The sequence below is a fragment of the Nomascus leucogenys genome, chromosome 2, assembly GCF_006542625.1.
Source record: "Nomascus leucogenys isolate Asia chromosome 2, Asia_NLE_v1, whole genome shotgun sequence".
NCBI lineage: Eukaryota > Metazoa > Chordata > Mammalia > Primates > Hylobatidae > Nomascus > Nomascus leucogenys.
In genome coordinates, this window is record NC_044382.1 from 104886137 (window position 1) to 105030315 (window position 144179).

General features: G+C 39.1%; 1 protein-coding gene across 1 annotated transcript; it reads right to left on the reverse strand.

Moving 5' to 3' along the window:
- Positions 1-68852: 68852 nt before the first annotated feature.
- On the reverse strand, positions 68853-111474 carry PCSK1 (proprotein convertase subtilisin/kexin type 1). Its single transcript, XM_030817194.1, has 14 exons — positions 110983-111474; positions 107324-107428; positions 103950-104060; positions 101524-101670; positions 100102-100178; positions 94286-94374; positions 90551-90723; positions 88991-89203; positions 86427-86527; positions 78485-78718; positions 77406-77563; positions 75851-75984; positions 73374-73535; positions 68853-71888 (listed from the first exon to the last, which is right to left on the reverse strand). Exons 1-14 carry the CDS (start codon positions 111160-111162, stop codon positions 71511-71513), a joined length of 2262 nt encoding a protein of 753 aa, XP_030673054.1. The 5' UTR covers positions 111163-111474; the 3' UTR covers positions 68853-71510.
- Positions 111475-144179: the final 32705 nt, after the last annotated feature.

Genomic DNA, 144179 nt, shown 5'->3' on the forward strand with positions numbered 1-144179 from the left:
GCCCGTATCTTATTGATAGAAATTCTCCAAGCTGATCTTTATTTAATTCACCGTTCCCTAGGACCCTTATCCTTTCCAGCTGGTTATTAATTATCAGGCAATATCCTCTTGAGCTGTCTCTATTTCTTAATTACCTTATTAATCGTAATCACATAAATTGATCTCTCTGACATTCTAAGTCTGACTCACTGAGGAAATACGTCTAATATTCACAAGAGACTCCAACAATCTTACTACCTTAACTTATTATTTCAATCATGTAGAATGGTATCACTAGAAGCCAGATGTGACTGCTTAGCTGAACTGGCCTTTATCCTAATCATAATTAGAATGTCCTTTAATAATTCTCCCTTAGCCTTTCTTGCTTATTTAGACACACATGAGACATATCAGTTCATTTCCTCCTTACTTTCACTCTTTAGTCTTTAAAATAGAAGGAGTGTTCCTCCTCATTTCATCTTGTGGTAATTCTTTATTTGTAATTCAAGGCATTTATGAAGAAAAAACATTAATATGAATGTATTTTAGTTTTTCAAGGTTTTTATTGTAACACTGCACCATAAGGACCTGATACCCAATTAAACATTTAAAAAAATGGTCAAGCTTTTGTATACAAAAATAGTAATGTGTGTTATTTGAGAAGTCATTTGTTTTTCTTCATGACAAGGTACACTACTATAATCCTTACCTTTTTCCCCAGGTTCCACTTAACTTTTATGAAGTGACAAGAGTTAACAGGTTCTTATATATAAGTTGGTCATTGTTCCATATGATCCTTTCTATATTTGTATAAGAAATGGTTGATTGGTCGCCAGGCACAGCGACTCACGCCTGTAATCCCAAAACTTTGGGATGCCAAGGTGGGTGAATCACTTGAGCTCAGGAGTTAAGACTAGCCTTGCCAACATGGTGAAACCTCATCTCTACTAAAAATACAAAAATTAGCTGGGTATGGTGGTGAGCACCTGTAATCTCAGTTACCTGAGAGGCTGAGGTGGGAGAATCGCTTGGGCCCGGGAGGTGGAGGTTGCAGTTACCTGAGATCACACGGCTCCACTCCAGACTGGGTGACAGAGTGAGAGCCTGTCTCAAAAATAAAATAAAATGGTTGATTGGTAGGAAATTAAAGCTGAAGACTAGAATCTCTATGAAAAAATAGGGTTAGAGAATTCCTATGCATGCTTATTTGCAGGCATATAAATAAATTTGCGATGTAAAATCAGCCCAAGCAATCTATCCTTCCTTTCTTTCTTTCTTTCTTTCTTTCTTTCTTTCTTTCTTTCTTTCTTTCTTTCTTTCTTTCTTTCATCTTCCTTTCTTTCTTTCTTTTTCTTTCTTTCTTTCTCTCTCTCTTTCTTTCTTTCTCTTTCCTTCTTTCTTTCTTTTCTTTCTTCCTTTATTTTATTTTATTTATTTTTTATTTTTTAGCTAGGGTCTGGCTTTGTTGCCTATTGCCTAGGCTGGAGTGCAGTGGCATGATCTGAGCTCACTGAGATCTCCACCTCCCAGGCTCAAGCCATCCTCCCACTTCAGCCTCCCAAGTAGCTGGGACTACAGGCACACGCTACCACATCCGGCTAATTTTTGTATTTTTTGGGGAGACAGGGTTTCACCATGTTGTCCAGGCTGGTCTCAAACTCCTAAGCTCAAGCAATCTGCCTGTCTTGGCTTCCCGAGGTGCTCAGATTACAGATGTGAGCCACTGCACCCAGCCTCCAATCTCTTAGAAAGAAGCAATATAAATGAACAATGCCAATGTCTTTCATGGTGAGGAAAATGGCACAAATGGGTAGATGGCACGAATGGGTAGATTTTTGTTTTGGCTGGGTATGCAAGGACCCAGTTTGGTGATCCACAGGATACATTAAGTCTCCCCACATATCTAAGGGTCTGCAGAACATTCACCAACGGTGTGCTACAGATACCACTATCTCAAACTATTCCCAACTGAATACCTTGTCTTTTCACCCAACTTGCTCATTCAGTCATCCAACCAAACTAAGAACTTGAATATCATCCAAATGACTTTTCCCCACTCCCTATTACCTGCCAAACTGTCTCATCTAATCAGTCATTAAGTTAATTTATGTTTATTTGGTTCCCTTATTACCTTTCCTCTTTAACCCATTTCTTCTGGTGCTGCTGCTTTGCTCAGTTCCTAGTCCACTCTTTCCCAATCTATTGTGGTAATCTCCCTTCTGATTTCAATGGCATATCATCTCACATTGAATGACCTACAAGGTCCTCCATGACCAGCCTCATTAGTCTAACGGCTCTACTACCCTTACTCTCATCCTAAACTTTAGCGATGTCGAACTATTCACAGGTCCCCACTAGATGTGTTTTTATATCCCATGGCTTTGAATGTTCTCTTCTTCTTTTCTTGGAGTGTCATTCCCACATAATTTTATCTGTCAAACTCCTATTCCTACTTTAAGACCCAGCTCAAGCATCTTTTTCTAGAAAGCTTTTTTGGAACCCCAAACTGTTGATCATTCTCTTCACTGGGCCCCCCTCTTTAATTTGTACGTACCTCATTATTATACTTCTTAACGGTATTGCCATTGTTTGTTTGCAGGCCTGTATTTCCTTTAAAAATGTAAATTACTCAAACGCAGGAACTATGGCTTTTCATTTTTTTTTTTGTCTTCAGCATCTGTCGCATTATCTGGCACACAGCAAATTCTCAGTGTATTAATTGAATGAATATGAATAGAGTTCATGATCACTTGAGATTTCACCAAGTTCTATTCTATGATTTATGATGTTTTACTTATTTTAGGTTTCAACACGGATTCAAATGTCAGGGGCCAATTTGTTACTTAACCATTGTTTTTATCGGTCTGCTCAGAAGTGGTAACTGCTCCTTCTCTGGAACGGTTGAAGGGGGATGGAGCAGAAGCAATCACCTTGTGCAGCAATGGAAATGGTAAAGTGTACCATCTATAGTGAGAGCATATCATGGGCAAGGGGATGGTTTTGTAGTGAAACTGATCTCAGTTTAATTTCAGTTCTGTTTCTTATTCCGTGTATGACTTTGGACAAGGTTATTTGACTTTCCTGAGTTTCACATTTGTCATCTGTAAAGTGGTAATAATAATAACACCTGAATCCCAAATTTGTTGTAAGGATTAGATCAGGTAATGTGTGTAAAAGACTTACTATAGTTTTTGGCATATAGTAACTTCTCAATAAATGGTAATTGTTATCATTATCATGACTTTTATTGCAGTAGCCACACACGAGAAAAAAGCATGATACTGCCTTCTGATCCCCAAGGGATTCCTCCTTCAAAGATAAAGTATACTACTGGGATCCTTATTGAATCTACAGAACACAGAAAATTATTTGAGGAACTATTTTCTCATTTCTCTCAAGAATGGTAGCTAACTAGTGCCATCCTTTTTACAGGAGAGATGTTAGTTCATGATTTACAAATAACATTTTAGGGCATTAATTCTCTCCCCTTGAAAAAGGCAGAGTGACCCCCAACACTCAGTGGAATAATGGACTGAAAATGTAATTTTAGAATCAGTAATAAAGTTTTCAAGACACTTAGAGACATCTTGGATTAGCACAAAATAAAAGAGAAGGTTTTCTTCACATGTATCTTTTAACTGTGTTGTGCTTCTAAGGTAGAGAAGACAATTCTGTGACCAATGGATCAGAGATCAGAACAGCGATTCAACAGCTCACTCTAGGGATAACTTAGGGCAGTCCCTTATGCACCAGCAGCTTCTATGTATTTATAATGAGGATAACACTCACTCTGTTGATCTCACTCAGCCTTGGGCATTTTAAATTACATCATGTATCTGGAAGCGCCTTACAATTTGTAAAGTGCAGTAGAAATCTTAGTGATTATGAAGATGATTATTCTGCTTTCCTGCCATCCGGCTTCTTCCACCAGATGCCCCTAATGAGCCCAGATCTCTACCAGCAACTCAACTGGTTGTGAAATGAGGACACATGTAGCTTTGGTTGAAATAATCAACTTTTGTTTATTCTTTTGCTGCCTTTCATTCTTGTGAAGCTGGGCTTTCCTTGGCATTTCCATTGACTATTAAAGATCCCAGGTACTATTTCTTTCTAACTGCTCTTCTGAAAAATGTTAAAAACTCATAGCATCTGTCAGCTCCATCAGGCCACTTACTGAGTTCCCAAATCACAGGGAATTGCCCAGAAGGCCTGGATGAGTGTGTTAATGCACTGGATGGAGTTATCTTCTGATTTGTTTTTGCAGGTCAGAAGCATTAATAATGAATTTAGCTTGCTTTTTTCTCTGTCTTTCTCTCTCTCTCTCTCTTTCTCTCTCTCTCTCTCTCTCCTTGTGACATGGCTACAGAACTGAATATCCATTTGCTACTAAGTTTCCTTTCTGGGCATTTGTGTACACTTTTCAGAGGAGCAGAAATCAAGGCAGATTCCGTGCCAGTTATTTTAATGGAGAAAAAGATTGACAAACCATCAGTCTTTCTCACTCGCTCACTGCAAGAAAAGATGTGATATGACCTCCAATAGCATTTCAGACCATCTGACTTAAGACTTGAGTTAGTTAGGTTTTATCTCCTCCAAGAAAAATATTTGGCCCTTCATTTCCAGCCAAGCTGTTCTATACTCACTAACTATCATGCCATTTCCTGCTTCTTGATCCTGGCTCTTTACTGGGTATAACTTACCTTCCCTTTCTCATTGCGGAAAAGTGAAGCAAAACAAGAAATCATCAGGTAAAGCTCTGCCTCTTCAGTGCTTTCCAGACCCCTCCAGTTTCCATCTGAGATTCCCTTTCTCCTTAGCCCTATGGCATTTATTATTCATATGGTATATTTTGAAATTATGAAAAATGTCCTGTGTTTTATTTAGTAACTTTTAAAATAATTTATGAATTCTTTTTCTCCAACCCATATGGCAAGAATCATATCTTAAATTTTCTTTCTTGGCATAAAGTTTTAGCTGGCCTTATTATTACAAGCTTATTATTATTACTATCTATCATCTACTATTAGTCGCAGTAATGCTTGTGGATTCATTGATAACTGAGGGTCCAGTGGAGACCCTGGATCCTCTCTGAAACCACTTGGGTATGTGCAAGAGTGCAATTAGCCTCATTTTTGCACCAGGAAGAGAAATGTTAAGAAAACAGTGTGATAACATGTGCTTTTAAATTGGTGAAAGTCGTGAATTTTAAAATGTCAGCATGTTACTTCCCTTAATATTTTGACTCAACCACAAAGCTTTCTCTTATTAGGAATTTCAACTCATTATAAGAAACTGAAGCAAGCCCTTTCTGGCTCCCTCAGGAAAAAGCTGAACAAACAGATGGGCCTTGCTAGGAATGTCAGTCAACAGGAGCCCTGCTCCTGCCCACAGATACTGTAAATTTTACAGGGATCCCCCCTAGAACATAGGCCCCACTGCCCAGTTTCCCTGGGGAGCTACAGCTAGAAATTACAAAGCCAGAGTCGTATTTTACTGCATTATTGCTTTCTTTAGAAGGCCTCATGTCCAGTAACACTAACACAAGAAGTCAGGCTATTCTTTATGCTCCTGACATTTTCTGCTCCTAACAAAGCTGTAATCGTTACTGTCAAGATTTAACAATTTCAGAAATGGTGCTGATGACCCAGATGCCTTTCTTTGTTAGCAAATAATTCCTGTGGCATTAGCTATTCCCCATGTATTGAAGGATTTCTCCCTCACTATCTGATTAATCTCAAGAAACTCTGCAAATATTCCTATATTCAGCAGTCTGTGCTTTGTGCAAATTAGGCTCTGAGCAGAGATTTGTTAAATTGAATTCTGTAAGAAGCATAACTCTATTTTCTGTGTTGGTTTAAAAGATGTCTTGGAAGTTAAACATTTCTGTCTTTTTAAGACATTATTTTAATCATTAAGAATGGGCCAACTTGATTTCACAGTGAATTACCCATCTCTTGTCTTTTTCTCCAGAGTTAGTCATTTCTGCCAAAGAACAATGAGTCAGGAACTCCTTGTCATTACCCAAATGGTTAGGATGTCCTGCTTTGGAGATATTGCATAGTTGGACCATATGAAATTGCTGATATTTGATCATTTTTTAAAAAATTTACAGAGATGGCAGTTTTATATGATTCATTTATAGGATTCATTTTATGGACAAATGTATTGGTTTGGGATTTTTTTAATGGTCACATCTTTTCAATAGCTCATCATTTTATTATTACTTCTTCTCACCCCTTTCTCCCCAGTTCCTATGCAGTTTATCAGCCTCTGTACATTTAGATGGCAACCAAAATCATGCTTTTAAGAAGCTTCTAACAATCAGCATATGACTTCAGTCGCTCTAAAGCTTCCCTTGATAGTGTCACGAGGAATTTTCCCTTTAGTCAAAGCTAATGAAAATAAGATGTTGTGGGAGCTGGGCAAATCTAGTTTGTGAACATCCAAGAATTCTTTTATGATTTTGTAAGAGCAAAGGTGTATGTCTTGTCTTCTGAACCCAGGGTTCCCTTCTTTTGAGAAGGTAGCCCATTATGTATGAATGTGTGGACCCTGGAGTGACTGGGAGAGGATGAAGAGTCATGGGTGCTCAGCATCAGGAGAGGAATAAGGAAAGCAGTGACTTCTGTGCCCGTCTCTGTCACTTGGATCCATGCCACTGCATGTCTGCTGGGATTTTCTGCCTGTGACAATAATAAAATACTAGATCAGGGAATGACCTTAAAAATAATCTAGGACAACAGTTGATGACACTTGCAAATCAGATAAAAATTATGGATTCCGTCTCCAGGAAAGATTTTTATGTTCAGTTTTAGAAGGTTTATGTAGCTGAGGGTGTGGACTACATGTTAAGAAACCTTGACTCCGGAGTCCTATCACATTATTTTACACATGAGAAAACTGAGGACCAGGAGAAGAGACTAAAACCCAGTTTAATGATACCACATCTAGTTCTCCTTTATCTTTCCTTAAATGTCAGATTACCTGCGTTACTCTTGTTCGCTCTCTTACACACACAACCCCATGAAACCAAACCGAAAGAGGAGGTAGGAGAACATGACAAAGGGGAAGTATGTGGCGTCCCCCACTTCTAAGTTATGCAACCAGGAAACACAGGCAGAGCCTGTACCAACAGCAGTAATGAACTCAATCAACTTGTTGAAAAACATTTCAGTTATTTTAAACAAAAATACTACATCATTCATGTTTTCAGTTATTTTAGGCAAAACACCAAATCATTCCTGTTTTTCAATTCAATCAGCTCATGCTGTATTGCAGTTTATTCTCCTTGTTTTTATATACTCACCAGCATATAAAAACATGCTTTTTAAATATGCTTTTATTTATTTTCTGCAAGTAACTAGCTGAATCAAAGGTCAGAGTTTAAGGAAATTATTTTGTTGACAACATTACATATTTACTGAGTCTCATCTTTATCCTGGCACTATCCCTGCCTGGTGGGTTTATAGACAGAAATGTCACAGATTTGGAAGGCTTTTCAATGCAGAGATTACTATGGATTAAATCCTTGTCTAACTGGTTTTGCTTTTTCTGCCTTAGATGATAGTGATATGGAGAGGAAAGATGGGGATATAATCATTCATGGGCCAAAGTTTGTTTCTTATCACACAGTCAACATGTCATTGGCATAAGGTGGAACAGTCACTCCTGACACATTTCTGCTTCTTCTATAAGAGAACTTTGTTAGAAGCCAGAAGCCCCTCATGGCTCACCTAATCACTGGCTCTGTAAGTGATCTAGGATAAAGGAGGCCTCAGAGTCCCCCAGTTGTAAAATAGGAAAATCAAACATGCCCATCTGGAAAGTTTATACAAGAGATCAATAAATGCCTGCTTCTCCCAAAACAAACAAAACAAAACAAACCTCAGGGGTAGCCACGGAAGGTAGGAGAATTCACACCATTTATTATAAGACCGTGTTTCAGCCTTGTATTTTTCCTTCAGGCTCATGGTGAGACAACAGCTCATTCTGCAGCCAATGTTGCCCCTTGTTTGGGAGTACCTTGAGCAGGATTTCCCAGACTTATGGCTATTTTATATCACCTTCATTAATTTTGCTCGAATACTTTTCTTTCTTTAAATTGATTTCTGCTTTTTTTTTTTACTTTAGTAAATTTTTAAATGATAAATAAAATTAACATTGCTTATCCTAAGTAGTGGGTGATGATAAAAATAAATATATTGAAATAAAAATGGTTGTGTACGTCTAAAATCATGTTGCATGCAGAATGTCGTGCCTTCCTTTGAGATACCTGGTCTTACAAGTCCCAGAAACTGAGATGTGAGTCCAAACTTGAGGACAGAGCGATGACATGGAAGTCTACGAATGTGACATGATGGGGTTTTATCTCTAGGTGCAAGTCAGGGAGAGGATAGTGAAGAAAACTGTCCGGCTCACACTTCAAACTGGTGACACTTCATAGGTTTCTTAGCAGCTCCACAAGGACCTGCCGAGCTGCCCCATGCCTTCACGTACACCCCATTGAGGCTTGAGTTTGCTGTAAAGGTATCCTAACAGCCTTTTCTGGCTCTGCCCAGCCCTGTTTTTCCCTCCTCCACACAACTTGGTCTCCTGGCTTGGGTTCCATCTGTACCTTTGACTCCAGCCAGGTGGTTTCCTTTTGGCCACTGTTGCTCAGCGTGCTGATTGCTGCCTTGGTCCTTGTTGTTTGGCGTTTCTCTCTTTAAGGAACTGGGGCTTGAGCTGCCAATTTTATAAGGGAAGAAGTTCTTGTCTTTTTATAGCGTCTCTCCTTGCCATTCCCTGATTCCATTAATATCCCATCAACGAAGTGCAAATTGTTGCCTTTCCCCTCCCACTTCTCGGTGTGAAGCAGTGACCCAGTTAACAGGGGCAGGGGCTCGGGGCTCCTCTGGTTCTGTCTGCACTTCCAGGACTCAGTGTGTGCCTGAGTTAGAGTGACCTGTACAGTGTGTTCCTGGTGGCACTTTAATACAGGGAGGCTTTTGCTGTTTTCTGCACAGTCAGATGAGGAGCTCTATGTTTGGAAAAGAGGCTTGGAAAAAGAAAAACCAGAATGAGCAGCCTTTTCCTGTTGACTTAGACGCCCTAGGTGGCCGGGCAAGTCTCTGACCTGCTGGGAGGCCTCAGTTTCCTCCTGTATGAGCTAAGTGAATGGAAAGGAATGGGGCCCATGAGCCTTCTCACTTTTTTTTTCTGCTTGATCTTCCCGACTGAAACCAGCATCCTCCTGGTTCTGATCTGGGCAGCCTCCTGGAGTCAGGTGGGGCCAGGGACCAGGTCCAAAGCTGAAGCTCCTTCTTCCTGCTGTTGGAGGTCAACTGTGGGTAGGGAACTGGACTGCTCAAGCTTCTGTGGTGAGACCTGGAGTTGGGGAGGCCCCTGTGTGGAGCAATAGTGGTGGGCGAGGGGTGTACTCAGCACAGTGATTGCTCAGGGGGGCTGCTGGAAAGGGTGTCTGTTCCAAATGAAGGCAAAATGAGAGAGAACAGGCTGAAGCTCTGCTAAGCTGTGTGGCCTTAGAGGCAACCCTTAGCCTCTCTGAGCTTCCTTTATTCTGATTTTAAAAATACATGCAAAAGGAGTACAGTGCAGCTTCAACTGGAGCAAGCAGCAGGTCCCATCCAACATCAACGTTCTTTGAGTTCATGAGTCCAAGACTCTATATTTAAAAAATATTTTTATGGGTCTCAGACCCTCACTTTAACACCCATTTCATATGCTCCTCACTATTAGCAAACTTGCTACCTACTTTGTTCAGAAAATTGAGTTGTATTAGGGCTGAAGTTTCGTTATAATACTCAGGTGCAAGAAATGTCATATAGCACAGTTTTGTTGTTGTTGTTGTTATTCATTGTTAATTCAAGTTTGAAATTCTCCCTCCAGAGTGTGGCAAGGGTCAGTAGCAGTCATTATTGGAGGTCCTGCTCTCCAGGGGCAGTCAGGCATCCTTGGAGGATTGCTCGGTGCAGAAAATTCTAGGAGAGACCTCTTTCCTCTAGCCTATCACAGTCACTGCTTAGTTGTTTATTGTCTGGGCCAGAAAGGTCCATTTAAAGGCTGGAGGTTCTGTTCCTAAGCCCGCCCACCCGCCTCCACCCCTAGTGCAACTGGGGTGAGGTGGCCTGGTTCTCAGTACTGGGAAACTCAGGACCCTTCACATCCATAAGCCACCCCATCGGAGGTTCTGCCATCTTCAGGGAACTGTATTGGAAGGGCCTGGTTTTCAGCCTGCTGCACAACTTTCTGCCACTGGCCCCTTTCTCTGTTCCAGAAAAGTCACCCCCACGGTCCTGTCACTCACTTCCTTCAACTACAATGCCACTTCCTCAGGTATGAATATAGCCACACAGTAGGCATAGTAGTGACTATTTGTAGAATCCCAATTAAATAACCACTTCAAACAAAAGCCTAGGATGGAGCTGCTACCTCAGTGTCCCAGAAACTCGTTTTTCACCTAGAAGCACAAAAGTGATCCTTACCCTTGGAGGCAAGATCAGGAGCGCACAATACAAAGGCTGACTTGTTCATCCACTGGAGACTCTGCTACAGTATAAATGCAATATCAAAAATGATATCTAAATTCATTATCCTGCTATAGGGGCAAATGAGCATGAGCTCCTTCCATTTCTTGCCTCGCCCACCCCTAGGAACAGAGCTCCACTCACACCCTGCATTATCGTTCTCCAATTTCAGAAGATGCATTGTCTCCTTTTGTTCCAGGCCGACCCCAGTTACACATGCCAAGACCGGGTTCCACAGCCATCCTCCCTCTTGAAACATCCACCTTTCCTCTTGCAGGGGTGTGTCCTCTTCAGACTACAAGCTTACTCATCTCCTTCCCATTCATTAAAAAAGAAGTCTACCTTTGACCCCCATGTCCTCTTAGTAATATCCTATCTCTTCTTCTATTTCATCGAAACATCTTTAAAGAGTTACCTATACTCAATGTGACCACTTCATGTGCCATTCACTCTGCACCCCCTGCAATCTGGCTTCTGCTTTTGGTAGGCCACCCATATTGTAGCTGGAAAATCCAGTGACATTTTCCAATCTTTGTCTCACTGTATGTTTCTGGGGCATTTGGCCATTTTGCTTGTGTGCACCACTCACTCTCTATGATAGTCATATTATATTCTCTCAGCTTGCCTCATGTGTTTCTGTTCCTTCTCAACCATGGGCTCCTCTCCCTCCATCCACCACCTACATGCTGGGGTTACCTACCTTTCTGTTTTAGCCTACTGCTCTTCTCATTACTGATACTCTTCTTGGGTGGATTTTTCTACACTCAGGATTTCAGCTACCATCTGTATAGTAATGACTCTCTAGTTCAATCTCCATCTCCAATTTCTCCCCCAAGATTTAGGCTCACCAATTCCATCACCTGCTAGGCAGCTTTTCTTGGACACTCTTCAGACATTTCGGATTCAATTGCTCAAAAGCTACATGTGTCACTTCCCTCCAACCTAAACCTCTATTTGTTCTGTTATTTTCTCTTTACCCAGTGACCAAAGTTATAAAATGTCTGCCTTGACTTTTTTCTTCTCCTCACTCCCTTTATCCAACTGATCATTACATCCTGATGGTTTCCCCTCCTATGCATTTCTCAAACCCATCCTCTTGACTCCACTCCTACCACCACTACCCTATCTCAAATGCACCTTCTTTTAACTGGACCAATATAACAGTCTCCCAACTGGCTTCCTAGTTTCTAGACCTGGCCCACTCCATTCTCTCTCCAGAGCTACCTGAATGATTCATATATAAAACACTAATCTGACCCAGTCCCTCTCTTGCTAAAGTCATTCTGAATCTACACGAGGAAATTCAACCTCCTTTCCTGTGGCTGTCTCTTGTCTATCTCTTAAACCTTAGCTCCTACCACCCGCTGCTGCCTATTTTGACTCCAACTCTCAACCGGCAGTACTTCTCTGCAAGCCTTCTGTTCTCTTTCTGTTCTTTACTTGCACATTTACCAAGAAATATGTTTCACTCCAGTGTATTAGGTTAGTATTATAAGGGAAGTTTCAAGTTCATTTTATATTAAACATTAGAGCCTTCATGCTTAGGGAGAGAGGGAAAAAGAGAAAAAACCCATAGCTAAATACATAGTTAAGTGGTGTTCTTCTCCAACGCAGCCAAAAATTGGACTGGACCTGAGATATTTGTGTGCCCTGTTTGATTGAAAGCTGTTAGAAAGTATGCCAAACATTTTAGATTTTCACTCCCAGAGTTCTTGCAAACCCGGCAGAACTTGTCTGTTATGAAGAGTGCACTGCCCTCTAGAGGTTCCCATTGGAAGGAGCACATCAAACCCACAGTGTTAAGGCATTCTGCAGTTTCTTGTGAGATTTTGCTGTAGACCTTTACTATTACTGTTCTTTGTCCCCAGAATGCTTTTCTAGATGTCTAATTCTGAGTCACACATTTTTAATTTACTTTGAGAATAGAGATTTGGGGTAAAGCACGTGATGGACCTCAAAACACTCAATTTGGAGTCGGGAGATGTGACTTTTAGTCCCGGTTCTTCCTTTAATATCTGAGGACTTAGATTTCATGTCTTTAATCAAGTAGTAGAAGATCACACTTCAAAACTGAGTCACCAGAAAGTATGTTTTAGGAGTAAAACTGGGAAGAGTTTCATTAATTCAGTAAATATTTAATATGAAAGACCCTGGGGTAAGAGCCGTTTTGCAGAAGCTAGGAGTTTACGTTTGATCTTTACAATGTTAGATGAAAAGTATTTGAAAAAAAGACACTTGGAAAACATTTGGGCTTGCAATTTAAATGGATGAATTTAACCCTGATATCATAGAACCTGAAAGTGAAACTGAGCTAAAACAAAGTAAAACTTACTCTGATTCCAAGAGTCTCTTCTGACATGAGAGTGGAAATGAATCACACAACCACACACACACACCCATAGACACTCTAATATGCCATTAAGCTCTAACGCAAACCCCATTTAGCCTGGTTTCCCCTTTTCTATTTTCAATCAGGAGAGAAAAAAAGGGAAGTCTTTCATTTAATGGTAAGAGCCAACTATGGTCTCTGTATGCTCGTATAATACTAAAGAATTATAGGTAAAATTATATTTTATGTACTTTATTATGGTACTATGTCAATTGACATCGAATTTCATAGTATACTGAAGAAAGGGAAAAAATATTAGGACACCATTTATATCCGTAGTAACACTGGAAGTAAGATGCCGCAAAGCTCGGGACACAGTAGCTAGGAAACAAGACGTCTGAATTCCTGTGATTCCATCCATGTTTGGAGGGATCTGGGGACACCAGGTGGATCTTCTGTAATGCAGGTAGCCACATCTGTGCACCATGGTTATGATGCTCACTTCTGTGGAGTTCAGTGTTAATGTCCTCTTTGGCATCTACCTCCTCCAAGTTCAAAGCTGGACTTCTGTGCTGGGAATCCAGCAACCTGAACCTTTTTCTTCATTACAAATCTGGACATTTTTGGACTTGATTTCTGACATCAAATCAATGGTTTTACTTCTCTCTTCATTAGTTTACTGTCTGTCTTTACAAAGTCCTCTGGGCATTAGCAAAGACATGAACCTAAGAGAATACCTCAAATATTTTGAACACATATAAAACATTTGTACTTGAAATTTTTTCTTATGTTTCTATAGCTAAGGAAAACTTTTAATTTTTTTTCTGTCTTAGCCTAGTCTATCCAGCATTCCTTGCTGGAGGCACAGCTAGGACGAAAGCTTTGGAATGAGAAATGAAAGGAGTAAATAGACTTGACTTTACTAACAGTGTCCATGTTTTATTCCTGAAAGTTATGACACAACAATTGTTAAACCATAATCATTAAGAAGTTCTTGTCATCATCTTCTCTTAGGTTGAAACGTTCAACAAACAAAACAGCAAACCTATTTTTATTCTGCTTTCATATTTCAAATGCATTTATGCACTTCAAATTTCAGTTTCAAATATTCTTGAGGTAAGACTCTGCATAGTTCTTTGACTTATGACTTAATGGTATATGCTGCCTTATACTGGTTTACTTCTGCTTTCTTCATACTTTGCTTCATTTATTATCCTATTCTTTCCTTCCTTCTTCCTTTGTAATCCTTGTTTATGGTATTATTAGAACTTGTAAATTTCTCTAGGTAGTGGTTACAATATAGGTAACTCACAAGGCCTAACAGGTATATTTAGATAAAAAAAAGTATTGAATTCTGAGTCTGGAGTGGGAAAAGTTGATCACATCACTTCTCCCCCCAGACAACATTGCTCTGAGATTTAGTCTAAAGAGATTCACTTTTCAATATGTAGAAATGTGATTTGGTGGATAGCTTGCTGCTCATTCCAAAGTATATTATATTTCTCTTTCCGGAAGCGAACCCCTGGGAAAAGGGTGCTTGGTGAGCAGTAGATGCCCTGCCCAGAGGCCAGGGGTTTTTGGAAATGCCGCAGAACATCCTGTTCCTGGGAGCCCTTCTGCCTGGTTGTTTGTGCTCTAGAGACTTGGCTCCTGGTGTTCTTGCTCAGACCTTTGGACTTTGGCAAGGCTACTTCTCATGTTTCTGTCTTCCTCTGTGTGCCATTCTGGCTCTGTAGATGATTTGGTTTTTTGTGTTGTGACAGTGGAGGCTGCTTGGAGTGCACTGCCAGGCATTGGCTCATGGGCACTCTGCTACATTTCAGTAACAGCAGAACTTGGATTTGACTGGGAAATAATAACTATTACTGGAAGAAAAAAGTAGCAAAACATATTTCCTAATATGTGCTAACATAATGAGGGGCCGGGTCTCCAGCTTTACGGGTGATTATTAAAGTTTTTGATTGTTGCCAGGTACCAACACTAAGTAATTTGGCTGTGCAACTTGATTTGAATAGCATTGCCAGAAGAGCACCATCAAAGGCTTTTGATAACATGCTACCAAGAAAATATATGACCCCAAGATAACATATGACCCCAAGAAAATTATTTAATCACCTTGGTGCATCTATAAAAATAGACCCAAGTAGAAAAACCGTATAAATAACAAAACCTTTCTCACTGGGGTTTTGTGAAGGATACCAACTAGCCCTCACGAAGTATTGTTTCCTGGAAGGAAGGCCTTTTGTAAGTTCACGTTATTGCCATTCACTAATTATTGGTCATAACATTGCACATGATAGATGGGAAATGGAAGAGTGGGAGAATTAAGTGATTAAGCTAAAATCACACAGTGAGCTGGGGGAAAACCCAAAAGTGTGAAGAGTTCTAAATTTGTTTCATTGGAAGAACACAGTTATATCTGAACAAAGCCCCAGAGTTTAAGTGACAAGGACACCTAACATAAAACTTGAAGTCATAGGCATGTAGCCAAATAATACAAATATCCTTGTTAAATGCAAGTGTATCCATACCAGTTATGGATACACTTGTCATTGGAGGAGAGCTAAGGTGAGTCCTGCTGAGGACAGAAACTCTTCTGTGTTTGGTTTGCAGGTAGAGCGAGTAGTTGACCCTCTGAGCCCAACGCTGCAGAGAACACGGTAAACCTAGTAAACTGAGTGTGGCTATCTCTCCAGGGTGGCCCTCTGAGAATCGCCCCTAGGTTCCTGAGAGAGACAGGTAGACAGGCTATAGGTGGAAAGAGACAAAGTGCCTTGAGCTCTGTGGGTTAGGATCCTATCTTCAACCCCTAGACACTTAAAAGTCTTGCCTGAACTCATGGCCTTTCAATGAGGAAAGCATCACAGAAAGACTTTATGGTAATCAGACAGGAAACAATGACTGGGCAAGATTTTTTAAGCAGTCAGTGTTAAGAGAAAGAAGGAAAGCCATGTCTTTGCTATTTACCTCAAGGTTATATTTTGCAGCACCTAATGCCAACTATTAAACAAGGATACACTCTTATCTAATCTGCGCTGTTGCCTTCCCAGGATCTGGAACATTTCCTGCGGGAGTCCACCTTTATCTTTAGAAGCCTCTGGCAAACTGTTTCATTTCAGCTCAGGTCCTTTTGTAGAAAAAACTTGATGCTGAAAGCAGCTGGCCCTTTCTGCCCTCAACCCCCGCTCTCCCCCTACCCTCCCCATCATGGTTAACTTGTTTTTTCATCTTTGTTCTGAGTTGCTCTAAGCTGATTCAATTTTTATTTCCGTTTTTAATGAGTTAGTAATTCAGTGATCTTGGCTTTGAATCTTTAGAACTGTGGGTTGTTAGTAAGGATTGAATCAGCTTGTTGGCTCCTAATAGACTCAGAAATCCAGTAATATTCGTGATGTGTTTGTTCACTCTGTTGACTGCCAGGTCCCAGTAGGAGCAGTGGCCAACAGAGAAGAATCAAGGTAAATCCTCCTTGGTTGCCTAAGAGCTGTTGTTGTTTACCCCAGTTGTATAACCTCTTCACATTGAAGCATCACCCTTCAAAGGAGGATGTTGCTCCCCACTTTGATTATCATCTACTTGACTTTACAAGAAACTTTCACATCTTCCAAAACAGTAAGCTGTAAGATTTGCTCCAAGCTCTACGCAGTATATACTATGACCATTTTCCATTTAGAAATTAACTTACATTACAGCTGTAAGTCTATATGCTGAATTTATGATGCTCATTACTAAATGAATGATAATGGACATGAAATAGTCTGTAATTCATATTCAAAATCTACCATTGCTATGTTTGTCTAAGGAAGCTTCAGTGAGTATACTTCAGATGCATATGAAGTTAGAAAAACAATTAACAGAAATAGTTCAGTAGAGAAATCCTGATCCTAGGACTAATAAAACTAGATTTTCTTAAATCCATATGCCTGTGAGATTATATGCAGAAGGATAATTTGTGTCCAGCATGTGAATAATCATGATTCTCAGAAGGAATTATTTTCACTTTAATTGCTCTTAGTAATGCAGAGTTGTGTCTTCTTATTTGTCCCCTTGTCATTAGAAAGTATCACCTACCATACATTTAATTCAAGTTTTCATCTTAAAAAATGTTACTCTAGAAATCTTGATCGCAATCTCCTTTCATTCCTGCTCACTCCCATCCCTCCCACCCTCCACCCCACCCCTCCACCCTACTTGGTTTTGGTTTGTTGTTTTGGTTTTTACAAATCAGTGTATAACTCACTAAGGCTCAAGATACTATGTTTGAAACCTGAAAGCCAGCCCGAAGGTCAAATTCGAAATAACAATTTTCTTTTTGAATTTGAAGTCTCATTAGTGTAAGTGCCAGGATAACAACCCACAGTCTTCTTAATATAGTGGTTGCCATTTACATACTGTATCCTTAAACTACCTCTCTTATCCCTTTCTGGGTGTTTTTCTTTCAAATGGTGCTTGTTTTACTTAAATAAACTTTCTTTAGATTGAACTTTCAGATAATGACTTCAAGTAGAAAACTAGTATCCTCTGTCACAATAAATGATATCCAGGAAGAGAAATAATGGTAAAAACAATAGAATATTATTGAATTCTAGCTAGAAACATGAGCCTACCACGGCGCTGAGCCTAAATCTTTTTCTCTTTGTGTTAAGTGTTAAAGATATATTGAATACACTAAATGGAGACTTTCTCTAGACATTATGATGAGTACAGGGAAGTTGAAAAGAACTTTCTCACAATGTGATTTCATGGATTTAATACCTTCTCCCAACCAAAAATTACCTTTAACTTAGAAAACAATGCCTTGATAAAACCAACTCAAATCCCCTAAGTTTAACAAGTGATGGTGGTAATGTACTGTCCTCCATGTGAGACCAAACTGAACCCAAGGCTCTATTCCCCAAGATTCTTCTTCCTCACTAATTCTCACTAATATGGAGTGGCTGCTGCCACCACCACCATGATGCCCTCCAGGTGTGCCCTCCTGGACATTCTGGCTCAAGCAAACACAGGCCTCCTTCCTTAATTCCTCTGAGGACACCTGGGAAGAGCCTGGAAGTTTAAATATGACTTCATAGACAAATAGGATAATAAAAAGGAAATAAACAGAAAAACTTAACTCATTTGCTTTTTCATTGTTGGTTAGGGGTTTTTTTGAGGCAGTGGTTCCCCAACTTTTAGCACATATTGAAACCAGCTAGGGATTGTTAAAACAGAGTGCTGGGCCCACCCCCACATTTTCCATTTCAGCAGGGCTGGATTGGGGCCTGAGAATTTACATTTTGAACAAGTGCTCAGGTGAGGCTGGGGCTGCTGATCTGGAAGCCACACTGGGAGAACCACTGTCCTTAGGAGACCCATTGCTGCCTGGTTTCTGCCTACCTGCCTTTAAGCCAGGTCCATATTTCAGGTTTATTTGGAGACTTGTCAGGGCCAGACCCTAATTATAAAATGGAAAGGCAGCTAGTCCCATACGTAAGATTGAATTGAATTCTCTCTTTTTCTTGCAAGCTAGCATAGATTGGCTCTTCCCTCATAGCTAGCCATATGACTCCTTCTCATTGAGATCACCCAGCCATATCTCCTCAATTCTATATTTCCCACATTTTCACATCTCTGAACATGGGATGTGTTTCACAATCATGCTGCAAACGCCCTGAGCCTACGGGAATCCTGTTGTACTTGTTCATGGTATCATTGCTTCACTGAGTTATGTGCATTTTTGGTACCGCATAAGTTGATTTCATTGCCATTTAAAATGTCTTTAAAATTATGATACTGTAATTGAGCATTGAGACAAAAAGTTATTGTGTATGAAGAAAGGCGTGGGAATAGGGCAATGAAGCTTACATTTGGTATTGAAGGAAATATTTTGTTTCTAGAAGAATGATCACAATTTCATATTTTTTAAAAGAGCTATAACAGTTTTATTTTAAAATAGCAACACGTACAATACACTCATCCATAGTTTGCAATTATTAAAATGATGATGAAAATCTTTAACCTCACTAAAAAAAACACATTTACAGATTTTAAAAATTCTTTTGGGGGTACACAAGATAAAAATTTGAAGACCTCAGCTGTAGATTGCAATTTTCCAAATGGATCTCACAATACTGACACCTAGCCAAAATAAATTCTTTAACCAAAGATAGGAAAATGAGAAAGTAGGACAACTTATTGATTTTTTTATAAAATGATGTTAAATATTTTCAGTTTAAAGTTCTGTTCTATATTCTGAAATTAAGGTGCTTTCTACCTTTTTAGAGGGCTAGGAGGAGTTTAGTTTGAAAATAATGATGTTAATATTAACATGCTTTTCTTTTTTCGTTTCTACATTGCCTTGGAAAGCAACAACTATGTGCTTTACACGGCTTGCATAAGGAGGCTACCTATAAGGAGAAGAAGCTGAGTTTCATTTTGCTACTGAGAAACACACAAAGGATTGCCTTTAACTTCCTAAGCATTGCAACTGAAAGCAGAAGAAATTGCCAGATCACTGCTGATTTATGAAATGCATTTCAAAGCCACAGAACTACCATTTTAGGCATTGCAGCACAATTTAATTGGCATTATTTTTCTTACTGGTCCAGAAAATAATGGCGTGATTTACAGATGTTGAAGTCTTCAATTTGATCAAACACTGTATTTAAAATTGTATGCCTCTTCCTGCTGATCTACTTTATCCTGTTCTACTGCACTATATGATTCACTAATTAACTCTAAATTTACCATCAGTCTCCTTCAGCTGGAAGATGAGCTCCATGAAGGCAAGCATGTTTGTTTATTTATCGTAGGGTCTAGATAAACCAATGTTTAATACATAGTTGTTGAATGAATTAATGACTGAAGAAATTGGATTGTAACCCCTACTTGAATGTAATTTTACGCTTACCCTTGTGACCTTGATAGAACCAATAGTCCTGCCTTTGTCAGGCTGGCAGCTTTATGTCAAATCTACATTTTGGATGTGTAGGAAGACTGGCCAAGGGACAATATCAAAGGCTAGTACCGCAAGCCCTAAAGCAATAGTGAAGAGTAACATAGTTTCTAGTGATGAGTCTGTATGTATAGGAGGGAAGTGGGCATTGGGATGAGGAAGGAATCAAGGATTATTCTCTTACAGCCATGGATATATTCAAATGTGTGGAACTCATGGATGAGTAAATGCAACATTTGACAATTTCTCCAAATATGGTTTTTTTTCTCATGTACTAATGTTTATACTTTTTGAGTGGTAATCTCATTACCTCTCCAAGACCACGCAAGACATCAGTCAAATGGTGTGAGAAGCAAATTCATGCATTAACTTAACCATGAAAGCAAGCAGTGGCTCATGTGCCGTGAAAAGAATTCAGATTCAAAGGAATGAGAATCAGGTAGCAGGCTGAGTAAATATTCTCACAATCAGACCTTGACCTAGTGAGAAATTAAACATACTCTACTTTTCCTTTAGTGTTCATTTATTTTTGCTTAAGTTTGTGGGGGATATGCCGGCTTAATTTGCATCTGATGATTGTATTTCTTCTTGGGAGAAATGGAACAAGTGACTAATACCTACCAGGTGGATGGCAGGTAGGCAGAGGTGAATGGAAGCAGAGCCAACACATTTTCTGTGCCAAGTACAATTCCCCAGGCTGAATTATATTTCAAATGTGTTTGCATTGGTTCTTTCATTATTGCTTACACAAATAGAGCTGAAAAACCAGATGGTTAAGTACAGAATACCGTGATATAATGACTTGTAGACACAAGGGGTCAGCATTTGAACACAGATGATTTGGTTGAAGTCTTGCCTTGTTCCCTTCTGCTGCTCTACTCTGGCTTGATGTGCTTATGTGTATGAGGGTAGATAGGGAAATGAAATTCAATTTGTATTTTGCACATCACTTTCTTTTCCAGTTTAGAATTTGGAGATCTCCCTTTTATATTTAATCAGTCTGTTATTGTCATGGGAGATGATCTCTAACAAGGAGTCTTACCAGTCTCACTGGCCCCAATGGTTTCAGCAAACTTCAGTGACCTCCAGATATACACTAATTTTCCTCTTCCCAAAAGAGCTTCTTAACCTGAAGAGTCCCTAATCTATGCTTGCTTAATACACGTATTGGATGATACACTATTTTACTGGCACAAATCTACCAGAAACGGGAGATTTGTGGTTGGAAAGACTGTATCTTGATTCTGAGCTTTCGACTTAGCATTGGGCTTCATTATCATTGCTCTGTCTTTGATCTGTCCTTTCACTTTCTACATCTAACTCAGTGCAAATGCATGCTACAGTATCTCTTAAGAAACACTATATTATTCCCATAATTAAAAATTATTACTTATAGCAAAATTCACTTTTTTGGGTGTACAGTTCCTTAGCTGGGTGTCACTGGCTCAGGGTCTCATGAAGCTGTAATTGGGATGTCAGCCAGAGCTGCTCTCCATCTGAAGGCTTAACTGAGGGAGAATCCACATTTGCTCATGTGGCTATGGGTGGGATTCAGTTCCTCATGGACTGTTGGACTAGGGACTTCAGTTCCCTGCTGGCTGTTGCTGGAGGCTTCCCTCAGTTCCTTGTCATATCTCCATAGGGCAGAGTGACCCAGATGACACAGCTTGTTTCCACACAGGTGAGAAAATGAGAGACTGAGAGCAAGACGAAAGTCAAGGTGTTTTTGTAACCCATGTAGAAGTGACATCCCATCATGTTTGCTGTACCCTATTTATTGGACGCAAAAGTAGAGAGGATTACACAACAGTGTGAACATCAGAAGGCAGGGATCACTGGGGACCATTTTAGAGGTTGCCATCATAGAGGCTGTCACAATGATCCAATTGAGAAATGATGGAGTTTGCATTTGGGTGGTGTCAGTAGGCTAACATCCTCCAATTGCAAAATATGAGTGACATTTAGAAGAATAAAATTGCTAAAACATGATGGTTGATTGGCTATGGTAGATAAAGGAATAAAAAATTTTGAAGAAGACTCCAGACTTTGGGCTTGAGCTCCTGAGTAGATGGCAGTACTATTCACTTATAATGATATCCTGCAGAAAGGGAGAGATCGTGACTGCTGTTTTGGACATATTAGCTTGCAAGTACCTGTGAGGCATCTAATTTGAGTATCAGGCAGGTGGTTAGATGTTCAGATTTGGAGCTTGTAAGAAAGTTGTGGATCAGATAATAGATTTGGCTTTTGTTACTATAGAGATTGTAATTGAAGCCTGTCTTAGGTCCAGTTTCTAGGAGCACAAATTTCCCAAATAACAAGTGAGTCAGTAGGAATGAAGTGAATGGACTCTTTCTAGTTCTACCCCTTGACTCCTGGATTCATATATTCTACGATTGGATTCTACCATTGGATACACAGTACCACATAATGACCATTGGTATAAGGTATATACTACATCCTAAAGCAACACCTAAACCTCATAATGTATCATCTCTAAGCTGGCACCTCAGTTGTGACTTTAAGAAACTGTTCCAATCTCTATCAGAATAGCAATATATGGGCTATACAGTATGTGGGAATTGGTGGATTCCATACTCAACGCACCTGTTCTGTGACCCCCCCCTCTGTCATAAGTTGGCTTCCTGGTCTGATGCAATATTATTCAGGATTCCGTGTCAGTAAATCAAGTACTCTGTGAGTCTTTGAATAGTAGGCGTGAATTGAGGCACTGCGGGCAGAAAGGCAAACCTATACCCAGAAAATATGCTATTCCTGGATAAGACAAATCACTTCCCTTTTCAGGGTAGAAAAGGAATTATTTGCAACTAAATGGTGTCTTCTTGAGAGATAGCATACTGGGCATCTTTCAGATGGGTTTCAGCAGTGGAAGTAACTAGATCAGCATTGGTGGGAGGGAGACCCTTCCACTGGGCTCACGCAGAGCCTCCATTTGAATATCCATGACTATTCTTTGAGGAGGCCCAGTGTGCCAGCCCTAGTGTGGCCAGGGCTATCTGACATTTACCAGTTAAGTCATCTTGTCCATCCAGTTTTGTAGAGCCTCTTCTACAGTGAATACTCCCTAATGGACATTAATGCATGATACACAGTTTGCCCATTCCTATAGGTCCATGAACCTGTTTCTACTCTGGATCTCTTTGTTCCCAATCTTCCAGCCCAAATAGTCCAATTCCAAATGATCCATTCTGCACTGCTCAGAAGTCCATGCTTATTCTTCCTTCAAGCCACTCTCTTCACACAAAGTGGATGACCAGGTGCACTCCTGTTCAAAGCTGGGACCTCTGTCATGCAGCAGCAGTCTATTTTTGTTTGTACTAGCATACCGAGCTGGTCTATCTGTGAATCAGACCTTGGTTTTTTCTCTCCTTCATCACTGGTGGGTCCTCAGTTATTGTATTAGAACTATTTTGGCATACCCACATCTTGGGCTTTGGAATCTCTTCCTTAGAATTCTGGCAAGACTACTCTGGTACCTCCACCTCATTTAATGTGAGTCAGCCTTATCACCCCACACCAAGTTCCTAAGAGTCATCACAGCAGTGGAATAAGACGAGTTCTAAACCCCACAGGAAATCCTCTGAAGGGTCATTGGGAGCAAAAGTGAACTAAAACCAGGGAAGAGGCACAGAGACTGGTAAAGATGATTTGAAGAGAGCTGTGCAGCCACCAACCGTGTCTACTATGAAGCCATCAGGGTGGATGACATGGAGAGAGGGTGAAGTGAGAAGAGCACAGTAGTTCAGAGAGAGCCCTCCCTACAAAACCCCCAAACCCCAATAGTTAATGATTAATAGAGAAAGTATTGCCTACAAATAAGACAGAAATCGAGTTGCAAAAGATGATGCCAGACAGTGTTTAAGTAAAGTATTATTTCATTGAATTGGCAGATGCTGAGTCATTAAGTAAGCTGAAAAGTTCAAATGCATTCATTGGATGTCGTATCATGGAGGTCAATGATGACCTTGGCAAGGGCAGTATCGGTGGCATGGTGGGCCCAGGAGCCAGATTTAGAGTGAAGAGTTGGAGGAAAGTAAATAAAGCCAAATAAAGATAGGTAACAGAAGAAGGAAGGGAAGAAATAGGATGATGGATGGAAAGGACTATAGGATTAAGGGAATATTTTATTCTACTCTTTGTTTTGTTTTTAAGTTTGAAGAGACATGAATAATGCTAGTTTGAAGGAGGCCTGGGAGAGAGAGGGAGAGGGAGAGACAGAGAGAGGGAGAGATAGAGAGATTCGTTGGTGCCTGATTCCTAAGGAGAAGACTCCAGGGAAAAAGATTCTAAGTCCAGATGAAGGAATTGCTTTTGATGGCAAGGGACAATCTCCATATTGCAACAGAAAGGTGGAGAAAATGATAGTTTTGGGATTTGATGGTGGGAAGTCGAGGCTATATAGTTCCAATCAGATGGTTTATTTTCCCCCAGTAGAAGACAGGGTCATTTGCTAAGAGTTCATGGGTTGGAGAAAGTAAGAGGATTGAGGATGGTGGACAATGTCTGAAAGAAAGGACAGATCGTGTACAGAGGTGGCAGATGGCAATGGCAATGAGGAAGACAGAGACTGTAAGCCTGGACTCAGCAGGTCCAGGATTTACAGAGGCTGGAAAAATATTTGTCTGGAACATGAACCCACTTCCAGCCCTGAGATACTTGGGGAATTAGGAAATATGCCACTTCTATCAAAAGGTCTGTAATGGAAGTGGTGTTCCACGTGGGAAGTTAGGGTTAATTATGAGCAGAAAGTGCAAGGAAGACATGTTTGAGAATGTAGAAGAATTGTTTATCATAGACCTGGGGTTTCTGAAGAGTAAAATGAAGATTTTGGGAGTTTGGGAAGGATTGGGACAGGGGTTAAGTCAGGAAGAGGAAAATATAGAACGTTACACAAGCCAACAAAATATTCTATAATTTTTTTTTTCTGGTCTCTCTCTCATTTTTCTTTTCAACCAGCAAGGACACTATTTTTTCTTTCTTTCTTTTTTTTTTTTGCTAGTTATCAGTATAAACTGTTCTCTATCCAAGGGAATTCAATAGGACAATTTGCAAAATTGAACTAAAATAAATCTCAGCTGGAATTTAAGTTGACTGGTTGCTCTGGTCTAAACTGAGATACTGCTTTTAAGAATATATTCATGTTTGGGCATTAATAGTTCACCGTTTTCCTGTGATTATAATTAAATATTATTAACTTCTCTCTCCTTGACCTCTCTGTGGCACGATTATTTTGCTGTAATTTTAAAAAGATCTACTTTTAGCCTTTGGATGCAACACATGTAACTGTTCATCAAGGATCAACTGCAGATATTTTTGTCTTTCATATCTATCAAGAGGCCTAATTGTTATCATGAGTCTATTAAAAACTCTTTGGAGTCAGCAAGACATTTACACTTATAAGGAAGAGTAGATAAATTTGTATCTTTCAAAATAAGAGAATGTTAGCTGCTGAAAAATTTTCACTATTTTCAATTGCATACTTCATTAAACCTAAGAAGGTGCATTGGAAAATAAAGACTAAAAAGTAGATTGACCTGTAGTTGTTGAGGAAAGGGTGTGCTTAGGAACTGGACATTATTCTGTAAGTGATAGGGAGCCAGTAAACTCCTTTCTGTTTGTGTAACTTTCACCATCAGAACTGAGCTTTAGTAAAATAGCTGCTATGTGGAAGTTGGAATGGAGAGAGAAATTGGAGGCAAGAAGGAAACGAATAAGCTAGTGCAGTGGCTTAGGTGAGAAATAACATGAGTCTAATCTACACAAATGACCAGGAATAGAAACGTGGTGATGAAGTAAACTGGATAGATAACACACACTTGATTGGCAATCAAGTAAACTGCTTGATTTGTCAAATTATACTGGAAAGGTCATAATTCCTGACCTCATGTTTGTAAGCCAAAAAGTGTCTGAGACAGGTCTCAATCAATTTAGAAAGTTTATTTTGCCAAGGTTAATGACGTGTGCCCAGGAGGCAAGTCTGTGCCTTTCTCCAAAGATAATTTTAAGGGCTTCACTATTTAAAGGGAAAAGGCACATATTGGGGAAAGAGAAATAAATTGTTAGAAGGTGTGGGTAGATAAGAGACAAACAGTTGCACTCTTTTGAGTCTTTGATCAGCCTTTCACCAAATACACAATTTACATATGAGAAGGAGGTAGAGGAATAGTCACTTATGCCTTCATCTGGCTCAGTAAATCTGCATTTTACATCAGAGGAAGCAATCAGATATCCATTTATCTGAGGTGAGCAGAGGGAGGACAAAGTTCTGTCTTTTGTCCCCTACCTGTGAAGATAAGCTGTCAATTTACATTGTCAGGGTAAAATTCAACAGAATTGTTTTAGGGTGAAGGTATTGGAGCCCACAAGGAATTTCCTAGTGGGCAAATTGTAAGGGACGTATGTAGCTTTTTTATCTTTGTAGCTGTCTTATTTAGAAATAAAAGAGGGGGCAGGTTTACCTGACGCAATTCCCAGCTTGACTTTTTTCTTTGGCTTAGTGATTTTGGGGTCCCGAGATTTATTTTCTTTTCACACATTTTTCAGTATTCCACTCCAACTTCATCCTTCCCCATGTGCCCCCAAATATCTTTCTGAGCCATAAAGAGTTAATGTTAAAAGGAACAGCACATTTCCTGACATCCATAACGCTAGGGAAGAGGAATAGAACACAATTGCCTAATTATCATTGCACAATCACAACTGGAACTGATTGTTTCAGCTTGAAAATGGCTCTTGGTTTCCCCTGGTGACATTTTCAGACCTTCATTATAAGTGAAGAACCTTGGTAACCATGTCATACATTTTTCCGTGGTCTGAAACATATCCATTTAATGAAATGATGACCTTTATTTATCTACAAAATGTGAAACCATTAGCTGTTAACCAAACATACAGAGTGAGGTTGAGACAGTAACTTGGGACTTTGAATCTCAGAATTTAGATATTTTTCTAAACAACACTTAGAAAAAGTGAACAGAAATTTCCTCTATTACTAGGGATTTTGATATAAAAACACATAACATCATAACTCTGTAGTTGAGTGTGTATAATGGATTGTATAACTGTTTACTAATATTCAGTGCCCCACCTGTAAGAAAAATTTGTATTTATCTGACCCTTAGGTTTGGCCATGTAACTTGCTATGGCCAAAGAGATATAATGGCAGTAGCATGCATGTCCTTTTCAGGTGGAAGTTTAAGAACCAGTGCATTTTTTGCCATACTGTCTCTACACATTGCTTCAGCAATGGGTAATGTAGATTGTGTCCACTCTCTCAGGCTAGGTCTCTGGGTGAGGACAAAGTGACAGAAAGCAGAACACTCAACTGGCACACGAGGGAAATGTATTATAAGCAAGAAATAAACTTTGCTGCTTTAGGCCACAGAGATGTAGGGTTGTTTGTTATCCCAGTATAATTAAGCTATCTCAGTTTGTTAAGGGTATATGTCTACTGCACACCTGTATTACATATCTGGAGTCATTTTTACAAGAAAGAAATACTGAGGGGAAAGGTAGTGTGGGTGTAATGAGAAAAAACTGGTAGAAAACCGTCTTTAAATTGTCACTAGAAATTGGTGAAAAAAACTCACTGTTCTTTTATGTTTAACTATATACTGCTATAAAAATGATCAAATATTTTGTTTTAAGTGCTTAGGGATAGAGAATAAGGTGGAGAAATTGGAAGTGCAAAATAACAAATGTAGAAAGAAGTCAGGTAGCGTGATGCCTCCAGCTTTGTTCTTTTGGCTTAGGATTGACTTGGCGATGCGGGCTCTTTTTTGGTTCCATATGAACTTTAAAGTAGTTTTTTCATTCTGTGAAGAAAGTCATTGGTAGCTTGATGGGATGGCATTGAATCTATAATTACTTGGCAGTATGGCATTTTCACGATATTGATTCTTCCACCCATGAGCATGGAATGTTCTTCCATTTTTTGTATCCTCTTTTATTTCATTGAGCAGTGTTTGTAGTTCTCCTTGAAGAGGTCCTTCACATCCTTGTAAGTTGGATTCCTAGGTATTTTATTCTTTGAAGCAATTGTGAATGGGAGTTCACTCATGATTTGGCTCTCTGTTTGTCTGTTATTGGTGTACAAGAATGCTTGTGATTTTTGTACATTAATTTTGTATCCTGAGACTTCGCTGAAGTTGCTAATCAGCTTAAGGAGATTTTGGGCTGAGACAATGGGGTTTTCTAGATATACAATCATGTCATCTGCAAACAGGGACAATTTGACTTCCTCTTTTCCTAATTGAATACCTTTTATTTCCTTCTCCTGCCTGATTGCTCTGGCCAGAACTTCCAGCACTATGTTGAACAGGAGCGGTGAGAGAGGGCATCCCTGTCTTGTGCCAGTTTTCAGAGGGAATGCTTCCAGTTTTTGCCCATTCAGTATGATATTGGCTGTGGGTTTGTCGTAGATAGCTCTTATTATTTTGAGATACGTCCCATCAATACCTAATTTATTGAGAGTTTTTAGCATGAAGGGTTGTTGAATTTTGTCAAAGGCCTTTTCTGCATCTATTGAGATATACAAGGCTACAGTAACCAAAACAGCATGGTACTGGTACCACAACAGAGACATAGATCAATGGAACAGAACAGAGCCCTCAGAAATGATGCCGCATAGCTACAACTATCTGATCTTTGACAAACCTGACAAAAACAAGAAATGGGGAAAGGATTCCCTATTTAATAAATGGTGCTGGGAAAACTGGCTAGCCATATGTAGAAAGCTGCAACTGGATCCCTTCCTTACACCTTACACAAAAATTAATTCAAGATGGATTAAAGACTTATATGTTAGACCTAAAACCATTAAAATCCTACAAGAAAACCTAGGCAATACCATTCAGGACATAGGCATGGGCAAGGACTTCATGTCTAAAACACCAAAAGCAATGGCAACAAAAGCCAAAATCGACAAATGGGATCTCATTAAACTAAAGAGCTTCTGCACAGCAAAAGAAACTATCATCAGAATTAACAGGCAACCTACAGAATGGGAGAAAATTTTTGCAACCTACTCATCTGACAAAGGGCTAATATCCAGAATCTATAATGAACTCAAACAAATTTACAAGAAAAAAACAAACAACCCCATCAAAAAGTGGGCAGAGGACATGAACAGACACTTCTCAAAAGAAGACATTTATGCAGCCAGAAAACACATGAAGAAATGCTCATCATCACTGGCCATCAGAGAAATGCAAATCAAAACCACAGTGAGATACCATCTCACACCAGTTAGAATGGCCATCATTAAAAAATCAGGAAACAACAGGTGCTGGAGAGGATGTGGAGAAATAGGAACACTTTTACACTGTTGGTGGGACTGTAAACTAGTTCAACCATTGTGGAAGTCAGTGTGGCAATTCCTCAGGGATCTCGAACTAGAAATACCATTTGACCCAGCCATCCCATTACTGGGTATATACCCAAAGGACTATAAATCATGCTGCTATAAAGACACATGCACACGTATGTTTATTGCGGCACTATTCACAATAGCAAAGAGTTGGAACCAACCCAAATGTCCAACAACGATAGACTGGATTAAGAAAATGTGGCACATATACACCATGGAATACTATGCAGCCATAAAAAATGATGAGTTCGTGTCCTTTGTAGGGACATGGATGAAACTGGAAAACATCATTCTCAGTAAACTATCGCAAGGACAAAAAACAAACACCGCATGTTCTCACTCATAGGTGGAATTGAACAATGAGAACTCATGGACAGAGAAGGGAACATCACACTCCGGGACTGTTGTGGGGGGGGGAGGGGGAGGGACAGCATTAGGAGATACACCTAATGCTAAATGACGAGTTAATGGGTGCAGGAAATCAACATGGCACATGATACATATGTAACAAACTGCACATTGTGCACATGTACCCTAAAACCTAAAGTATAATAAAAAAAAAAAAAAAAAAATAAAAAAAAAAAAAAAAAAAAAAACAAATGTAGAAAGAAATGGAAAGTTATCCAGATTTTCTAAAAGGATCATAGAAACGTTAACTAACAGAAATGCCTTTAATTGCAGAGACCAAAATAACTATTGGGTGGGTATTTTTGTGACTCCTTGTCTGGAATTAGCCTCTAGGTGTGTACCTCACCATACAATCACATCTTAGAGGATCATCCCAACACTTAGAATATTAGAGAGGTCTATCAGATCTGCCCATAGTGTGATGGCCAAAGACTGGCTGGAACTCAAGAAAGTTCATGAAGAGCCTTTCTCCAAGGTGCTTAAGACTTTATCATGTTTATACATGTCTTTTTGGTCAGAAAGAATTTGTTCTGTGTCTCTTGTTGTGTTCTTCAAAGTGAAATGTGTAAAGTGAATTAAAAAGTCTGTTGGGAAAAAGTCTGGTGAGAGTATAAAATCAGAACCTTACTTTAGTGTTACTTTGAAGAAAGTAAGCAGGAGTTACTTCACCTGATTCATGAAATTTGCTTACGTTTCATTGCTTTGTATATGTGTTTGTGGAAGGGGCTCCAAGAAATTGGACATAACATAATTGACTAGCAATGTACCAGGCAACTGTTCCTAAGGGTTTCAGAAGGCTTTTTAAATTTTGTTGCTTGAGAATCTTGGCATCCATGATTCAGTGTGATAGGAGATCTGGCTTTAGCTTTTTCTCTATGTAGGAAGAATTTGTTTCCACCAACAGGGGTAACAACATTCCTTTTAACACAATTATCAAAATAAAATAAATCTGCATAAAGGAACCAAAGTCTTGGTAAGACGTGCTTAGGTTTTCTGGACAGGTATGCAGTTAATATGGTTTGGTTCTCTGTCCCCACCAAGATCTCATCTCAAACTGTAATACCCACATGTCAGGGGAGGGACCTGGTGGGAGGTGATTGGATGATGGGAGTGGATTTTCTCCATGTTGTTCTCTTTTTTTTTTGAGACGGAGTCTTGCTCTGTCACCCAGGCTGGAGTGCAGTGGCGTGATCTCAGCTCACTGCAAGCTCCGCCTCTGGGTTCATGCCATTCTCCTGCCTCAGCCTCTCCGAGTAGCTGGGACTACAGGCGCCCACGACCACGCCCAGCTAATTTTTTTTTTTTTTTTTGTATTTTTAGTAGAGACAGGGTTTCACCGTGGTCTTGATCTCCTGACCTCGTGATCCGCCCCCCTCGGCCTCCCAAAGTGCTGGGATTACAAGCGTGAGCCACCGCGCCCGGCCATTTTGTTCTCTTAATAGTGAGTGAGTTCTCATGAGACCTGATGATTTAAAAGTGTGACACTTCCCCCCTTGCTCTCTCTCCTGCTGCCATGTAAGACGTGCTTGCTTCCCCTTTGCCTTCTGCCATGATTGTTAAGTTTCCTGAGGCCTCTCTAGTCATGCAGAACTGTGAGTCAATTAAACCTCTTTTCTTATAAATTACCCAGTCTCAGGTAGTTCCTTATAGCAATGTGAAAATGGACTAATACAGCAGTCTTACATGAGCATGGTCAGGATTTGCTGACAATACCAGAAAGAGGCAAAAACTTACAAATACTGATTGATAAAAAAAAATACTTGAAGACTTATTTTTGAACAAGCACATAAACAAAAACCAAGACTTAGTTTATTATTACCTATAAAAGCAGGTGAACAATAACCATACTTTTTAGATGGGGGATGTAGGAAAGTGAAGAAACAAACCCAAATTTTATCTTCAGTTTAGCTAGTACAGCACTCCAGACTTGTGTATATAATTTGCCTACTAATCACTTCCACTTAGATGTTTAAGTGGCACCCAAACTTATATGACCTAGTTGCACACTTGATCTTCCTCCTTCCTTATCCTGCTGTGATGGTTAACTTTATGTGTCAACTTGACTGGGTTGCAGAGTTTCCAGATTGCTGGTAAAACATTATTTCTGGGTGTGCGCATGAGGGTGTTTTCAGAAGAGATTAGAAGTTGAATCTGTAGACTGAGTAAAGAGAATCCACCTTCACCAATGTGAGTGTGCATCCTCCAGTCTGTTGAGGGCCTGAATAGAACAAAAGGACAGATGAAGGATAAATTCACTCTTGTCTGGAGCTGTGATTTTCATCTCCTTCTGCCCTTGGATAGCAGTGCTTCTGGCTCTCAGGCCTTTGACCTTTAGGACTTAACACTATTCCTCTCCTTCCCCTACCCAAGGCTTTCAGCCTCAGACTGAATAACATTACCAACTTTCCTGGTTCTCCAGCTTGCAAACAGCATGTGGTGAATCATCTCAACCTCCATAATTGCATGAGCCAATTCTCATAATAAATCCCCTCCTATCTATCTATCTGTCTCTATCTCTATCATCTGTATCTATATCTCCTGTTGGTTCTATTTCCCTGGGGGAACCTTGACTAATACCTGCTTTTCATATAGTCTTCCAGATCTCAGGATATTGAAACTTCATCCTTCCAGCTCCTCAGGCCAGAAACCTTTTAGTCATTTTTGATTCTCTTCTTTCTCTCATATTCCACATTCAATACATTGGTAAACTTGGAAAGCTTTATTTTAAATACATATCAAGAATCTGACCAATTACCACCACCTCCATTTTTATCACTAAACCATCACCAGTCTCCTGAACCAAGCAAGAGCCCCTGCTCATTTTCCCCTTCCCAAGCTTATCCTCCTAGTGATTCTTTTCCACAAAACAGCCAACAGGATTTTTAAAAACTTTTAAAACATAATTTAAAAGTATTTTTTAAAAAGAAAGTACACATATACATAAAGAGTCAAATAATTTCACAAGGTTGTTACTACAATAGCAGTCCCTTACCACCGTCACCACCCCATCTATGTAGCTTCTCAGAGGCAGCCGTTTTGAACTCCTTCAACTGATTGATATTGACCGCATTTCATTAAATCAATAATGCCTGAGATTGTATAATGCAACAAATGCTGCCAGTTAAACAATGATACGCCATGGGTTGAGACGTATCCTGATTATGCAGATGTTGAAATGTAAAAAAAAAAAGTATGTCTCCTAATTGATGAAATATGGTATTTTCATTTCTTTGAATAACATGTTTATATGTGTATGTGTATGTATATTTACACATGCTTATGTACCTATAGACAGTATATATTATGTATATTAAATATAATATAAATTATGCAATGTAAATATAATATATAAGATGTTATGCATATTATTAATTTTATATATATTTACGTATGTATTTCTTTATTCTGGAGCTTAGGCAATAAATGTTAACTTCCCACTGTGAAAGATGAAGGTCTAGTAAGCTTTTATTTATTTATTTGTTTATTTATTTTTAATCAAACACTTAATTTACTTTTTATTTTTTCTTAATTTTTTAATATTGCATTTTCAATATCAGAGTATTTTCAGACAAATATATTTTGGTCAGTACAGATTTCAAAAATTTTAGCTATGTCTCTGGATGCTTCTCTTTTCATTCTTTATAGTTCTTTTTTTTTATATAGTTTAAGTTCAGGGATACATGTGCAGAACATGCAGGTTTGTTACATAGGTATAAATGTGCCATGGTGGTTTGCTGCACCCATTAACTTGTCATCTAGGTTTTAAGCCCCGCATGCATTAGGTATTCCTCCTAATGCTATCCCTCCCCCAGCCCCCCACCCTCCTGACAGGCCACAGTGTGTGATGTTCCCCTCCCTGTGTCCATGTGTTCTCCTTGTTCAGCTCCCACTTGTGAGTGAGAACATGTGGTGTTTGGTTTTCTGTTCCTGTGTTAGTTTGCTGAGAATAATGGTTTCCAGCTTCATCCATGTCCCTGCAAAGGGGATGAACTCATCCTTTTTTATGTCTGCATAGTATTCTGTGGTATATATTTGCCACATTTTCTTTATCCAGTCTATCATTAATGGCATTTGGGTTGGTTCCCAGTCTTTGCTATTGTGAACAGTGCTTCAATAAACATATGTGTGCATGTGTCTTTATAGTAGAATGATTTATAATCCTTTGGGTATATACCCAGTAATAGGATAGCTGGGTCAGATGGGATTTCTGGTTCTAGATCCTTGAGGAATCACCACCCTGTCTTCCGCAATAATTGAAATAATTTACACTCCCACCAACAGTGTAAAAGCATTCCTATTTCTCCACATCCTCTCCAGTATCTGTTGTTTCCTGACGTTTTTTATTTTTTATTTTTGAGATGGTGTCTTGCTGTTTCATCAGTCTTGAGTGCAGTGGCGTGATCTTGGCTCACTGCAACCTCTTCCTCCTGGGTTCAAGCGATTCTTCTGACCCAGCCTCCTGAGTAGCTGGGACTACAGGTGCATGCTGCCACGCCCAGCTAATTTTTGTATTTTTAGTATAGATGGGGGTTTCACCATGTTGGCCAGGATGGTCTCGATCCCTTGACCTTGTGATCCGCCCAGCTCAGCCTGCCAAAGTGCTGGGATTACAGGCATCAGCCACTGCACCCGGCCTGTTTCCTGACTTTTTAATGATCGCCATTCTAACTGGCATGAGATGGTATCTCATTGTGCTTTTGATTTGCATTTCTTTAATGACCAGTGATGATGAGCTTTTTTTAATATGTTTGTTGGCCACATAATTGTCTTCTTTTGAGAAGTGTCTGTTCATATCCTTTGTCCACTTTTTGATGGGGTTGTTTTATTCTTGTAAATTTGTTTAAGTTCCTTGTAGATTCTGGATATTAGCCCTTTGTCAGATGAATAGATTGCAAAAATTTTCTCTCATTCTGTAGATTGCCTGTTCACTCTGAGGATAGTTTCTTTTGCTGTGCAGAAGCTCTTTAGTTTGATTAGATCCCATTTGTCAATTTTGGCTTTCGTTGCTATTGCTTTAGGTGTTTCAGTCATGATGCCTATGTTCTTAATGGTATTGCCCAGGTTTTATTCTAGGTTTTTATGGTTTTAGGTCTTACATTTAAGTCTTTAATCCATCTTGAGTTAATTTTTGTATAAGGTGTAAGGAAGGGGTCCAGTTTCAGTTTTCTGCATATGGCTAGCCAGTTTTTTCAACACCATTTATTAAATAGGGAATCCTTTCCCCATTGCTTGTTTTTGTCAGGGTTGTCAAAGATCAGATGGTTGTGGATGTGTGGCATTATTTTTGAGGCCTCTGTTCTGTTCCATTGGTTATATATTTGTTTTGGTACCAGTACCATGCTGTTTTGATTACTGTAGCCTTGTAGTATAGTTTGAAGTCAGGTAGCGTGATGCCCCCAGCTTTTTTCTTTTTGCTTAGGATTGTCTTGGCTATACAGGCTCTTTTTTGCTTCTATATGAAATTTAAAGTAATTTTTTCTGATTCTGTTTAGAAAGTCAATGGTAGCTTGATGTGGATAGCATTGAATCTATAAATTACTTTGAGCAGTATGGCCATTTTCACGATATTGATTCTTCATATCCTTGAGCATGAAATGTTTTTCCATTTGTTTGTGCCCTCTCTCATTTCCTTGAGCAGTGGTTTGTAATTCTCCTTGAAGAGGTCCTTCACATCCCTTGTAAGTTGTATTCCTAGGTATTTTATTCTCTTTGAGCAATTGTGAATGGGAGTTCACTCATAATCTGGCTGTTTGTCTATTATTGGTGTATAGGAATGCTTGTGATTTTTGCATATTGATTTTGTATCCTGAGACTTTGCTGAAGTTGTTTATCAGCATAAGGAGATTTGGGGCTGAGATGATGGGGTTTTCTAAATATACAATCATGTCATCTGCAAACAGAGACAATTTGACTTCCTCTCTTCCTATTTGAATACCCTTTATTTCTTTCTCTTGCCTGATTTCCCTGGCCAGAACTTCCAATACTATATTTAATAGAAGTGGTGACAAAGGGCATCCTTGTCTTGTGCTGGTTTTCAATGGGAATGCTTCCAGGTTTTGCCCATTCAGTATGATATTGGCTGTGGGTTTGTCATAAATAGCTCTTATTATTTTGAGATACCTTCCAATGATACCTAGTTTATGAGAGTTTTTAGCATGAAAGGCTGTTGAATTTTGTTGAAGGCCTTTTCTGCATCTATTGAGATAATCATGTGGTTTTTGTCTTTGGTTCTGTTTATGTGATGGATTACATGTATTGATTTGCATATGTTGAACCAGCCTTTCATCCCATGGATGAAGCCGAGTTGATCATGGTGGATAAGCTTTTTGTTCTGCTGCTAGATTTGGTTTGCCAGTATTTTACTGAAATTTTCGCATTGATGTTCATCAGGGATATTGGCCTAAAATTCTCTTTTTTTGTTGTTTCTCTGCCAGGCTTTGGTATCAGGATGATCCTGGCCTCATATAATGAGTTACATAGGAGTCTCTCTTTTTCTATTGTCTGGGATAGTTTCAGAAGGAATGGTACCAGCTCCTTTTTGTGCCTCTGGTAGAATTTGGCTGTGAATCCATCTGGTCCTGAACTTTTTTTGGTTGGTAGGCTATTAATTACTGCCTCAATTTCAGAACTTGTTATTGGTCTATTCAGAGATTCAACTTCTTGGTTTAGTCTTGGGAGGGTGTGTCCAGGAATTTATCCATTTCTTCTAGATTTTCTAGTTTATTTGCATAGAGGTGTTTATAGTATTCTCTGATGGTAGTTTGTATTTCTGTGGGATCAGTGGTGATCTCCCCTCTATCATTTTTTATTGTGTCTCTTTAATTCTTATCTCTTTTCTTCTTTATTAATCTGGCTGGTGGTCTATCAATTTTGTTAATCTTTTCAAAAAACCAGTTCCTGGATTCATTGATTTTTTGAAGGGTTTTTCCAGTCTCTATCTCCTTTAGTTCTGCTCTGATCTTAGTTATTTCTTGTCTTCTGCTAGCTTTTTAATTTGCTGGCTCTTGCTTCTTTAGTATTTTAATTGTGGTGTTAGGCTGTTGATTTTAGATCTTTCTTGCTTTCTCATGTGGGCATTTAGTGCTATAAATTTCTCCCTAAACACTGCTTTAGTGGTGTCCCAGAGATTCTGGTACATTGTGTTTTTGTTCTCATTGGTTTCAAAGAACTTATTTATTTCTGCCTTAATTTCATTATTTACCCAGTAGTCATTCAGGAGCAGGCTGTTCAGTTTCCATGTAGTTGTGCGGTTTTGCTTGAGTTTCTTAATCCTGAGTTCTAATTTGATTGCAGTGTGGTCTAAGACACTGTTATAATTTCCATTCTTTTGCATTGGCTGAGAGTGTTTTACTTCCAATTATGTGGTCAATTTTAGAATAAGTATGATGTGGTGCTGAGAAGAATGTATATTCTGTTGATCTGTGGTGGAACATTCTGTAGATGTCTATTAGGTCTGCTTGGTCTAGAGATGAGTTCAAGTCCTGAACATCCTTGTTAATTTTCTGTCTCGTTGATCTGTCTAGTATTGACAGGGGGGTGTTAAAGTCTCCCACTATTATTGTGTGGGAGCCTAAGTCTCTTTGTAGGTGTTTAAGAACTTGCTTTATGAATCTGGGTGCTCCTTTTTTAAGTGCGTATATATTTAGGATAGTTAGCTCTTCTTGTTGTGTTGATCCCTTTACATTATGTAATGTTCTTCTTTGTCTTTTTTATCTTTGTTGGTTGAAAGTCTGTTTTATTAGAAACTAGGATTGCAACTCCTGCTTTTTCTTGCTTTCCATTTGCTTGGTAAATATTTCTCCATCCCTTTATCTTGAGCCTATGTGTGTCTTTGCATGTGAGATAGGTCTCCTGAATACAGCACACTGATAGGTCTTGACTCTTTTTCCAATTTGCCAGTCTGTGTCTTTTAATTGGGACATTTAGCCCATTTACATTTAAGGTTAATATTGTTATGTGTGAATTTGATCCTGTCATTATGATGCTAGCTGGTTATTTTGCCTGTTAGTTTATGCAGTTTCTTCATAGTGTCGATGGTCTTTACAATTTGGTATGTTTTTGCAGTGGCTGGTACCTGTTTTTCCTTTCCATATTTAGTGCTTGTTTCAGGAGCTCTTATAAGGAAGGCCTGGTGGTGACAAAATCTCTCAGCATTTGCTTGTCTGTAAAGGACTTTATTTTTCCTTTGCTTATGAAACTTAGTGTGACTGCATATAAAATTCTGGGTTGAAAATTCTTTTCTTTAAGAATGTTGAATATTGGCCGCCGCTCTATTCTGGCTTGTAGGGTTTCTGCAGAGAGATTCACTGTCAGGCTGATGGGCTTCCCTTTGTGGGTAACCCAACCTTTCTTTCTGGCTGCCCTTGACATTTTTTCCTTCATTTCAACCTTTGTGAATCTGATGATTATGTGTCTTGGGGTTGCTCATCTCAAAGAGTATCTTTGTGACGTCCTCTGTATTTTCTGAATTTGAATGTTGGCCTGTCTTGCTAGGTTGGGGAAGTTCTCCTGGATAATATCCTGAAGGGTGTCTTCCAACTTGGTTCCAGTCTCCCCGTCACTTTCAGGTACACCCATCAAACATAGGTTTGGTCTTTTCACATAGTCCCATGTTTATTGGAGGCTTTGTTCATTCCTTTTCATTCTTTTTTCTGTAATCTTGTCTTCACACTTTATTTCATTTAGCTGATCTTCAATCTCTGATATCCTTTCTTCTGCTTGATCGATTCAGCTATTGATGGTTGTGTATGCTCCACAAAGTTCTCATGCTGTGTTTTTCAGCATCATCAGATCATTTATGTTCTTCTCTAAACTGGTTTTTCTAGTTAGCAATTCCTCTAACATTTTTTCAAGGTTCTCAGATTCCTTGCATTGGGTTAGAATATGCTCCTTTAGCTCAGAGGAGTTTGTTATTACCCACCTTCTGAAGCCTACTTCTGTCAATTTGTCACACTCATTCTCCACCAGTTTGTTCCCTTGCTGGTGAGTAGCTGTGATCCTTCAGAGAAGAGGCATTCTAGTTTTTGTATTTTCAGCCATTTTGCACTGGTTTTTCCTCATCTTCATGGATTTATCTACCTTTGGTCTTTGATGTTGATGACCTTTGGATGGGGTTTTGGTGTGGACGTTCTTTTTGTTAATGTTGATGCTATTTCTTTCTGTTTGTTAGTTTTCCTCCTAACGGTCAGGCCCCTCTGCTGCAGATCTGCTGGAGTTTGCTGGATGTCCATTCCAGATCCTGTTTGCCTGGGTATCACCAGCGTAGGCTGCAGCACAGCAAAGATTGCTGTCTGTTCCTTCCTCTGGAAGCTTCGTCCCAGAGGGGCACCTGCAAGATGCCAGCTGGAGCTCTCCTGTATGTGATGTCTGTCAACCCCTGCTGGGTGGTATCTCCCAGTCAGGAGGCACGGGGGTCAGGGAGCCACTTGGGGAAGCATTCTGTCCCTTAGCAGAGCTCAAGAGCTGTGCTGGGAGATCCACTGCTCTCTTCAGAGTCACCAGGCAGGAATGTTTAAGTCTGCTGAAACTGCACCCACAGCCGCCCCTTCCCCCAGGTGCTGTGTCCCAGCCTGATGGGAGTTTTATCTATATGCCCCTGACTGGGGTTGCTGCCTTTTTTTCAGAGATGCCCTGCCCAGAGAGGAGGAATCTAGAGAGGCAGTCTGGCTACAGCGGCTTTGCTCGACTACAGTGGGCTCTGCCACTCAAAATTCCTGGCAGCTTTGTTTACACTGTGAGGGGAAAACTGCCTACTCAAGCCTCAGTAATGGTGGATGCCCCTCTTCCCACCAAGCTCGAGTGTCCCAGGTCAACATCAGACTGCTCTGCTGGCAGCAAGAATTTCAAGCCAGCAGATCTTAGCTTGCTGGGCTCTGTGGGGGTGGGATCCGCTGAGCTAGACCACTTGATTCCCTGGTTTCAGCCCCCTTTCCAGGGGAGTGAACAGTTCTGTCTCGCTGGCTTTCCAGGCACCACTGGGGTATGAAAAAAAAACTCCTGCAGCTAGCTCAGTGTCTGCCCAAATGGCTGCCCAGTTTTGTGCTCGAAATCCAGGGCCCTGGTGGTGCAGGCACCCTAGGGAATCTCCTGATCTGTGGGTTGTGAAGACCATGGGAAAAGCGTAGTATCTGGGCTGGAATGCACTGTTCCTCACGGCATGGTCCCTCCTGGCTTCCCTTGGCTAGGGGAGGGAGTTCCCTGATCCCTTGCACTTCCCATGTGAGATGACACCCCACCCTGCTTTAGCTCACCTTCCGTGGGCTGCACCCACTGTCTAACCAGTCCCAGTGAGGTGACCCAGGTACCTCAGTTGGAAATGTGGAAATCATCTGCCTTCTGGGTTGATCTCGGTGGGAGCTGCAGACACGAGCTGTTTGTCTGCAGTCATTTTGCCAGCCACACCCCTCTAGTATGCTTTTTTTTTTTTTTTTTGCTTCTTTTCTTTTCTTTTTTTTTTTGTTATACTTTAAGTTCTAGGGTATATGGGCGCTATGTGCAGGTTCATTACATATGTATACATGTGCCATGTTGGTGTGCTGCACCCATTAACTAGTCATTTACATTAGGTATATCTCCTAATGTTATACCTCCCCCCTCCCCGCACCCCACGGCATGCTCCAGTGTGTGATGTTCCCCTTCCTGTGTCCATGTGTTCTCATTGTTCAATTCCCACCTATGGGTGAGAACATGAGGTGTTTGGTTTTCTGTCCTTGCAATAGTTTGCTCAGAATGATGGTTTCCAGCTTCATCCATGTCCCTACAAAGGACATGAACTCATCCTTTTTTATGGCTGCATAGTATTCCATGGTGTATATGTGCCACATTTTCTTAATCCAGTCTATAATTGATGGACATTTGGGTTGGTTCCAAGTCTTTGCTATTGTGAACAGTGCCACAGTAAACATATGTGTGCATGTGTCTTTATAGCAGCATGATTTATAATACTTTGGGTATATACCCAGTAATGGGATGGCTGGGTCAAATGGTATTTCTAGTTCTAGATCCTTGAGGAATCACCACACTGACTTCCACAATGGTTAAACTAGTTTACAGTCCCACCAACGGTGTAAAAGCATTCCTATTTCTCCACATCTTCTCCAGCACCTGTTGTTTCCTGACTTTTTAATGATCGCTGTTCTAACTGGTGTGAGATGGTATCTCATTATGGTTTTGATTTGCATTTCTCTGATGGCCAGTGATGATGAGCATTTTTTCATGTGTCTGTTGGCTGCATAATTGTCTTCTTTTGAGAAGTGTCCATTCATATCCTTTACCCACTTTTTGATGGGGCTGTTTGTTTTTCTCTTGTAAATTTTCTTGAGTTCTTTGTAGATTCTGGATATTAGCCCTTTGTCAGATGAGTAGATTGCAAAAATTTTCTCCCATTCTGTGGGTTGCCTGTTCACTCTGATGGTAGTTTATTTTGCTGTGCAGAAGCTCTTTAGTTTAATTAGATCCCATTTGTCAATTTTGGCTTTTGTTTTAGACATGAAGTCATTGCCCATGCCTATGTCCTGAATGGTATTGCTTAGGCTTTCTTCTAGGGTTTTTATGATTTTAGGTCTAACATTTAAGTCTTTAATCCATCTTGAATTAATTTTTGTATAAGGTGTAAGGAAGGGATCCAGTTTCAGCTTTCTATATATGGCTATCCAGTTTTCCCAGCACCATTTATTAAATAGGAAATCCTTTCCCTATTTCTTGTTTTTGTCAGGTTTGTCAAAGATCAGATGGTTGTAGATGTGTGGTATTATTTCTGAGGGCTCTGTTCTGTTCCATTGGTTTATATCTCTGTTTTGGTACCAGTACCATGCTGTTTTGGTTACTGTAGCCTTGTAGTATAGTTTGAAGTCAGGTAGCGTGATGCCTCCAGCTTTGTTCTTTTGGCTTAGGATTGTCTTGGCAATGTGGGCTCTTTTTTGGTTCCATATGAACTTTAAAGTAGTTTTTTCCAAATCTGTAAAGAAAGCCATTGGTAGCTTGATGGGGATGGCATTGAATCTATAAATTACCTTGGGCAGTATGGCCATTTTCACGATATTGATTCTTCCTACCCATGAGCATGGAGTGTTCTTCCATTTGTTCGTGTCCTCTTTTATGTCATTGAGCAGTGGTTTGTAGTTCTCCTTGAAGAGGTCCTTCACATCCCTTGTAAGTTGGATTCCTAGGTATTTTATTCTCTTTGAAGCAATTGTGAATGGGAGTTCACTCATGATTTGGCTCTCTGTTTGTCTGTTATTGGTGTATAAGAATGCTTGTGATTTTTGCACATTGATTTTGTATCCTGAGCCTTTGCTGAAGTTGCTTATCAGCTTAAGGAGGTTTTGGGCTAAGACAATGGGGTTTTCTAAATATACAATCATGTCATTTGCAAACAGGGACAATTTGACTTCCTCTTTTCCTAATTTGACTTTCTCTCTGCCTATTTGAATACCTTTTATTGCTTTCTCTTGCCTGATTGCCCTGGCCAGAACTTCCAACATTATGTTGAATAGGAGTGGTGAGAGAGGGCAACCCTGTCTTGTGCCAGTTTTCAAAGGGAATGCTTCCAGTTTTTGCCCATTCAGTATGATATTGGCTGTGGGTTTGTCATAAATAGCTCTTATTATTTTGAGATACGTCCCATCAATACCTAATTTATAGAGAGATTTTAGCATGAAGGGCTGTTGAATTTTGTCAAAGGCCTTTTCTGCATCTATTGGGATAATCATGTCGTTTTGTCTTTGGTTCTGTTTATATGCTGGATTACATTTATTGATTTTCATATGTTGAACCAGCCTTGCATCCCAGGGATGAAGCCGAGTTGATCGTGGTGAATAAGCTTTTTGATGTGCTGTTGGATGTGGTTTGGCAGTATTTTATTGAGGATTTTTGCATCGATGTTCATCAGGGATATTGGTCTAAAATCTCTTTTTTTGTTGTTTCTCTGCCAGGCTTTGGTTTCAGGATGATGCTGGTCTCATAAAATGAGTTAGGGAGGATTCCCTCTTTTTCTATTGATTGGAATAGTTTCAGAAGGAATGGTACCAGCTCCTTCTTGTTGAATTCGGCTGTGAATCCGTCTGGGCCTGAACTTTTTTTGGTTGGTAGGCTATTAATTATTGCCTCAACTTCAGAGCCTGTTATTGGCCTATTCGGGGATTCAACTTCTTCCTGGTTTAGTCTTGGGAGGGTGTATGTGTTCAGGAATTTATCCATTTCTTCTAGATTTTCTAGTTTATTTGCGTAGAGGTGTTTATAGTATTCTCTGATGGTAGTTTGTATTTCTGTGGGATCAGTGGTGATATCCCCTTTATCATTTTTTATTGCGTCTATTTGATTCTTCTCTCTTTTCTTCTTTATTAGTCTTGCTAGAGGTCTATCAATTTTGTTGATCTTTTCAAAAAACCAGTTCCTGGTTTCATTGATTTTTGGAAGGGTTTTTTGTGTCTCTGTCTCTGTCACTTCTGCTCTGATCTTAGTTATTTCTTGCCTTCTAGCTTTTGCATATGTTAGCTCTTGCTTCTCTAGTTCTTTTAATTGTGATGTTAGGGTGTCAGTTTTAGATCTTTCCTGCTTTCTCTTATGGGCATTTAGTGCTATAAATTTCCCTCTACACATTGCTTTAAATATGTCCCAGAGATTCTGCTTTGTTGTGTCTTTATTCTCATTGGTTTCAAAGAACATCTTTATTTCTGCCTTCATTTCCTTAAGTACTCAGTAGTCATTCAGGAGCAGGTTGTTCAGTTTCCATGTAGTTGAGCAGTTTTGAGTGAGTTTCTTAATCCTGAGTTCTAGTTTGATTGCATTGTGGTCTGAGAGACAGTTTGTTATAATTTCTGTTCTTTTACATTTGCTGAGGAGTGCTTTACTTCCAACTATGTGGTCAGTTTTGGAACAAGTGTGATGTGGTGCTGAGAAGAATGTATATTCTGTTGATTTGGGGTGAAGAGTTCTGTAGATGTCTATTAGGTCTGCTTGGTGCAGAGCTGAGTTTGATTCCCGGATATCCTTGTTAACGTTCTGTCTTGTTGATCTGTCTAATGTTGACAGTGGGGTTTTAAAGTCTCGCATTATTATTATGTGGTAGTCTAAGTCTCTTTGTAGGTCTCTAAGGACTTACTTTATGAATCTGGGTGCTCTTGTATTGGGTGCATATATATTTAGGATAGTTAGCTCTTCTTGTTGAATTGATCCCTTTACCATTATGTAATGGCCTTCTTTGTCTCTTTTGATATTTGTTGGTTTAAAGTCTGTATTATCAGAAACTAGGATTGCAACCCCTGCCTTTTTTTGTTTTCCATTTACTTGGTAGATCTTCCTCCATCCCTTTATTTTGAGCCTATGTGTTTCTCTGCGTGTGAGATGGGTCTCCTGAATACAGCACATTGATTGGTCTTGACTGTTTATCCAATTTGCCAGTCTGTGTCTTTTAATTGGAGCATTTAGCCGATTTACATTTAAGGTTAATATTGTTATGTGTGAATTTGATCTTGTCATTATGATGTTAGCTGGTTATTTTGCTCGTTAGTTGATGCAGTTTCTTCCTAGCATTGATGATCTTTACAATTTGGCATGTTTTTGCAGTGGCTGGTACCGGTTGTTCCTTTCCATGTTTAGTGCTTCCTTCAGGAGCTCTTTTAGGGCAGGCCTGGTGGTGACAAAATCTCTCAGCATTTGCTTGTCTGTAAAGTATTTTATTTCTCCTTCACTTATGAAGCTTAGTTGGGCTGGATATGAAATTCTGGGTTGCAAATTAATTCTTTTCTTTAAGAATGTTGAATATTGGCCCCCACTCTCTTCTGGCTTGTAGAGTTTCTGCTGAGAGATCCACTTTTAGTCTGATGGGCTTCCCTTTGTGGGTAACCCAACCTTTCTCTCTGGCTGCCCTTAACATTTTTTCCTTCTTTTCAACTTTGGCAAATCTGACAATTATATGTCTTGGGGTTGCTCTTCTCAAGGAGTGTCTTTGTGGCATTCTCTGTATTTCCTGAATTTGAATTTTGGCCTGCCTTGCTAGATTGGGGAAGTTCTCCTGGATAATATCCTGCAGAGTGTTTTCCAATTTGGTTCCATTCTCCCCGCCACTTTCAGGTACACCAATCAGACGTACATTTGGTCTTTTCACATAGTCCCATATTTCTTGGAGGCTGTGTTCGTTTCTTTTCACTCTTTTTTCTCTATACTTCTCTTCTCACTTCATTTCATTCATCTGATCTTCAATCATTGATACCCTTTCTTCCAGTTGATCGAATCGGCTACTGAAGCTTGTGCATTCGTCATGTAGTTCTTGTGCCATGGTTTTCAGCTCCATCAGGTCATTTAAGAACTTCTCTACACTGGTTATTCTAGTTAGCCATTCATCTAATCTTTTTTCAACGTTTTTAACTTCTTTGCGATGGGTTCAAACTTCCTTCTTTAGCTCAGAGAAGTTTGATTGTCTGAAGCCTTCTTCTCTCAACACGTCAAAGTCATTCTCCATCCAGCTTTGTTCTGTTGCTGGTGAGGAGCTGCATTCCTTTGGAGGGGGTGCTCTGATTTTTAGAATTTTCAGTTTTTCTGCTCTGTTTTTTCCCATCTTTTTGGTTTTATCTACCTTTGGTCTTTGATGATGGTGATGTACAGATGGGGTTTTGGTGTGGATGTCCTTTCTGTTTGTTAGTTTTCCTTCTAACAGTCATGACCCTCAGCTGCAGTTCTGTTGGAGTTTGCTTGAGGTCCACTCCAGACCTGTTTGCCTGGGTATCAGTAGTGGAGGCTGCAGAACAGTGAATATTGAACAGCAAACGCTGCTGCCTGATCGTTCCTCTGGAAGCTTCATCTCAGAGGGGCACCCAGCCGTGTGAGGTGTCAGTCTGCCCCTACTGGGGGATGCCTCCCAGTTAGGCTACTTGGGGGTCAGGGACCCACTTGAGGAGGCAGTCTGTCCATTCTCAGATCTCAAACTCTGTGCTGGGGGAACCACTACTCTCTTCAAAGCTGTCAGACAGAGACATTTAAGTCTGCAAAGGTTTCTGCTGCCTTTTCTTTGGCTATGCCCTGCCCCCAGAGGTGGAGTCTACAGAGGCAGGCAGGCCTCCTTGAGCTGTGGTGGGCTCCACCCAGTTCAAGCTTCTGGGCTGTTTTGTTTACCTACTCAAGCCTCAGCAATGGCAGGTGCCCCTCGCCAAGACTTGCTGCCGCCTTCAGTTTGATCTCAGACTGCTGTGCTGGCAACGAGCTAGGCTCTGTGGGCGTGGGACCCTCCATGCCAGGTGTGGGATATAATCTCCTGGTGTACTGTTTGCTAAGACCGTTGGAAAAGTGCAGTATTAGGGTGGGAGCGACCCAGTTTTCCAGGTGCCATCTGTCACAGCTTCCCTTGGCTAGGAAAGGGAATTCCCTGACCCCTTGTGCTTCCCGGGTGAGGTGATGCCTTGCCCTGCTTTGGCTCACGCTCCGTGGGCTGCACCCTCTGTCCTGCACCCACTGTCCAAAAAGCCCCAGTGAGATGAACCCAGTACCTCAGTTGGAAATGCAGAAATCACCCGTCTTCTGCATCGCTCATGCTGGGAGCTGTAGACTGGAGCTGTTCCTATTCGGCCATCTTGGAACTGCCCCCTCTAGTATGCTTTTATAACATGTTCTTCATTGTCCTTCTCACCCACTTACATAATTTGATTATATAAGTATCCAACATTTTCATAGTCTAATTATGCAAACGTGTTCATAACTGAACCTTATAGTATTCTTTAATTACTTTTCTTTTTTTTTCCCCTTTCATTTCCTTCCCTTCCCTTTCCTTTATGCTTTTCCTTGGAGTTACTAATTACCAATTTTTAAAAATTGTTTAAATTTCTATAGAAGTGGCTGGGCACAATAGCTCACTCCTATAATACCAGCACTTTGGGTGGCCAATGTGGGTGGATCACCTTAGGTCAGGAGTTTGAGACCAGCCTGGCCAACATGGTGAAACCCTGTCTCTACTAAAAATACAAAAATTAGCTGGGCATGGTGGCACATGCCTATAATCCCAACTACTCAGGAGGCTGAGGCAGGAGAAGCCCTTGAACCCAGGAGGTGGAGGTTGCGGTGAGCCGAAATTGCACCATTGCACTCCACCCTGGGCAACAAGAGTGAAACTCCATCTAAAAAAAAAAAAAAAGAAAAAAGAAAAAACCTATAGAATTATTCTCAAACTCCACATGTGTAAATCTCAGACACATTCAGTTCTTACTCTTGGAGCCTTCTGATTTGCTCCAGTAGGAAGTGGCTGATCTCTCAGCCTGCTGCAGAGCTGTGAGCTTGGTATTTCTGTCCACTGTCTCTCTGGGATTCTTGTTTTCTCTCTTAACAAGCTCCTGTTCCTTGGATCCTATGTTTTCTTGAATTGCTCCTTCATATTGAGAGAACATCTATTCTCTTACTTTTCTGAAAAGTTTTGCAAAGTAATGTTTTTGAAACCTTGCTTGTCTAAAAATAATTTCCTTCTACCCACACCCTTAATTGGCTAGGTAAGAAATTTAAACCTGGCAAGAATTTCTCTTAGTATTTAGAAAGTGTTACTCCATTTTGCTCCTAAAGCTTGATATTGCTGTTGCATGAAACCTGTTTTCTCACCTGTTTGAAAGTGATCTTTTCTTTGCGGTTAGAATTCTGAAACTTTACAATGATTTCTCAATAATTGCTTCAATTATTTAATGATTATTTCATCCATGCACCCTCAAAATTCTATATCTCTTTTTTAGAATTTTACTATTTGAATGTTGACCTTATATTGTGTTTTTATCTATATATTTTATATATTTTTTCTATTTCTGATTTCTCATATATTTAATTTTCTTTTAAATAAACTTTACTTAGTTCTTGATGGATTATTATATAAATCTCTTATTTTTTCATTTTTTTATTCTCTGAATTAGCTTTTTAATATCTAAAAGTATCTCTTCTCTCTCTGAAAATATCAAACATTTTTGAAGTTTTCTTCTCCTTGTGAAATTTTTGTTTCTTCTAAGTTACTGTTTTTGCTTGTTGGCTTTGTCTTCTAACCTTCAGATTCATGGCTGAAGTTTAGAAGAAGGTCTGGCAGCCCTTAGCTGCCACTTGGTATTTAACTATGGAGCATCAAAAAGCTTTCTCAGAAGCTGTGTGGCAAAAATTCACTCTGACGTGATCTGGCTGAGTTGTTTTGTTAAATGAAAGCCAAAGGTAATTCCTTTAGATCTTTTCTCTTGGGAAGATGATCATAGAAGAATATGAGAAGACCTTTTAATCTCCCTTCTGATATTTAATTACACAGCTGCCAAAAATCTGAAATCCAAGTAAGGAAATGTGGCTGAGAGTCTCAACATTCAGTAGGTACATTTTACTCAATTCTCCTTATTTTAGTTTGCCACCCCTCCCCTCAAGTGACTCTTTGTCTCTTTATTCTGTTTTATTTTCCTTCTAAGCTCTCTTCACTGCATGACCCACTATATTTTCATCTCTTAATCTGTTTATTTTTGTCTTCAATTAGGGGTAAAGTCAATGATAACAAGTTTTATTTTTGTTCACTGTTGTATCCCCAATGTCTGACAACTATGCTTTGCACATAGTAGCTGCTCAATAAAAATGTATGTCATGACTTAGGTTAAATAATATGAAATTTCTGCTATTCATCTTGTTTTGACCTTCAAAATGGAAATCTCTTACATTTCAAACTAAATAAAAGAGGATCTGAATGGCTAAGGATTATCACCATTTTCCTTGTGATATGAAACTCATTACAGGAGGTATTAATATATTTTATAGTTTATTATATATAATTAATTAGTTAAATGTCTTGCTGACTTGCCTAAGATTACACAATATTAGGCAGTACTGCAGTAGAACCAGGACCAGAATTTTGTATGTACCAGGCACTGTTAGAGATTCTGGGGATAAAACAGTGACTATAATAGACTTCTGGGGATTTCTAGGAGTAAGACAGACAAAAAAGAAGCAAGCAGCCATAACAGGGTATTGAATGAAATTGTTCTTACTTTCTTGAAACTTTAAAGGTCCCAAACTGAGGACAATATGCAATATGGAACCTCATAAACTAAAGAGAGCAACGTGGAGCTGCCAAACACCCCTTCAGGGCCAGACTGGTTCTTTAATTTTCACCCCCAACAACTGCATCCAACCTGTATACACAGAAAACTGAAATTCACAGGGATAGCAGCATTGATTCATGTAAGGGGTAGGCCTGGAAATCAACAGTACTGTTGCTGTATTCCAGCTCTCTTCATATTCACAGTAGGGATATGAAGAGTCTGGATTGTAAGTGCCTAGCCTGCCTGCTTGGACTACATTGTGCAACTATTGCTTCAGGGAGACCTGATGTGGTGGAATTATGAGAAAACATGTAAAGCAAATCCACAAGCAAAACAATAGTAGAAAGCACATGTAATTCCTATTTTCCCCGTAGAGAAGCTGTGAGTAAACTTGAGGTGCTGTCTTAGGGATTCACCTGTTTATGATATAACTCAAATTGGAGAGCTCTCCAATCATGTAGACCTAAACGAAGCCAAGTTAATGTCCACAATATACTCACTCACACTTCCAATTCCAGCTACCTATCTTTATATTTAAAGGAAATGAAGAACATCCGTTAGCAGATGGCAGTCTATATAAGGGCCCATGAAATACACCTGTGTCTTGCAGACCCCAGTTACAAAGGAAACAGCTGTTGACCTGGACCAGCATTTGTTAGTTTTCCATTAGCTCATAGTGTTCACTAGGCCATCTGTAGCATGGAGCTAAGTAAATGGAGTCACTTTTCTATGGTTGGCTCATTTCCATAGCTCATTATGTAGGAAGGCTGATAAAGCATTATTGTGCCAAAGCATTAAAAAACTCAGGTTCTGGAAAAGTTTCCAGAAAGGTCATCATTAACAGGGCTAGTCAATAAGCTCCCACCTCATGTAGATGCTGTACTAATCCTGCGATAGCTCATGGGGGAGGAGAGCTCTACTTGAATTGCTGTCAACTGTTGATGAGGAAAGGGGCAGAGGCTTAGCATATTCACATTTATTTTCTGATAGCACACTTCCTGCCCTCTCTACCTTTCTTCCTTTCTTCTTCCAGAAACATTTATTGTCACTGACATGGAGATGAAGTATTTTATAAGGTGTCTGGACCCTCAAGGTGCAAAATTATACTTTCCTTTCATTATTTTCTATTAGGAGGCTCTGTGTCTCTTTCACTCGCTGGACTATAAATCACAGGAAAGAAGGAACCATTCTGGGTGTTGGGTTCTTGTTACCTATCATACCATCTGGCACACAGTATGTGTTCAATAAATACCCATTGGTTGAAAGTATGAAAAAGGAATTTTGATCATGAGCCTAGACAACCAGTCTATACTGGTCTTTAAAAGCACTCCAGATTTATAGGCTGAAAATGGGATTAAAAATCCAAAGACAAACAGAAGAAAAAAACCTTAAACACAGCAGGATTTATGACCATTACAGAGCTAAAAGTACATTATATTCTAATACTAAGGCAGTATACCAGGCTGCCTTTGTTATCGTTCACATAAACTCCTCTAGCTCACTTTCTGATTTTTCCTTCCAATAATTTGCCCTTGATTAACTTTCTTTTTTAAAACTAACATTTATTAAGTACCAATATTGTGCAGAAATACTGTGCATTTGTTTTCTCCTGTAAATTACATGAAGCAACGATCACCCCAATTTTGGAAATGGGAAAAATTGAAGCTCTCAGAGTTTAAGTAATTTCTCACAGGTAGTAAATAGAATGACTAGGATTGGAACCCAGGTTTATGGGCTGCTACAACACAGTTTGTTAAATATCAGGTGGCTCCTTCAGTGTTCCTTGCTATACCTCACCCTTTTAAACTCCATTTTGGAAAAAAATTCCTGAGAGCTTTGTTCTTCAGTCCTTTATTTATTTTTCTTTTGCCCATGAATCTGATTACATATCAGTTATACCCATTACCTTCAGTATTTTGCCAGACCTTGGCCAGGGGTGGCTCTTCTAGCCAATGGATATCATGGTGGCTGCCCTCAGAAGGCATGAGAACCTGCAGGAGGAGGACTTTGGATATTTGGAACCCATTTGCCCAGGGAAAGAGCTGAATATTTCTAGGGAGGCCAGACCCACCAGGGACTGCTGCATTGGTCATAAATGTAATACCATGGGACTTAAGCAGAGAACAAGCAAGCCTGATCCCAGAGTTGAGGAGTAGCCAGGGGGTTATGGCTATTTCCAGATTCAAATACTGTCCCTGTCTCTACAAAAGCAATACATCTTTCTGGGGGGCCCCCACACACCTTCCTGAAAATCCTGCCAGATTTCTGCCTTTCCTGAGGCTGCACCTTGGGAACCACTGTCTTATTTCCTTCACCTTCTGTGACCCTCTCTCCTGGCTTTATGGATATTTTCAGCAGCAGCCACCACCAATGCTCACTGAAAAGGACATCTTTTGCATCATCATCTAGGAAGATTGGCTCCTGGGTGTCTCTTTCATCAATTTATACTTAACCCAATGAAAAAGGCTTCACAGATGATAGCACAATGTCCAGGCACATCTAGGAAAGGACATTACTAATTAGGATATATTAATATCCTTTCTTGAACTGATTCTCCAATTTATTTTTGCTTTCTTTCTAATGAAAGAATCCTTAGCGTCTACTTGAATTCAGGCATGCATATTTTTCTGCTGTAATACTTTCTTTTCATTTGACAGGCAGGATTGTCTTACAAGGAAAAGCTGAACACTCTGACAGCTGATTACGTTACATGCCTTTTTTATTCTGCTCCACAAAGAGAACTGGATGACAGTGATGATGACCTATGAAAAGCAATTAAGGCCTCAGGATCATTTCTACTTGTGGGCTGGAGATTAGATGACAGAGGGCACCAAGGGATTGTTTATAATGGATAATAGGTTCTTTGTGTAAGGTGCAGGGTAGGACATGAAATATCTTAGATTCTGTAAGAACGTGTCATTTTTCTGTCCCAAAATAGGTAGACAAACCCAATAGAACTCTTTCGTGCTGGTAGATCAACTTAATCTTTTCTGCTTTTGCCAACAATATTTCACAGAGGATGTGTCCATTTGTCTTTTTCAGGAACAGCCAGTTTTCCTCTGTCACTGAGGTGCAGGACTTTAAGAAAATTACTTCATATCCTCGATGCATTGCAGCCCTGTGGACATTTCCATAGGGAATAAAAGCAGCTATCCCTTCAAAGACAGACTTTTGAATAACTTAACATCTAACAATAGAATCATAATGCTTAAGAGCACTTCCTAAGCAGTTTTATCATCTATGAGGCTGGTTGTGCTGGACATGGAGCATTTCATTTCTTTTTTTCTTTTCTTTTCTTCTCTTATTTTTTTTTATTTTTTTTTTTAAGACAGGGTCTCACTGTGTTGCCCAGGCTGGACTACAGTGGCACAATCACAGCTCACTGCAGCCTCGAGCTCCTGGGGCTCAAGCAATCCTCCCAGCTCGGCCTCCAAAGTAGTGGGGACTACAGGTCCACACCACCATGCCTGGCTAATTTTTGGTATTTTTTGTAGAGACAGGATCTCACTTATCTACTTGAATTCATTGTTTTTGCTGAAAGACTTGATGTTTTGCTTGTTCTGATTGCGGGCATCAGTATTTGCTGTTCAGTTTAGCATGTGGAGTTGGTATAAAACATGTGTAAAAACATTAAGATTTGGCACCTTATGTAGAAAACCTGCTATAGTTCAAAGTAGAATAATTGCCAGCTACTCAGATAAACTTGGTGGGGAAAAGATGAGTTTCCATAACACCAAAGCGATGTCTGCCTGAACCATATGTTTTCCAATTCAAAAAACAGGTTTTTGGATTCAAAACGTTCTCCCTCTTTCTTTATTTTACTCTTGGTAATATGACAAGTAGAAAAACAGCAGGAAACATTTAGGACCACATAATAGAGGGCCATTTCCAGAAAAGAAACAAATTCATTGGGACATTCCAGAAAGAAAACCTTGATATGCCCATGAATATTTGCTCTATTCTGGAACTTTTGACATAGAGGAGGTGTAATGGAAAGCGTCCTGGACTGAAATAATTTCTGATTTCCACTCTTCAAGCTCAAGGTGTGAAAGGTAAAAATTATAAATAAGGAGAATACTGTACTATCCACTAGACTCTCTGCATCAATCTGCGTATTCATTTGTCGATGGGTATAGTAATTATTTGTGTCTGCTCAACATCTTTTGAAAATGCTGTCTTATAGTTTTTCACTTTTTGAGTCCTGTCTCATCAAAGTATGCTGCAAAAACTGCATCAGAATCTTTTGCTACTTAAGGTACAAGCACGTGACCTAGGTTTCCTCATTCAGATACACCCCTACCAAAGACCGATGAGAAAGAGACCCGTGTTAGGATGTGACCACAGAGAGATTTTCTGGTAGTTGTGGTGGAAGAAAGGTTCCCGTTCTTCTGGGGCTGTGGCGCTGGAGTTTCAGGCACTCAATCTCGGATATGATCAGGGCTGAGCAGTGGGTGGTGGTAGCAGGGCTGTTTTCACTAATACATTTCCCCATGGGTAGAAGGAAGATGGCCATTGTTCCTGTATTTCTAGCTGCTTAGCATTTTAAGTTCAATTCTCTGACTCTTTGAGATTCTGACACTTTCTCATATATTCAGTAAGTCTCATTTTGCTTAAATTAGTTAGAAATCATCCTGTGATTTTCAACTAGGAGTCTTGACCTGAATAATGGAAATAAGAAATAGTAACAGAGGGGCAGTTTAACCTCAGTTATTATAGCTAGAAAGGGCATTGGAAATGGAATATTGGATGTGACCATAGAATAAAAGAATCTGATAGAGATTTTCAGGTGTCTTCAAACATGGAAGTTGTTTTCTTGCTTAAATATAGAGGGATGTTTTCTCAACTTCCGCTATAGCTGTACAAGAAATAGCATTAAGGGAAAAAATCTTGAGCATTTACAAGAGTTTGTTAAATAGCATAAAGAAAGTAAGTCCTGAATCATCATCTGGGATAATTTATTATTTGCTTTTTGGTGTGTTTTGTTTTATTTTGTTTACTATGCACATGCATTTACTCTTACGAGTTTACTACACAATGTAGCTTCGTTAAAGAAAAATTAGAAATATAAAAAACACAAAACCAAGGGAAAAGTCTCCTGTGATGATTAATTTATGTGTCAATTGGCCAGGCTATGTAGTTCCTAAAGTGATTTAATAAAACCTAACTTAGGTGTTACTGTGACGATATTTTAGCAATGTGGTTAACATCTACAATCAGCTGACTTTAAGTAAAGGAGATTACCCTGTATAATGTGGGTTGGCCTTACCCAAGCAGTTGAAGGCCTTATAAGCAAAAACTGAAGGTTCCTACAGAATAAGAAATTCTGCCTCAAGACACTATTATAGAAAATGCTGCCTATGTTTCTAGCCTACTGGCCTATCCTTTGAGTTTTAAACTTGCCAGCCCCCACAATCCTATAAACTAATTGCTTAAAATAAATCTCTCTCTCTCTCTCTATATATATATATATAATTATATATATAAAATTATATAAATATATATCTAATTATATATATATATCCTATTAATTCTGTTTCCTGGAGAACACTGACTGATACATTCACCCGTAAGACCATCACCCTCTAATATCACATGCTAATATCATGGTGTCTTTACTCATTTTTTTCTTTTCTTTTCTCACACCTCTCAGGGTTAGTTCATATTTTTTCTATATACATATATACAGTCATATAATGCATAACAACGTTTCAGCCAGTAATGGACCACATATACAATAGTGGTCCCATAAGGTAAAAATGGAGTGGAAAAATTCCTATTGTACAACAATGTTGTAGCCATCCTAATGTAGCACAATGCATTGCTCATGTGTTTGTGGTGATGCTAATGTAAAGAAAACTACTGTGCTTCCAGTTGTATAAAAGTATAGCACATATAATTATGTACAGTACATAATGTTAGCTAATGATAGTAAGCAACTATGTTACTAGTTTATATATTTACCATACTGTACTTTAAAAAATTTATTTCTATTTATTTTTTATTTTTTGAGATGGAGTCTCACTCTGTCGCCCAGGCTGGAGTGCAGTGGTGCAATCTCAGCTTACTACAACCTCTGCCTCTTGGGTTCAAGTGATTCTCCAGCCTCAGCCTCCTGAATAGCTGAGATTACAGGCATGCACCACTATGCCTGGTTAATTTTTGTATGTTTACTAGAGACAGATTTTCACCATGTGGGCCAGGTCGGTCTTGAACTCTTGACCTCAACTGATCCTCCTGCCTGGCCTCCCAAAGTGCTGGGATTGCAGAAGTTTGCCACCATACCCAGCCCCATACTATATTTTTAATCATTATTTTAGAGTGTACTTCTACATATATATAAAAAGAGTTAACTGTAAAACAGCCTCAGGTAGGTCCTTCAGGAGGTATTCCAGAAGAAGGCATTGTTATCATAGGAGATGACAGTTCCATGAATGTCATTCTCCCTAAAGCCCTTCCAGTGGGATAAGATGTGGAGGTGGAAGACAGTGATACTGATAATCCTGATTTGGTGTAGGCCTAGGCTGTGTGTGTTTGTGTGTTATTTTTTAAGAAGAAAATTAAAAAGTAAAACAAAATAAATAAAATAGATAAAAATCTTATAGAATAAGGACATAAAGGAAGAATATATTTTTGTACAGCTGTACAATGTATGTTTTAAGCAAACGTATTACAAAAGAGCCAAATAAAAAAGTCAAACTTTGATTTTTTTAAATTAAAATTTTAATTTTTAATTTTTTTAAAAATTAAATTTATAAAGTAAAAGTCTACAAGAAGCTAAGTTTAATTTATTATAGAACAAATAAAAATATCTATGAATTTGGTGTAGGCTAAGTATACAGTGTTTATAAAGTCTACAGTAGTGTACAGTAATGTCTTAGGCCTTCACGTTCAATCACACTTGCTGATTCACCCACAGCAACTTACAGTCCTGAAAGCTCTTTTCATGGTTAGATATACAGGCGAATCATTTTTTTCTCTTTTATACTGCATTTTAACTGTGCCTTTTCTATATTTAGATATGTCTAGATATACAAATATTTACCATTGTGTTACAGTTCCCTACAGTGTTCAGTATAGTAACATATTCTACAACTTTGTAGCCTAGGAGCAACAGGCTATACCAGGTAGCCTGGATGTGTAATAGGCTATACCCTCCAGGCTTATGTCAATATACTTCATAATGTTCACACAATGATGAAATGGCCTAATGACACATTTCTTAGACTGTATTCCCATTGTTAAGTGATACATGACTGTATATATGTGCAACTATTTACACATTTATTTACAAAATAGGATAATACTATTCACACTGTATGTTAGGATGCTTTTTTCCCCCACTCAACAGTGTACCTTGAATACATTTCCAAATCAATGAATGTACTTTTAAAAACATCATTTTTAATTTATTGCTGCATTATTGATAATAATCAAGATATGTAAACAACCTAAATATTCACCAACCAATGATGGGATAAAGAAAAAATGTGATATATATATATATATATATATATATATGCGCAATGGAATGTTCTTTAGCCTTAACAAAGAAGGCTATCCTGCCATCAGTGACGATATGGATGAACCTGGGGGACATTATGCTATATGAAATAAACTAGACACACAAACACAAATACTGCATGACTTCATTTATATTTGGAATCAAAGATAGTCAAACTTTTAGAAGCAGAGAGTGGAATGGCTTTTGCCAGGCAATAGGAAGAGGGAAAGTGGGAAGGAGAAATTGGGAGATGTTAGTCAAAAGATATAGTTTTAGTTATACAAAATGAATAAATTCTGGAGATCTAATGTACAGTGTAGTGACTACAGTTAACAAATACTGTATTGTATACTTTACATTTTTTAAGTAGATAGGTCTTAAATGTTCTCACCGCACCGAAAAAAAGAAAAAAGAAAATAAGAATGGTAAGTATGTGCGGTGATAGATATGTTAATTAGCTTGATTGGGATAATATTTTACAGTGTATATGTATATCAAAACATCAAGTTGTGCACTTAAATATATAGTTTTGATTTGTCAATTATACCTTGATAAACCTGAAAAATGTTTGCCAGTTTTACAAGCAAAAAACTAAAGAAACAAACTCATAAACCCCATCATTTTTAGTGCCAGTTTATTATCCCATTGTGTGAATAGTACAATTTCTGGAAATAGCTCTAAAGATATCCTTTAAAAGTCCTAGAATTAGAACTTCTGGATGAATAAAATTCATATTTTTAAAACTTTTGGTACATACTTCCAAATTGCTGTAAAGAAAAGGAATACCAACTTATACTCTTATTTATGAGTGTCCTTTCCCCACACTTTAACCAATTCATTTTATTATCATTCAAATTATTTTCTAGTTTAGAGCTTTAAAAAACTAACAGTATTATTTAAAAATTTTATGTTGGTGTATATGTATTTTTACATAATTGAGATTACAGTGTATGTATATATGTAAGTAAATATATATTCTACTTTAAAAAATAGTTATTACAAATAATTTCTTATAAAACTTTCTAATTCATTTTTAGTGACCTAATAACATTCCACTTCACAGATGTGCCATAATTGATTTATGCATTCTGCAATTAGTTATACTCTCTTATTTTTGCCAAAATTTCTATTTCCTTAGGATATTTTCTCAGAATGGGATTATAGGATCAAAAATTAGGAATGTTTATGAGCTTTTGATACCAGTGAATGTTCTCATTAGTAGAATAAGTCTGTTTCACCATATTCATCGATTTTGAATATTGGCTTAAAAAGTGAGAAAAACGTTACAAATGCAGTATGTAAGAGCGAAGCAGGTATTGCATTAAAAATACTAATGAGGGTTAATTTTGGCCCTCATCTAGATTCATTTGCTATTTCTATTTCTTGTTTTATAAATGAGAATGAGGGACTTGAAACAAGTATTTAGTGAATCCGTTTACACTGGGCAAATGTTTCCCAGGTTTCTACATTTGTATTAACTTAACACTGTAGCATAGGAGTAATAGCTAGGACAACAAAAATGGAGTTGATGAAGTATATAAATTGTAAACATGAATTCTGATAAATTACAGATATGAACATAAAAACCTTTTACAATTACCTGTCTTTTAGGGCCAGAGGATCTACTACCACAGAACCATTCTAGATGTGAGTTCCTAGTGTGAAAGGACTGGGAGTTAACAGAAGAGCCACAGTGAGGTAAAGTTTGCTGTGTTTATATTTGCATTGAAGTTATTTTAAAATATTTTCTCTCTCCTGCACACGATATTTTTGATTCTACAGCATACATAGAATCTGTATGTTTGATTCTATAGCATAAGTTCATTTCTTCTCAATCAGCCCTTTTGGCCATTTTGTTAAAGATCAGAGGTGTAGCCACATTAAGGAAAAGCATTCGAATCTGGGTTAGCCCTATCCATGGTGGCAGTTATTACCTGATTGCCAGCGCCAGGATTGGATAGAGGGGGTATACAGCAGCCTGTCCTGAATGGTGTCTGAACAGGACCATTTCTGGTTCAATGTAGCCTTCCTTGGTTTTAACCTGTATTACATGGGCTTGCGTGAAAGGAACAATATCCCTTAATATTGAAAATTCACTAACATGGCAATTCTTAAATTATCATCCACACAACCCTGGAAGTCCTGATATCTTTTCAGGGTGTCTGCAAAGCCGGCATGATTTTCGTAATAATTCTCACATGATTTGGCTTTTTCACTTTGTTGATATTTAGATTGATGTTACAAAATCTATTGGTGGTACCTTAGTTACACCAAACTGTACTAGAAGTCATTTTATGCTTCACCCTTACATATTCATAATTTTAAAAAAAATTTCTAGATGCAATTAAAAATACTCTTGGTGAAGCAGTAAAAATTAAATATAGACCCTTGAATATATGCCTTTTAAGTTGGGTGATGAAATGTGAAGTTTATATAAAGCACTTTACTGCATGCCAAATTATCAGGCTTTTCTTGAAGAAAAACATTTGTGTAATTGTTTGAGTTGCAAACTGAACTAGTTGCTTTTTCATCGAACATCATTTTTACTTGAAAAAGGAAAAGACTTATAGAAAAACTGTGGTTATTCTGACCTGAGTATTTGGCAGAAATTTTCTTGAAAATGAATAAAATGAGCCTGTCACTTCAAGGAAAACAAAAACTGATAGTCTTTGTTGCCGGTGATGAAGTTTGAGCTTTCAAGTGAAATTAAAGTTTCAGAAAACTTGTATCTACTACCATGAGGTTGATGGCTTCTTAATATTTAGAGGTTTTATTATGAAATTAGGAATATTAACTAATGCATTTAAAAAAATATTGTATGATGAAATGTGTCAATATTTGGAACATTTGCATAACTCAGTGAATCAGTGTTGTCCAAATAGCAATGCTTGGGGTTACAAAATTATGCATGGATAAAAACTCTATTCAAAGTTCAAGATAGACCAATGGATTTTAATTTAGGAGAGCCCAAAAAGTTTATTGGTATAGTTTCAGAGTCTACATTGTACCTTTTAAAAAATAACTTGTTGAATCTTGGTGTAGTATCACAGGAGAATATCCACAACTATGTTCCTTCCTTTTTCAGCCATATCTTTGTGAAGCTGCCTTTTCTTCATATACCTCAACCAAAATTTCATATTGCAGCAGGTTGAATGCTGAAGTACATATCAGAATCCAGCATTCTTCTATTAAGCCAGAAACTAAAGAAATTTGCAAAAATATAAAACAATGCAATTCTTCTCATTAACATTATGTTTTGGAAATATAATTATTTTTCATAAAAATATGTTATTTATGTTAATATACAATAGGTTTATTACTGTAATTTTAGAATTAATTAATAAGTAGATATTTAATTTTTTCCATTTTTAAATACAGAAAGTTTCAATAGATATAACCCACATAAACAAAAATCCTTTGGGGTCCTCAATAATGTTGAGTGTGGATGGTGTATGATTCCCAAAACTTTAAGAACTGCTATCCTAATCAATTATTCTTGGATAATTTTGCATGTGAATATCATGAGGCTCTCCCAAGCAAGGTAATGTATTCAGCAATAGATTAGGATGACCTCCTGATTTGAATGTAAAATTGGGTGTTATGGTCAATAACAGTCACACAAATAATTAATTAAGAGATGTCAAAAAGAAAAACACAGCTTTCAAAAGCCCCTTGAGTATTTCGCTCATGTGTGCCCGACTGTTGGACGTGGTTACTGAGGTGTGCTGGTGAGTGCAGCTCTTGGTCTCCTAGGGGAGCTGTTTGCTTTGCCTTGTTACACACATGCTCTTTTGATCTCAGATACTAGTCTCTGTCTGGCTTCCTTGTGGTTAATACATCTGACATATGGCTTGTTTCTTTGTCTACCTTTTATTGTGTTATTTCATCAGGCTACTTTGAAATCAGTATAAGCAATAATCAGCAGACTACAATTCGGTTTTAAGTGCATTTTCTTATCAAGATACATAGAGTTATATGGCATTCTTATGATCCAGTGCTTCAACTGATGGCATATAATGTGGCGTTAAATGAAACTATACAGCCTGACATAGTTAAGTGTATTATTACCTGACATTGAACATAAAAACAGAAGAGTGAAAAAGGTGTGTGAAGTCTTCACAGATAACTAAGCAGCTGAATGAAAATACAGAAAGATATTTCCCTGCTGCTATTCTAATGTCGCTACTTCACTTTTTCTAAGCTTTGGATTTCTCTCCTCATTTCCTCTTTCCATAGGTTTCTGTTCTCAGCTAGTGTTTGATACCACCTAAGGGTTCTGTCAGTTTAGTGCTCACGCAGTTTATCACGCATCTTCACCACTTATTATCTATGTGACCTTGATCGGGTGAATTCTGCTGTTTGTGCTACTACTGTATTTCCCTCTCTGTAAAGTGGGGGATAATAATAAGTGTATCTACGTCACTGAATGAAAAATAAGTGAAACCATCCATGTACTGGGCTCAGCATCCTGACTACCACCCCCAGTGGATCCTCCCTGGGTATCAGCTATTATTCTTCTCTACTTTTACTCATTGGCACTTTCATCTCATTTGCACAAAGAACTATATTAATTAATTCAACAAATACATATTTAATAGCTATTGCATACTAGGCATTGTACTAGGATGAGGGATACAACGGTGAGTAAAAACACTGCCCATGAGAGCAGAGGGCATGTCCACATAGTATTTAATACATTATGCTATTTCTGGCCTCTATCACAGTGTCTGACAGAGAGTAGGTGTTTCATCCAAATAAGCAAATAACCAACCCTATGAAGTAAGTGAAATTATTATTCCTATTTTACAGATGAAGAAACTGAGACTTAGAAAGGAAGAGTAATCCATCCAGTGACACCCAGGTAGCTAGTCACAAAATCCCTCCTTAGGGATCTAGGAAGAAAATGCTAACACTGCCAATTCATGCTGCTTGAGAAGGGTTAATCTGGCTTCCCAATTTCTAATTTCCAAAGCACATCATGGACCTGCAGATAAACTAAATGCTCAACAACACTTTCCATAAGTACTCACTGATGTCCACCTTGTGGTACAAGACACTGTGCTAATCTTTGGGATACTGCAGTTAACCTGAGAGACATTAGAGGAGCTTACAGTCCGTTCAGGGAGACAGCTATAAACAACTGGTTATGTGTGTGGTTGCCTTGTGATAAACACTATGTAGACACATATACTAGAGTTTCTGACTTAAGCTGGTATGATGGTCAGAAAGGCTTCCCTGAGGAAAGAATTTATAAACTAAGCTCTGAAGGGTGAGTAGGAAAGAAGTGACTAGAAAAGAAATGGAGGAAAAGCATTTCTAGTAGAATAGCATGTTCAAGAACTTGGAGCATTATCATACTGGAGGAAGTCCAGTGTGGTACACCCAGAGACTGAGTGGGGCAGGGAGATGACATGGAGCTATGGAAACAGGTTAGGGCCAAATTGCCCAGGGCTTCAGACACATGCTAAGCATTTTGATTTTTTTTTTTTTTTTTTTTTTGAGATGGAGTCTCGCTCTGTCGCCAGGCTGGAGTGCAATGGTACAATCTCAGCTCCCTGCAACCTTCACCTCCCAGGTTCAAGCAGTTCTCTGCCTCAGCCTCCTGAGTAGCTGGGACTACAGGCGCAGGCCACCACGCCCAGCTAATTTTTTTGTATTTTTAGTAGAGATGGGGTTTCACCATGTTGGCCAGGATGGTCTTGATCTCCTGACCTCGTGATCTGCCCGCCTTGGCCTCCCAAAGTGCTGGGATTACAGGTGTGCATTTTGGTTTTATCCTAAGTGCTCTTCAGTGAGTTTTCAAGAAGAGAGTGATGTGGTAAGATACGCAATTTAGAAACATCACAGTATGAATGGAGACCAGGGGCACTCTGTTGCAATAGCGATGTGAAAGAAGATGGCAGTGTGGACCAGGATGGTAGCACTGGAGACAAGTAAGTGGGCAGGCTTGAGAGATACTCAAGACGTTGCGTTCATAGACTTGTGACTTAGATCAGGGAAATGAGCAGGAGGCAGACCTGAGTTTTATGGGGTCTGAACCTCATGGAACTGGAGCGCTCTTTCAGAAATGGATACTGTATATGGGAAGGCCCTAGGATGACTGTCAAGGTCCTAGGCATTTTATACAGGCACAGTGAGATATGTACAGGCACAGTGAGATATGTACAAAGAAGAGGAGGTATCTCTTCTCTCCACCTCTTTTTATTAAGAAGCCGCACTTTTCTCAGAATCCTCCCCAGCATTCCTTTCATGCGTAGGAAATTGGGTAGAAAATTAGATAATTCCTTCCAATTCTGAGACTCAGTGATTGTGGTGGGAACAAAACATTTTAGGAAGTACAATTCTCATCAGCAAGCTGAGAAGACAGTCCACATCTGTACTCTAGTGACAAGATATAATTATTGTTCAATAAGATACTTTTGATATAATTATGCTGGGACAACAGGGATAAACGAAAGCTGTCCTTGACAAATTGGAACAATGACCACTCTATCTCTTATGGACATACATGACTGGGTGAGTTCCCTCTCTTCTTCCCACCTCTGAGCAGTCTTCCCTGCCCTTGTATCCCTGCTGCTGGGCTATGACTCATCTTCCTCACTGACCACAGTTGGCACCTGTTTTCCATCAGCTGACTGGCACTGCAGCATTTTCCACTGGGGCAAGGAGAAGGCATGAGCTGTAAGGTCTCAGAAATAATCAGGAGCATGGGGATTGTTAGCCTTGCTTCTGATGGAACTCAGACTCAGGCTGGGAAATTATTGACGGGATGTAGTTGGCTGGGAGATAGTGTCTTTCCAAGTGAGCCGAGAGAACACTGGTCCCTGAATATGCTCCAGGAGAAAGGGATTCTGTCTGGACAAATGCTGAAAAATGCAGCCCTAAAGAGTCTTAGTGCACACTAGTATATTTAAAAGCCTATTGAGAAGTCCTACAATGAAAAAATGCAAAAAACTCAGGTTTTGTCCACACCTATGCAAGACCAGGGCATCCTTTTTAAACATACACACCCCACACCACTGATAAATATCCCGAAGAATAGACTTGGAGAAACTTCTTAAAAAGAAGACACATTAACACCAAGGCAGGAAGGCCAAGAAATGGGGAGACAAATAGAATGGCCCAACATACTAGAATACTCCTAGAGTCAATGTGCTGGTTATTAACATATCTTAGCATCCCTGGGACTGAGCCACACATGAGTTCATGGGATTGATTCTTCATCCAAATGTTGCTTGAATTATTGGATTGGTTTGTTGCCTCCTAAGAACTTTGGTTCCTTTCAAAATAGGTCAAAGAGTGATGATTGACAAGGACAACTTCTCTCACCCTTAAATTTATTGGGGTTTCCAAAATTTGAAGAAGCGGTATAAACTCTCTAGGTGTTCCTGGAAGCATGAGATCGCTTATTAAGGCATCAGTTTGCAAAATTTGGAAGTAAAGCTAAACAGTGAAACAGAGTGAAAGAGCAAAAAGATGGGGTTGGATAAACCAGTTTTAAAATCGTGGCTTAACTGTACAACCTTTGGCAAATGATTTAACCTTTCTGAGTCTCAGTTTCCATATATGTAAAAATACTTCACTTGTAGGATAATGCAAGCATTAGAAATAACATGTCTTATTCATGGATTATCGTTGTGAAAATATAGAAAGTGTGTGCTTAATGCAAAGAAAATGTTCAGTTAACAAAAGCTATTCCTATTATTTCAAATAACAGAAAAGAATCTACAGTAGATTCCTATGGTTCAGGAAGGCATACTCTGTTCATGGAGCAGAAGGAGCAGAGTGGATAATTCAAACTGTCACGTATATTAATGCTATTGCCTTGCAAATTACAAGGCAGTTAGGAAAACATTTATCTTCCTTCTCATGAGTTTAAATTTGTATTTTAGAATAAATATTTATTCCGTGCTATAAATATCTTCTAAAGTGTCATGTCACTCTTTTTGTCTTGCTAGTATAAAGCATAGCTTGGATGCTGGAATTACTGCCAGGTTAAAATCTCAGCTCTACTCCTTGCTATCTGTATGACCTTAAGCAAGCAAGCAAAACACGTTACCCCTCAGTGCCTCACTTTTCCCATCCTCAAATAAGAACAATAATATTATTTATCTCAGATTTGTTTTACAATTCTTGTGAGAATTTAATTAAACAATGCACTGTGCTGTGAATATAGTTAAGAAAGAATCTGTTTTATATTATTATTGGCATCTTGATGCTTTAGAAATTTTTTTTGGTTTGAAAATTGTTACTCCAATTTCTTTCTGGATGCTAGGAGAAATCCTTACCAATTGGATGTGAGACAAAATTAAACAATGATTTTCTTTATTCAATATCTTCTTTTCCCTCACTTGTTGCCTCTGGCTTTCCTTAGTCCTGGGGAACTGGCTTTTGAGCCTCAACTGTCACTTCAAGGACTCCTCGTTGCAGTTCAGTCTACACTGGTGATGATTAACCCATTTTCAGTGTGGCATTAGGAAAGGAAGTTTCACAATGGAATGATAATTCATGAGGCCACATAATCTTAGCCAGAGATATTTAACAGTATTTTTATCTTCTTCACCAATTCTTACATTTTCTCCTTTATTGAATTTGCAGATAAGAGCTACAAATTCAAATCTGTTTGGTTCTAAAGTCCATTTTGTTTTCATGACACCACAATAAAAACAACAATCTCACAAATAATGAAAACTAACATTTACTGAATATTTACTTTCTACAGAAACCATACTTTGCCAGGCACGGTGGCTCACGCCTATAATCCCAGCACTTTGTGAGGCCGAGGCGAGCAGATCACTTGAGGCCAGGAGTTTGAGACCAGCCTGGCCAACATGGCGAAACCCCGTCTCAACTGAAAATACAAAAATTAGCTGGGCTTGGAGGTGGGCACCTGTAATCCCAGCTACTCAGGAGGCTGAGACAGGAGAATCAGTTGAACCCAGGAAACAGAGGTTGCAGTGAGCTGAGATCATACCACTGCACTCCAGCCTGGGCAACAGAGCAAAACTCCATCTCAAAAACAAAAACAAAAACAAAACAAAACCAAAAAAACTAAATTACTTCTCTGCATTATCTTATTTAATCGTAACAGCAAATGCATAAGAGGTAGACTTCATTGTTGTAGATGAGTAAATAAGGCCCAGAAAGGTGAGGTAACCCAATGGCACATAGTTAGAAGGTGGTAGAGCCTGGATTCAATGGCACATAGTTAGAAGGTGGTAGAGCCTGGATTCAGATTCATTTGTGGCTGACTCAAGAGTCCACACCTCTAGCCTTTAAGTTGTTAATATATTTTCAGACATTTTTGGTCCTTTTTTAATGATTAGAATAGTATCATTTACAGCAACTGATTGAGAAAAGCTAAGACTTGTGGCTTTTTGGTTTCCGTAAGTAAAAATAACATCAGCAGGTTCACGGCCATTCATTCATGTCACGAAAGCTTAGTAAACCCTAGTAAAGAATGACCCAGAGCCAAGAACCTAGATGCTCAGATAAACAAGATGGGTTTGATCCACCTCTGAGAAGCCTGATGGGATGGATAGGATCTCACAGGTGGGCTTTCTTCCTTATAATTCTCTCTGGCAAGAGAATTTGAAACAGCCCATAAATTTCTTTATTATTACAAATCTCTCTTAACATTTTGGGCTCAAAATTTATACTATTCAATAAGCATTTTCTTATCCAAAACAGACTGGCACTAGGCACCCTACCACGGAACACTCAAATTACACTCTTTTCTATGAATGTGACTATGAACTGAAAATTATGCATGATATGTGGGGAGCACTGGGCCCTCCCCAAGAATGAGTTTGGGGCTGAGCCCTGGTGGTGCCTGAAATAGGAGAAGTGATGATGCAAGAAGTATTTAAAGTATGCAAGACAGAACTAAGGCTGAAGGCTACTCTCCTCTCAGTGAGACATCATCTAGGTTTATAAATCACCTGCCACTGGGGCTACTAGGGACAAGGATACGTGAGATGAAGGGATCAATCATGACAACCCTGCAGGAAGAAATTCGAGGATGTTTTCCTCTATCCTCTTCTAAGAACAAGAATTCCCTTCAAGATTGGGGGTCCCTGTTCAGACACATATTTAATGAAGATACTCTCAATATGGGGGTGTATAGAGATGGGGTGCATATGGATGTGGAGGAGAGAGAAAGTGCTTTATGGCATTCCAGGCAAATTGACTGAAAGTGGCACGCATGGTAGAGAGAACCAGTATGGAAAACAGGAAAGTGGTCTCTGCCTCCCTGGCACATGCATGAGAATGATGGGCACATAATGACTTCAGTCACCTCCTTTTACTGAAACATTAATGATAGAGTAATGCTTATAAAATATGTACATATAGCAACAACATACAGGCTTAGTTAGACTGTTCTCCTCAGGATGGCTCTGCTTCATGCTATGAGTTGGCTGGGCTTGGTTCCAGAATGTGGTTTCAATTTACATCTGGTTCATATGCATCTGTTCTGGAAATCAGGCTTAAGGGGCAGTAGCTCCTGGGGCACACTCTCCTCACAGCGCTGGGTCACTGAAAAGCAAGGGCCAAGCCAAACTGTGCAAGCACATTTGAGGCCTCTGCTTGCATCGCATTCATTAATATTCCATTGGCCATAGTAGATTGCATGGTCAACATCAGTGGTCCAGGAAAGTATACTCTGTCCACAGGGGCAGAGGGAACAGAGTGGATAGTTCTAACAATCATTTATATGAATGCTATAGCCTTGCAAATTACAAGGCAGTTGGAAAACATTTCTCTTCCTCTTCATGAGTTTAAACTTGTATTTAAGAATTAATGTGTATCCTTTGTACACATGCATGTATTTGTGTTTGTACTCACAGCATGCACATGATTAATCCAATAGTTACCAGATGGACATTCAAAAGAAAGTAGAGACCATCTATGGAAATTGCTTTATATACACACAAACACACACATACACAACTATTTCTGTATATATATTTATATATATATATATATACACACACACACATGAAATTCAGCCTTTAAAAGGAGATCTTGCCACTTGCAATAAATGGATGAACCTAGAGTATATTACGCTAAGAGAAATAAGGCAGACACAGAAAGAAAAATGCTGCATAATGTCACTTATATGTAGAATTTTTAAAAAGTCAAATAGATAGAAACATAGAGTAGAATGGTGGTTGCAGTGGGGTGGGAGAGGTGGGGGGAAATGGGGAGATATAGGTCAAATAGTATAATGTTGCAGTTATGTAGGATAAAAGTCTAGAGATGTGATGTACAGTATGAGGACTATAGTTAACAAAAATGTATTACATACTGGAAATTTGCTTAAAGAGTTTTCTTAGCATTTAGGTGCTTTTACCACAAAAGGAAAAAGAAAAATCATAACCGAGAGAATGGATATGTTAATTTGTTTGACTGTAATAGTCCTTTCACTATGTATTTATATATCAAAACATCACATTGTATACCTTAAATATGTACAATCAATCAATTAATTGTATCTTCAACTAATCCTAATGGAAAGAAGTCCTTCTGGAATTTCTGAAACATCATTCTAGTTTTACTGAATGATTACGACTTAGGAGAAATGAATGGATTCTGAGGAAAAAACAGTCCCCAAGGGGCGAAAGGTCAGATTCTGAGATGGTGGGTCAAAATTCCAGGAATGGAAGTTTGAAGCAAGAGAGAGAAGTGGGCCTGAAGTTCCGAAATCAAAGTTGGGAATTGGGGCCTGGCACAGTAGCTTATGCCTGTAATCCCAGCACTTTGGGAGGCTGAGGCAGGTGGATCACCTGAGCCCAAAAGTTTGAGACCAGCCTGGGCAACATGACGAAACCTGTCCCTACAAAAAACACAAAAACTAGTTGGGCGTGGCGGTGCACATCTATAGTCCCAGTTGCAAGGGAGGCTGAGGTAGGAGGATCGTTTGAGTCTGGGATGTGGAGGCTGCAGTGAGCCATGATGATGCCATTGCACTCCAGTCTGGGCAAAAGAGTGAGACTCTGTAGCAAAAAAAAAAAAAAAAAAAAAAAAAAAGTTGGGACTTTGAGGGTTCTAATGAGAGAACCTCTGGGAAGGATTTCACACTTAGCTGCTTTCCTCTGGCCTGTAAACTAAGTCCTATTTGGTGAACTGTTGGAAATCATTTCTCTTACATGTAGTAAGTCCCTTTAGTTTAGTTTAGATAGTTTGTTCATTTCTCAACATTTCAGTTAAGGCTCAGTCATACAGCTTTGCATGTTCTCAAGAAAGTGAAGGATAAGGCCGGGCGCGGTGGCTCACGCTTGTAATCCCAGCACTTTGGGAGGCCGAGGCGGGCGGATCACGAGGTCAGGAGATCGAGATCACGGTGAAACCCCGTCTCTACTAAAAATACAAAAAATTAGCCGGGCGTGGTGGCGGGCACCTGTAGTCCCCGCTACTTGGAGAGGCTGAGGCAGGAGAATGGCGTGAACCCAGGAGGCGGAGCTTGCAGTGAGCCGAGATTGCGCCACTGCACTCTAGCCTGGGTGACGGGTGACAGAGCGAGACTCCGTCTCAAAAAAAAAAAAAAAAAAAAAAGAAAGTGAAGGATGGGCTAGAGAGGAAAATAAAACATACCTTGTTCAGGTAGATTCTTAAGTTGACTCCTAGAAAGCCCAATATCCTAAAAAGGAATTAACTCCTTAATGTAAACTTTCAGCTTTTCTTTTGTGTAGTCCATTTGGGAAACACAATAAAAGAGGGAGATCTTGTCTGTGGTGGAAACACGAGCTTTTTTTCTTTTGAGTTAGTGAGAAACAATTTATTTTTCTGATTTATAAGCATATTTTACATATTCTGGTCAATACATCAAATGTATAATGTGGAAGTTCCCTTAAGAATACCAAGACCACACATGTTAAACTCAGCTACACGTTGTATTAGGCTATTAGACAAACGTCACTTTTAATATCACAACACATACATGTACTTTTTTTCATTGACAGAGGAACATGCCTTTCAAAAATATTTTATTGGATGAAACTTTCTTATTCTCAGGAAAACTTTTGGTTCTTTAATATAATTTATTATGCTCTTTAAAATTCTGTTTGATAAAAGCATTGGTATGTTATAAATACCTGTAAAGAAAATATAGTTTAAAATTTCAAGGGAAATAGTATATAAGTTTCCTCTTTTACATTTTCACAAAAATCCACATAGGCACTAAGAAAGACTGACAAAACTGTTTTATATCTGAATATTATACTCCAGGTTGGAAACATTCAATATGATTTTATTTAAATATTAAAGCTTCTTGAGAGTGAACCTTTGGCTACAACCCAATGAGTTGGTTGGGGTTTTAACCCAGAAAATATTTTGTTAGGAAGAATCAAAAGAAAGATTTATGCATCTAGCACTAGATCGGGAATGGAAAAGTAATGAGTTTTCATTCTAACTCTTTCATTTATTGGCCTCTCCGGGCCAATCTAAGGATTCTCTGGTCCTTTTTAGTTTTAATACTTTTTGATATGCTCCAATATTGGAAATTCTATCTAACACTTTATATCGAACAATATGTGAAACTTCCAAGGACAGAGTGATTCTGCAAATCTTTTAGGAAAACATTCTCTAAGCATTACGGGCATTGCTCTGCAAACACCCTCGTTCTACACAAATTCAAATGGTAGAAGAGGAGGTGAAAGTTTGTGTTACCAACCATACTTCAAGCCAAAGCACATGACAGACTCTAGTGTTCTTTTTATGAACCAGTTCAATGCCATGAATTGCCTTATGAAGTTCAAACTTCATGGAAGAATTGCAAACAGCAAACTCAGTGAGAGAAAGCCAGCGTTGTAGGTGACTGGAGACTTTGTAAGCATATTGAGAGAAGGAAGCTAGAAGGTTAGTAATAAATGAATTAGTATTAGTGAGCATCCAGGTGAGGTGAGATTACATAAGCAAACTCATAATTATTATTGTACAGACCCTGCCTAACAGAATATGCGGGTAGTTTGCTTTTTCCTAATGCATTTACACTTTGTACACATTCGCTTAGTGTAGGAGTGGGCAAAATCAAATGCCTATTGGATACTGCCCAGCAAGGAATCAAGCGCCTGCTCTAGGTAGCATGGAGCAGGGTGCCATGGGGACTGAGAGCTCATCTAATCAGGCAGCTGCTACTCAGCTTCCAGCTAACTGTTGCCATGAGCAAAGATGGGTCTGAGAATGAGGTTTTATGTGAAACATCATATTTTCAGTAACCACTCATATTTTAAAAACATTCTGCATGCCAAACAAAATCTACCTGAGGGACAATTAAGGTCCATGGCCCGCCAGTTTCTGCTTCTGATTTGAAGCTTAGGAGCAATTTGATGAGAATTTGGACGCTATCAGTGATAGGATTGGAGAAGATCTTTTAGTATCAAGGAATAAACATTCAGTTTCAAAGACCTAGAACACCCTGTTGTAATGAACACAGTTGGAAAAAAAAAAACAAAAACAAAACTTCTCATGGTTTCTCCCTATTATGAGTATTTTTCTATTATTACATTGGGTCTCCATGTGATGAGTGGTTTCCTGTTACTGCTGAAAAAAATTGTGACTAGGAATTTGCCAAGTCCCAAGTGTAAGTTTTTTTTTTCTGGGAAAGTGGTATAAATCATTTCTCCCAACATTTATTTTGTGGCTGAGAAAGGAGACAGGTATAGGAAACTTTCAGAAGAAGGAGAAACAGAGGAAAGACCAGGCATGCAACACGAGTCATAACCACCTTCGGATCCACGGACGCCTCTGGCACCACAGACACGGTGCACCAGGCAAAGAATGTTCGAAAATTGCTCAAACCAGAGCATTCAGATTTCAAGGTCTGTTTCTAGATCTAAATAATCCAGCTTTTGACCAACATGACCAGATTTTGACTACAGGAATGAGTGGCACTTTGGAATAGAAAGATCTAGGGAATGAGTCTTACAGTGAACTCCTTCATTAGACCTACCAAATACTTTCTTGGCATCAAAATTTGAAGAACCACATGGACAAGGCAGGGAACAAGCTACAGGAACAGTTTCTGTCTCCTTCTCATTCTTTGCAGATTATGTTTTCAAATTAATTGATATCCCAGGTTTTGCCTTTTCTTTTAAGAATTGAAATGGGCTCTAATGCAGTGTTCTAATGTAGTGTAAGAGCTTTTTGTCAACTGTGACTCCAGAAAGAACAAAACACTTTTCTTGTGCAGACAGGAAAGATGTGTTTTGAAATACCTATGATCAATTCTGGAAGTTGAACTTCCTGCTTGAGCTCATCCCCTTCACATGTACAGTTTAGGGAGAAAAAGAAAAAGTACCACAAAGGATATTATAAGCATAAGAATTCATGACAAAACAACCACTTTAGACACAGGCAAAATCTCAGGGTAAGGAAGAAGCATGAATATTTCCAACTTGGGACCACACACTTATTTTAATTTTCCTCATTCAGAATGTCCACCAGAGCTTGAAGCAGCCGGTCATCTCTGTGCTTGTAAGGTTTAGTGTTATAAAAAACATCAACATAGTCATTATACAGACTGTCTTCAGAGTCTTTAAGCTGGGAAGGTTTGTTCAGCTTTTCCAGGGCTTCGTAGAAGTTTTCGTAAGGGATGTTGAGCTTTGCACTTGGGGACTTCTTTGGTGATTGCTTTGGCAATGAGTTTTTACTGAAAGCACTTTGCAGAAGTCGCAGCATGGCCTCGGAAGGGGCTCCCTCCTCCAACTCATCCCTCCGGCTCCCTACGCTGCTGCTGCTGGGGCTTTTGGACACCAGGGTGTTCTCCTTAGGGTTCTCTTGTGTGGGCTGCTCCTAAAACAAAGAATGCCATCCACAAAGGGAAAAAGGTTCATTATTTATGGCCAGGCAAGCTAGGTGCAACCCTAGCACAGGAACGCTGCCTGCCACTTGAGAGGCAATGAGGGGAGGGGAGAGAGTTCAAGACTGGGAGCCACGTGGAGTTGGGCTTCAACCCTCATTTGCCTACCCTCTGGGGTACCTTTAGCAACCTTTTTAGTCTCCCTCAATTTCACCTGTCAGGTGGAATAAGAGTACCTCCATTTGTGGTGGTTTTGACGACTGGATGAGACAGTATAGGGAAGTACTCAGTACATGGTGGTTTTCTTCACTTGTCAGCCTGCTGTCATGGAATCCATTTTGGGAAGCAGAGGATATCAAAATATCTAACAAGTCATATAGAAGGCACCCACTGGTTGCAGTAGCATGGGGGTGCCTTCCTGGAGGCACTTGCTTTCAGAGCTACCCTTTTAGCCACTGAGTTGTAAGAAGTGGTCAGGGGAAAGACTGAGGTGCTAGGCTGGGGAGGAGGGAGCTGGAGAGCTCAGAGAAGCCACCCTTGGCCAACTGCTGTGGAAGTGTTTCAATATTCCAACACTCACAAGGTAAACCTGCTTCCCAGACTGTGAAGAAAAGTACTCAGGACTCAGGTCCTGGAGGGAAGCTGCTTTGAAAAATATAAATGGGACTAGAATTCAAGCTGAGACCTTCACAGTTCATGTATAAGTTTCTTGAATACTTACTTTGCCTCTGTATCTTCCAAAACACCCAGCTCAGAGCTGGACCTATTCAGAGCAGGGCGTTCTGGAAATTCTGAAAACCTATCTATTACACCTGAGGCACTGTGCTAGATGCTGGGATACAGAGATATAGAAAATGTGAGCTTTTTCCACCATCTGATAGAAGGAAGCCAGGAGCCATAGCAGGCTGAAACCCAGGAATGTGAACAGCTTATTTTAGCTATCCTCTGAAATTTTTTGAGAAAAAGTGTGATCTATCGCTCTCCTTCGTGTTGCCCAGAAGTGTTAGTTAATGAATTAATAAAAAGAAGCCTACATGATTTGGCCATTTGAGCCTTGTTTTTCTTTCTGCAAAATGGATACACAAATGTCTATCCTTCCTAGGTTATAGGGATTATAGGTTAAGGAGACAATGTGGAAAATGCTTAAAAACAAAGTACAGGACAAATGTTAGATATATGTGATTGTGCATAAAGACAACTTTCTTTTTCCATTTGTTATCTGTCATAAGTGGAGAAAATTCATGTTAGGAAATTTAATACTTTTGAATTCATTAATTGTGATTTCTAAGTTCTGGATAAAATATTGAATGAAAAAAATACAGTTTTATCCTATGAAAAAAATAGTTTACCACTATCACTTCTTATCCTCCCCATCCATGTTTGACTTATTTCCTGCTTGGAAGTTGGGTACAGCTTCACTGACTACATTGTCTACCCCAGTTCAAAAGAGAGCATGCCAAGAACAGAGCCACACCGACCTCCCCTGGATCCACCATCTTCTCCACCCCTCTTCTGTCATTCTGAACAGTGTTGTAGGACGTGTACACACGAGGCTGCTTCATATGCTCTGGCTGAGAAGAGGTCCCATGCAAAATCAGCTTCCAGTTCACAATTCTTCCTTCATTTTGAATTCTTCCAGACTAACAAATAAGCATACCTATATTTAGTATGTGTTTTAGATAATATAAAACAAACTCATTCAAAATAGCTAAAAAGGATTTCGTTGTTAAAATCTCATTTTAAGATTCTGTGCATTTCATGTGAAAGAAACCATTGGATCCACTCTTGCTATAAAAATTGATAATTTGTAGGTTCAACAATTTAAAAACTGATTGCTTCATAATCAAACATTTAATTTAAAAATCAGAAATATCTATGTAAGTCTTCTTTTCCATATTGGATGTGTTCTTGAAAAGCTGACTGTACCTTCTATAAATATATTTCCCAATTATCAACTTATAGAAACATTCCACTGGGGAAAAAGTCAGCCTCTATGGAGTATTATAAACAACCTCTTGTATTAATAAGCCCTTAAAAATTGTGTGGCACATATGCACCATGGAATACTATGCAGCCATAAAAAAGAGTGAGTTCATGTCCTCTGCAGGGACATGGATAAAGCTGGAAACCATCATTCTCAGCAAACCAACACAGGAACAGAAAACCAAACACTGCATGTTCTCACTCATTAGTGGGAGTTGAACAATGAGAACATATGGGCACAGGGAGGGGAACATCACACACCGGGGCCTGTCAGGGTAGGGGGTGGGGGGCAAGAGAAGGGATAGCATTAGGATAAATATCTAATGTAGATGACGGGTTGATGGGTGCAGCAAACCACCATGGCATGTGTATACCTATGTAACAAACCTGCACATTCTGTACCTGTACTCCAGAACTTAAAGTATAATAAAAAACTAAATAAAAGAGGTCTATAAAGTTCAATGACAAAAAATAAATTAAATAAATAAAAGAGGTCCATAAATTCAGTTACAAAAAGTTGTATATTTGGGGGAATAGTCATAATTTTCAAGGCTCAACAATTATAAATAATGTGTTAAAATCTAAAATATCTTTAAAAATTTAGAAGTGTAAGGTCAGATTTTGCAGAGTTGACATGAAATGAATCCCACCTCAGTAAATAGATTTTCTTAGTTTCCTGATGGTGAAATTGAGTTGAAGAATACAGGCCAAGTTCAAGAACAGGCCCATATACTAAAGAACATTTTTTTTGCTCTACGAGAGCAGGACATTTTACAACTTCCATTTCTAAATCACAATTTTAGCAGTCTTTAGGAGAAAGCTATCCTCAGAGAAAAAAACATAACAAACGACTATAGAATTTGTATTAATTTGACATCTCCAATAACTTTAAATAATTTATTTTCAAAAAGTTATCTAGGCCGGGTGCGGTGGCTTATGCCTGTAATCCCACCACTTTGGGAGGCCAAGGTTGGTAAATCACCTGAGGTGAGGAGCTCGAGACCAGCCTGACCAACATGGTGAAACCCCGTCTCTACTAAAAATACAAAAATTAGCCAGGCTTGGTGGTGGGTGCCTGTAATTCCAGCTAGTCGGGAGGCTGAGGCAGGAGAATTGCTTGAACCCAGGAGGCAGAGGTTGCAGTGAGCCAAGATTGTGCCACTGCACTCCAGCCCGGGCGACAGAGCAAGACTCCATCCCCCCGCCAAAAAAAAAAAAGTTATTTAGGCGTATAGTTCTACACTGCTGATATTACACTTTTGTCTCAGAAGAACTCAGAGCCAAAACATTATTCATTTATATTCTCACCTACAGAGAATGTTGGAGAAATGATGCAAAAATAAATAATTAAGCTATATTTGGCTTTTTTCTAACTTTTGCTCTGTCCTTTCATTTTTGTGTCTGTGTGTTAAAATTACAGAAGGATGTCAAAGAATGTTAGTAAACAGAATGAAAAAGAAATGAGAAATGCTTTCAGTTTGTTTCATGACTAAAACTGTTTAAAAAAGTCATATTAAATAAGATATCTCTCCAAACATTAAGCTACGTCTAAATAGCTACTGCAGAATAATTGTAAGCATGCCTTTAAGATGTGACTCTGGCAGAATGTCACACGAAAGTTGGTCTGAGCATTTAAGTATCTTTGTGAATATGATTGATTTTGTTGGCTGAATAGGTCAGATGGCTGGCTGCATGCAGACATGGGAACACCTGGCTTTGTCCCACAGTCTGTCACATTGTTTATATAAGGGTTTTTTCCCCTCTTGTAGTATGGCTGGTGCCTAATCTTCCTTTTTGAATATTATCTACATAACCAAGCAGTCAGGGCTTGAAATACTCTACTTTTCCCTTACTTCTACTAAGAATGGGTACAATTCTTTAGGGCCCTAATTAATGATGAAATCAACCTTAAAAGTGCTTCAAAATGTTTAAAAGTAAGCTTATGTTTTTTCATCCTCTCATTCACACTTACCATGTCTGTAATTCGCAAAGTCCAAGTACCTATAGGGTTCTCTCCCCATGTGTGAACAGACATGAAGTCCCAATTCTTAAAGCCATTAGGAGATGTATCCCGTTCTCTTTCAGCCAACAGCACAGTGCTAGTTCCTATGAAACAAATACAAGTTAATGAATGTCCTAATAGCTCTGATAGTAGGATATACTCTAGCATCTGATAACTGAAAATAAAAGCTGAAAAAGATGAGTTCTCCTAATTTTCTCTTTTAGTATAAGACCAGGATAGAGACGCTCACAAGGAAAAAATATGATGTTTTTATCTATAGTACTTAGCACATTGCCTGGCATATATAATAATGAATAATATTATTTGCCTCAATAAATATTGTGGAAAAAATAATGAATGAATGAATGAATGAATGAATGAATGAATATGTTGACTAAGGTTTATTTAAATAAGGAAAACTCGGCGAACTACATTTACAAATTGAATTAGTCAAAAATCTAAAAATATTTTAATGAAACTATCATTTCTGAAGTGTGAGAGGAAATCTTGAAAATTTAGTAGGTGCCTGACTCCATAATGATTTAGACATAAAAATTATTATTTAATTTATTATACAATCATTAATAATCATAAATATTTAATTAATGTATTAATTTCTTAAAGATATATTAATTTAACAATCTCTTATATTAAAAGACAAGATTACCTGTAAATTTTCAAGTCCAAGCCCTTTCTAGATCAATTAATAATAGTTCTATGTGGAAGGGTTAAATAACTGTAGGTCTATCAATTAAAAAATCATTCCACCAAGATTTCAGGTTAATTCCAATACATCTAGAAAGCATAACTTCAAAATTAACACAGCCTATTCCAAACCTCTAGGAATTAATATTCAGGAGGAAGATCATAGAGATAGCTCATCTTTCCTCACATATCACCCACAGAAACCAAATTTAGTCAGTTGAGTCCTACTAAAACATAAAGGAGTATTGGGACTGCTCCTCCTGGTTAGATTATGGCTTATAGTTCACGAGCTCTTTCCCATCAACTATCTTATCTGAATTAGTGCCCTCGCAGGAAAAAGCAAATGTTCATACATCATATAAAATGGCCTTATTCATGTTACTATGGTAAATTTGTTAATCTTCTCAATCTCCTCTAATCGATCTGAATTCCCAGTTTTCGGTGGACTCCTTGTATGTTTCGGATATATCTGTGAGTTTGGTTAATTATCAGAGTAACTTTCATTAATTTGTTATCTAAGAGAAAAGTGATAGGTCAATAAAATGGAAAAGTAAACAGTTTGAAAATGCATGACTTCAGAAAAGTGTATTAATTAGCATTATTTGAATGGGCCTCTGCTTATCAAAGGATCAGTGGAAATGGGCAGGGCAGAGGGAGACCTAACACCGAGAAAAAGGAAAAAATAAACATGTTTTTTAAGACCTGAAAATATCTATTAGGAGACTTTGTTCTATGAATAAACAAAAGCAATCAGTTATTTGAATCATTCAACTTACACTTAAAAATGTAAATGGCTTAGAACATTTTTCTTTTAATTTACCAGCAGCAGAAGTAAGTGTGACATGAAGGTCTCCTCTTCGGGAATATTCAATTGTTGCTTCAAATTGTACATGCTCCAGGGACTTGATAGCATTTTCTTGCCCTTCACAAGCTCTTGTTGGAATTTCAATGATAACTTCTCCATTAGCTTTCAGGGCTCTAAATACATTAAAGAATCAGCATTGAATAAAGTATATCCAAACTTCCTTGCATTTTATGCATATCTGCACGCATCAATCTTGACTAGACACTCAACTAAGCTTCTTGTCACTCCCTGTGATGTGTAGAACCTAATTCAGAATTATGTATACATGAATTTTAATGCATAAGAAAATGGTAAGGGGCACTAATACTTAAATACAATGCTATTTGCTCTGGAGTCAAATTCAGGCAGATTTATTGTAAACCCATCAAAAAGCTCCTCTTAAGAAAAAAATGATTTTATCTAGAAGGCCTTCTGAAGGCATGCCCCAAGCAAGCCTCCCATCCTTGGATATTTTGTGTGAGCAGGTCTTCAGTATTATTTTGATTGCTTTGATAGAAATTACAAAACACTCATAGTAGAAATTTCTTCTGTGACAAGATGTGGTGTGCTAGAGGGAGTCTATGTAAGTGTATGATAAAGAATCCTTCATGGAAGAAAAGCCATGAATCACACAGCACTGTGGCATGAAGCAAGGCTATTTTTCAAGCAGATTTTGGGTAAAACTGGTTGGCAAGTACTGCATTTCATCAACCCTAAGATGCATTTTTAAAAAATAGTTAAACATTGAATTTAGAATGAATCTTAAAACTGATGGGTGGTTAATCACAGTTTAATTGACAATAAAACAATGGTGCATCTTAGACTGGGTGCCATGTGGTAGGTGGACTACAAGAGGAACATGCAAATGTGTTAACATGGTTTCTAGAGCTTTGGTCTCTCAGTGAATCCCCATGGAGACCCACAGAGAACACTAGAAAACTCCACCTCCATCTACTTCAGAAGAGTAGGTACAAAAAAATCAGGCAGAATGGCAAACACAGTAATGAAATTATGCCATGGGTACACATGTGTTTAAAATTCCAGGAGATACTTACCTAGGCTCAAAGTCATTGTCCTTTACAACACACTCTTTCTTCTCAGGCACACTCCTCCAGGTCCTGGGATCAGCTAAATCCACCAGAGCTTTGGCATTTAGCAAGCCAAATCCAAATCGACTATTCACCATCAAGCCTGCTCCATTTTTTTTCCATCCAGGGTTATTGGCCAGCGGGTCATACTCAGAGGTCCAGACAACCAGGTGCTGCATATCTCGCCAGGTGAGATTTGGGCTGGAGGGGAAGTGACCCAAAGTGTCTTTCAGAGAAAAATGAAGTTTCCTTGCAAAAGCAAGTGCTAACAATGAGCATCTCCATTCAGGGATTATGAAGTGCCTTTTGCTATTGTAGTTATATTATTCTAGTGTACTATTACTGTTCATGTATCTTTTCATTCAGAATTCAAAATACAGAGCTGAAAACTTCTCCCTGTAACATGTAAGTTATGACTTCTCTCCAGAGCACATAAGCTTTTACTATGAGTAGAATTCAGTCCTCAGCAATGTAGAAGTATAAAACTTTGTCCTTAATTTCTAATTACTTCCATTTAACTGAGCAAACATTTTAAATGGTAACACTTTCTTTATGCCCTCCAGTCTCATGCTGTCCATTAAAAGCCTTAGCACTTTCAGCATTATGAACCCACAGATGAGGCCATGACTTCCTTCTTAGGAAGAGTGAGATGTTAAAGACACAGACCGGCTACCTGCTGTAAACATGCATTGCCTTTTTTGAGCTCACTCTTGCAAGGCACTATGCTAATACTGTGGGGATATTCAAGGATGTGGTTCTTGTCTTTTAGAAGTTTACAATCCAGTAAAAAGAATTAAGGCTTTTTATAATTCTATCTGGTGAGTGCTATATTCATACCTTAATGCATTGTGGGAGTTTAGAGTAGAAAGAATTTCCATGGAATATAAAGATTTAGGAAAACTTTGTGGGGGAGAAATATTTGAGCTGGACTTTGACGGGGGTAGAGTGTTAAGAAGTGGAGATAGAGAAGAAGGCCACGGGAGCAAAAGCACCAAAGTGGGACAGTACAGGTGTGGCCAGATGACAGCCTGGTTTGCTGGGGCAGGGGAGAGGCAGTACTGAGCCAGAGCGATTAAGAACCTTCTATGCCAGAAAAGGAGCTTATACTTTATCCTTTGGGCAGTGGGAATCAGTGAGAATTTTTGAGTAAGGAAATAGTAAAATCATAAGTCTTAGTAAGATTAATTTAGCAACAATATAAAGATAAGTCAGAGATATAAGGGATTGTTGGATCTATTATACTGTGATGAGGCCTTCCTTGATCAACCTATTTAAAATTTCCACTCTCCCACATGCTCCCGAGCTCTCTTATTCTGCTATATGTGCATGTTCTCCTTCCATTGCACTTACAGGCTTCTAACATTCAAGAAACTCATTTGTATTGTGTTTTGCTAATGTCTCTCTCCCTGGTTCTAATTTAACCATGAGAAGTGGTGAGATCTTTATCTATCTTGTTCTCTGATGTGTAGCACCCAGAAGAATGCTGGGCACAGGGTATATGCTCAGCAGATATGGTTGGTTCAGAGACTGAACACGCCTAAGTGCTAACTAGCCCCAAATATAATTTTAAAACATATTGCTCCTAGTCATCAGTCAGATTCTCAGACTTTTCCTTGACTTTGAGACCTGTATTGTTCCCTGAAGCCAATCAAGCATTATGTAATAAGTAGATGCCCCAGTTTTTACTCCTCAAGTTTCTTGTCTCAGCACTTGGTTGGAGAACAATCATCAGGGGAGTCTGGCTCACTTTGCTGCCTTCTCCCCAGAGCCCATCATGTACTGGCTCAGTAATCCCCTGTGACAAGAAAGAGGCAGTGGACATTCCTAAACGCTGAAGAGTCTGGCTCCTAGTTATAAACCGTGTGTGATTTTTCAGGCCTGACCATAGGCGATTTCAAAGGTCTTACCTGGCACGACACACGGGAAAGCTGCCCTCCCCATGCAGACACAGTGCACAGCTTGTGGCTTGCAGCCTCTGAGAGGAGTTTCCGTGAAGGCCGCAGGCCCCCTGGCCCCTCGTGTTCTTCCCATATTGACATTCCTAGCTGGTGAGAGCCTTCCTTCCTAGGTCCCTCAGTCAGGCCTCCTCGTGGAGAGAGGAGGGGAAACATCTAGACACTGTCCTCACTTGGACTCAGTGCCTGGTGCTTCTCCACTCCCGTACTCTCTTGGTGCCTCCCCGCCTCACACCTTAGAGTCCATAAAATTGCCAGAGCCTTTTGTTCGGGGCTCCTTCAGCAGTGAGATGACCCTCAAGTCTGTGCCGAGCCACTCAACCGGTATGCCAGGAACAGGGCGAGTAAGTGTTTTCTCCAGTTTCAGACTCTTGCTTATGTCATAGCAGTAAGTGACTAAAGGCTCAATGCTTTCATTTTTGGCTTGTTGAATTAATAGGCTACTCCACACCTGACAGCTCAGCTCACCTGAGCTGAGCTCCCGACAAACATACCACTTTACCCCGGAGAGGGACTGACAGAGGCCTTGGAAGGACACCAGTTTAGGGATCCTCAGTGAGTCCCAGAATGCTTGCCTCATAATCACCTGGTACACTTGTAAATAGAATAGGGCATTTTATTGAAATGCTTGCTTCCTTCCAGTCTTTTAAAAGGAGTTTTAGGTAAAAGCCTCTTATCAAGGCAGTCAATGGGCAACACACCAGTTTTCCGTTTGGATCATCAGTGTGTGCAGGTGCATGTGTGGAGGCAGGAAAGAGGAAGCGTACTGAGGAGGCTTAAGGCAAGGGTGCTGATAATCATGATTATCATATATAGCACATGTGTCCTATGTTTCTGTAGTAGAGCATTTATTTTATATGTAGTTGCAGGTTTTGTTTTAAAATTTTCCTTTATCTAGTCTCTGCAAAATATTAAGGAGCTTCATTGTCATGCAATTAGAAAAACCTATTTTTCTTTTTTTATTATTATTATCCTTTAAGTTCTAGGGTACATGTGCACAACGTGCAGTTTTGTTACAGATGTGCACATGTGCCATGTTGGTGTGCTGCACCCGTTAACTTGTCATTTACATTAGGTATATCTCCTAATTCTATCCCTCCCCCCTCCCCCCACCCCACGACAGGCCCCGGTGTATTTTTCTAACAGAGTTATTGTTCATTCCTGTGCTTGTATTTCATAAATGAAAAGGAGCTGCTAACAATAGTGCAACTCATTCCTGACAGCCTTCCTTTGTTAATTTGTGCTCAATGACATCCACGATAATTAAGTTTTTAAACACTGCATTGAGTTGCTAATCAAAGATATGTTTACAGAAAGTAAGGGTATGGAATTAAACACTGAATTAAGCATTGCTTCTAATTAGAAGAGACGTAGGTAATGTAATTTGGAGACAAAATTCCAGAGTGAAAAGTCTTAGGAGCTGTCTGGTTCAGGCTCTAATCATACCTAAATTAGCCTAGATCTTAAAATTTTTCTAACTTGGACTTTCTAACATTTCACAACCCACTAAGTCAAGAATTTTTTGTTGTGATTTTTTTCCAAAGGTTTCATGCAGCATTGAAAGTCCATTTTTCTTTCTCCAGGCTTTAATAAGCCCAGAAGTTTGGCTCATCTGTTTGTTTAATATTTCCAAAGGTGTGAAGGGATTCAATGGTTCACTTCAGAATTTTCCTCACCTATTAAAAATTATTCTGATTCTTTTGATCTCTCCTCAGAAGGCTGAGGCTATTTTCTACAGCTTTCTTAGGTATACTCACTACATAATAATAATAGTGCCACAAACATTTGTGCAAGGAACTCCTTCCTCTCTTAGTATATTTATCTCCAAGATACACCTATTAACTACCCTAATGCGTTTCTACACAAACACAGGTGGATGAGGTTGTAGGAAAACACAGTGGTAAAAGTAACTCTTTATAGCATTTGTTTCTCAAAACTTGGTTAAGGTATTACTAGCATTAAAAAGTGCCTGGGAGATTTGTTAAAAAAGGAATTCCTAGATTGCATACCAGAAACTTCTAGGCAGATACAAGGTCTGAATAGTTGCTGGCAAAATGACCTAGGAACCTTCATGTTAAATAAACTCCCCAAGTGATGACTATATATGCTGGTGCTTGAGAAACATTGCTTTGGGGAAGGAAAGTATTTCTTTGTGCATATTTCAGCCAGAAACCATTCCTTCTCCTTTCCTTTTCTCCTCCTATTCCCCAACACTCTGGCTATATAACATTTAACACAGCATATTGAGTAGTCTGCTTGTGACAGAAAACTTATGAGAAACTCATAAATGCATGCTCATTTATCAGCCTCAATCTTCCAAACCTTCCTTTATTTGAGGGGATGATAGGCTGCCATTCAACGTTGCCTCTCCCTCACAGGGCCGTGGGAGGCTGCAAGGTATGGTTGCTGATAGCACAGGCCTTGCAGTCAGAGAGACTTGAGTTTGAATTTCTTTGTGGGATCTTGGTTATATATCGCAACCTCTCTGAGCCTTATTTTTTCCCATTTATAGGTGAAATTAATAATTTCTATGTCATAAGAATGTTGTAAGGATTATAATTAATATTGTATATAAAAAGGCCAGCTGTGTCTGGTCTATAGTAAGAACCTAATCAATATTGGATGCCATTATTCTTGATAAATTTAGGCAAGGGCTCTTCAGTCTCCATAGTTGTTCCTGTGGGATGGCACATGATTAAATGATTTTCTCATTCTTGAGTGCCTTGGGATAAGCTTGGTCACACGTCTAGAAATTCTGGCATTCAGCTTTGGTATAGACAATTGAATAGAGTTCAGAAAAATGTTCAATTGAGAACAGAAATCTTAATAATCTCTATGTACCTTGGCAGTAAGGATATAAATGTTAAGATAGATCAGTCACATCTATCTTACTGATGAATTGAGTCAAAATGAAGGGAATTAAATTCTTATGATATGCACCTGGGAGATCATAGACTCTTAATATCTCTTAAATCACGAGCACTGAGAATCTGGTGAAACCTATAAGCCATTCCCCAGAAATATGCCATACATACATTTATAAGCAATTCCACATTTAGTTGCAAAGAGATTCATGGACCCCTTGGAACTCATCCGAGTGTTTCACAGAAATGAAACACCTGCTTTAGAGACTGTCCATCAGAGACCAAGATTAATAAGACTAGATCATTCCTAGATCATTTTCTCCTATATAGAAAAAAGAAGGATCAAATTAGCCAGGCGTGGTGGCACATGCCTGTAATCCCAGCTACTCGGGAGGCTGAGGTACGAGAATTTCTTGAACCTGAGGGGTGGAGGTTGCAGTGAGCCAAGATCACGCCACTGCACTCCAGCCTGGGTGACGGAGTGAGACTGTGTCTCCAAAAGAAAAAGAAAAGGGAAGGATTATTTTCTATATAGGATCATTTTCTACTATACAGAAAAAGAAGACTTGAGATTTTAGAAACCAAGGATTGCACTTTTACAATTTCAGCTCTCACATAAAATTGACATTACATCTGTTCAGCAGATGGATATTTCTACTATATTGGTCACTATACAAGGATGGACTAGGCATGACTAGTTATATTTACATGCATCTGACAGGTGTTGGATAGAGAAGAAAGGCTCTAGACATAAAATTTTAAGATTGCTTTCTTTTAACAGCTCCCTGGGGTAGTAGTCTGTGTTTTGAAATCTTAAATGTAATAAGTCTGTTGCACAGGATCCTATAATCCATAGGACCCTATTTTCTTCCAGTCCAGACCCTCATCACTGACCCCAACAATTCATGTTGGATTACCTATACAGGCTGACATTTTCAGTCTCAACTCTGAGAATCTTAGGAAGAGAAGAAGTTTGTAAAAAAAGGTCTGGTTTGACCCCTTCATTTGATAGATGGAAAGACTGAACCCCACAAGTAAATTAACTTGCCTAAGGTCACATAGCTAGTGGTAGAGCTAGAACTTGAAGCCAGGTGTTCCTTGCAATTTTCACTGCCTGGACAATTATTTCTCAGTTAATTTGGATCTGCTGATGCCAGTGTCAGCTTGTGTTCATAGATTTTTGTCTTTTGTCCATCTAGTTCCTATTATAAGTGAATTTAGATTCTGAACATAGCTTTTCTGGAGGGCCCAATATTTATATCTACATGAGCACCTGAATTTACTTCTTTCCTTACCAAACATCTTGCCAGCCCCTCCAAGTAGGTGGACTCTTGGTAAGAGCCTTGCTAGACTTCCTTGCTTAGCCACTGTGGCCATCTCACAGCCGAGATACCCAGGAATATACCCCATCTCCATAGGAAGCCCCAGGGATCCTAGAGATAAACTGGACTTTCCTGGACAAAGGCTCAGGAACCTCAGGGCTTTTCCAGTCATGGCAAAGGCCAAGATGTTCTTCCGTTCTGTTATTATGAACTGAGTCTACTGAACATGACATAAGGACACTGCTTTGTTCTCTCTCTAGAGAATATGTAATTTATTCTAGGATAATCTCCTTATTAGGAAGGATAATAGTAATTTACAAGTTTAATCACTTCTTCTAATATTCAACCATAGCACCCGACTTGACATTTCAAGATTCACTGTCACCACACATCAGAAAGCAGGAATGAGGACACATAAAAAGCTGTGATGTGCAGTGGGAGACAGTTCAATTTTTTTCCTCTGTGTTAAGTATTGGACTATTGGGTAATTATGAGAAAAAAAAAGTTAAATCTTTTTTTAACATCATACACTAAAATAAATTCCAGAGGGATTTAGAATTTAAATATGGTAAAGAAACCATAATAAAAGACATATAAATAAATGTTTATCTAATTTGGGGTTGTGAAGATTTTTCTGAGCATAAAAGCAAAGGAAGAAGCCTTAAAGAAACAGACTGACAAACATAACTACATACATATTAACTACATTTCATTAAAAATTACATAGAAACAAATTAAAAGGTAAATGTCAAACTTATAAAGCATCTAGCTTTTGTGAACCAAGGCCATAAAACAAAACTAAGGCCATAAAGAAGCAACCCCAGAAGACAAAGAGCTAAAGGGTATGAAATATTGAGCTTCATTAGTAATTAAATACAAGCATATTAAAATGAGATACTGTTTTCACCTATCAACATAGCAAATATTTTAAAAGATAATAAAAGTAGTTTTGACAAGGGTTTTGGAAACTGGCACTTTCACGCATATACTCCTGGAGGGAATATAAAATGGTATAGTCATTCAAGGTAGCACCTTGTCAATATGTATCAAAATCATTAAAACATGCTTGCCCTTTGACCCAGAAATTCCAATTCTGAGTCTTTATCCTGAGGAAATTATCAGAGATGACAACTAATATTTACTGACAATGGTGTTTAAGCATGATTAGATGACTTTAACAAAATTTGCATTTATACAATGGAACACTATGAAAATATAAAAATCCTACCTTTAAATCTCCTGTCCCCTGATGTGGTTTTATCAGCTCCAGCACTAGGCTTATATATTCAAAGAAAGGAGTTTTTTAAACTTGTTCCTAATACTGCCCACTGGAAACTATTTAACTATTTAAACAAATAGTTTAATTAGTTTAAACAAATAGTTTAAACTAATTTAAACTGGACGAGAATAAACAAAAGGCGTTGTAGCTGAGTGGGAAGAAGATTTGAGGGGCAGCATGAGTTTTAAAGGTCAAAGCATATTGATTTAGACAGGAGAAAGTACGTTTAATATATTGTAGAATGGGTTTTAAAAACAGATTACAAAATAATGTCTATATTAAGATCCCAATTTTGTAAGAAGTGTGTGTGTTAAATCTACATTGAGATGTTAACTATGGTTAGTGACCTCAAAGTGGCAGGAAAGAGCTTATCTTTATTTGCAGTATTCCAAAATTTCTTCTGTAACCATGTATTCAGAAAAAAAAGTGTTATTAAAAGTAAGGAGAATCAGCCTTTGTAAAGGTGATTAGAAGCTTTCTGGGCCTTACTTTGCTTCCAGGGCCAGAGCGAAGATGCCAGCAGCCAGAGGTGCAGAGGCCGAGGTGCCCGTGTGTGTCTCCGTGCAGTCATTGTGCAGGTCAGCGCTTGTCTGGATGACGTCAGGAAGGAGAGAAAGGCAGGGAGAACATGTGAGGAGTGTGAGCCTGTCTTGGGGGTTAACTGTACCAAAGGCACATAGCATCTGCTATGACCAGGAAACTCAGCTGATTCGATTGCCTACTTTCTCCTCTAAACCATAGGCGGATGTTTGCCATCTGCTGATATTTTAGTTCACTCTCCTCTACATGCAACTTCTTTATAATTCTGGCAGCAAGATGCCTTTTCTGGGGATGAAGTACTCCCACTATGAATATTTTCTTTTCTGAGATTCCCATACGAAATGCTGTCTATAAAAAACAAAGTTTCAAAATCACTGTGAATCATGCTGGCCCATTAATCATCAGGTCCATTGTGTTTGGTCTGGCATATTTAGAAATTCTGTCTCATACAAAATTCCCTTTTGCCTTCAGATTGATATTCGGCTGCCTCTCCAGCACAAGGATATGAAGCCATCCTGGTCTTAGCCTTTTGAACTACTTGCACAAAAAATGCTTAGTATGTAGTTTGCACTCACTGTTGAACTAGATTTGATACCTGTGAGTTGGTGTCCACATTTACACTTTGAGGAAAATGGTGGGTCTTTAAAATGAAAAGTGTGCTGGACTTAGTTCTAGGTTCAAATTCTCTAACTGCTACTTAATAGATTTGTCCTCGGGCAAGTCATTTGGCTCCCCATCTGTAAAATGTGATTTATATTTTCTGACTCATATTCTGAGACTTACCCGAGATGTTCTCTGTGAAAGTAGTTTTACATAATTTTCTTGCAAGTAAGGAATTACCCTGGCTAACTTTAGGGTAATGAAGAGATTGCTGAGATGAAGGGAAGAAACTAAAAAGACTTCCTGTCTGCCTTAAGGACCACGGCGCTGCCGGTTGGGCCAAGGGATTACTAACAAGACACCCACCCAGGCTCCAGCACCAAAGTTCTAGCTCGAGATTTCGATGTGTGGGAGGGAGGTGTAAAAAAATAATTTGTTCTATTATCACCTCCACTGGCTTCCTGCTTGGAGTTGCTGAATTTCTCAAGTTATGATGGCTCCGCTCCTCAGAGGGCTGCGGAAGCAAGGTTGCCCTTTTTACCTGTTGACGCAAGCAAGCCCCCAGAGATGACTATGCTGAGGAAAAGGTTTGCGTAAGAAAAAGGTTATGTTACTGAGACTGTCTCAAATAGAATCCACCAGCTGTCTCTCCTAAGGCTGGCTTTCTTAAGGAGGGAGTTTTACAAAGATAGAAAATCTTTCTTCTGCTTCAGTGCAGGGTACCCAAGATAAGGAACAGTCTGTGAAATGGTGATTCTGAAATGCCCAACAGGCCATTTTCTAAGGGCAGCTCTGGACACCCAGGGAAATGACAACAGCCAGGGGCTCTGAAGACAAGTGGGGCAGATGTCTGATATGCCCCTTTCAAACCCTATAAAATGTGCCTGCCATAAAAATCCCTGGGTAGAATGCCACTGTCTATTACTTGAGTAGCTGAAGAGATGCGCGTGAGAAGCAGGCCCACACTTCTAAGTTGAGACCACAGCTTTACTGTCTAAACTAGGTTGCAGAAGTGATCCTGTATGAAGAAGATGTTCATGTTGACAATTTTGTTGAGATGCCATTAATAGGAATCTTGCACGCATTCCAAGGTCATTATTATAGGGTTCACCCACCCTCTAATTAGATCATGACCTGCTATTTGAGATATTGAGATAGGTTCTATATACTTTAGCTAGTTGGTTCTTTCTGTGTCAGGAGTTAAATTGGGGGCCTTACATTTTTTAAATTAAAAGTGCCTCCCTTTGTTCTCAAAGCCCCTAAATGCCCCTCCATCATCATGCCCTTGAAGGGAAATCTAATAATTGCCCTTGGCCATCTGACTCATGGAAGCAAAGGCACAGGCAAGTGTGGGCTGGAGGAGCTCTCTGAGCATACAACCTCCCCGAGCTGCTTACCCAGATGCTGAACAGTTCACCTCAGGGGACACTGAAACTGCTATTTTCCTGCAGGTCATCCATTCTTAGGAGACATAGCTGGTGCAGACTCTGTATTTTTATCATCTGCTACAGGGCAAGTCAGACTATATCCCTGTTATTAAAGGATCAGAAAGTACAAGGGTGATAAAGCCCCTACAACCCTGAAATCTCCTTTAAGGCTGTTTCCAGGGAGGCATCAGACAAGCAAAAAAGACATTTGGAGTCTCGGCTGTGTGTAATGACAGGTTTGGTGGCTTCTCAAGGCTGGGTTTAAAAATGACAGAGGGGAAGATCATCTTGGCAGAAGTGTCATTATCCCTGGAGAGAAAACTTTCTGATGGATGCCAGCCTTTCAAGTGAGTAAGCGTGAGTCTCCCCAACTGAGACATCAAGCTTAAGCAAATCAATCGTACCAAAGGTCAGTTAGGGGAATCATTTTGCATGCATGCCACACTCTCCTAACTAAGCAGAGAGAATTAGACAAAAGCAACATACGATTCTCTGGTCGGTGTAATCCCCGCTGCTGTAAGAGGTGGCCAGTGTGGAGGAGCACTTCTCAGCGTACCAGGGGGATAGGCCTTGCTGGGAGGCACTGCTGATGGAGATGGTGTAGATGCTGTCTGTGTAGCCATCACAGTCACAATTATCTCCCTGACGCCCCCCGTTTCCCGAAGCCCAGACGAAGATGGACCCCTTCCCCTGTCTCCCCTAAAGGAAAAGCCAGAATGCATATCATCTGTTATCATCTATTGGGGTCATTGTTATATCCCAATAAAATCCCCAATGACTATGTGTGTAAAATTCTCAGAGACAGCTATTTGGGATCTATTTTCAATTCCAGATCTTTTGGCTTCGATGTTGGAAATCTCACAAGGCTGTGTATTAGAAGCCACTGGACTCTGGCCCTGCCAGTCTCTGGGCCCTCCTGGGGTAGGGCTGAGCACACGCTTTTCTTTCTTATGCAGATTCATAATCTAGCGTTTTGCACTTGCTCCTATTTTTCCACCCTTCTCTTAGTTTATGTCACTGCACTTAAATCTTTGAACTTCCTCTCTTTCTTTCTGCTTCAATCTTCTGGCTGACTGATAGAATGACAAAATTAGGAATTATTCAGATCTGCCTTGCAGCTGCATTAAAAGGGACTCTTCAATTGAATGGAACTCGTCAAAGCCGCCCTTTCTGTGATTTTTCAATTTGTGCTCTCCAGAGTTTCTACTTTTGTTTCATCTTGTGGAGCACAAGGCTTTAGAATCTGTGCAAGAATACAGTAAACCCAAGTGACAGAGCAACCCAACCAAGGCACAGGTATTCAACAGGCACGTGCAGAGCAGAAGGCAACACGTTTCTATATTTGAAAGGCATTTCCAGAGCACTTGGAAGAAGTCTGGGTAGTTTTTTACTAGTGTAAAAACCCAAAAGCAGCAGGAAAATGAGTAAGGAGAAAGAAATGTCCAGAAGTGCTTTTAAAATAAATATGCTAAAAGTAATAAATTTCCATTCAACCTCAGACCCAAATAGGGAAAATTCATTTTATTTATTTATATTTAGTTTTGAGGCAGGGTCTCACTCTGTCACCCAGGCTGGAGTGCAGTGGTGCAATCTCAGCTTACTGCTACCTCCACCTTCTGGGTTCAAGCAATTCTTGTGCCTCAGCCTCCCAAGTAGCTGGGACTATAGGCGTCTAAGTTGAGACCACAGTTTCACTGTCTAAACTAGGTTGCAGAACAGTGCAACCTAGTTACACCTGGCTAATTTTTGTGTTTTTAGTAGAGGTGGGGTTTCTCCATGTTGGTCAGGCTAGTCTCAAACTCCTGGCCTCAAGTGATCTGCCTCCCTTGGCCATTGTGCCTGGCCACAAATAGGGAAAACTTTCTTAAGCCTTAACTCGCATCCCTCTGAAGAATGATTTGGCTCTCTAAGTGCATTTAAAATTGTAAATGACTTTGTTAAGAAATCCACAACAATGTTTTTCCATGTAACCTAAGTGTTCTTTCCTTCTTCTCATATCCAGATGGTCAGGTTTCATTTCATGTGGGTCTGTGTAAAGCATCTTACCTGTTTGACACCATATTCAAAAGCCTTCTGGGCTAGCCGGCCAGGCCCCTCCACAGTTTTCCCATCATCATTAGGGCCCCAGCTTGCACTGTAAATATCCACGTGTCCAGGATTGAATCCAATTGAACTGGCCTCAATAGCATCCGTCACAATGCCATCCAGCATTCTTATGCCTGAGAAACAAAATAAACAAACACACACAAAGGTTGTCAGTATGTACATGGACAAAAGCCCAGTACTCTTACTATTTGTATTTTTAAAGGATTTTAAGAGTCAAAAACCAGGTAACTACTAGATAGATGTCCCCAATTTCTGTAACACAGCTACTGACACCATAGAAGGAAGGAACACGTCGCTGCCCCCATAAGATTTTTTGTCGCACTTTAGAGATAATACTATGCACTGTGTAGGCAGCTGTGTTTTTTTTTTTTTTTTTTTTTTTTTTGGTCACACTCGAGGCTCTCTTCCCAGCAATAGCTCTGGGCATTGAGTCTGAAGTGGAGCAGCATCCTTGGATGAGAAGAAGTGGCCGTGGTTGTTGTCAATTACAAAATGTTTGCCCTCCATCCCACCCCAACAAAATGACAGACCAGCTTTCAGAAAGACCCTCCAAGCAGCCCTCCGGTGATGCACCTCCTCATGGCTGTCCCACAAATGGCTGTGGCCCAGTCTACACCACACAAGGACTCTGGACAGGAAACATGTAGCTTCAAAAGATCTAGCCACAGCAGGAAACTAACAAATAGAGAAAGCACTTTTGTTTCTAAGCCCTGATTAAAAATAACCCAGAGGCCATCCTTTCATGTGTTTGCTAAGAAACATTTTCAAGGAACATGCTTCCTTTTCTTCTAAATAATCTCAAGGATGACATCATTGCCATGGATTTCACCCCGAAGGGGAATCATTTTTCATCAGGACAACATAGGTGCGGTAGCTCTTTGTGCTTTCCAACAGGCTGTCACCCATCATCAGACTTATGAATTCAAGAGCCAGGAAGGCAAAAGCAATCTGGACAGATTACAGGCAGCTACCTGGTTAGTTCTGGCTTCTGGCTCATAATGCAATAAAGTGCACAGCCTTAGATTTTCACACTTATTTACTATGGAGCAAAGGTAAAATGATATGAAATTGATATGATCAGTGAAAGTTGTATTTGTAAAAAAGAAATTGTTTAAAAATGCATTTAGGGCCAGGCGCAGTGGCTCATGCCTGTAATACCAACACTTTGGGAGGCCAAGGTGGGTAGATCACTTGAGGCCAGGAGTTCAAGACCAGCCTGGCCAACATGGAGAAACCCCATCTTTACTAAAAATACAAAAATTAGTCGGGCATGGTGGCACGCATCTATAATCCCAGCTACTCAGGAGGCTGAGGCACAAGAAATGCTTGAACCCGGGAGGCAGAGGTTGCAGTGAGCTAAGATTGCAACCACTGCACTCCAGCCAGGGCAACAGAGCAAGACTCTGTCTCAAAAAAAAAAATGCATTTAGAAAAAAAATTGGCCGGGTGTGGTGGCTCATGCCTGTAATCCCAGCACTTTGGGAGGCTGAGGCGGGCGGATCACGCGGTCAAGAGATTGAGACCATCCTGGCTAACATGGTGAAACCCTGTCTCCACTAAAAATACATTAAAAAAAAAAAAATTAGCCAGGCATAGTGGTGGGCGCCTGTAGTCCTAGCTACTCAGGAGGCTGAGGCAGGAGAATGGCGTGAACCCAGGAGGTGGAGCTTGCAGTGAGCCAAGATCACGCCACTGCACTCCAGCCTGGGCGACAGAGCAAGACTCCATCTAAAAAAAAAAAAAAAAAAAATCCCAGCTCGCTCTTACTAGCTGTGGAATCTTGGGCAAGCCAGTTAACCCTCTGTGCCTCAGTTTCTTCAACTGTAAAACAGGGATGATAATAACAGCTCATGTGGATTCGTGATAGTCTATATGCAGCCACCAATCCACAGGCTTTACACGTATAAACTCATCTAAACCTTACAACCACCGTTTCAGGTGGGTGCTGTAATTCTCCTCACTTTATAAATGGAGAGATTGAGGCCAGGGAGGGATAGTGACTTGCTCAAGGCCACATAGCTTGAAATTGGGGAGCCAGAATTTGAACCCTACAAATCTAGCCCCTAAATCTGTTAACCACCAGGATACACTGCCTATAATATTTGTAGAGTAATTAACTGACATACAATAGGTGCCTAATAAATGAAGATTATTGGTAAAAAATGCATTTGGGGCCAGACCATCAAAGGATGGAGTAATGGAAAACATCAGTAGGCTTGGAATCTTGTGTTTCAGTTCTACACTACCACAAACTCGCTTTCATTACCTTGAGCAGCTTGCTTCTGATTCTTTCTCTACAAAATGAAGGGATCAGATGATTCTTTCACAAACTATAGCTATTTCGTTCATTATGACTTAAAGAGTGAATTCTTTTACTAGCTGATTACATAATTTGTGCTTCTCCCTTCATTTTTTAAAAAAATTAACAGAACACTTTGAAGATGTTAGTATCAAGGGAATCAGGAATGACCCTTAAAATTCTAAGAGTGCTCTGTATTCGTGAAAGATGCATTACATGTCACGATGTATATTTATTTGGTTTCTAAAAAGGAATGCATAACCAAATGCAAGGTATACTCATGTAGAGTTTAATGGGGTTTTATTGTAATTGGCATGTTCTACAATTGATTCTTTTTGTACAATTGATTAGGGTTTTTGAAAACCAAACTAAACTTGAAGCTTATAACATAACATGAAAGCCTGAGGTAGGGATAGCATAAAGAGGAGAGACAATTTTTTTTTCTTTTCTCTTGGCCCCTGCAGATCCACTTTCCACTGTTCACCATTAGATCATGGACTGCAGCAATGGGCTCTATCTTTCCATTGGGTTCAGCCAACTAAAGACACCAGCAAGAGGGTGGGAATCAAGAGGAGAATGAGGTGCCTATACCCCTGGATCCCCTTTGCCTAGAAGTAGCTCTCCTTTGCCTGGATCCCCTTTGCCTAGAAGTAGCTCTGCTGTTGTACTCAAGGCCTATCCAGTGGCTCTCTCCTGTGACCACAGCTTTCCCTCTCTATTTTCTACTGACTTCTTCCCTTTGCTCCTTGAGGCTAAAGGTGGTAACATCTGCCTACCACTTCTTAGCCCCTTGTTGGTTTTCTCTAATTCTTGTAAATAGTTTCTTTATTAAAATGTCCACAGTTGCCCTAATGCAACTTACCATGTGTTTCCCCATAAGGACACTGATGAAAACAATTAAATTCTACATCCTTGCTATAAAAGATAAAATTTGGCTACTTAATATAAGAAGTATGTATTTTTTTTTAAATTTTGAAGCTGTTCTTCTCTATAAAGTGAAGAACTTCTACAGAATTGAGACACAGGAAAAGTCTTTGCCTAAATTTACCTCCTCCTTCTGTTTCCTTAGCAAGCACTCAATAACAAACCATTCTAAATCAGAACATAGAGAAAATTAGATTTGATTCAAACGCTATGCAACATTTCCACATTTTTTTTCCTGCAAAGATGTATAGGCTATATTCAACTATCCATTTTCCAGGAATCCATATCTATTGACTTGCTAGCAAATCATATTCAAGTCCTGTAGCAACTTTGGCATGGAACTAATTTATTCCTCCAGTTGTTAAAAAGAAAAGCTCCCCTCCCCCATTTACAATGGGTGATGTGAACTTCACATTAAAACGCCAAGCTATAGGGACAATCCTCTGTTTTACCTCCAACTTTGGAATTGTATGCAACTCCAACCCCGCATTTGTGATTATTTGCTTGCATGGCAATTTCTCCTGCACATCTGGTCCCATGTCTGAGGATTGAAAAATAAGAATTACAAAACATACAGAAGAACAAACATTTGTTTTGCATATGAATGAATTAATGGGGCATAGGTATATTAACTTTTTGTCAGCCTTGTTACTGTTTTTGTTTTGTTTGTTTGTTTTAAATTAGGATAAGATAAAACTTATGTTCAGATGAAGGGCACAAGTATTAGCACCAAAGTATGTGATTTCAAATTCTGGCTTCTGCCATTCACTAAGGGTGTGATCTTGGGTAAGTTACTTGTCCGCAAAGGCTTGGTCACATGACAAATTATGTGTAAAACACTTAGAACAGTGGATGGCAGATAGTAAGAACACAGTAAGTGTTAACTACTGATACTATTATAAGAACTCTGACATTCAGAAACAATTTCAAAGAAATGGCTTCTGCTTTGTACTTTTTGGTAGCAAAGTGGCTCCTCACTTTTCTCCCTAGTGACGGCCTTGGATTAGATTATCCTTGATCAGCCTTAGTAGGATATGCTAGAACAAGTCCCCTATGAAGCCATCCTCCTCTCTAAATATATGCCACACTAAAATGTCTGAAGATTATTTGGTACCAAGAGGAGCCTGAGATATTTGCAAGACATTACCAGCTATTTGGAAAGCCAAGATGCACCCGAAATCCCAACTGGGGCCAGAAGCCTGAACATGATTGGTTTTGCAGTCAAGCAAAGAGGGTAATTTATGATTTCAGAGTATTTGGAAGAAAAATGCATCTTCAAAACACCAAATTCCACCACTAAAGCATCAATTCTGAAATTCTGAGGATGATGATTGTCTTTTCCCACCACTATCCTGACTCAGGAGGGCCAATAAGCCAAAAGCACATTAATGTGAATTCATTTATTTCGTGATTTTATTCTATTGTGGAAACAACCTGTAGTAGTGTGAAGGCTGTTGGTGGCTTGGAGGAGCCTACCAGATATACCAACATAGAGTGAAAGAGAGGAAGGGTTAGCTCGGAGCAATAATGTTGGCCAGTTACATTTCAATTCTACTATACTGGCCATCTATTAATTCAGCATAGCATGGAATATAAAATTCCTAAATTGACTGGGCCATCAAAAAGAATTGTTCGACTTCTCTTTTTCCTAAAGTAGCAAAGATAATTTCCTGGTCTCCTTCCACAAAATAAGATTCCTGCTCCTTCATGTTAATCCTGGCTGGGAATTCTAAGTCAGGACAATATAATTATCTTTAATTCAAGATCTTTCCTGATGCAGCAAACACCTGCTTCTTTTATGTATGCTAGCATTTTCCTGTTTGGGGAAGCAGCCCTCCTGACTTTTTGTGATTTTTTTCAATCATAGGGCCCCTCCTCTCAGACAACTTTCAAGGACTGATGCAGATTACAGGGAAGAAACCCTACTCTTTCTTGAGAATCATGAGCTTTAAGTTCCATGTGAGTCATATGGGTCTTGCTCTGCCAGGCAGGATTCTCTTGAAAGTGAAGCCAAGCAGAGGCGAGCAGCACTAGAGATGGAAACAGAGTGCTTGGTGTCCTGAGAACATATTGTTTGAGCTCTTGGATCTTGCAACATCAGAAACTAGAACATCACTTGGGTGAATATTTTTAAAATCCCTTTGTTACTTAATCTTTGAGTTAGGATTCTTTCATTTGCAACTGAAGCTGTCCTGACCACACCCATTCTCTGAGAAAAGTGTGCACATCTGAACACACAGAAGGCACCTTATGCCTTGTGGATGGATTAACGCTCTTTGCCTTAGTAGAAGGAGTAATTCAGTTGTCATCTCTGAGAAATGTACTTCCAGAAGTCACCACTGCCTTCTTATATATTTCCATGTATACAGGATGGGAGACAGGGTTCAGGTCAGCAAAAGAATCCAGTGCAAGTCTTCAGCCTGAGCCAACAGAATCAATCTGCTGACAGACATCCCCAGGTTTGTGCCTTTGTCCTAAAAAATGATGCAGTGTGACAGCACCTATTATTTATCTCCCCTTGTATATGGACGACTATTCTCTAGTGAGAGCTGCAGGAGGATCATGGTACAAATATGTGTTGACATGTTTTCCTCCTCTTATCCTCAGATTCCAAACGTTGAGAGAAAGAAAAGTGTTTCTATGTCATTCTTTATAGGCTGCAGCTCTTTTTCTTTTCTAAGTGAGGTGCTGCAGTAAAAGAACTCTCTATTATCTTAGAACAATGGTAGTAACTGGCATTTAAACAAAATGATTTGTTTAAAAATTATTCCACGAGATAGTTTAAATACTACCCTTATTCTGGTTAAAATATCCTTGTCACACTTGTTATTTAACTAGAAAAACAATCTGTAATTGGTGTTGAAATACTGAATACAGATTTATGCCAGCTTAATAATAAGCATTACCTGCACTGTTAAGATTTTATTATTTAGTGATTCCTCTTTTGACTTTCAGAGTAGCATTCAAATGTAGCTTCTATTAATCTCATTTACATGGTAATAAAGAACAACAGCAATACAGATAGTTTGAAGAGATAATACCCTTGGAATTGGGGTATAATACCTCTCCAATTGCTATAAAGGCCAAGACAAAATTGAGCCATTCATTTTCCAAACCTAAGGGATTTATGTCTGACAACATGCTAGAAGGCAACTCTACATTTTATTATACCTTCTGATAAATGATAAGGATGCCACCTTTTTGGTTGATAGTCAAGAGGATCCTGAGAGATAGTTGCTCGTTATGTCATTTCCAAATAGCAGATTCTGAATTGGCTCAGAAAATTGACTTGTCTCTGCTGCTCCCATCGGATGATATTATTCTTGTCATGTTGATTTCTCACTGAAAGAAGGTCTACCTCAGTTACTAAATGAGAAGCTGTGATCATTATCATCATCATCGTCACCACAGCAAACACTTATTTAACTTTTTTATGTACCAGTGTCCAAGCCATGTATGTGTGTATGTCCAAGCCAAATATCCTTGTCACACATGTTATTTAAGCCATATATATATATGCACACATACACATATATGGCTTAAATAACATGTGTGACAAGAATATTTTAACCAGAACAAGGGTAGTATTTAAACTATCTTGTGGAATAATTTTTAAACAAATCAATTTGTTTAAATGCCAGATATACAGATATAGATATAAATAAATAATCTACCTCATTAAGTTAGAGGTATTAAGTGAGTTTATATGTATATATATTAAGTGATATATATATATATATATATAAAACCTCACTTAAACCCCTAACTCAATGAAGTGTTATATATATCATACTTATTATATATATAAACTCACTTAATACCTCTCTCTCTCTTATTTTATATATATATATACTCACTTAATACCTCTAACTCAAGGAAGTAGAGATTCTTTTTCAAAAGATGATAAAACTTAAGCACAAAGAAGTTGAATAATTTGCTCAAGATCACCCCACTACTAAGTAGCAGATCTAAAATTTGACCTAAATTTGGCTCCCAAGTCTGCTCTTAACTGTTGGGCTATGACATGCTCTCTCAATGCTATGTGGAAGATTCACAGCAGGCTATGATCTGGAAGCTCAGGGCTTTCAGGCACAAAACAAATAGCATTATATGGGCTGCTTCCCTGGGGCCTTTGCAGCTAACTCCCTGAGTCAGGGAAATTACATTTTATTTTAATTATTATATTCATATATATAAAACAACTATTATAAATGCTGTGCTGTGAGATCCCCTTTGTTTTGAGGAAGGTCTGAGTGTTCCATCTCCTGACTGGAAAAACTCCGGAGAATATCATTTCATCAAGAATTCGCCCACCATGCAGCCATCATACAAGTTATCACCCACACTGGATCCTGGGGCCAGACCCAGGATCTGCCTGGAAGGACTGTATACTGCCTAGGAAGGAGCCAGTGCCTCCATCTAAGTCTCCTGAGCTGCACTCAAGTGTTGGGGAACAGATTTCCCGTAGTCTTAACCAAGGGGGTGGAATGAAAGTCGTTTCTACTCCACTCTAAGAAGGCTTATTATTCCAAGTGCTTATTACCCATTTCCTCAGGAAGTTCATTTAAGAAACATAGGGAGAAGGTACATTGACACCCATTTTAGGGGAAGAAAATGGAATAGAGGCAAAGAGAGGTAAGTGATTTCCCCAAGGTCACCCTCTACTCTGGGAATTGGCAAAGCCATAACTACATTACAAGGCTGTGCCCCAAAAGAGTAGATGTCCTTACTGGTCCTGCATTATCCTGCTTCAGACATAGAGCAAAAAGTTTGTCTGAGGGTCTGCTGTAAGCTCTTGAGACACTCCCACTTTGCTCCAAGGGTACCCTTGCCAGTGGTTCCTATTGTATTTTTACTGGAATGTTTTTACCTCTAAGGGGTATTTGCGGTTAACCCCTTTACTCACCCTCAAAGAAATAAATGGTACTGAAAGAAGTCATATCCCTGAACTATCCACAAGCCTCCCCTTCTCCCCAGGGAGGAAATAAACACCCAGAAGTTGAGGCCAAGTCCCTGTACCCCAGCCTCCCATCCTGGGGTTTGTTGGCTTTCTGGAGGGAAGACCATCCAAAGAAAGAAATAACTTTGGATCAATATTACTGCACCAGCCACTTGGGAGTTCTGAGGGAGAATAAGGAAGGGAGGGAGGGAGGGAGGAAGGGAGGGAGAGAGAGAGAGAAAGAGAGAGAGAGAGAGATAGACAGAGACAGACTTGTCTGACCCAAGTTGGGTAACAGTCCAAGAGACAGAGCCATCCAGAGAGAATAAAGAAGCACTTCATGTGACTTATACCAAGAGCTATTAGATGCTTGGCTTTTTCCATCCTCACTTGTAGCAACAACCCTAATTTTGACCTTGGCTTTGATCATTTTGGTGCAAGTCTCTTCTGTGTAGAGAAAATGAAGAGGAAAGTTTGAATGTCTCCTTGATGTCTATGAGAACATCGGTATGAACAAAGATGGTCTCTCCCATGGGCATGGACACTTTGAGGGTCCACATGCCTAGAGGGTGAAGTTTCTTTGGGGCTAGGAGAGAAGTTGAAAGTCTCTTGCTTCTGGGTCTTTCTTTCACCTCTCACTTTAGAAGATCTTTCTCTTGGCCTCTGTGGCTCTTGGCCTCTGTCACCATAATGTGGCTTCAAGGGAGAGATAGTTAATCTGGGAGTCAGGTGCTGTCTCCTCTCTCTTTCCTATGGCATTATAGCAGCAGGAACTCTGGAGGAGACTTCCGGCTGGCTCAATGCCCTGGAGACTGTGTTGGATTCAGGGGCCAGACCTCAGAGGCATTTCTCTTGTCTGGAGTTTGGCCATGCTCTTCTGAGAGAACTGGTGAGGGTGACTGTAGCCACCGTCAGAAGTTGTGGGCATTGTTCATATCCATTTCTTTACATATATTTCTTTTCATGACTAATATAAAGCATGTTGCTAAGACTAAAAGATTGATAGAGGAAATGGGGGAAGGGGTGGGCTCAAAGTGTGTACTCTATATCTCAAACATTCTTTCTAAAGCTACAACAGTTCAGTAACATTTGAGAGGAGAATTTCGTAATGTAAGAAGTTTAATGAAAATGTGGTTCTATAAACCAAAGGGAATATAAAAATAGAAACTTTGGTTTCTGTTTTAAAAGCAACAAAATATTGTGGTATGTATATTTTGCATTAACATTTCCTGAGCACTGAAATGTGGATGAAATGTATGGTATAATTTTCTCAAACAAGATAAAAGCATTGTAAAGTACTTTATTTCACACGAATGCACATTTACTCACTTGTTCTCATTTGTGGGATCGTATCGGGGAAATGGATCATGGTCATTATCATTAAAATCATAGCTAGCCTCTGGATCCTAAAGAGACAACAAAAAATAACACTGTGGCATCATTAAAAAAAAAAAAAAAGCATCACTTCCCAAGCCTCTTACCCTATGCCTTCCCATCTTGGCTGATAGCTCAAAAGCCTGCATTTTAGAGATTCTGGCCAAGTCACTGAATATTTATTATACCCACAAACCAGGCAGAGATGATGAACACAGCCAGGTGAGCCAGCTTTCAATTCTCAGTGAATGTTACCAAGCCTATGGTTCACAGGCACTCATAGGATATTGGAGTTGGAAGGAATTAGTTTACTTAGTTCAGTCACCTCAGTTTTCAGATGAGAAAATTGAGGCCCGGAGAAGTTAAATGACTTCCCTAAGGCCATAAAGCTAGTTAGTGACACTTTGACACTCATCTCTCTTATGAATATAGGTGCAAAGAAGTGGCTGAGGGTGGGACTCAGGTCCATGGTGCACTCCTTCAGCCTCCCAGGCACACTAAATAAACATGTGATTTAATTTGAGAGAGAGTGCTTGAAATTCAAGACAAGCTTTCAGGTTCCACTCCCTTTTCCAACCCAATAGCTACATTTAAACGCCTCCCACATACCATTGCTGTTACTTTTCAATGCTTTCCATATATTTCAATCATTCTTAATTTCTACTCTGTGCTACTATTTTTCCTTCTCTTTTCCTTGGCTCTTTAGCTTGGCGTTATAGCTGGGGAATGTTTGATAGGTGGAAAGGATGAGAGAAAAACCAGGGATAATCTTAAAGATGAAACACCAGCCTCCTGATCTAAAGACCTAAGATATATGATGGTGTTCATATTATATTATAAACTTAATAAACAATGAAGCAAATTGTTTTTATTTATTTATTTTCCCATTTCTAGAAAACTTTTCCTTTCTCAGCTTGGCATAGGTGCATTGTGTGGTATTCACTTTGGATTTGCATGGAAGGAATCACATTCATATAATTTTACTATGTCAGGGATATAGACTCATAAAAGAGGTGAGGAGGGAAACTGTGAAAATGATCTCAGGCAAGGGGCTTGATTTGATTACTTTAATGCCCCAAACACTGAGCAACTCAAAGTCATCAGATTTTGGTAACTTAATTGGTATAGGCACTGCCCCTTCTTCTCCCAACACATATACTTTTGTACAATTTTTGATCCCACTGAATTATTTCAATGCCCACTGGTACAAAATAAATTCATATAAGCTTGTGGGAAGTGGGAGAAGGGACATAACCTTGGCCCATAATTCCAGGGACTGACACCAGAGCAGCATCCCCTTGAAAAGAAGGAAAGCCCTAACTGCGCATCTGCACAGACAGCTCCCTAAGTCACAGTAATGAGAAGGCACACACTTACATAGTTGGCATAAATGTCCGTGTGATTCCACTCCAAACCATCATCCAGTACGGTGATAACAACTCCTTTGCCCGTAATGCCTTTTTGCCAAACAGGTATCACATGAAGGTCCAGCTTGGGCAGGGCTGCTGTCATCCTGGTATCTTGCTGGTAAAGAAAAACAAAGAAGCATTGGTAAAATCATCACTTGCTTGCTACAAAATGGGCACTTAAGTTCCAACCTGGAGACCCATCTTTCTTTTTCCTTGGGTCACTCTACTCTTTAGAAGAAGCCAATTCAGTGAAATAAAAAACAAAGTTGAGAGTAGGGCCAAATGAACCCCCAGAGTGCTGCTCTTCTCCCAATTGTCCCAAATGGACATCACTTGAAAAGATGAATCACCTGTGCTCCTTCTCTTTGAACTACATGGCTTTGAAGAATTTTATCCCTAAATTTCTTTCATTTATAATAACATGCTCAACCCTTTCATCTATGGAAGCTCTATTTGATAGTCGATGTTTTCATCTCCCCCCCAAATCCTGATTCTCCATTGCCACATTGAGCTCTCATTATATTGCCTGGTGCATAGTCGTTCATGAATGTTTTAGAATTTTTCTTCTAAAGGAAAAAGCAGAACCTGAAATGCTCAGGAGACTGTGATTGCCTCAGGAATTGCAATGTGATTGCCTATTTTTAAGTATGACTGATTTAGGGGTTAAGTGTCTGTGAGAGGAGATTCAGGGTTTTCCTTTTCAAATACATTTTCTGATAGTCAGAGTGTGGGACTGTACAGGAGATAAGTTGGGTAGCAAGGGAACACAGATATAAGCACATTTCTAAGCATGTGAGACAGAGACAGTAAAAGAATGCCAGGTACCTGGTGAAAGGGTCAATAAGAAATCTATAAATAACCACAATCAAAAGTGTCAGCGAAGGAGCTGCCCTCTTGCTGTTGTGCCCTCCTCCCCATAAAGAGGTTGGGGGGTGGGGTGACAAGTATTTGCCAGGCTGGTATGAAACTGAATCACAGGAGGCTGGAACTGTACACAGATTGTTGGCCAAAGTCAGAGAAGAAGGCCTCTATGTCAGTTGCAGGAACAATTTTAGACTGTAGTTGTTAAGAGTATGGACTCTGGAGTCATGAATTATGGTCCCACCACTAGCAGCCATGGATTTTGGCAAATTACTCTACTTTTCAATATCTCTGTTTTTCCATCTGTTAAATGGGCATAATTACTATTTCTACAACACAGATAATCATGAGAACAAAATGAATTAACTCATATCAAACATTTTAGAATAGTGTTTGTCACACAGGAAATGCACAAGTGTTAACTGATAAGTCTCTTCTGCTGCAATGAGCAAATACTTAAGATAGTGGCAAGAGGCCAGCTGCGGTGGCTCATGCCTGTAATCCCAGCACTTTGGGAGGCTGAGGCGGGTGGATCATCCGAGGTCAGGAGTTCGAGACCAGCCTGACCAATGTGACAAAACCCCATCTCTATTAAAAATACAAAAATTAGCTGGGCATGGTGGCGGGCATCTGTAATCCAAGCTACTCCAGAGGCTGAGGCAGGAGAATTGCTTGAAGCTGGGAGACAGAGGTTGCAGTGAGCTGAGATCATGCCATTGCACTCCAGCCTGGGCAACAAGAGCAAAACTCTGTCTAAAAAAAAAAAAAAAAAAAAAAAAAAAGAAAGAAAGAAAGAGAAGATAGTGTCAAGAGAAACTGATCCCCTTTTCTATCCATTATGCAACAAGAGTATCTAAGTCTTTGCTTGTGTTTTTCAAGAGAAATAATCTTTTATAAAATTCTCAACAACAAATCTTTCTATTAGCCTATACTACTACCATACAGACGTAACATTAAACAGAAGAGAGGACACCCTGCAGGTAGACAGCAACACTTAACAATTTCTGCACTCAAGGATTTGGTAACTATCTTAAAGGTAGAATGGTTTGCAAGTCTAGACATTTGCAATAGACTTTTCTTGTGTTCCTTCTTTTAACCTCTTTCAGAGATTCTCATCTGTGTCATATAAGAATTGTCATTCAGGGTTGTATATGCCAAATTATGTTCAGAATACTCTGTGAGTGCTTTAAAGGATTCTAAAGAATAACTTTAACCAAATGAGATTTTTGCCATAAGTACTGTTTTTGGAACCCCTAACCTGCAAGATACTATTTTTCTGCATTTATCCCAAATAAACTTACGAAGACAAAAAATTCTATTTTTTTCACAGCAGCTAAAGATATCTGTTTCCAACATCATTACTCAGCAAAACAGAAGAGGCAGATCAAGAAGGTCCCATCAGCCCTAATCTCCAGATAATATAGCTCCCTATGAAATTCTCCATGATAAAAAAAAAATCCATGTTGCAAATGTAACAACATAAAGAAGCCAGGTCCCAGGTCCCACCCACACAGTCCTTCTGTAGGTACTTACCAAGTACCATTGCTGATTCCACATGGGATCATTGAAGAGATTTAGTGCTGAGTCCCTTAGAGCTGAACGTTTACTTCTTTCTTTTTCATACTGTTGTTCAGCCCATATCACCTACAAGGATTTTTATAGCACGAAAATCAAAAGTCAAATATCTACCTCTGTATACTTCCTCTAACTATCTCCAGTACCCTTCCCATCAGAGTTCAGGCAGCTCTGCAATATTTTCATTTGACTACAGATTAAACTGGCACCTCAGTGAGAAGAAGGGATTGCCCACTGGGGAGATGCACATTTCCTCTATTACAGTAAAGTGCACCTTTAGGGGGAGGAGAAGGAGTCAGTGAAATGGTAATTCCCTCAAATTATTTACATTGTGGTTACAGTGGAAGCAAAAGTTCGGTCTGCTTTCATCAGCAAATGGACCAAAATACTCATTTTTATATTAAGGTTTCAGGGCTCCATGGCTGAAAATTTGTCTGCTTTTATAGATTGAGTCAACAAGCCAAGAGACTGCTGTTATAATGCTTTTATAGATTAATTTCTCTTTCTTTACATACAACAGGCAGAAATTGCAAATATTTTATAAAGTAAGAATGGTGCTGTATCCATGCAAATTTGAAACTCTCCCTCCCCTGTGCTTCGACCTCTGCTTAAAAGTACTTAATATGAGACACAGATCCTGGGTGATGAATGAGCACTACTGACCACGCGCACTTACCATTAATTCAGTCTCATGTATTATGCAAAGAGATCTGACAATACGAAAATTACCTGCCCCATATTTACAGCATAATCCTATTATACTTGAAGCCCTGAGAGAGTGAGGGGCTGCCTTGTAGTTATATTCATTATGAGATAATTCTATACTCTTATTTTTCTTGGCAACATGACTATTTCCTACCCCAAACACATCTTTTCTGCTGTATGCATGATGACAATTCAGTGTGTGGTGGAATATTGTTAATGTGAGAGTACTCATGAATCAGCTCCAAAAATAAAAACTGAAAAATAATTTGCAACTGAAGGATAAAACCATCCACTAAGACTGCCCTGAATTTTCAATTAAAAATATACTGCAAACCCATTAAAAATAATGGGAAGAACTTGAAAGCTAGAAATTAGTCACTATGATTTATTTTTAAAGTGCTTGTATTTTCAAGCTTAATTGTTTTGGCTTAAAATACCTCAATGCTTGGAATGCTGCCCATCATCTGAGTCGATCTCTGGAAGCTGACTGCTAGGGAATAAGTACTAATCTTTGAGGTGGAGGGTCACTTACACTTGGAGATTTTATTAACAGACTTGTAAAGATAGACTATTGCTGCATTTCACAGGGCTGATTTGAAAGAATATTATCCTCCATCAAAAAAGAGCAATAAAATGAAAACCAAGAGCAATTTCTTAGAAATGGGATATAAGAGGAGGCACTCTGCCATCTGATCAGATAAACATCCAATTGTAGAAAACAGTGTTATGATTAATGTCATTAACTCAGAATCGTATATTAATCTCTAGAAGAGCAGGCTGAATGGTATAGAGGAAAATTGGTAGTGTGTTTCTATTATGCATAATAGGTATCATGTACTTAATTATAAATAATACTTTTGATCTGGAAAGAGCATTGAAGATCATCTACTTCAACCTTCCAATGCAAGTTTCTATGGTTCCAGAATGTTTCCTAAAATAAAATTATTCTTGGGATAATTTTTTACAAAGTTATACCTGTGCTGGAGACTAAATTCTTAGCTTTTTTCCATAATATCTTGAGATGCCCCCCACCCCAAATCAGCTATCAAGGGGGTGTATAAAGAGTAGAATGGGCCATCTTCATTGTCATGAGATACTTTGAGTAAGAATCACAGTTAGGTATGCTCTATTCTGTCCAATTTTCTCCTGTGAAAATGAGAAGACAGGTCAGTTTGACTTCTATGTGCATTAATGGGCATGCAGTTTGGGCATGCATTTAGGCAAAGAAGGAAATCTCTCCCCTGCTTAGCCTGGGGACTAAGCCTAGCCAGAGTGCTGGAAGTTATTCTGCTTTTCAGAGCCCACACATGATGAGCCCTCTCCCTTGAAGTGAGTAAGGGAAGACCTCAGTGGACAAGAAACTTCTGTAATAAGGTCCAGGGCCTCTGATTTGGTCTCTCACGTCAAGCAATAACTTGACAAAAAAGAGCTATAGGGTCACTGTCCGTGGTCCTAATACAGCATTGTCAGGATGTTGTTGTTTCTTTTACATTCGAACACTGGTGACCCAGGCCATTCCCATTCCCCACCCTCATAATTTGTCTTTTTCTTCTTCTTTTAAAAATTCTATCAGTTTCAGAATGAATAAAACAGCAAATCATCTTATAGGCCTCATGAATTCCGTCTACTTTCAACAGTTCTATCACCTTTCTGTCATATATATATATATGTATATATCATAAAATATATATATATATATATTTTTCCCCCTGGGAAGTTGAAAGGATGTTTTTAATCCTCTAATTCTCCAGATTTTCCTAAGTAACAAAAATTATGTACACAGATATCAGGTGAATCAGGATAAATTTCTTCCAGTATGACATTTCTTTGAGAAAAGGCAACACTGTATGAAAATTACAATACTCCCAACATAGTCAACATTTTCTGATATGTTTGTTGACCTTGAAAATAGACTTCAAAATCGATAGGTACATTAGCTATCTATTCAAACTGCCTCTACCTTATTTACCTATATTTATTTCTGCTGTTACCTAATCATTGAAGCAAGATACAAACTAGGATGAAAAGAGATCAAATGGTTTGGATCCAACAATAGATTACTTATGGGAGCATTTGCCTCATGAAGACATGGATTTATAGTTCTCTCATAAACACTAGCTCCTTACACAGCAAAACCAATAGAAATAATAGACTTTTTTTTCAGTTATACTGAAATGTTATTGAAAGTAAGCCTCATGTATTTCTTTGAGCCCACATTGGTATTAAAGTGTTTGGTACATAATAGGCACCTAATAAAAGGTTGTTGATTGACTGTATTGTCAAACATTTTTATTAGTGCTGCCCTCTCATTTTAAATATTCACTTTCATGCTCTTAGACTGAATTTGTGAGTGTACATATAAAATTAACTTTAGAGATATATATAATTATATAATTAAACTGCGTATATATGTGTAAAATTAACTTTGGCTCAACCAATTCAACCCAATCTTGTTATTATTATGTGCCATTATAATTTAAGGAAAGAAATTAGAAATATTACAGATAAACAATCTTGGTCACAATAAAAAAGAACCACATTTGCAAAATGCTTCTGTTTTTATTAGAAATCATAAAGAAAGCAGATAAGTTAGAGTATTGGTTTGAACACAAATGTACAACACTTACACGATCATCATCAGATAATCTCTTAGTGATATGAAAGGCACTCCTTCGAGACCTTCTGGGGTGGTTTTTATGTTTGAATAAGTAGTGATTTTCAAGTGAACCAATCTATAAAAGGAAAGAAATAAAATAAATATCCACTTTCCCAAACAAATATATATGGACTAGTTTAAAACTCAGATAGCTTAGAGATAGGCAACTTTTATTAAGCCCATTCCTGGTATCAGAAGTTAACATTTTTCTTTTCTTTTTTTAAACTTTTATTTTAAGTTCAGCAGTACAAGTACAGGTTTGTTACATAGGTAAACTTGTGTTATGGAGTTTTTTTTTGTACAGATTATTTCATCACCCAGGTATTAAGCCAAATACCCATTAGTTATTTTTTCTGATCCCTTCTCTTCTCCCACCCTCCACCCTCCAAAAGGCCCCAGTATATGTTGTTCCCCTCTACGTATTTAAGTGTTCTCATCATTTAGCTCTCACTTATGAGTGAGAACATGCGGTATTTGGTTTTCTGTTCCTGTGTTAGTTTGCCAACAATAATGGCCTCCAGCTTCATCCACATTCTTCATGAAGAAGGCACTGATAGAGGTCTTAAGATGACCCTCAGAATATTATTGCTTGAGTTCACAGTATATTCACTAGCTCACAGTAGGGGACTAGTGATGCTTCTATTTTACACACATTGGAGGGAATACATGTTTTTCATGTGTGACAATATCATATTAAAATGCTCATTTAATCAAATATATCTGTTCAAAGAACAATTATTTGTGGTAAGCAGGCAAACACCTGGGATACTATCTATGGTCAGTGCCACTTTCCACTAAAATAAATTATCGTTGTTAGGAAATGTAGCCATTGAATTCATAGTGATAAATTGCTATTAGCCACTATTAGTGATCGTTTGATTTTCCACTAATTCAAGGCTTTCAGAAAAGAACATGCTACATTTAGGGCAGGTGTTCCACTTTAGAGGGTGTATACTTCTCTGGGTAGCTATTGACACCTTTGGTTCATTTAGAACTATATTCATTATTCTTTTGAGCTAGTCTCCCTTTACTCAGTACTAAATTTGAAGCTACCAAATCCTCTAGGTAACCCTGCATTTTTAAAATTAAGAAACAAACAATTGACAACAGTATATTACAGAAGAAACATGTTCTTTAAATTGGTGATTCTCATCGCCTAGAGAATTTTAAAATAGAGAAGCTTAGGCCCTGCTCCACGCCTGAATCTTAGTGAATCTTCCCATAAGCTGTGGATGGAACTGGGGAGAGAAATCAGCAGCCGTAGAAAAAGATCACCAGTGCTTAGCTCTGTTTTCTCTGCTGTCAACTGATTTTTCTTCTTGTCACTACCTTAATCCAAGCTTTATCCTGAGTCAATAAGGTACCCAATATATAATGCCAAATTAGTGTAATTTTAGTAATATTAAACAAAAAGAGCAATAAGCAGAACCAGGAACATGCTATCAGCCTTCTACAAAGAATTATTATTCTAATAAAATAATTTTTGTTAAGTTTGTTTTAAAACTTTTGTTAGTAATGCCATTTTAACTAAAAATGGATAGAGGAAAGATAGTATTGTAAATCATATATAAATATAGATGGTTTTCCACCACTATTTGTTAATGCTTTTGTGACTATGCTATCCCTTACCCAAAGATCCTCCCAAGAATGATGATGTATTGTTTTTTACTATTAAGATTTATGTTTATTTATTTTGAAAAGCAATTTTCACATTGAATGGTCTAGGTTTAGATGCATGCCTAGAGCTAACAGGTGGGAAAAAGAAGAGAGATTTAGTTTTTGCTGTCTTCCCCAGTCTCCTCCTACATGGTTACCAGTGCTATTTAGCCTTTCAGTAGCTGCTCAAGGAATACACAATTAAATCCCCAGTGTCTACCCCCATAGGACATACATGATTTGTATGAATGCCCACAGTACCCACCAGCACAATTTCATCTGCTACTCACACCCTGTTTGGGTCGCAAAAATTACTAATAATTGCGTGCAATTCCCAGATTCACTACTAAACTGTATTATGTCTCACTGTTTTCCCACAAGTTGTTTTCTATGCCTAGACTGTCTTCTCCGATCTCATTATGTTCTCCTGGCAACCTCTGACTCCTCTTCCCGGAGCAAATGTTTTCTCATTTGGGCAGTTTTCATTCACCCCTCTCAAATTCCCTACTACTTTCATTCCTTCAACCAATGAATATTGAGACTTCAAGTACAACTCCTATTATTACGCAAATTACAATCAGTTGCAGTCATTTATCTCTAAGCTAGTCTCCTCTAGGTTGTTGATTACTTGAGAGCGTTTCTTTCCCTCCTCTTATTCCTCAGCCCCTAACACGGAGCCTGGCACGAGGGCAAGGGCTGGCCAAAAGCAAAAGACTCGTCTGCTGCTGGGACACCAGGAAGCCAATCTGCATTGATTTTCCTTTCGGGCATTTCAAAGACAATTTGGTTTATAAAGTCGAGAATGAAGCCTCTAGCAAGAGCAGGCGAATTCCCCAGAGGGTTCGGTCTGCAGAATCGCCAACGCCCCCGCCGATTACTCATCCGTGACTCCAGCGGCGTCTCAACCACCACCTCCAGAAAAAACGCGCCAAAATGTTTTACAACTGCCTCCTCCCACGCCTCAGTGCAGACCAACTTCCCAAGCAGGGGGCGAGGGCTTGATTCTGAGCCAAGGAAAGGAAAGCTCTAGCCTAGAAGTCACACTCCCTAGGGTCCCCTCGGAATCGCTCAGCTATAAGCAGTCTCCCACTTAATGTCTTGACGCCCACCCACCTCCAACCAACTACCTATTGACCAAGCCTTCACTTGGACAGGCAACAATAAGCTGAAATTCCTGGGAAAACGATTACGTACTTGGCTGAAGAACAAGAAAGAAATAGATCCCTTCCCCACAGTCGGTTCGGCATTTCGACCCTGCAGTGGGACTGGCCGGGCAAAGTTATGAAGCTTGGACTTTATAAGTTCCCAGTGAAAAGCCGGAGCTCCCCAGAGAGTCGAGGGGATAGATGGTCCCGTGTCTTTCACCCACCATTTCTCCCCCCAGCTTCCCAGGCTACTCCGCGGCCTCCCAACCTCCTGGTCGCGAGTCCCAGCAGCTGGCACTCTTCCAATGCCCTGGGCGTGCCCTTACAGGCTGCCAGGGCGGACAGCCCCAAGCCTGCTTAGCCCCTTGCATCAGGACTTGGATCTGATGCTGCCATATTGAAAAGAAGGCAACAGCCGGCTCCTGACGCAGACCGCCTCAGTCCCGGGGGATGGAGCGCACTGCTTCTCCCGGGGGCGCTTGGTTGGTAAGAGCTTGAGTGCATCTTAAGTTCCCTGAACAAGCGTGGAGGGATTTTTCTTCCAAACCGCGCGGGAACGGATTTCAATTCTAGAGCGGCCAACAGTAAGCATAAGCCCTACCCAGCTGCAACGGCTTCCTTCTGCTTGGCTGCGCCCAGCCCAAACAGTAAATAATGCAAGCTTTCTCTCTCTCCAAGCGCGCCAGGGGCGAGAGCGGGAGCAGCTCCTTGTTCTTTGCTACACTGGGTTCTGGAGAGTGCAACCTGGGGCTCCCGCTTGGAAGACCGCGCTCCAGTCCCGCCAGTCCCCTGGGGCCCCAGAAAGTTTCTTGAAAGTGGAAACTCTTACCTGACCCAAAAGGTCATAGCCCAGCTCCTCGGCGATGGCCGAGGCTGCTTCCGGGCCCCCGGGGATCTCCGCTGCCCATTCATTGACAAATTGCCTTTTCGCTTTTGCACTGTTCAGTGCACACCAAGCGCAAAAGAGGACGAAAGCAGTGCACTGCAGACTCCAGGCTCTTCGCTCCATAGCTCACACACTCGCTTGAACACGAGTGGGAAGGGAAGAGGAAAAAGATGCAAGATAGGAGAAAAGCCAGACAGACTTCCCCTTCCCACCCTCGGGCTCTGGACCACTCCTGGCTCCTGGTTGCTCTGCGAAGAGCTAGGAGGCGCGCGAGGAGAGGCTGGGCGGCGGCGAGCGCTCAGTGAAGCGCTTCGGTCTCCAGGCTGAGTGGAGCCCCAGCCCTTCCTAGCCAGAATGGAAATGAGTGTTTACACGTCAAATCGACGAAAGCCATCTCTTGACGTCAGATCTACCTGGACTAAGATCTGAATGGTATTCCCGGCGGGGCGGAGAAGCGGCTAAAATAAGCAGCCAGAGATTAGGAAAAGGAAGGAACTGTTTGCTGGGATCAGTTAAGTCTGCTCCTTGTCTGCCCATAAATTCTGTACCGTGAGAAACATCTTCACTTTTCAAAGAGAAGTGCCCCACTTGAACATAACTACCAAGAATCAAAGGCTGGGAGTGCTTTCCCTCCCTTCCATCCATTTTCTCTGTATTTACTTTATTATCTCATGTGTGTGGCGGGGAGGGGGGAGGCTATAGGATTCTTATAATGGCCCTTTGTGTATCAGCACCTGCTATGAAGAACAAGGCTCTTAGGTCTTTCAAAGAGAGAGGCTAGGAGGGTAAAGAGAAGAAGGGAAGCTACTACTGCCCAAATTCTGTTCTAAATTGTCTAAGAAAATGAGCATGTCTCCAAGACAATGTTAAAGCAATACTTTTAAAAATGAATTTTTAACCATTCAAACCACCTCAGTTTACAAGTTTACTTCCTCCTTCCCTTTGTTTCTCAACCTCAGTAAAACAATATCAGCAGTTATACTCCGATATTGCAAAGCCAGCGCCACCACCACCTTTTAGGGTGTTTATCAGTAAAATGATTAATCATGTGATTTAAAAAAACCATATTTTTAAGAATTTGTCAACAAGCGGATCTAGGATCCCAAAAGCTGTTGTGTTGAATCAGGGAGGGAAAGAGCAGTTTTTATTTACCTCGACTTTCCATTCTGCCTCAGTAGAGCTCTTCACTTTGGTGCTGAACTGGAGCTGTGCCATTATTTTCCCATAAAATGCACAATGCCTCTTTGTGGAAAAATGGTTTCCTGTGGAAGGAGAGCAAGCAAACATCTAAATGAATTCTCCACCCCTCACCCTAGGGAAGTGAGTTCAGTCTCCCATGGTGGAGCCTATTCGAACCCTGAGGGATTGAACCTGGCGGCAGATACCAGTGCCTAGTATTCAGCACCGAGGTCTGGACAGCGACACACGCAGGACTGCCGCAGGAGCTGCTCTCTCTTCTGAGCACCAAAGACCTCCACCCTTCTGTAGCTGGCCAGCACCAAGCTGTTTTCCTTTTGATATGTGCATTTCCCTCTTTTGAACAGCAAAATAGGAAATTGGCCGCAGGGGGGAGTGTGGTTAGGTTCATGATCGTGACAACTTGTGTCCAGCTCTTGGGAACGTGTTGGACTCAGGCCAAAAGTAAAATCGCCGGGAGGTGAAATTGAGAGAGTGTGCTGCACCTGGGAAGTTTTTTTTTGTTTGTTTGTTTGTTTGTTTTTTAAGCTCAACCGCCTGAGGGCGCGATCTATGCTGTAGAAATAGAAGAAAGGGGAGAAGGTTGGAAAGAAAGCATATGAACAAGTGGAGAAAGGAAGCAAGAGATATTCCTTACAAGAAGCAAATGCGAGAAGACTTGGTGTTGGATCAGGCTCTGCAGTGCTAATTTTTCATTTGCCTCCACGTTTGCAGAAATGTGCACTAGATAATTTCTTTAAACATAAAGCATCTTTACAAAATCAAATGCCAATGTTAATAAGCCACGTGACATGGTTAAGTGTTTTACAATAATGTAACTCACATGAGATGAAATGGAATGGGCTCCGATTGATAGCTTTGTTGTCTGTTCTGTAAATCTACATGTGTGAATGTTGATGGCTGGGTAAGCTGTCTTCTTTTCCCTTCACACCTCGACCTGAGTTGTGGCCTCCAGCTCTCAAGGGTGTTTCATTCTCAGAGCAGACAGACGCTAACTGTGCACTAGCAAGGCAAGAGAAGCCCAGGGCAAATGTTTTATAATGGTAGATGTGTCAGAGGAGGAACATATTTGTCCCTTTCTTATTATTGTTCAAGTAAATCAGTTTGGCAGAGTGTTGGCAATAGGGTCTGTGTTCTCTCATTAATGAGGCATTTGTCTTAAACGGAGCACCATATAAGCCTGGAATAAACATTTGGTTTATATACCTAATAGGGCAAAGTAAACTCTCACAAAAAGAAGATAATATCCTCATCCACACAATACGTTATCAGTACGTTAATCTGCTATTGTCTGATTTTTATCCTATGAACCTCTTTGCCAGAACTTCTGGCATGCAGAAGAAGTAAATTTCTGCCAAGACTAGAGGTGCAAGTAGATTTAGAATCCATTTTAACTTTTTGTTTCAAGGGCTAGTCCTATCCTGATTTGTAGATCATGGTAGCGACCTCCAGGCCCATCAGTGTTATATTTCATATTATAAACTGGAAGAGCCAATTATCACCCTTAGGTTGGTTTTAATAGCATTTGATTCATCTGATTAATTTATATAGAAAACTGGATACTCCAGAAACTAAAGAGGACGTGTTTCCATTATAAGTTATCAAGTGATTGCCATGCCTTTCATGATGCTCACAACTGCCCAGTGATACAGCTAAGCATTCATTACGGTTTCTTGGAGAGTAAAAGAAGCTACTAAGGGCAGGAAGTAAGAATATGCTCAAAGGAGATCTATAGATCACCATATCTCTTTAGTCTTAGGAAACAAATGTTTTAAACATTTTGTTACTATGAAATAAAACATATACCCTTGGGCATACTAAACAATGTGCTCAATATTTATCACAAAGTGGACACAGTGTAACCATTTGGGCCAAGAAAAAGAACATTTCTAGACACACAGAATAACAGAATAATATTCCTAGATCTTCAAGAGATGTTAAAGAATGGGTAAGGAAATAACATAGGTTTAACATTTTCCAGTTATCATGTAGACTTGCCTGTTTGCTATGGGTAACATTAACTGCACATTAACTCAAAGGTGTAACGAATTAGTCTGTAATTAAACTAGAAGATTTTTGGTAGCAGAACACATTATAGGGGCAAACCTACCTATAGCAGTGTTTTCCAACATAGAAAATAACAATATTTTTGTGGCACACTGGGGTAAACTGGAGGAAATTTGAAGACATCTGTATGGAGCTGGGTGAAGAAATTCATAACATTTTCTTTATATGATACAATTATGATAACAAAATAAAATATAACATTTTGGGTAATACATTAAATTGCATATTAATAACTTTAAATTGAGAAATCTGAATATGCTTTCACCAATATAAGTTTTTATCTGAAGTTTTATGCTTAAAAAGGCTATATATCATTTCTAATTAAAACATTTTAATGACAAATGATCTTTTTATATTCTTAATAGCTGCTGTCAATGAAACTTTTTTGCAAAATTCTATTTTAAATAATATAGCAGTCTTTCTTTTTATTTTCTTGACAAATTTGTCGTTGGAGTTTTATATGAGAATGCATATAGATTCAGAATCCATCTAAATTTTACAGGTCAAGTATGACAAAATAATACTGAAATTGTAAATTGGAAAATACACACACCTTTTAGAGAAGTTACCATCTACCAACTTTACCACAAATTGAGAAAAGTATCTAGTATACACAAAGACTGATATTGGGGTTACCACTTAAAGATACACCTGCCAGAACTCCCTGAATTACTTTCTCATGATACCTCCTCCCATGACCAAATTTTGGTGGGCGTGCTATGCTGATTAAGTACTTAGAGTATGAACTCCTCCAGCAGATCCACAGACACTTTTCACATGATGGAAATAGACATGCTTGCAGCAGGTTGCTGAAGTAAATACAGCATCAAGGTGGTGGATACGACTTGGTTGAGTTCCAAAAGCTCAGCAACAAGCTACTCACCTGGCCTTCCCAAGTGATGAGAAGACCAAATATCTTGAGGGACATCTTTAATTCTACTGGTTGGGATGCTCTGACCTATAGAAATGGAAGTAAAAGAGTAACAAAGCAAAGTCTATACACTGCAAAGGCTTTGAGGTGAATGAATAATTATGAAGGATTTTTGCTGAATGAACTAGATAAACACAAAATCTTGAATTTAATGTAGAATTGAATTGAATTATTAAAATTGAAGCAGTGAGTGCCATAAATTCCACTTGCTAGAAATAATTGATCTTGTCTAATGAAAATGGATAATTAAATGTGGCCATATACAAGTATTTAGGTTCTTTCTTTAACAGATTCTTTTAAAATATGCATTTACTGAGTGAGTTTCAGAGCATCCCTGCTTCTGCTTGCAGGCAATGCTCTTGCTTCCTCTATGCTCTCGAACATTGCCATTTTCGTATTAAAATCTCAGTGTATAACTGCTATCTCTTCTCCTGAAGTATATCTTTCTATGAGAATTATAGACTTTAGTGGTGAAAAGTGACCTTGAATATTATACAGCTCCTTGCTTCTCAAAGTCTTGTCCACATACCAGCATTATAGGCATCACTTGGAAGCTTGTTAGAAATGCAGACCCTCAGCCCCCACCCCAGAACTACTGAATCAGAATCTGCATTGTTAATGAGTCCGTAGTGATTCATACGCAATTAAAGTTTGAGAAGCACTGATCTAGTTAACACGCCTGGTATACATGACACTCCTCTGTGATATTTTTTATCAAGTTGTTAGGCAATTCCTGGTCTCCCAAAGCAACCCATTCTTTGGTTTGGATTGGCTGAAATGGTTACAAAGTCCTTCCTTATAATGATATTATAAAACCTTTCCTCATTACTACCTCCAGTCAAGCATGCTAATTTTGCCCTCTAGTACCACACTGACAAGTCTCAATCTCTTTTATACATGATAGCAATTCATACTTCGAAGGCAGATTGTTATATCTTGCCTAACGTTTTTCTGCTCTAGGTTAAACATCCCCAACCTTTTTAACACTTTGGCATTCTGCTTGCTCGTGTCCGGATAGGATCTTTTAACAGAATTTTTTAAATGTGGCACCCAGAATGGAATATAGTATAGTTGGCCAACTAAAAAAAGATAATTTATTTTTCCAACTTTTCATTTTGAAATAACTTTATATTTACAGAAAGTTAAGAAAAAACAGTACACAAAGCTCATGTATACCATTCATGCAGCTTTCCCAGGGGTTTACATCTTGTGTAACCATTATCACTGTTAGCTAAACCAAAACATTAACATTCATACAATATTCTTAACTCATTTATAGACCTTTATATTTTTCCAACTCTTCTATTAGCGTATCTTTTTTTATGGTCCAGTATTCAATTAAGACTCCCTATTGCATTTGGTTATTATGTCTCCTCCAAACTGGGATATTTTATCTTTGCCTCTCATGACCTTAAAACTTTTGAGGAGTACTATTCAGTTATTTTATATTATGGTCCTTAATTTTGGTTTGTCTGGTGTTTTCTAATGATTAGGCTGGGATTAAACATTTGTAGGAAAAAGTGATGTTATGTCATTTTCATTGGCTTATATCAGGAGGTACATGGTGTCCATATGTCTAATTACTAATTAACTAATGTTATCTCTGATCACTTGGTTAAGATGGTATCATATCAACCAGATTTCTCCACTATAAAGTTACTATTTGAAAAATAATATTTTGGTGCAAAAATTATTGACAAACTCATGATGCAGAGAGCCATAATGTAGTAATATTCTCCAAATTTATATTTTTGGAGAAAATGAAAATAATTTTACTTTCATAGACATTTATGCTTGCGATATTCATAACTTCTCATTCCACATGTCAGGAGATTTTTCTGTGAGATTAAGTGAAATAATTCATTTAAGATACTTAGCAGAAGGGTGAGGACAGAGAAATCGCTTAGTTTGCTACTATTATTAATGCTATTAACCTATCACTTTCCACTTAATATACTGATAAATTTCCATGCCAATAACTGTTCACTGGCATAATTTATAATGGTTGCATAGTTTTCCATTAAATGTGTTAAGTATACTTAAACTTTTCAAGTAACGGGAGACACTTAGAGTGTATCTATTTGTTTGGCTACTATACTTTCAGGTAAAGTTGGTTGATTAAATATATGTGTCTCCTTTCACGCCCCACTAAAACCCCTCAAAAACTACAGAGAAGGGATGTTTTTTAAGGACATAGACTTATGAAATGGGGAAAACAGGAGTGGAAGCAATCACAAAAAATTATGAAAGCAAAAAAGCAAATAATTTAGCAGACCCAAGAAAATAAAATGTTAATCCAGCAGCAAAGAAAGCCAAGAACTAACCCTTTCTATGCCTCAGAATTCCCCATGACTTAGGAATTGGCAGGCACCAAATAGCTTGACATTAGGATGAAAATAGATGGGAAAATAAAAAAAAAGATTGCTTTAAAGTCTGTTTCAAAAGCAATCTTCCCCAGCTTCCGTCATCACTCTTTATTGCAGAAAACTATCCCTTTGTCACCCAGCAAAGAGACTGAGAGTGTGTTCCCCAGAGACATCAGGCACAGTTAAAGGTGGAGGCTTCACACCCCCGAACCAACTGCAAGAAATTGGTCACCTTGGGGTTGCTTTCTAGCAGGTACCACTGAGGGATAAATAGTAATGGACTGACCCTAACTTCCCCTTTGTTTCTCACCTCCCTCCAGTGAACACAGGGATTAATCTGCTTGTTGTTTAAAATAATATAATCCTTGAAGCCGTTGTAAACAAGTAGAGGAAAGCAGACCTTCAACAATTGTCTCTAATTGTGGTTAGAAGAGGGACCAATCTTGATCCCAGTTATGACAGGCAAAAAAATTGTACAATCAGTAAAACTGAAAGAGAAAACAAAGGCACTAAAGCAGAAGTGGCCCACGGCACATTACTTTAAAAGTTCTAAGTAAGCTTCTGATACTGAAACTCAGGAAATACCTAACAAAAATCTGGTTTTCTGGCTTCTCTTTAGAAACTAGAAAATGTTAGTCTGGAAACAGTGACCCCTACAATTCTCAGACACTGAGACAAAGTATGAATTTCTGCAATTATGTTTATCCCACCTTTTTTTTTTCTTATAATGGAGTTCAGAAATCCTTAACTCTATAAGGGGAAAACAGCAGAGAGAATTGAGGGTTTGGAGCTTCTCTCTTATGCCTGCCTTATTCCATTCAGTTATGGTATCTGCATGTCTCCTGTGAGCATCCGTGTCTCTAGCTCTTTCCTTGGACCCTGCTGTAGACTTGTACCTCTACTGTTCAGACCTAGCCACGCTGCAGCTATAGCTATTTACTCACAGCAAGAGAGAGAGGCTAAGACCAGCAAGCCCAGTGGGTGCCCCAACTCAAGCAAACATGTATTGGCCAGGTCTGAGTTGTTACATGCCAAGGAAAGGAGCAGGTAACAAAAGTTTATTCTAAGCCCATGGACTTGGGAAAGTGATGGACTTGTGGGTGGGGGAGGTGGGTAGGATGTATGGCAGCAGGGTGAGGGGGTCCGCTTAAGGCTACTCAAGTTCTTCTGACTCTCCAGTCAGAATTACTCAATAATTCAGGGTAGGGCCATACATATACATGGGGGAAATGTCAGGGTTTGGTGTTAAGAAAGCTAGGAAAGAAATAGGTATGGGAAAGTATTTCATGGGTGCAATGGTTGATGATCTAGCATCTACTTTCCTAGTGCTCTACAGCTGGAAAAGGCAGAGGCAATGGCTTTAATTTTATTTGCAAGGCTAGAAGAGTCAATGGAAGAACTGATACTATTTGATAAACTGTGCCCAAACTCTAGATGAACACTATTTCAAAAAGCATTAAGCACAGATAAAAGAGCAGACTCAGACCACCTGGATTTGATTCTCAGCTCTGCCACTTATTAGCTGGGAACATCCAGACACATTTTGAACATGTCTTTGCTTTGGTTTCCTCATTTACAGAATGAGGGTATAATAGTAATTTACCTGTTGAAGTTATTATACATAACATACTTACAACATTGTCTGGTACAAGTAAATGATAGTTATTTTTATTGAGAAAATAGCACCCTAGTTACTTAATAGTTTGTTACACAAGTTTGTCAAATTCTGGAGTGGGGAGGCATCTTGGACAGAGAGATGATTTCAAAGTGTAAAATTGGCTAGCTCTGGCACTCAATTCTCACCTCTCTTTCTCCTTTTTTTCCTACTCACTAATTTTTAGTGTGTTCCCCTTCCTCTTTTTTTCTTTGTCTCATAATTCTATACATTCCCAATTGAATTTTCCCATAAGCCTGTTGAGAGAGCCAGAGCAAGTTTTATTAACCCCAGTTCACTAAAATGCAGACAAGTGAAGCAGTTTATCCACGGCTCACAGGGTGAACTTCACACATCTGACTTGAGAACCTGATCCTTCCTCTTGGAGCAATTTGCATCTGATTTCTTGGTGGAGAGTGAGTAGTGACGGGTTTAAGGGCTCTGGGAAGACTAGAAAGTTGCTCTCTCTAAACACATTTATTGAAAGTGGCACCTTAGAAAAAAAGGGACTATGTAAACTCAATATTATTAAGTATGCTGGAACAGTATAAAGTATGAAGAAAGGAGGCATTAGTATGTTTGACATTCAACATCGGTAGAGGCCAGATCATGAGGCACACAGAGAAAATAGTCAAAAGGGGCACTTTTTTATAATGTGCTTGCTCCTCCACCTTGCCCACCTCCTGATATTAGAAACAGCCTTTCTGTGATTATGCCTATGGGTGATTGAGTAGTAACACAATGACTTCATTTCCATTTCCCAACTTCCTGTGGGAAGGTTTGGATCCAGCCTACAAGAGCCATGATTGTAGGAGTATAATGATAACTGATGTTTATATAGTACTTTACGATTTTCACAAGGATTTCCATCTATTGGCTTCTCACTACACCTTTATTACTATTCCCGCTTCACAGGCAAGTAAACTGAGTCACAGGTAAGCAAGGCTAACAGAGTTTGCGTAGATAATCTCACAGAGCTAACACCAGAACTCAGGTCTGTAGTGCTTCTACCTTCCACTTATGTGGAATAGTTTGATGTTTAATATTTTAAGCAGGTAAGTATTTGAGTCCTCTCTACCCCTTACCAGCACTGTTACCTGGAATAGCTCCTGAATCTGCAGTTTCCTCATAAAACAGAGGAAAAATACTATTTATGAGATTTGAATGGACTAAATTATGTAAAGCACTGAGAACATGGCTTTGCCCATAGTAAGTACTCAATAAAATCTAGCTGTCATTATGACTGGTCTGTCTTCTGCCATTTTCTTTGCTTTGCATTGAAGAGAACTGTCCATGATTTTAGATTGCACTCAGAAGCCCTATGTTTCTAGGTTTACGTTATCCTAAAATATTGTTACCATTTGTTGCTTTGATAAGACTAGGAACTTGGAAACTAAGTGAGTTAAATGGACAGTATCCCTGGCATTAATGCCCAACGTATTGTAGGACAATCATTTTCAAATGGTTTACTATGCATAATACTTACGTGGATTAAGTATCAAGGTAGTTTAAAATGCAGCTTCCTAAGCATCACTCCTCCCATTCTGATTCTGGAAGGCCTGAGGCCAAGGAATCTACAAACTTCTACAGATACCCTTGGAGGTCATAAAGAGGGCTGTGAAAAGCTTTAACTGGCGTTGGCCCTTACCCCACCACTGCTGCTGCTGTTGCTGCTGCTTCACTTTCTTCTTCTCCTCTTCTTCCTCCTGATCTACCTCCTGCTTCTTTTTCTCCACTTCCTCTTCTTCTTTCTTTATTATTGTCATCACCATCATTCTCTTCATTCTCTTTGTCTTCCCCTCCATTTCTTCTCATTCTTTTCTTTCTTCTCCTTCTTCTTTTTCTAATAGACTACTGGAGGTTATTTTCCACTATTAGGGTAGCTCTATTATTATCTCTTCAGAGAAAATGCTGCTGAACCTGGGGGGAAAAAACAGAGTAATGACTCAATGAAAATATGTTTATACATAACTTCCCAGGAGCCCATTAGGAAGATAATCATTAGGTTCAGGTGATCCTTTGCTCACGCATCACTGTAAGGCTCTGGCCCTCTCACCAAGAGTAAAATAGCCCATTCTTGTTTCCAGAGCTTATTAATGCTGGATTCAAATATAATGCCCTGAAAGTACATTTTAAAGTCTTTCCTGTGAAGATGCATAACTAGACACAGGATCATTATTCTTACAATCCAATAAAACGTACGTATATCAATCTTTTGCTTCAAGCCAGCCAGGCACTCCAAGAACAATGTTAACAGTTTCTACATCCTGCCCCAACACCCAACCTATTACATCTAGATTCTGGGAACGTAGTCAAGAAAGCCAAGTGCCAATTATGAAGCTACTTAAACTAATTAATTGTGATCACCAATTTGGATACTATATCTGTATAGCTTCAAAGAAAGTAGATATTTTGTAATCACCGAATTTAAAAAGTATAAATAGGCATTGAAGTAACTTTATCAGTGGTTGTCAATTATTGCTGCACTTAGTATCTTGAAAACAACACTGATGCCCTGGCCCTAAGCCCACAGATTGTGATTTAATTGGTGTGGCATGGGTCACACCAGGTGATTCTATTGGGCATCATTGATATACATGAATCAAATTTATTTAACAATTGCCTGTGCTCTATATCCTTCTGCAAGTCACGGACAGAGATTAAGCCTAGAAGTAAAACGAAGTAGAGAATTTTAAGAATACTTTAGTCTCAACTACGTGCATATTTTAGGGAAAGTGAAATATTAGCCTAGCATTTCTTCTTAACTATCTCAATTCTCTATTTCATGTTGCTAGGATATACTTGATCTTGTCAAAATATTTCCAGCATCTAATAACATGTAGAACCTCAAGGGCATTCCAAATGAATCACAGCAATATAAGAAACGAAGGTAAAAGCAAATTAAGTTTGGTCAACAATTTCTTTTGGTTGAATCAGAGTTGTCATAGAAGCAGCCACAGGGGTTGAGAGTCCACCCCACCTTGCCCCTTATGCAGCTTGTAAAGACTAACTGGACCGACTCACATAAAGGGGCATTCTTTGCACTAGTCTGTGAGTCTAGGTTATGTCTTCATTTCTCATCGAAAATAGGTGCATTGAGATCATGACTTGCTAATAAGCCTTATGTAACAGATTTTTCACTGTATTGGTGATGGAAGTAAGACTCATTTAATTTAGTGTTTGAGAACTTGCTACTTGCCTTGATGTTCTGACACTTAAAGTTTTACTGTTTTCTATGTTTTGATGTTTAAAGAACTTTATAAATTGAATTCTTCTCTCATTTTATCTCAAGCTGTACAATCTGCTGGTTTCTGTAATTTTAAATATCCTCTTTCCTTCAAATATTACCACCAATTCATTGTCTATAACAGATTAAAATTATTCTTTCTCTTATTTACATCTTTTCTTTATGCCAAAGTTTCTGAAAATTTTTTCTCAACTAGAATTATTTTCTCCATCATATTCTTAATTTCTAAAATATCATTTTTATTTTATAAATGTTCCTTTTAATTTCTTCCTGTTCTTCTCTCATGGTTATAATATCTTCTCATGTCTGAGAATATTAATGCTAGGGGGTTTTATTTGTTTGCTTGTTTTTTTTTATTTATTTTTTTTATTTTTTGCTTTTTTTCCTACAAAAATAAAGTGACCATTATGGTGTTTTTTCCCGTATGATTCAGTCCCTTTTCTCGTGGTAAAGACATTCCTCAAATTTCCAGTTATCCATGTTGCTAGATCACATTTGAGAGCGAGAAAAGAAAAGCTGTAATCATTTAAATGGGAACTGGCAACTGTGAGTTTTGCTGCAGCATGGCCTGGCCAGGTAGAAGAGTTGAGAAAACCTCAGTGCCAGAATCTTTAAGTCTTTCCTCTTGGGTTAGTTGGATTCCAGAGAGACGACTCCCTGACCTGCAATCTTCAGCAAAAAGGGCCAGCCACCAGAGGAAAAGGACAAGAACCCTGAGGACCGCACTCACTGTGCCTCACTTAGTTCCATGTTTCAGTGTGAAGCCTCCACACTTAACTGTGCCTGGTGTCTCTGGGGAAAACACCTTCAGTCTCTTTGCTGGGTGACAAAGGGATGGTTTTCTGGCAATAAAAAGTGATGAGAGAAGCTGGGGAAGATTGCTTCTGAAATAGACCTTTAAGCAATCTTTTTTATTTTCCCATCTATTTTCATCCCAATTTGAAGCTGTTTGGTGCCTGCCAATTTCTAAGTCACGGGGAATTTTGAGGCACAGAAAGAGTTAGTTCTTGGCTTTCCCTGCTGCTGGATTAACATTTCATTTTCTTGGGTCTGCTCAATTATTTGCTTTTTTGCTTTCATAATTTTTTGTGATTGCTTCCACTCCTGTTCTCCCCATTTCATAAGTTTATGTCCTTAAAAAAAATCCCTTCTCTGTAGTTTTCAAGGGGTTTTAGTGGGGCATGAAAGGAGACACATATATTTAATCAACCAAATTTACCTGAAAGTATAGTAGCCAAACAAATAGATACACTCTAAGTGACTCTCAGTATTTGATAAGTTAAAGTATATTTAACCCATTTAATGGAAAATTATGAAACCATTATAAATTATGGCAGTAACTAGTTAATGACATGGAAATATATTGATATATTAAGTGGAAAGTGATAGGTTAATAGCATTAATAATAGTAGCAAACTAAGCAATGTCTCTGTCCTCGCCCTTCTGCTAAGTACCTTAAATGGATTATTTCACTTAATCTCACAGAAAAATTCTATAAAGAAGCTACTGTTATTGTGCATTTTATAGATGGGGAAACTGGGGTTTAGAGATTAAGCAATTTGCCCAAGGTCACAGTGTTTTTGCTCCAGATTTGAGAAGACTATCACTGGACTCTAAATAAAAGAAATAGAACTTACAGGCGGCAAAGAATTCTGTTCATAAGCTGTATCAAGCATCAAATGGGTAAGAGAACAACATTGACAAGGATGCATTTGACCAAGCATGGGCCCTGGTGTTCTCCTACTTCTTCGCAGGGATGAGACGATGGTCAGCAGCTTGTGCAAGTGAGATATCTGACAGGTCTTTAGAGGCCCACAAGAGTGGTCAGGCTTACTTTCTTTCCTGCTTTTCGGGCTATTTCATTGGCCAAAGATAACTTATTCTACCATGTAAGGTAATAATTCTCCTAGTCAGTAATCCTGACATCCAGGTCTTTGTCTGGGTTTTGGGTCTGGAGATTCTTATTGTAACACACTGGCGTGATTTGACTTTATTGTGAGCCTGAATTTTGGGAATTTTCCATTTATATGCATTTAGTGGTTCTCTGTAGACAGATCTGCCACAGCCTGTTTTATACAGTTAATAAGCAAAGTTTGAAGGATATCATTCAATTCATGTAAAATAAAAGGAAGCGTTTTTCTGTAACTCATATAAAATTCTTTTTGAAATTTCAAAAAATGTGCCTCCAGCTGTCCTTAGGATGTGTGTTAGAGTAGCGGACACTGTTATTGGTTTCACTGTTATGGCGGTCTGTCCTTTACAGCCTAATGCCCATGATAAAAACATTTACCAATGCCCAAGGAGGAAGGAAACTCCTCCTTTTCTTTCTAATGAAACACCTTGGCCATTGGTCCCCAAAATGAGCACATATACAGACTTAACAATAGTAAATTCAGAACATGCAGAGTGAGATTGGTTGAAGATTAAAAAATAAAGGCAATGTGGTGAAATCTCATCTCTACACAAAATATAAAATTTAGCTGGGCATGGTGGTGTGCACCTGTGGTGCCAGCTACTACGCAGGCTGAGGTGGGAGGATGGCATTAAGGCCAGGAGTTCAAGGCAGTAGTGAGCTATGAAAGAAAGAAAAAGAAAGGCTTTATGTAGCAACTTTATCTTCTTGCTCTGCAGAAAAGAACTGGACTCATTGCCCAGACACATAATGGGTCCCTTTTGAATGTACTCTAGACCTCCATGGGCTGTCATCTGAAATGGTTCCTGTTTTTCTAACTTTATCTCTCTTTTCCTCTTCATGCAGTTTCTTCATAGATTTAAAAAAATCTTATCTCTTCTCTCAATGTTCCACTCTTCTATTTTGGGAGCATGCCACGGCCTACTCTGGAATTCTTAAGTTCCCAGTCAGGTCTTGTCCTGTAAATTTCCTCAGTCTTGTGCATTTTTTGCAGATGGCTGGCATTCTCTTTTCTGCCGTTTTTGATGCTGGGTTCCGAATAAAAAGAAGCCCAGTGTCCATCCCATGGTATGTGTGAATCTGGGTAAGGCCGGGGGTAATGAAGGTGAAGTGTTCTACTTAGAACTGCAAAATAATCTTTTTCTTTTGAGGCAAGGTCTTACTCTGGGGCCCAGGCTGGAGTGCAGTGGCGGAGCTGGGCTCACTGCAGCCTCCACCTCCAGGGCTCAAGCAAGCCTTGCACTTCAGCCTGCTGAGTAGCTGGGACCATAGGCATGTGCCACCACTCCTGGCTAATTTTATTTTTTGTAGAAACGGGGTCTCACTACGTTACCCAGGCTGGTCTCAAACTCCCCAGCTCAAACTCAGACTTCCAAATGATATAGTGACTCTCTTTAAAGTGCTGTGATTACACGCATGAGCCACCATGCACAGCTGCAAAATAATTTTTAGTGTACAAAAAAAAAAATCAGAGAACTCCATAGATTACCTTTCTGAGAAAACCCCTCATTTGCTCTACGTAAGAATCCTATATTCTTATTGTTAATATAACTTGACTTTATTGTGGTACAAGAACTATTTTTTCATAACCATGTATTACACTGCAAACTGCTCTACCATTAACATGGCTTTAAGGGATATCATGGCCAATTGTGTCTCTGTAATTTTGGGACTTTTTTCTGTGTTTGCAGAAAGGAGGGACTGGACAGCCCCATCACTCGTATGTTTGTGGCAGGATGAAATTTTGAGATATTAACCAGGGTTCCCCAAGCTCCTTTCCTATTCAGACAGCAGCAGGAATTGCTTCAGAGAGGATGCAGGGTTTTAAGCCAAGAACACAAAAAGAAAATAAGCAGTCAGTGCTTAGCTTTTGAATCTCTAAAAATAAAATTTAAACCTCACGGTGGAGATGGAAATCTATAAAGTCAAGGTCATTGATATTCAAGATCCAGTTTCTTTTGAGCAGCAAGAAGCCAAGCCCAAAGGAAGTCAGGCATAAGGTTTGTGCCATAAACAATGGAATGGAAAGAGAATAGATGAAGAGTCAGGCTGCCGTATCCTAGAGACTAAAGGTTGCCTGGGCTAGAAAAAAAGAGTTACCTTGAAGAGAAAGCATCTGTGGAATATGAGCATGCCACTTCAGTTTCTGTCCTCATCAGACCAACATCCAGAAAAGAAAGAGGGTGACTGAGCTTCCTGTCGTTTGGGGGATTTGGGAGGAAAGGTAGGATCCTAAGTACTCAACAAACAGAAAATCACAAGCACTGGCCGATTAGAAGAGATGCCCAATTAATCCAAATTATCATTCTGGTGCATGTTGGTTAAATTATAGACCTGGAGAGGGCATGAATGCCTGGCTCCCATCGGAGAATTCAGTGTGGCAGCACTCTTGGATAGGTGCTGCACAGCATGGTGGCAAAGGAGGAATTAAACAAAATGAGCCCAGGTGTGAGAAGCATGAGACACAGCTTTGAGTTTCTCTCAGACTTGCAAGTGATACAGTGACAGCTGAAAGCATGCAGGCCCTAGGGGCCTTGGATGTGGCTGAGAGAGCACAAGTGGACTTCAGGAAGCTTAAACCCATGTTAGGACCTCAGGCAATGGCAGAAGTCATGGGCATAAGGACCAATTTCCACAGGCTAGGAAGTTAAATAGCAGCTGATGCCAGCAGAAGGCACAGAATAGCCACTGACTACATATACCCAGCACACACACGTGTGCACACACACCCACACACACTCATCCACATGCTCACACACCCATCCACACACTCACACACATCCACACACGTGCCTGTGTGAGCCCTCTGTGGAATTTAAATGTTGCTCATGGGCAGAAAATAGACAAGGGCACAACCTTAAAATTGCCTGAGTTTAAAATGAAAATGACTGACGAATAATTTGACTGGGTTTACTTGGGAACACTTGGTCAAAGGTTCTGATTTTAGAAGGAAACATGAGTTACAATAAAAATTACATTTATTTATAGAAAAGTAAAGTATATGTTACCCCTTGGATGCCTACTCAAGCATGTGGGAGTTGTGTGTGTATAAAATATATCACATATATTTTTAATATATGTGATATCAGCTGAGGTGCCCTGTCAGTGACATTCTAACTAAATTGGGTCTAATGCTGTCCACTGTGTGTTGAAACCCCACGTCCACTCTGATCTTTATGGAAAACATAAAACAAGAAGTAAAAACCTGCCCTGCTAGAACAGCTCTGTCCTACATCAGTGATTTTCAAACATTTTGAGTGCTGGAGACATCATTCTGGATGGAACTCTCATATGTTAAAAAAAAAAAAAAAAAGATAAAACCAGGGCCATTCTGGCTGCACAGAGATGAGGGACAAGAACCAGCTCAGGGCATCTGTCTGGAATATTTTTATGCAACTGAAATGCCCTTACAAAGAAAGTCATTTTGAAAGCTACTGCTCATTGCTATCCTAGGTGAATTCCAGAAAGCGTATTAACATTTGTGGGGGCTATAAATCTTAAAGTCTTAGGTTTGACCAAATGGAACAGGAAATCTATGCATAAAATGTTTCTAATTATGTCCCTTGAGGTTTTGAGGCTAAGTGTTTGTGATGCTGGATTTAAAGGATAAGTGAAAGCAAGTGACCAAATGGTTTGCTCTGGCATATGAAGGCCATCCTGTCAGCTATCCAAAAAGCAACTTGCTATATTTCATTGATTTATTCATTCATTCATTCATTCATTTACTCAACAAATGTATATCATGCTTTTATCAAGTACTAGGTACTGTGCTAGCTGCAATGGAAACAGTTTCCCTGCCCCCAATTGACTGTTACAGCTTTACGTGAATTCTTTGAACTATAATGTTTCTGCTGCTTGCTGCCTTTTCAGAACAGAACAAACTGAATGTTTGAATGTATTTCTGTTAGTGTGCAAACCCTTGAAGCTCTTGGTGGGTTTAGTCACTTTCAGGAAGATCAGTACAGACACTCTAAATATCTAGAGCATGCCCAGGTTTACCATATTCACATAAGGGAGGAGTCTGGTCTAATATACTGGACCGTAAAGATCATATCACTGATCAAAAAATGTAGTCAAGCAGAGCTCTTCAAAGGCATTTCTATTTGCTGCCTAACTGGATCATATGCCATTTAAAAAATGCAACCATTCCCCAGACCTAAACTCCCTGGATAAATTGTGAAGAAAAATAGTATCTTTAAAAATACTTAGTGCTTTATTTATTTAGTTTATACACCTAGTTAGATCAATTACTTCTGCTAGGCTTATTATGAAAAACAACAATCCTCTGCCCTCTGCAGTCTGCCCCATTTCCAGCTTCTCCAAGACAATCTTCCCACTTTCATAGCTTTCAGTATTTTGCCTCCATATCTCTAAATAATATCATTTTCCTTTTTCTTGATAGTTTTTAGTTTTAGGCATTATGTAGTCTAAAAGCATCTCTCTCCTTAACCACCAATGCACTCTTGCCATACACAGTAACTTCTGCCCCTTCATAGTTATATCACAATTCTGTATAGACACATACTCAGTGTTAACATCAGGGGTCCCCAGCCCCAAGGCCATGGAACAGTAAAGGTCCGTGACCTGTTAGGAACCGGGCTGCACAGCAGGACGTGAGCCACCAGTAAGCAAGCATGACCACCTGAGCTCTGCCTCCTACTGCACATGCGAGGAATCTGGGTTTCATGCTCCTATGAGAATCTAATGTCTGATGATCTGAGATGGAAAAATTTCATTCTGAAACCATCCCCCAACCCTGCACACCATCCATGGAAAAATTATCTTCCATGAAATCAGTCCCTGGTGCCAAAAATGTTGGGAACCGCTGGTTTATATGATTAGGCTATGTAAAGCCTATTTACTCCTGAGGTATATAATCGACTATGATTGCTTTTTTCTTCTTAAATACTTTGCCATGTGTATTTTTGCTTAGTTTTCTATGTATTTCTCACCAATTCAACCCTAAATTCTCAGCCATTTGTCCAATCTTCTCTCATTATGTTCAAATGCGTTAGGTAATCCATCAATGCCATCTTCCTGGGAACATTTTCCAGAGCCTGCTGGCCTGGACTGTCTGGACAGGACTCTCTTTATGTCTGGTGCGCCTTGGTGTGAGAACCCTTCACCATCATCAAGGATTCTCTTACCACTCTCTTAACATGGAGTCAATATTCTGGACCCCATATCTCCTGCCATCTTGGTATTTTCCCTTGTTTTTATGGAGCACTTTTTAAAGTAGATTCCTGAGAAACAGTGTATGTCTGAAAATGCCTGAAATATACCCCCATATTTGATTCCTCAAAGAACTAAAAATAGAATTACCATTTGATCCAGCAATCTATTACTGGGTATGTCCCCAAAGGAAAAGAAATCATTTTTATCAAATGCACTTGTATGTTCATCACAGAGCTATTTACAACAGCAAAGTCATGGATTCCACCTAAGTGCCCATCAAGAGATGATGACTGGATTTTAAAAACGTGATATCTATCTATATATCTGTATCTGGAGATAGATATATAGATCCTGGAACACTACTCTGCCAAAAAAAATAAAATTATGTCTTTTGCAGTAACATGGATAGAACTGGACATCATTATTCTTAGTGAAATGACTCAGAAGCAGAAAGTTCAAAACCTCATGTTCTCACAAGTGGGAGCTAAACAATGGATACACACAGACATACAGAATGAAATGACAGACACTGGAGACTCCAAAAGGTGGGAGAGTGAAAAGGAGGTGAGGGTTGAAATACTACCTGTTGAGTACCATGTACATTATTCGGGTGATGGATATTCTAAAAGCCCAGACTTCACTACTAGGCAACGTAGTTGCCTATAAACTATGTAACACAACTGCACTTGTCCCCCTAAACCCGTATAAATAAATAAATAACCCTCATATTTAATTGAGGGATAGGCTAGGTATACAATTCCACATCGGAAATATAATTTTCCCTGAGTAATTGCAAACATTGCTCCAATGCCTCATTGCTGACAATTTTTTGTTCAGAAGTTCATAACTATTTTCTGTGTTTTCTTTCTGAAGGCTTTTTAAAAATTAAAAAATGCACCCCTAGCGTTCTGAAATTTCACAATGGTGAGCCTCAGCACAGGTCTATTTTCATCCTCTGTGCTGGACATTTAGGGTATCTTTCAATCTGGAAGCTCGTTTTTATCTCTGAGTACCAGGTAGCTAATCTTAGCAGTCACTCAATAAATGATGATTGAATCAGACTAAACTAAGAGTTCATATAAAGAAAATTCCCTCCTCCTGGGATGCTCTGCTTCTACAGCATCTTCATAAAGTGACATTCTGCCCATCCACCAAGATCTGACCTATGCCCTCTTTGATTCCTCCCGTCTTTCTTTGCAGCACTTAATTGCACTTACCATTTGCTCTTGTGATATCTGTTTAATTGCTTATGCGAATTCTATGTAATCTTAGACTGTACACTCCTGGAGGGCAGACACCTAGTCTTATATGTCTTTGTGTACTATCTACCACCTCCGTACTACTTCCAAGAATCTACCCTAGCACTTAGCACTATGAAGTTCTTAATAAATGTCTGTTGAATGAATGAATAAATAAATAAAGTAATACATAAAAGAAATTAGAAAACTAGTGCCTTTCAGAAAAAATCCTGTCACGCAAACCTGACAAAAACAGGCAATGAGGAAAGGATTCCCTTTTTAATAAACGGTGTTGGGAAAATTGGCCATATGCAGAAAACTGAAACTGGACCCCTTCCTTACACCTTATACAAAAATTAACTGAAGATGGATTAAAGACTTAAACGTAAGACCTAAAACCATAACAACCCTAGAAGAAATCCTAGGCAATACCATTCAGGACATAGGCATGGGCAAAGACTTCATGACTAAAACACCAAAAGCAATGGCAACAAAAGCCAAAATTGACAAATGGGATCTAATTCAACTAAAGAGCTTCTGCACAGCAAAAGAAACTGTCATCAGGGTGAACAGGCAACCTACAGAATGGGAGAAAATTTTTGCAATCTATCCATTTGACAAAGGGCTAATATCCAGAATCTACAAAGAACTTAAACAAATTTACAAGGAAAAAAACAATGACCCCGTCAAAAAGTTGGCAAAGGATATAAACAGACACTTCTTGAAAGAAGATATTTATGCGGCCAACAAACATATGAAAAAAGACTCATCATCACTGGTCATTAGAGAAATGCAAATCAAAACCACAATGAGATACCATCTCGCACCAGTTAGAATGGCAATCATTAAAAAGTCAGGAAACAACAGATGCTGGAGAGGATGTGGATAAATAGGAATGCTTTTACACTGTTGGTGGGAATGTAAATTAGTTCAACCACTGTGGAAGACAGTGTGGTGATTCCTCAAGGATCTAGAACCAGAAATACCATTTGACACAGCAATCCCATTACTTAGTATACACCCAAAAGATTATACATCATTCTACTATAAAGACATATGTACATGGATGTTTACTGAAGCACTCTTCACAGTAGCAGAGACTTGGAACCAACCCAAATGCCCATCAATGATAGACTGGATAAAGAAAATGTGGCACATATACACCATGGGATACTATGCAGCCATAAAAGAGGATAAGTTCATGTCCTTTTCACGACATGCATGAAGCTGGAAACCATCATTCTCAGCAAACTAACACGGGAATAGAAAACCAAACACCGCATGTTCTCACTCATAAGCAGGAGTTGAACAATGAGAACACATGGACACAAGGAGGGGACCATCACACACCGGGGCCTGTTGGGGGGAGGGAGGCTAGTGGAAGGATAGCATTAGGATAAATACCTAATGTAGATGACATGTTGATGGGTGCAGCAAAGCACCATGGCACATGTATACATAGGTAACAAACCTGCACATTCTGCACATGTATTCTAGAACTTAAAGTGTAATGAAAAAAAAAGAAGAAGAAAATAAAAAATCCTGTCACAGAAATTCCGAGTAACTAAGGAATGACTTCAGCTAATGAACAAACATGATCCCTACAGTTAAAAAGAAAAAAAATCTGTTTATTTCAGTTAAGGAAGAATGCATATACAAAAATGGACCTGCAAGGTGTGATGAAAAGTAAATCCTCGAGTCATGTTTCTGAGTCTCAAAACACAGCAGAAACAGCTACTCGAAAATGCCAATTGAATACTTGTTTTTCTGTTAATTTTCACCACTGTGTGTATAATGCATTGAATTTTGAACTCTATTGGCATTGACTTAGGCAGAGTTATTAATGTTATTTAAGGAAAGTATATAAGCAATAAGATTTACAATTGGGCTACAAAATTATTTTCCAGATTAACTTTATTTCATCTATGTGTAGTGAAATTTAATATAATGCTTCTAGAGAAGACTATAAGTATTGCAAACTGAATCTTAAGGCAATAAAATGTCTTTATGAAATCAAGAGTGGACTAATATAAAAAAGAAACGTGCAGTCTTGAGTATATCACAATAATGTGTCAATGTAGCTATAGGAAGTGTGTCAGGCATCACCATCAAGCACTGAGAGAAGAGATCCAGTGTGGTTTTCCTATTGACCTATTGACCGTGACTGCTGTGCTTCTCTCAGTGGCAATGTTTAGCTCAGTCTGCATGTGATAATTGTTTCCAAAGCATGCATGGAATATGATTCATTGACTTTTTCAGGTAACTAGACTCAATAAAAAATGTTGATATATTGATCTAATCAGAATAAATGCTTTGGCATCAAGTAAACATCTTAAATCTAAAAGTAATTCTTCAATATACAAAATATCCTTCAGACAAAGATAGACAAAGTAGTGTATTTGTTACTCCATATTAAAGCTCTAGCCACATTGGAAGAAAAAAAAAGAGAAGAATTTAGAAAATGATCTACATGCATTCAGACCAAAACAACAATAGAAGCACACCTTGATTAGTTCTACTGCACAGGATTTTTGACCTGCAAGACCTGCATAATTTCCTCAAGACTTCTTTCTAACTTATATCCATAGATAAGAATTTGTTTTGCCTAATTCTCCAAATATATCTTTTTCTTTTTCAACTGTTATATAAGACAAGGTCTTCGAGCTATTGTAGCCTATCTGTGTGTTGTTCTTAAAACTAGCTCCAAATTAATGAACCCTACTATGTGGCAGCCATATAATCTATGTCACCTCAATAATCCTGATAACATTCCTTTGAAAGGTGTCATCAGACCCATACTACAGACAAGAAAACTGAAGCCAGAGAGATAAAATAACCAGTCCAAGGTCTGAAATTAATGAGTTCCTAAGCCTATATTTGAACCTAGGTCCAAAGTCAATTCCCCTTTAAAATGCTACACTGCTACTTTTATGTTATTATTAACAAAAAAGAGGGGCTGGTATTGACTGGCAACAGTCCCAGCCCTATGATTTTATTTTCCAGCAGTTCAGTCATCTCATGGCGCCCTAATATTTGTAATAAAAATAAACACTTTTGTGGCTGTCTGCTAGAGGCAGGGGTGCCGTCTTTGCCATACACATCAAGGCAATTGTTAAGTGTCTGTCCTGTACCCGGCCCTGTGCTGAGTCTAGCGGGAACTACTCAACACTAAAAGACCCAGTTCCCTTCCTTGGTAAATTAAGCTGAACAGAGATTGTTTCTTTTGAAAATTCCTGTATTTCTCGAGCGTTTCACCAGTGGCGATTGGAATGATTTTAGGCGGCTCATTGATCTCTGAATTAAGTAATATTGAATCTCAAAGAGAGATGTATTCCCTTTTCTATCCTTCCAATAACCATCAAGGATAATGACTCAGTTCGGTGCTAATATGCTTTTAAAACTACTGCTAATCTCTTTGGCCAGTAAAATGAAAGCAAGCATTTGGCTCAGAGCCTTTGGCAAGCAACAGAGAATTTATTTTATTGGCATTTCTATTTATGACAATTGATGCTAATTTTCTATTTGTGATAGTGTTAAAATTTTCCGTTCTAAATGAATTTAGGATAAAAAGTGAGTCAATTAAAATAAAGATATTTTAAAAATAATAACGCAGGCATATGGCAATAATACATATTAAATAACACAAGCCTATGGCAAGAACGTTCACTCTGTAAGATGAAAAACTGAAACACGACCCAAAGGGAGTAGGCAGGGTCTTAGGAAACCTAGCCTGCAGCCCCTCTTGGGACTCGGCTTATCCCAGCTCAATTGTAGGGAAAAGCTGTCTCCAACTTCTGTGAAGAATGAAAAGTCAAAAATTCTTTTCAATAGAAGAGAAATTATGCACTAAAAATTATTCATGTAAGCTTGTTCTCAGTAGTTAGATGCTATCATAAATAAGCAGAGTGACAAACAGGTGACTTTTATTCCAGGCAAACTCTAAATGTCTTCTGGAAATAAGAGTTGTTTATACAAAATACAATCAACCTTGGCAACATGGTTCCAGTAATTAAAAAGAGTTTCATTTGAAGAGTTCAAACCAGAATAAGCAGGAAATCCATTTGCTACTTAGTTGCAACAGCTAAGGAGGGTCTTACCTCCTGTTTAACCTTTCTCCTTTCATGAGCATGTCTACAACCTTTCTCCTCTCATGAGCGTGTCAACAATGCCAAGCTCTTTTCACTCAGGACCTCAGTCCTGCCATTCCCTCAGCTCCTAACCCTCTCCTTCCTGGCTTTTCACATAGTTTAACCATCGCCTCCTCACAGAGGCCTCCATTGAGCAACTTAATTCCATCTTCCCTCCATATTTTTTCTCTTTTGCTCCATACTGTTTTTCTTCATAACTTTTACCATAGCTTGGAATTATTTATGTGTCGATTTGTCTTTTTTTTCTGTCTCTTCTATTATACTTTAAGGTCTCTGATGGCAAATGCTGCATCTATTTAGAGATGGTCATATCTCCATCACCTGGCCCAGGAGGCCTTCAACATGTGTTGCTGAAACTAAGTAGGGATGAGGCACGGAGCTCCTGAAGTTGGAGGAAGCAGAGGCCACGTGGGAGGAAAATGATAGCAAATACAAAGAAGCGCTCACTCCAGAGATACAGCAGGCAACTAAAAAATCCCTCTGGGTCCAAAACAGAAAATGAAAGTGAGAAAGAGGGCTAGGTATAACATGACAGAATAAACTTCCCCTCATTCTCGGTATTTGTAAGACAATAGGGAATAGTGGGGATATCTAATGATCTGAAGAAAAGATGACCCAAGCGCCCTAAAGACAGTGGATGGAGCTTAGCTCCATCTAATATTTGTGATGAAGGAAGAAGAGACCAATAGGACCAGACCTTGATTTCTTCAAGAAAAGCTAGAAATCTAAATATTTATGTGAATTCTGCTTATTTTTAATGCTTGAAACTAAATCAAAGTGTTTAAAACTTTGTAGGGGCCAACATTTAGTGAGCTAAACATACATATCTGGGCTTCCACTTTGTGACCCATGCTGTCATGAAAACCCCTATTCCCTTTGCAGGTTTTCCTAGAGGCAAAATCTCATAAGTATACAGTTACAGTAATATATAACTACTCCTCAGCACCCACTCCCACCATCTGGAAATCTAGATGGTTGATCATTCAACTTGTCCAAGAACTCAAGAATATCAAGACTATTATTCTGAATTCTCTGACAAATCCATGTTGGTTCAGTAATGTCCCTTTAATATGCCCAACTTATTTCACTCATTAATTTACTTAAACACTTGAGTGCCTACCCTGTACCAGGCACTAGCATGAAATTGTAAGTGACGTGGACATGTTCTTGGCCTCCTTGAGCTTCTGTCTCCTGAGGGATCTAGAGAGGTAGTGATATAGTCTGGCTGTGTCCCCACCCAAATCTCATCTTGAATTGTAGTTCCCATAATCCCCACTTCTTGTGGGAGGGACCAGGTGGAGATAATTGAATCATGGGGGCAGTTTCCCCATCCTGTTCTCATGAAAGTGAGTTCTCACGAGATCTGATGGTTTTATAAGGGACTTTTGCCCCTTTTGCTTGGCATTTCTCCTTCCTACCATTGTGTGAAGAAGTATGTGTTTGTTTCCCTTTCTGCCATGATTGTAAGTTTCCTGAGGCCCTCCCAACCCTGCGGAACTGTGAGTCAATTAAATCTCTTTCCTTTATAAATTACTCAGTCTTGAGTATGTCTTTATTAGCAGCGTGAGAACAGACTAATGCTGGTAGACAGCAGTTATATTGCTAGCACCCAGAGGTTATTAGCACCCTCCCTGATTTCTCCTTCTCCTTCATTCCTCACACCAAATCAATCCTCACATCTGACTAGTTCTTAGATCTCTCAAAGGTCCCCATTCCTCTTTGCTTCAGACGCATTTCTGTTGCTCTAGCCCAAGTCAACATCACTCTCATTTAAACTACTGAAACAACACTTTAATTCACCTATCTCTCTTTCTACCCTTTGGCCATCTGCCATGGTCTGCCCTCAACACAACAGTCAGCATAATCCTCTTTAAAAAGGAGCTAAATCATGTCATCCTTCTATTCAAAATTCTCCAATAACTTTCCATGTCACTCGGAGTACAGCTGTTAGATTGACTAACGAGGCCCTGGATATGGCTACATTCCCTCCTCATCTCCTCCCATGTTCCACCTCACCTATGTTGCTCCAGCCACCCTGGCTGCCTTCTCAAACGTACTAAAGTCACTCCTACCCCAGTGCCTTCACCCTTGCTCTTCTCTCTACCTGGCATAATCTTCTTCCCACCTGCACACTTTGCACAAGCAAATCTTTTGGCATTCTTGACTCTCTTTTCTCTTCCAATTTGAATTACATTTTTTGAAGGAGTCTGGATGGTCTGTTGTCTTCCTCAACCCAGAATGAACCATCACTGTCCTCCACTTGGAAGCCACCACACCTAACAAAAGGATGGTGTGGGGACACACACCTGACCAAGGCCACATAGGAAGGCAGCTGTCATTTTTCCCTATTAGGGGTTTATAACTCATTTGTGCAGCTTGTAATTGGGTTTTAAAACTTAACTCATTTCATCCTTTTTACATTCCTGATTTTGCTTTGGAAAATTAATGAAGGATGATGTATATTTACATAAAAGGAGATTGTCAGGATAAGTCTTGCTGCTCTCTGATTTCATGGGTCAACAGCTCACCCAGTCTGTTGTCATATAGAGCAGAGATTGGGAAACTATGGCCCCAGGGCCAAATCTGTCGAGTCACCTATTTTTGTATAGCCACAAAGCTAAGAATGGTTGTTACTTTTTAAAATAGTTGAAAAAAATACTGAGACTAATAATAATATTTCGTAAGACAGGAAAATGTTATAAAATTCAAATTTCAATGTTCATAATGAAATTTTATTGGAATGCAGCCACACTCATTTGTTTATATGTTGTCTATGGCTGCTTTTACACTATGCTGGCAGAGTCAAACAGTTGCAAAAGATACCGTATGGCCTGCAAAGCCTAAAATACTTACTATCTGGCTCTTTACAGAAACTTAGATCTAGAGAAGTCATTACTACACTTTGAGATTTCATGAATCAGGAAAATTTAAGGATGGAGGAGGAGGGTGAACACATAGTTGCCAACTTTCAGGTTTTTGCCAAGGAAAGACACAAACAAATCTTGCCATCTGTCATCACCCACCACAATTTAATAAAAGAAAGAATAGCACAAAAAAGTAAAAATGGATATAATTTCAGAAGAAAAGGGAATCTTACACAGTTACAAGCTCAGGCCTTTAGCATTAATTCTAACTCCTTTGAATCCAGGGTCCAGTTTTCTCCATGTGTGGGAAATGGGCCTCATTGTGTAACCCTTTTAATCTTTAATGTCCTTGATTTAAACTTTTAAGGGATGTCATAAGAATTTTCAGAATTAATTCTTTTTTCATATTATTAATTACCTCAGTAAGCTGACAAGATTCTAGGTTTCCCAACTTTCTCACATCATCTTTATCCAGCTCACATCCTCAGATCTCACCCTACTAAAATTGCCCATAATGTGGGAATGTATGACAGTTTTCAGCATTCAGCATATATTGCTTTTAATTATTTATTACTTTTATTTATGCATTCTAGGTACCAGATTAGTTTTAATGTGCTTGAAGATGGTTTGAAGGTAGAGACTAAATGTGTAAACTTTTTCATGTTTTGATACCTAATGTGATACCAAGAATAAAGTGAGTGTTTCTATACGGTATACAGTTTGTCCCCAGGATTGAGCAATATCCTGGCTCCCAACACTGTCCCTTCTGCTTAATCCATGGAAAATGCTAAGAGTGAGAAATGAATAAAATCGTCAGTTGTTTCTCCTTATCAGAAATAAATGTCTGTTTTCTAGGGCTGCTTAGGGTGCTCCAGCCTTGGCAATACAAACATGACAGAAGGCCTCCTTGTGTTAAGGAGATGACCACCCTTTTTATATCATTCGTTTCTCTCGTGGTCGTATATTGTAATGTAGATCTCAAACTCAGGGGCATTTTGCATGCCAACCATGTGGCACAAAGTTAGGTAAAGTCCCTGTCAAAATGGGGCACTGGGTTAATAAAGCCTGTGATCCTCCAGAAATAACACCAAGAGGAAAATTAATAAGTAGTTGAAATGTATAATTTGCTGACTTAGAAAAAAGTGGGCCATGATGGCTTTTAAAAAATTAAGTATTATGATTACAGGATTCAGCTGCTTAAGCTTTAATTCAGCAGAGGACCAGAGAGCCCTCAGAACTCCCATGGAGTTTTCTCTGTTTCTCTCTGCTGGAGCTAACCCTGCAGAATAATTAAGAAATAATTTCTGAGTAGCCACACATGTAGGCAATCAGACCCAATATAGGAAACACCTGCTTTTACTTAATTCTGGCCTGCTTACTAATAGAACATATTTGTCTTGGGACATTGTGTTTGCTTGTGTAATTATGCATAGCACATTTTCGGATTTTACTGCACATTGGCTCTGAAATCAGTTTTGAGTGTGTCTAGGTAAGCAAGACACAAAAAGCCTCCCTCATCTTCTGTACCAACAGACGTAAGCAGAACAAGGCTCCACCTTCCCTTCTGCCTACACCATGCGGTGCAAACAGGAAGCAATCAGTGAACAGCTTTGGTCTTTCCAGGCTTAGCAACCGGTGTTTTTTAGTTAACAATTCTAGACCCATCCAGCCAAAAGGGGTGGAAAATACACAGGTCAACAGCTAGACAAATAGCGCTGATAAGTAGCCCTGACGCCACCGAAGTAGAAGAGGCTTTGATCCAGTGGGATGATCCTCTTCAAGTGGTTGAAGTTTCAATGTCCTGCATATTAGCTGCACTTTGACAAGAGTTTTCATGACATAACCCAGAAGAAGACTATTATGAGAGTCACAAAAGAATGAGAAGAGTCACTTGAGAACATGGAGAACATGGACACAGAGAGAAGAATTGTAAGGAGAATATGATTAGAAAAGAAATAAAACTCAAATACAGGGAGGGGAACATGACACACTAGGGCCTGTCAGGGGGTTGGTGGGCAAAAGGGAGAGAGCATTACGACAAATACCTAATGCATGTGGGGCTTAAAACCTAGACGATGGGTTGATAAGTGCAGCAAACCACCATGCACATGTATACCTATGCAACAAACCTGTGCGTTCTGCACATGTGTCCCAGACCTTAAAGTAAAATAAATAAACAAATTCTAAGTACAAATAAAACCAACGCTCAAATATAAAGAATCAGGTTCGAATTAAAAGTGACATTTGATAGCTCTGTTTGCATACATAAATTGAAATGAGAACAGAGACAATGGAGTGGAAGAAGTCATGCTTGCATAAAGTAGCTGCATATTTATGGTAAAAGTATTTTTAGGCTTCAATTATCTCACATTTTCCTCAATTTTATACTTGTTTGGGGTGGACAGAAATATGTGAACATATTAAATATAGTCATGATTTCTGTATAAACTACATGTCCATCGATAGACCACAAATTTTTTTAGATAATAGCTTTATTGAGTTATAAGTCACATACTGTAAAATTCACCACTTTAAAGTGTATTATTTAGTCAGCTGGTTGCATTGTGTGCAACTATCACACACTACCTAATTTTAGAACATTCATCTCCCTCCCCCAAAACCCCATACCCATTAGCAATCAATCACTCTCCATTGCCTCCTCCTCCAGCTTCTGGCAATACTAGTCTGCTTTCTGTCTAGAGACATTGGAGATATTCTACACAAATGGAATCATACAATATATGGCATTCTGTGTCTAGCTTCTTTCACTTAATGCAATGTTTTCAAGATTCTTTCATGCTGTGGCATATTTCATTACTTCATCCCTTTTTATGACTGAATAATATCCATTTTATGGATATCTCACATATTGTTTACCCATTCATCAGCTGATGAACATTTGAATTGTTTCCATTTTTTGTCTATTACAAATAATGCTACTATGAACATGTGTAGACAAGTTTTTATCTGGACATCTTTTTGGTTATCTTGGGTATATAACGGTAGAATTGTTGGATCATATAGCACCTCTATATTTAACTTTTTGAGGAATTTTCTAGAACTGTTTCCACAGCAGCTGCACCATTTTTCATTCGCATCAGGAAGGTAGGAAGGTTCTAATATCTCTACATCCTCCCTAACACTGGTCATTGCCCATCTTTTTAATGATAGCCATCCTAGCGAATTTTTTAGATTGGATAGAATGATTCTGAATGAACCCTCGAGAATGGCCTACCGAGGTAAAACATGCCTTGGTCTCTCATTTTGTTTTATCATCTCATCCATGTTATTTGAGGGTTCCAGACTAAATTTATTAAATTAATAATGTATTTTTTATCTTAACTTGAGGGTAGTTTTCCCTTCTCAACCATTAGTCAGCGAATATCACAGGTTATGTTTTAATACTTATCATAGGCACAGGTCATGTTTTAATACTTATCATAGGCACAATACAAGCATGCTTTTATTTGAGAAGTCAAGTTTTGTGCTAAGTGCTGATGTACATCAAGTGATTAAGTCCCAGCTTGAAGTAGATAAGTGCTCCATTTGCCTGAGCATGACCAACGCTGACTGTAACTGCTCACTAACCAAACAGAGCAGCACAGGTGGATAGCACTAATAATAGCTGATTAAGCCTTTTCCCTATGGAAGTACAATGAAGCAGTATAGCAAGGAGTCTTGAAAAGAGCCCTGGCCTAGGAATCAAGGGATCTGGATGCCAGTTCTGGAAATGAACTGTACCCAACTCTGTTCCCCAGCACTGACTCTTCCCAACCAGGTTAGATATATCTGCTGTTTGCTTACCATAGTCTTCCTTTACTTACCCTAACAGTGCAAATTTTTACATTATTGCTTTCTTAATTGATTGCTTTTGGCCCCTAGATTCTAAGCTGCATGAGGTCTGGGTACTACTTGTGTTTTGTCTACTATCACTTCTTTGGCACATCAGCCCAGCACTTGATATCAAGTAGCTAGTCATTAATTATTGTGGAGATCTTGTACAAGCCACTAAACTACAAATTCAACTGAATATTAGTACAACAGGTTATCATTTACTTAAATAGTACCTCTCCTATACAAATAAAGATTCTTATCTATAAAATGTAAAATAGGCATATTAGTAGTACATACTTTCTTGGGTTGTTATAAGGACTTTATTAAATATAAATTAATACACTTAAATTGGTGGCATACAGTAAATAATCAATAAATATTCATCATCATCATTATTTTGACTCTCATTCCCAGGTATCCACTTCTCAATAAAAATTTAAAAGGGTTGAATGAGAGTCTCCCTAACATGCCTTTCTGCACCGATATTCTGATACATTTGCTAGCAAGATGATATGGTTTGGCTCTGTGTCCCCACTAAAATCTCATCTTGAATTGTAATCCCCATGTGTCAAGGGACAAAGCTGGTGGGAGGTGATTGGATCTTGGGGGCAGTTTCCTCCATGCTGTTCTCATGATAGTGAGGGAGTTCTCACTATCTGATGGTTTTATAAGTGTTTGGCGGTTCCTCCATCCCTGTCTTTCTCTTCCCTGCTGTCTTGTGAAGAAGGTCCTTGCTTCTCCTTTGCCTTGCATCATGATTCTAAGTTTCCTGAGGCTTCCCCAGCCATGTGAAACTGTGAGTCAATTAAACCTCTTTCGTTTATAAATTACCAAGTCTCAGATGTTTCTTTATAGCAGCATGAAAACGGACTGATACACATGATAACGTGTATCTAAGATATTTATTATTATTTCGTATCTGGGGCAGGTGGTGATGTGTCCCAGGTAGACATATGTATACAGCAGCTTGACGACAATGTAAGTGTTGAATTTTATTCATGGAGACAAAATTACATTTGATGGCAGCTATTTTTCTCTAAATCATTTGTAATTTGAAACTCAGCTTCATTTCTCTCTTGTGTAATACATTGATGGTGCACAGTGAATTAGGGCGGATTTGGAAAAGGTCCAGTAAATGTCAAGTGTTCTTTCCAGTGAAATCAAATCCTGTGTGTTGGTTGTTTTTTGATTTACAAAAGGACATTATCATGGAGCATTTCAAATTCTCAAAGTTAACTTTAAGAGCACACAGCTTCTTGGCGAAACCACATTGCAGGGAAAACACAGGTCCTTCCTGGTTTTCCAGCTATGCTCTGCAACTCTAAACTTAATTTCCTGATCTTATCCGGGACGTAAACACAATACTAATTCCTGATCTTCTGAAAGTATTTTCTTAAAAATACTTAACCTCCATTTAGAGGAAATGGCTGTTTCACAGATTCAGTCTATTCTGACTGATATAAATTTGTGTTAAAGGACTATTTAAATGGCTTTGTCAGTCATATTTGGATTAATGGGGTATGGAAGGTGGTACCCCAATTAAACCCCACAGATTGATTTCACCCGCCTCCATCTGTCTTTGTGCTTCTCCTTCTTCTCTGCCTTCCCTACCCATAACTAAACTCTCCTTCTCTTCCCCTGTATCTTTCTTTCTTTCACCACCTGTGTTCATTTGACTTTCATTTTATCTTCACCTCTTATTCTTTTTATGAACCTCTTGCATCTTTAACTTCTCTATTTTGACATGAAGACACAGAAACAGATACAGTGAGTCAGAAGTAAAAAGTAGAATATGGACAAGAAAATTTTGGAGGAGGATGTAGAAGCAAAGAAGATGATTATGATTGAGGGTGAAGTGAAGGAGAAAACAGGCTACCAAAATACTTCAAGAAACATGTGTGATAGATTTTCTGGGAAGACTAGGTCTAAAGGTTTTGTTTTGGTTTGGTTTGGTTTTTGTTTAAGATACCTAGGCTAGATGTGAACACACTTTTACTGACATTGACAAAAAAAAAAAAAAAAACTACAGAAAAGCTTCTGGCAAAAGAAACATGCTATCTAGCTTTTTAAAAAACTTATCTTCCTTTTGAAATAGATATTATAAACTGTTTTTCTATGTTATTTTTCTCTCACTGTTACTCAGGAACTCCTTTGTTCAGTCAAAAATGACAGTATTTACTGTCTGTGACATACTGAAATAGGGCCTCATATAAACGGTCATTATTTAATTGAATTCAAGGTCCAGGCCCAAGATACATATACAAAAGATATTTAATGAAAGTCCTGGGTTTTACATAGTTCATTCTTACATGGTATTGTCAGTATACTTGAGATTTTTCTCAGCTAGTTCTACTCAGGTCAAGGAGCATTTAGCCAAAATACCACTGAGCAAATTGCATATTACATGGCTTTGAGCCATTTGCAGCCCAAACATTTAATACCCACAAATCAATCTTGGTTGAAATGACAGAAAGAGGGAATCATTTTAAATTTCTTTTTTCAAATGG

Coding starts and splice junctions, on each gene's coding strand:
- PCSK1 (XM_030817194.1), bottom strand. CDS start 111,162: ATGGAGCGAAGAGCCTGGAGTCTGCAGTGCACTGCTTTCGTCCTCTTT. Junction 94,375..100,101: donor GATCCCACAAATGAGAACAA/GTGAGTAAATGT, acceptor TTCAATCCTCAG/ACATGGGACCAGATGTGCAG. Junction 75,985..77,405: donor CACACTTACTTCTGCTGCTG/GTAAATTAAAAG, acceptor TTTGTTTCATAG/GAACTAGCACTGTGCTGTTG.